This window comes from Balaenoptera ricei, chromosome 10 (assembly GCF_028023285.1).
Source record: "Balaenoptera ricei isolate mBalRic1 chromosome 10, mBalRic1.hap2, whole genome shotgun sequence".
NCBI lineage: Eukaryota > Metazoa > Chordata > Mammalia > Artiodactyla > Balaenopteridae > Balaenoptera > Balaenoptera ricei.
Genome location: NC_082648.1, coordinates 63318691 through 63462869, shown reverse-complemented (window position 1 = coordinate 63462869; position 144179 = coordinate 63318691). Strand labels below are relative to the sequence as shown.

The following is a 144179-nucleotide window of genomic DNA, read 5'->3' as shown; positions in this document are numbered from 1 at the left end:
AGAGCTCTCTGGGGTCCCTTTTATGAGGGCACTAATCCTACTCCTGAGGGCTTCACCCTAATGACCTAATTACCTCCCAAAGACCCACCTCCTAATACCATCACATTTAGGAGTGGGATTTCAACGTATGAATTTTGGAGGGACACAAACATTCAGTTCACTGCACAACGTATACAATCTTAGGAGGTAATTGCTGTTATTACTCTTTTATACAAATGAGGAAACTGAGCATTGCTGAAGTTCCATTACTTGTCCAAAATCACACCACCAGTAAGAATTTAAGCAAGGATTTGAGCCAGGTAGCCTGACTCTAGAGCCTAGAGTGGAGATATTAATATTTTCAAAACACATTTTGTTTAATAAGGCACAAGGAACTGCTCATATTCCTCAAATGTTTAAAGACCTGAGAAATGTCTTCTCCAGAGTGGAAACTTGTATTTAATATGTCCCATAATATGCAACTGAGTAGTCACAACTCTGGGCTTCTCAAAATTAAAAGTATTTTTATCTTCTTGTTGAGATAGGTTGGTGCTGGTAGCTTTGTTTCCATTCAGTTCAAATATTCCAATGTTTATTGATTAAAATCTCATACTTAAAAGATAAAGTGCTATGAAAGAACCAAGATGATTTTACACCACCCAAACACATGCAAACATGTTCTGATCAATTTCAGGCTCTTGCTAAGTACACCAGACCACTCTGAAGTTTCTATATATGACTATTCTGTATATAATCAGCATTATTAGTAGATGTTGGTAAGTTAGGATGATATTAATCTGGGAGAAACAAGAACCCAAAAGACATTTATTTAACTATCAGGTTTAGTGTAGACTGTCCAAGGCTGAGGCAGAATCTCTAAATGTCAGCAAAGAACTAAATTTGTTCTCTTTCTGCTCCATCAACCTTAGCGATGACTTTCATCTTCATGGTTTCATGATGGCTGCTATACTTCCAGCCATCACAGGCATGTTTCGAGCAGGAAAAATAGGGGAAAGTAAAGCAACAAGAAGCCCTCAGTCCCCAGGGACTTCCATCTACATCTCATAAGCCAGAATTGAGCTACATAGCTACTCTTAGGTGAGAGAAAGGTTGAGAGTTGAACATTTTTGTTTTCTAGCCTCAAGAATGGAGAAAACAAGAGAGAAGTGTTGGAAAAGGTATTGGAAGAGCCATATGATGGCGTTGACTACAGAAGTCATTTGCATGTTTACCTCAGAAACTATGGAGAGCATAGGGTTATTTCTTTGTCTCTGTTTGTGTGTATGACTCATCACATATTTTGGTAAGTGAAAGGTCTAAGAAGATAATTTGGGTTCTTGCTAATCCATTTGGTTACTTCAGGGAGAAAATGATAGGGTGCAACCTTTTGAGGGGGCACCTTTGGGGCATGTGACAGCTCACTATGAACCAGAAGAGAGTAGTGTCCCCACCCAGCTTGGTACATACACAGAAAAGGGGGCCTTTGGGAAACAGAAAGTAAAACTGTATGGGGTACCACAGGGACCTTATTCCCAGAACATTTCCACAAGAGGTTGTTGAGCATCTCGGGATTCTGAATTGGAGCTTCACAGCTGCCACTCTAGGGATGACCAAAGACATAACTATTGTCTGTCCTTAGTCCCCAGGAAGTTCTCAAATTATCCTTTAAGAGAAAGACCTTGAGTATGCCATTGGGATTGAAGAGATTTGAATAGAATTCTAGCACCTTTTCACTGGAAGGAACCTTTAGAATTCATTTAGTCCAAGCCCTCTTACTTTCATCTGAGGAAATTGATTGAATCCCATGAAATTATTTGCACCGGGATACCCAGACGAGGGTAACTTTGGTGTCCTTTTCTACTCTACCAGTTGGAAGAAGTGGGAACACTTCCACAGTGTATATGCAACACTTAACTGCAAACATCTGTTTAGTATCCTTCACCTCTACACTGTAAACTCTCGTGCAGGCACAGACTATGTCCATCTTATTAAATGCAGTATTTTTCTAGGGGCTGGTACAACTTTGGGGATAAAGTAAATACTTGATGTATTTTTATGGAATCAGTAAATGGAAGACTAGACGGTCTGAAGAGGCTAAGCAACACCTGATAGAGGTTGAAATCTTTTTTTCCCAAATACCAGTATTTTCAAGGACACTGTGATTCAGATCATTAGCAGAAATTGGGTAAAGAGCCAATACAGTGTTAGACTAGGGAAGATTTTTCTACCTATTCCATTCCTGACCTTCACCATCACCCACTTTCCCAGGACTGAGGAGCATTTAAGTACCCCCTGTTTGTGAATCCGTGAGTGAAGGGAAATAGAGAGATCTTCAGTGAAATGTTCCATTCTCTGAGAAGGTACTAGTTACCTGACAATGACACAGACCCAGGAATTCTGGGTAGAAATTGAACCAAACATATACTTTTAAGTGCAGAGTTAAAGAGATTATAATAATGTCTATCACGGTAAATCCTAAGGGATCATCATTGATCTGTCTGGTGTGGTACAGAATGCATAACCAGTTCACGAACTCTTCTAGCTTATACCCTGTATCCAGCTGGAGCCCAGTGACAAAAACACCTCATTTTATTTTTGCCATATCCTTGGGGTCTGTTGTTTATCTTATGTTTTTAACGGCTTGCTTTTGGGAGATGGCAAAGTGTTTTTAAGGTTACAGAGGTAATCGTTCTAATTTCATCCCAAACAGAGATGCCATCTAGAATACTGAGAGCCAGAGAAAACTCTCAGATTGCAGATTGCCTAGTCAGCAAGGCACATGAGTTGTTGGAAATCTTTCAGTCATTTGTTACCCAAGTAAGAATGCGTTATAGGAAGACAGATCACTTGTTGCTATCTCTCGTTTTTTTAGCTTACATTTATTTAAAAATTTTATTTTATATTGGAGTATAGTTGATTAACAATGTGTTAGTTTCAGGTGTACAGCATAGTGATTCAGTTATACATATATATGTATCTATTCTTCTTCAAATTTTTTTCCCATTTAGGTTATTACAGAATATTGGGCAGAGTTCCTTTGCTATACAGTAGGTCCTTGTTGGTTATTTATTTATTTATTTATTGGCCACGCCACGTGGCTTCCAGGATCTTAGGTCCTTGACCAGGGATCGAACCCACGCCCTCAGCAATGGGCAGTGAAAGCATGGAGTCCTAACCACTGGACCGCCAGGGAATTCCCTGTTTATCTATTTTAAATATAGCAGTGTGTATATGTCAATCCCCAAATCCCAATCTATCCCTGCCCTCCACCCTTCCCCCCTGGTAACCGTAAGTTCATTCTCTAAGGCTGTGAGCCTATTTCTGTTTTGTAAATAAGTTCATTTATATCATTTTTTTTTTTTAGATTCCACATATAAGCAATATCATGGGATGTTTGTCTTTCTCTGTCTGACTTACTTCACTTAGTATGACAATCTCCAGGTCCATCCATGTTGCTGCAAATGGCATTATTTCATTCTTTTTTAATGGCTGAGTAATATTCCATTATATATATATATGTATATATGTACCACATCTTCTTTATCCATTCATCTGTTGATGGACATTTAGGTTGCTTCCATGTCTTGGCTATTGTAAATAACGCTGCTATGAACATTGGGGTGCATGTATCCTTTTGAACCATGTTTTTCTCTGGATATACGCCCAGGAGTGGGATTGCTGAATCATATGGTAGCTCTGTTTTTAGTTTTTTATCTCTAAATCTATTTACAAACCTTTATGTTCATGCAGGATGAAGCACCATGGAATTAGCAATCATACAAATTTTGAAACATCAGAATGCTTATTTCAGTAATTCCTGAGAACAGATAAGTCTTTCCCTAGTAGTTAGAGAAGAAAAGGTTTGAATCTTCTTAAAGGCTATAGTTTCTACCACTTAAAGAGATTATGCTATAAACTGAATATCATCATTTTGTTTCCTGTTAAGTTACAGTCTAAAACAAGTGGCTTTTAATGTTAAGCTGATTATCCTAGTCATAATTTTTTCTCATTATCGTTCATTTTAAAATACTGGTGAATATCAGCTCTTGTATGTTCTCACCTTGCCAAATAAAGCTTATTATTTAAAAATTATAATAATCACCTCATTTGAATTTTTCAAATTTTGTATCAATAATACCATTTTCACTTATTCCACAAATATGAGATAAACAAAAACGTGACAAAAACTATTTATTTGTGTCATTTTTTCTCTTTAGGTAATAGCCTTTCATTGAAGACACATTTTTCCAAAATATCTACCTGGGTAAGGTAAGATATCCTTTTTGGCAAGGATATATTGCTTATCCCATTAACATCATGGGACTTTACAATGAGTTTCCTATGAACAGACAGTTCAAGATTAGCTCTTCTGGTATTAGACTATAGTTTGTAAAAGGAGTCAAGTTTGCTGCTTTGTTTTTCTGTCCTTCCGACTCTTTTGCCTTAGCAAACTTTGATCACTACATGGTCGATTTAAAGCTTAATATTATTGTTTCCAAAATAGTGACTTGATAAATTATAATAGATACTCATATATTGCAACTAATAGCGGCCAAATAAGAAATTTATCTTAGGTGAAAGCAGAGTTTGAAAAGTCACCATTTAAATAAAAAAAAAACCTCAAATTGAATTCTAGCAGTAGTGACCCTTCTAGTCTATTTGGGCTGCCATAACAATATACCATAGACCGAATGGTTCATAACAACAGGAATTGATTTCTCACAGTGGCGGAGGTTGGGAGATCCAAGATCAAGGCGCTTGCAGGTTCAGTGTCTGGTGAGAGCCAGCTTTTTTGGTTCAAAGACAGCTGTCTTTTTGCTGTGTCCTCACATGGCAGAAGGAGACAGGGGAGCTTTCTCTGGCCTCTTTTCGAAGGTCACTAATCCCATCCACCTAGTTAGACCTAATCGCCTCCCAAAGGCCTCACCTCTACTACCATCAACTTGGGGGTTAGGATTCAACATATAAATTTGGGGGGTGGGGAACAGAAACATTCAGATCATAGCAGTGATCTCCACTTTTTTCCCCCAGATTTTATCTAAAGGCAAATACCCTCTTTGGGGAGGAACTACATTTAATTAGCTTCAACCACATGTAACCTCTGCATTAATTGCATTATGTATGTATTATAGGTATGTGAGTAGTTCATTTTTATTACAACCAATCATGTAAAATATTATTTTTCCTACTTTACAATTGAGAAAATGGAAATATAGAAAAATTAAGTAACTCGACCAAGGTCACACTGCTAGTATGTTGCAGAGCTAGGATTCAAATGCAGATACTGGTCTCTTTATCCAATATCTGCTCGTTCAACAAATATTTATTAAGCATGTGCTATGGGAGGGATATTGTGTGAAAGGCTGAAGAAGCAAAGAAAGTAAGTCAGAATCACTGCTTTCGAAGGAGTCACTGCTAATTTTAAAAGAATAAGGAAGTGCCTGAGAGCAGACTCACAGGATAGCACAGAGAGCCATGTTATGTATGAAAGAAGAGTGGTTTTCCCACTTGAATTCTCTTGTGAAAAATACCCTTCCTTTAGAAGAAAATCAGTAACTTAAGCCTTCCAGAAATTTAGGACTATCAAATATCTAGCTCCTTGTTTCTTTCCTAATTCAAACTTACTTTCTTTGAGCACAGAAGTGGCCATGGCTCAGAGATTGTGTTAATAGACCCACCCTGGGCTTCACAGCACCTATTCCTTCAGCGTTAGCACATCCCACCTTCATCTCCCCCAAAGTGATAAGGTAGCAGAAAAAAACCTTCCTTATCAGATCTATTTCAGTGTTAGCAAAGCTACAGACATGAAGTCTAAAATGGGAAGGCCCTAAATTGTGAGTGTGTACCCACACCAAGAAACTGCTAATTAGGTTGCAGATAATTAAACTGTATTACAAGCTTAGGGGGAACTCTTTCTTTATTTCTGTTTATTGCAGATACATGAGGCAGTTGACCTGTGGAAAGATTATGATAATGCTATCACATTACCCCCTCTCAGATGCATTATCATTGGCTGCAATAATCTTATTTTGTAGTTGTTGTTTGTCTTCTCCAATTAGGGTGTCAGCACTATATGTGTCTCATTTAGCACTATGTACTCCATGCCCAGAACTGTACCAGGTATACAACAGACAATAAGTTTATTCAACAAATATTTATTGAGTGAATGAATGCAGAAAGGAATAAATGCTCTATTTTAACAGAACTTTTATGAGGCTAAAAACTATCCTCTAAAAAGGAATTACTCCCCTCCATTTTACCCAACTGAAACTTTTTTCTCATTTCATTTCTCTGAAGGAATATTCTATTTCCTTTAGCAAAGAGAGTGTCAACAGGTATATAACCCTATTTTAAATGGTGATAGGTATTTCAAATATCTATCGCCAGGTAACAAACATCCTGAGAACAAAATGGCTTCCCAGTACCAAATATGTATTTTTTTTTTTTTTTAGGTCCCTCTCAGGTTTATTTATTTATTTATTTAATTTTTTGGCTGCGTTGGGTCTTCGTTGCTGTGCGCGGGCTTTCTCTAGTTGTGGCGAGCGGGGGCTACTCTTTGTTGCGGTGTGCAGGCTTCTCATTGCGGTGGCTTCTCTTGGTTGTGGAGCACAGGCTTTAGGCACACGGACTGCAGTAGTTGTGGCTCACGGACTCTAGAGCGCAGGCTCAGTAGTTGTGGCGCACGGGCTTAGTTGCTCCGCCGCATGTGGGATCTTCCCAGACCAGGGCTCGAACCCATGTCCCCTGCATTGGCAGGCGGATTCTTAACCACTGTGTCACCAGGGAAGTCCCCAAATACGTATTAATTATCCTGTTTCTGCAGTCTGGGCTGGAGAGTTCTTTGGCTTCACATGGTGGGTGCTAGAGCTGAAATGTTTAAGATTGCTTCTTCACTCCTCATGTCCATAACATCAGATGTCCTGTCTAGAACATCTGAGAGCTGGTTGGCATGTCTCTGTCTCTGTCTCTCCACTTGGCTAGCTTGGGCCTCCTCCTAGTGACTCCTTGCACTGCAGCTCTCTTCCAAGAGGGAGGAAGCAGAAGCTGCCATCCTCCTGAAGGCTTGACCTGGAATAAGCAGAGTCATAGCCAGAGCAACCTACTGGTCTAAGTCAGTCCAGATTCAAGGTGAGGAGAAATAGGCTCAGTCTCTTGGTGTGACGTGCTTATACGTGCACATACGAGGAGTGGTGTGCATATACAAGGAGAGAAGACATCAATGGTGGCTCTCCTTGGAGACTATATATCACAGTAATAAGGTGGTTCTTCCAGGGTTGTCTACATGCCTGCCTGCCTTGGGACTGTTGTGACTGTGCACCAGTATGTGCCAGGCAGGGATGGTGATCAAAGCAGTGTGTGAGTTGGGCAGATATCGCACTCTTTTTGTTCCTAGCTTGATGCAGTTGACACGTTGACAGCGCTTTATCGCTTTGGTGTGGTGACAGCTCCAGCCAAGTCACTGCTGCCAGACACCTGCCCATCTGTTCTAAAATATGACTAATTACCATTATAATGATTCTTCAGCTTTATTAAACACCTGTCTTCAGCAAAATCAAATGAGATTCGTAAAGACTTCCTCATTAATCATCACAGCATCCCTGTTGAAAGTCTGAAGGAGGTAGATGTATTCTCATTTTGGAAATGAAGGAGGTGCAACAAAATGAAGCTCCAGGAAGGTTAACCAAGATCACACAGCTGGTCAGATAGAAAGAAGGGAAGAGGCAAGGGGGGAGAGAGAGAGAGGAGAGAGAGAGGGAAAGAGTGTGTCCTCGGGGAAAAAATGAAGGAGAGTCATCAAAATTATTCTTTTCTTTCCTCTTTAATGCTATATGGCAACCACCTAAGTATCTTAACGTACTAAAAGATTTCCAGAAGCAACAAACTTCTGGTATAATCAAAGACTGAGTTGTCCCCTCACCCCTGCCAAAATTACTGTAGTGAGATTTAACTTGCACCAGATTCAAATTTGTTTTCCTTCTTTCTAGCTATATGTCCTTGGAAAGTACCGTCCCTCATGCATTGATAAGTATAAGTTTCAAAGCTTTGTTGTGCAGATTAAATGAGAAGACATATAGTACATAAGGTCTTGTAAGTGGCTCATAATAGGCACCCAATTATACATTTTTTGGTCTTAGGGATATATAGGTTAATTGAAATACAGAGGATTTTAAAAAGCCTTCTCTCTCTATTCTGTACCTAGCGATTTAAAAAAAAAACAACAGAATTGATTAACAGTTACCTGGTCTACATGTTATTATATGCAGCTGAGTTTGTACATTTAGACCTAAGTCTGTGTGACCTCGAACCAGTCAATTTATATCTCTGGGCATTAGAATCCTCATCTGTGACCTCACAGACTGCACCAGATGATCTCTAAGGTTTTTTTTGTGTGTCTCTGACATCTGTAGTTCCATGGAAAGAGAAAAAGCCTTTCAATTCTTTCCTCAAGCCATCATTTGTGACTATTTTGCCCTCTAGTGGTAAGAATCAAGGAAATGTATTCCTCCTAAGAAAAAGTTTCACGTCTGCACTCCATCAAAATGTGGTGTTTTGATGAATGCTTAGACTTGCTTCAATATCGTTCTAGTTGTGTCATGTAAAAATTCCCCACCACCACCACCACCAAATTAGCAGCTGGAAACAACATATATACAGTTTCTTTGAGGGTCAGGAATTTGTGAGCAGCTTAGCTGGGTGCTTCTGGCTCAGGGTCTCTCAGGAGACTGCAGTCACTGGAGAGCTTGCCTACACTACAAGATGTGCTTCCAGTGCCTTTCAGGAGGCTGATGGCTGGAGGCATCAGCTCGTTACCATGTGGGTCTGTCCACGGGGCTGCTGAAGATACAGCAGCTGGCTTCCCCAGGGGGAGCACGAGAGAGAGAGAGAGAGAGGGAAAGCCAGAAGCTGCAATGTCTTTTACAGATTAATTTCAAATGTAACATACCATGGGTGAATGTACTAGAATTACATAGCTTCAACATAAGTAAATCTCAAAACAAACTATTCCACTAAAAAAGCAAGTTGCACAAGTACATACAGCATTTATATGTATAGAACTTTGTATATGTATAGTACTTTATATACCTATAACTAATATAAAAACTTATATGATAGACATTACATGAAATTTCTAAAAATCTTATATTTGTATTTGTATGGAAATATGTATGGAAATATGTTAATATAAATGTTTCAAAAAAAACCTTATATGATTATATAATTAAATATAAATTTATTAATGTATAATATATAAATGTCATATATAAAATATTTAAAGTCTACTTTATCTTGATTAAAAATTGTGTGTGTGTGTGTGTGTGTGTGTGTGTATGTGTAGTAGCAGTAGTAGCCGTAGAAACAAAAATAGTCATGGAAGTGATAAACACCAAACTCAGCATAGTGGTCACCTCTGGTGGAAAGGGGGAGGAATGAGATTAGGGAAGTGTATACACAGGGGCCTTAACTGGCAATATTTTATGTCTTAAGTTTAATTATGACTACAAAGCATCTGTTATATTAGTCTATCTGCTTTTTTTAAGTCTGAAATAGTTTCTTAAAATATCAAATTATATAGTTATTGCCTCTAGAAAATAGAGAAATAGGACTGTGGAGAGAGTGACTTCATTTTGCATTTATGTAAGATTTTATCGTATAAACATTTATATAAATCTGGAGCAAAAATGACAAAATACTAACATTTATTAATTATAGGTAGAGGGGTCTTGGATGACAACTGCATTGTTCCTTGCATTTTCCTTTTTTATTCTTTTCTTTCAAAATTAAAAGAAAAAAATATAGTCATTTACCATAGGGAAATATGCTACATGGGAGAATAATCCTTTTAAAGAAGTTTACACCAAGTCACCACAACTTCAGGAGATCAACCTTTCAGTATCACCACATGTACCTGGAGAAATGTTAATCAACTTATTAGACCAATCAATGCATTTTTAAAACCTCACAGCAAATATAGAGAATTATTATCCTCCTCCCCCAGTAAAATTTTAGCAAATAATTCCTCCATCTATATTGTGACTGAGTCTAAGTGATTCTTTAAGTGTGTGGCTTATTTTAATGAAATGGTGACATGAGAATGAGGGATGATGATGGATAAAGCCTGACATTTTATTAATCCCTTGGTAACTTGCTCTCCGTATGGTAGTACACATTGTGTGTTTGCCCCTCTGGCCAGCATCCGTTCCCCTTCCTTTAGCAGCAGCTCTCAATCTCCCCTTAGCGATCATTCCTTCCTGTTCCCAGCCCACATGGTTTACGATCCACCTCTGGCTGCAGCATGTGATCTGGGACTGGAAACTGAGAGTCTTCCTGGGACTTTTTATGGAACTCTTAGAAAGAAAGAAACTCCTCTTCAGTTGAGAATTTAATCCTGGAGCTGCTGGTAGACATTTTTGCTTCAGAATAAAGACAACAGAGAGGAAGCAGAGCCAAAAGATAAGGGAGGGAAGGAGGGAGGGAGGGAGGGAGGGAGGGAGGGAGAGAGAGAGAGGTCTCGAGATCATGATTGAGAAAAAGCATGAATGTCTCCATGACATTGTTGAAGTCCTAGATCCAGTTCCCAGGTATGTAGGACAATAAATCCTCTTTTTCACTTGTTACTTTGAGTTTCTATGACCTGCAGTCAAAGGAAACTTGCACATACCTATATGCAAGTACTAAAGCATCCTAAAATTCTAACTGTAGAAGGTATGTGCCTATTTAAGGTAAAGGAGCCCCTCCAACCCCCTGCCTATCCTGGGGAGCTCTAAGAGCAGGGCACTGGAGAGCTCATAAGATCAGATCCAGGCTTCTGAGACACTCCTCCCATGCTGCTTTAAGGCAAGGGTCCTTAACCCGATAACCTGATCCTCTGGGGGTTCTATGAAGAATGTGTGAACATCCCATCAAATTGTGGGTGAAATGTTATGTGTACCCAAATATATGTGCTTTCTGGGGAAAGGATTTGTAGATTTCATCACATTAGTAAAGGGACTGGTAAACCAAAAGAGGTTATATCTCTGATAGATGATCAAAGGCAAAGTATAGTGTTAAAGTCTGAGTTTCCATGACTCTAAGTGTGTCAGGTAGCTAGACTTTTTAATTAGAGGATTTGAAACAATGAAGAAGGAATGTCACCATCTTATTAACACCATGAAATTACTTGTTTAAATAAAAACCCACTAAATGTTTAAAATACTTCATCTAAAAGTTCATTTCATTGTGGGCCATCTGTGGTTTCCACTATCTGAAGGATGGAAGAGGCATATAGATTTAACAAATGACTAGAAATTGCGCCCTAGAAAAGTTCAAATATCCCCCCAGTGTCATGTAAACAAATAAAAGATTGTAGTTTGCTTGTTCTATCTGCATAAAATAATAATTCTCAGCAGTATCAATACATTCACACGCCACTGATTAGATCTTGAATATTCATGCATGCATTAAAAAGCCTTCTGTTGCTATGGTGGAACCTCATATCATGAAATGTGTTCCAGCTTTCCTTTAGGGAGAAGAATATTATAACTGAACATTAAATCAAAAGCTGTTGCTTATCAACAAGAACAATCTGGAAGAGAAAGAAGGAAGATTGCCCTGGAAACAGTTGGAGAGGCTAGATTGGATTCCCAGTGAAATATTGATGTTTTGTGGGGCTGGGGCCTGGAGAGACTAATACTCAAGCAGTAATGAGTGGTTTAGACCCCAAGCATCTACTGTATGTACAAGTCCCATTGTTCATTTGGGTAATAAGACAACAGAATTCCAGAAGGACAGGGGCAGAGTTGAGGGAAATGGAGCAGGATTGTCTACCGAGGATCCTAGCATAATAATGAACAGCCATCTGGAAACTCTGGCTTTTGATACCAGGCAAGCTCTGCCCTAAGTAGGTAAAAAGAGTGGAAAATAACTTGGCTTTCAGTGTGTGCCTGATTAGGAGCGTAAAACCCTAACTGGCCCTTTGAGGTAGAATCATAGAAATTAAGAACACCTGTAGACCTGAGTGTTTCAACCTTAGCCTTATTGACATTTGGGGGTTGTGTAATTGTTGTCAGGGCTGCAAATTCTTGGACCTGCTGAACTATAAACTTGGAGTGGGGTTACCCCTCCATGTGATTCTGATGTTGGCTTAGGTTTGAGAAACAGTAATCTAACTCAACTTCTTCATTTCACAACTGAAGAAACAGAGGTTGAGTAAGTGCCTACTCAAGATCCAACAGCTGGTTAGCAGTCCAGGCAGTACACCACAACTCCTTATGCAGAGAGTTTGCTAAGCATGGCCTTGCAGGAAGAGGTGGAAATCCTGCACATAGTTCCCAGCACCCTGACACATGAAACATTCTGCTGCACAGCAGAAAACATTCCAAGTCTGGATGAATATGTTTCTCTAATTTGGTCTCTCTCCTGGATTCCCAGGTTTCCTAGGCTTTCATGCAGAATACTTCACTTTTATTGACATTACTTTTTAAAAGATAGGGTAATAACATGATTAGTTTACAGCTGGGCTGCTTTATTGTGTTTTTTCTTTTCAACTGTTATCATGAGGTCCCTTTTTAATATGCAATCACTTGGAGTTAGAAGAGGCCTTATTTTTACAGCCACAGTTATTAAATTACTGTTATTCATGTTGATGGATAAAAGTTGATTGAAGATTTCAAACCTGTCTGTCTGTGAGGTTGGCTGGAATAGAAAGCAGCTTATCCGTGTTAGAAAATTAAAATGTGTCAAAGCTTTGTATTTGAGAAACCCACTTTTGATTGCTTATTTTTTAAAAATTAGCAAAAGAAAACCCCACAATAGATTACTGTGAAAAAATATTTTTATCTCTGATAAGTGAGTATAGAAATGTTAAATGGAAAACAAATCACACTTATTTGCCTACTTTCTTTTGCTTTTTAAAGTAAGAAATAAATGGACACCCCTGACATTGTTAAGCCACACATCCTGACTTCTCTGCCCATTACCCTCTGGGTCAATTTTGTGGGAATTAAGGTCTCTAATTCCAAAGGAGAGTTGTGAGGCCAATTTGCTTTTCATGGGAAAATGAACAAGCAGGGTAAGAACTGGTGAAAGGTATCATCTATAGGAGGATAGCCGCATGTGGGTCTAGGTTGCTTAACAGGCCAAGGAGGGGAGAAGTCAAAACCAAAATGGGTCTGCCTGCCAGAGAGACCTTCCCAGCCTGATTTGTGCCAAGAAACTCTAGAGACAGCGATTTTGCTTTCCCCTTTTAGTGTTGTTTGTGCAATTTCTGGAAATAACCTTGCAGATCTGAGTACATATTTATATTCAGATTTCCAAGGAAGTTAAAATAAAATGATGTAAATTGTGACTGATTTACATTGTACTGCTATTTAAATTGCCATCCTTTGAAATGTCTCTATATGGAGAGGTAACATAGTCAACAGTTTGGTGACCGTTTTTTCATAGACTTCCTTATGAGCACACAGGAGCACACAAACATATGGACAGTTTTACATAAATAGATTCATATGCCTGCTGTTTTATCATGGACGTCTATTTTTTTTAAGTCTTTTTGCCTAGTTCCTTTTTCTTTTCTAATCACCTTCATCCTTAAGGTAGCCTTGAAAGCTTAATGTGTATTCTTCCAAATCTTTGTTCATTGTATAATCACATACACACACATAATTATTATTATGTCCAGAACAAAGAACAGAACCAAGTATTTAAAACAGTGTCTGCAGCATTATAGATGCTCAATAAATATTTGTTAAATGAATGAATGGTTTGCTTCATAAAAGTGGGATAATTATATACATGTATATATAATTATTATAATTATTCTCTCCCTATATATATAATTATCCCATCTTTCTGTATCTGGCTTTTATCCCTCAATGCCTCTAGGTAATCTCTCCATATAGATTTAATTAATTCTTATGAATGGCTGCATAATATCTCACAGTTATGAAGGCAACACCAATTTATTTAACTATATCCCTAATTGATAGTCAAGATGATTTTACTTTTTTGCCACAGTAAAAAAATAATAGCTAACACCTACTGAGTGTGTACCACATGCAAAGCATTTTTTTGTAAGCACTTTATGTGTATAAAGTCACTGAATTAAGGTTATTATCTCCATTGCAGGAAACTGAATAGGAGTGTATAAGAAACTTGCCCAAGGCTGTATAGCTAGTAGATGGCAAACTAGTCAGTATGGCTCCAAAGTACCTTTCACAGAACTAGTTCTATACAAGGCAGTAATCAACACCATTGTACATACATCCTAATGGAATGGTGCTTTATTTCTAGTTGACAGTTTCCCAGGAGTGGAATTACTGTGGAACATTACCTGTATACTTTATATTGATAGTTGCTTTGCAAAAAGGCAGTAACAGTTTACCTTTCTACCAACAGTATATGAGAGTTCTTTCCTTCAGCAGATTATCATTTAAAAAATATTTTATATATATATATATATGTTTTTTTTACCAATGTAGTGGGTGAGAAGTGATAGTTTATTGTTATGTCTCTGTGCTTTTCTGACAGTGAGGTAGAGTGTCATGTTCATCAGTCGTTTGGATTTGCTCTACTATAAATTGCTATATTTGTCAGGGTTCTCCAGAGACACAGAATATATAATTCCTTAGGTGATTATGGAGGCATGGATAGTCCAAAATGTGGGCTTTTGGCAGGGTGCGCCAGCAGGCTGGAGACCCAGGGGAGTTGATACTGCAGCTCAAGTCCAAAAGCTATGAGGCAGAAAACCGAGCCCTCCTGCCAACATATTTGCAACAACTAATCCTTTTGGTATAGTAGCCTTTCTGGAGCTATTAAAGGTCAGACTGCTTGGACCTGAAGTCTAGCTCTCCACTTACTAGTGACTGAGTTCCTTAAAATAAGGATACCAAAAACCTGCCTCATAGGGTTTCTGGAAACACTGAAGCTGTTGCTTCTCACTTTATAACATTCACCTGCTGTTATTTGTTCTATTTTAGGTTTTAGGGATTTGTCCTTTTTAAAAAGAAATTTTTTTTTTTAATTTTAGCAAATTGCTAAGAATATAGGGATAAAATCACTGCCTGTCATTTAGAAGACACACAGGATAAAAGCAAAAACCTTTACATAATTATGTGTCTCGTGATTTTCTGTCCCTAAGTAATTGTCTGTTTTATTCATGTACCTTATAAAAGAAAATCTTTTATAGAACATACAAGAGGGTGATTTTCAGATAAACGTTCCCCATTTCACTAATGCAAGAAATTCAACCTATCAAACACTTTCCCTATTTGTGCTGCCGAAAAATTTTAAAACGGCAAGCAATAAGACCATTCATCAAAAGAAGTCTTACCTTTATCGTGTGTAAGAACTTTTAGGTTCCGAGAAGTATAAAGATTTGTAGTAGAGATGAACCTCACATCTTGACGTCAGCTATATATGCAGTGTTGGGATAGACAGGAGTTAGTCATTTGGGGAAATGTTAGGCTAGGTGAAAAACTTCAGAAGGGTCGCTTAGTTACTACACCTCTGGCTTACAAAGAGAAACGCCACGATCCTAGAAAGTAACCATCAGAAGCAATGACTTTGAAAGCTTACTTTCCAAAAAAAAATCAACCTTAGAGAAGTTTCAACTTTGTTTTTGTTTTAAGGATTAGAAATAATGCAAATAAAGTGCCCGGCACAAAGTAGTCTCACAATAAATGGTAGCTATTACTGTCGCTTCTTGCCGTCATGGACCATATATTCTCATATCTGTACCACCTCCCAACGCCTAGCACATATTGGTCGATCATATAAATATTTATCGAATGAGTGAACGAGTGATATCAATAAGATTCAGGTTGCACTCTGGCTAAATGCGTTCCGCGTTAGACCCTGAGGCCACGAGAAAACAATAGATAAAACCGTCGCCGACTCACCCCCCCCCCCCAGTGCTAAACTACAATTCCCAGCATGCTGTGAAACTCCGTAGTTGCAGTGCGTCCGGGAAGAGAAGTCTCCAGCTCGCCATTGGCTCCGCGGGAGAAGCGTAGTAGTTTATGCAAATACGCGGGCTCTAGTTTACGCACGCACGGAGACTGCGCAGATCTCGTCTGAGGTCTCCGGAACTCATTTTGAGCGCGGGGATTTTAGCCGGTAGGATTTAAGGAAGGGTTCACTTCCGGTAGCACCGGAACCAGTTTGAAGATGGCGTCTTCCAAGCAGGGCGGGCCAGCTACAGCGTCTAGGAAAAGTGAATTTCGTAGCCAGAAGCCGAAGTCGGAGAGCCGAGGTGAGGTTGTTTGAAAACCAAAGACCGGGGTTTGGGGGTTTTGAGTTGGGGTTCTTTCCTTTCGCTGGCTGGGAACGTGTAACGCCGCCTTGAAGTTAAGTACCTGTAATTGCTGAAGGTTGGGGTTGTTGGCCGGACTCGCAGGAACGACTGGCCTGTGTGGTGCCGGCCGCGTGTTCCTAACTAATCGCTTTTGCTGGAAGCCCCCAACGTAGGAGTCTTGCTGGATGCGTCTTCTGTGAAAGGATGAGGAAGGCGCTTCGGGACCTTAAACTCGCGGCGGCGTCTGGAAATCGCTGGCAGAATGAGGGCTGGGATGAGGTGGGAGTAGGAGGTCGTTATGCGTATGAGTGAACGAGTGATAGAGTGATAATGAAGGACTGAGACAGACATAGTGATAGAAGGAGATACCAGGCGTGTCTTCAGCGCTAGTTTGTCAGCCAGTGAAGAAATTTTGGAACGTTTATTATTGTTCCTGTTCATCAGGTTGCTGAAGTATTAGCCAACACAGTTCCTGTTCTTTCAACTGCGTTAATTACTCTCTTGCTTTGCAATCTTGTTTTATCCATTAACTTCTGTATGATTGACAGAAAGAGAGGCCAGAGAAATAGCCCGGGGCCTGCTCAACCAGACTTACTGGAAGTGTTAAAAACCTTGAACTCTCATTCTGTAGGCATAAGGGACATATTAAACGTGATTCGTTGTTGTTTTAATTAAGTGTATGGCAGAGAGGAGAGTATATATGCAGCTTAAAGAATAAAACCAACAGGTGAAAAGGAGCACTCAGACCGTTAAGTAGAATAGAGCATTACCATACCCCCAAAGCCCTCTACGTGCCCTAAAGTAACCATTCTGAATCGTGTTGATTATTCTGTTTTCTTTTTTCATAATCTTTACCACCTATGCACAAAATGTTTTAATTACGTCAGTTTTTGAATTTTACATGAATGAGAAAGGATTGTAGATATTCTTTTGTGTCTTGCTTCTTAGGCTAAACTTTGTTGTTATTATTCAATCAGGGCAATACTTGTAGCTGTAGTTTATTCTTTTCCCTACTGTATGATGTTCCCTTGTATGAATACAAGCTAATTTATATTTTCTTTTTTTCTATCACACCACCACCTCCACCCCCCAGCCACTTTCCCCTGTTGGTGTCCATACGTTTGTTCTCTACATCTGTGTCTCAATTTCTGCTCTGCAAAGCAGTTAATCTGTACCATTTTTCTAGGTTCCACATATATGCCTTAATATACGATATTTGTTTTTCTCTTTCTGACTTACTTCACTCTGTATGACAGTCTCTAGATACATCCACATCTCAACAAATGACTCAATTTCGTTCCTTTTTATGGCTGAGTAATATTCCACTGTATATATGTACCACATCTTCTTTATCCATTCGTCTGTCAATGGGTATTTTGGTTGCTTCCGTGACCTGGCTATTGTAAACAGTGCTGCAATGAACATTGGGGTGCATGTGTCTTTTTTTTTTTTTTACATTCTATGTTTATACTAAATATAATATACAATTATAAACCCACTTTAAATCCACAAAAGCAATACAATTTAAACAATGTTTGACAGTGTCTTTTTCTTTCTTCAAACAGAAAGTCACAAAAATTATAATCATCCTCATCAGTACACTCAGTCCCATGTAATTTTTTTTCATCTTGACCTTTTGTTAGCACTTTTATGAATTCATCAGTTTTCCATTAGAGTTCTGAAAATGCTTATTCCTTCAGTTCAGCAATATAGTCAGTTACCAGAAACCTGTACTTGTCAGAGTCTTTTCCATGAATTCCTTGATGATGAAACCCTTTTATAGGAACACTTTTGCAAAAGCATCAGAGAACACCCAGAACTGTCTGTAAATGACAAAAGACTTAAAAATGACCACGGTTAAAGATTTGATGAAAGTTCATAATAATGCTATTGACAAGGAAATTTAGTTATTTCTGAGATACACATTTTAAAATTATAACTAGAATTATGACTTACAACGTTATACCAGAACATATAAGATTTTTAGGAACTTCATGTAATGTCTGAAACATTTATATTAATACATTTCCATACAAATAACCCAAAGTAAGTTTAGTATTCGGTTTAAAAAAATTTTTTTAATTTAATTTTATTTATTTTTTTATACAGCAGGTTCTTATTAGTCATCAGTTTTATACACATCAGTGTATACATGTCAATCCCAATCGCCCAATTCATCACACCACCATCCCCACCCCCCTGCACGGCTTTCCCCACATGGTGTCCATACATTTGTTCTCTACATCTGTGTCTCAACTTCTGCCCTGCAAACCGGTTCATCTGTACCATTTTTCTAGGTTCCACATACATGTATCGTATACATATGTATCGTATACATAAGATATTTGTTTTTCTCTTTCTGACTTACTCTGTATGACAGTCTCTAGATCCATCCACGTCTCAACAAATGACCCAATTTCGTTCCTTTTTATGGCTGAGTAATAGTCCACTGTATATATGTACCACAACTTCTTTATCGATTCATCTTTCGATGGGCATTTAGGTTGCTTCCATGACCTGGCTATTGTAAATAGTGCTGCAGTGAACACTGGGGTGCATGCGTCTTTTTGAATTATGGTTTTCTCTGGGTATATGCCCAGTAGTGGGATTGCTGGAGCATATGGTAATTCTATTTTTAGTTTTTTAAGGAACCTCCATATTGTTCTCCATAGTGACTGTATCAATTTACATTCCCACCAACAGTGCAAGAGGGTTCCCTTTTCTCCACACCCTCTCCAGCATTTGTTGTTTGTAGATTTTCTGATGATGCCCATTCTAACAGGTGTGAGGTGATACCTCATTATAGTTTTGATTTGCATTTCTCTAATAATTAGTGATGTTGAGTAGCTTTTCATGTGCTTCTTGGCTATCTGTATGTCTTCTTTGGGGAAAGGTCTATTTAGGTCCTCTGCCCATTTTTGGATTGGGTTGTTTGTTTCTTTAACATTGAGCTGCATGAGCTCTTTATATATTTTGGAGATTAATCCTTTGTCCGTTGATTCGTTTGCAAATATTTTCTCCCATTCTGAGGGTTGTCTTTTCATCTTGTTTATGGTTTCCTTTGCTGTGCAAAAGCTTTAAAGTTTCATTAGGTCCATTTATTTTTGTTTTTATTTCCATTATTCTAGGAGGTGGATCAAAAAAGATCTTGCTGTGATTTATGTCAAAGAGTGTTCTTTCTATCTTTTCCTCTAAGAGTTTTATAGTGTCCCGTCTTACATTTAGGTCTCTAATCCATTCTGAGTTTAATTTTTGTGTATGGTGTTAGGGAGTGTTCTAATTTCATTCTTTTACATGTAGCTGTCCAGTTTTCCCAACACCACTTATTAAAGAGACTGCCTTTTTTCCATTGTATATCCTTGCCTCCTTTGTCATAGATTAGTTGACCATAGGTGCGTGGGTTTAACTCTGAGCTTTCTATCTTGTTCCATTGATCTTATGTTTCTGTTTTTGTGCCAGTACCATATTGTCTTGATTACTGTAGCCTTGTAATATAGTCTGAAGTCAGGGAGTCTGATTCCTCTAGCTCCGTTTTTTTTCCCCTCAAGACTGCTTTGGCTATTCGGGGTCTTTTGTGTCTCCATAAAAATTTTAAGATTTTTTGTTCTAGTTCCATAAAAAGTGCTATTGGTAATTTGATAGGGATTGCATTGAATCTGTAGATTGCATTGGGTAGTATAGTCATTTTCATAATATTGATTCTTCCAATCCAAGAACATGGTATGTCTCTCCATCTGTTGGTATCATCTTTAATTTCTTTCATTTGTGTCTTACAGTTTTCTGCATACAGGTCTTTTGTCTCCCTAGGTAGGTTTATTCCTAGGTATTTTATTCTTTTTGTTGCAGTGGTAAATGGGAGTGTTTCCTTAATTTCTCTTTCAGATTTTTCACCATTAGTATATAGGAGTGCAAGAGATTTCTGTGCATTAATTTTCTGTTTGAATTAAAAAAAAAATCCCACAAGGACTCAGAGGCAAAAAATATACAAATCAATTTTAACTGCAAAGTAAAGGACCTGTTACAGTGGAGGATTACTGGACTGAATGTCAATATTATGACATAGTATGAGTGTGTTTCGTGTTTGGTAATTGCAATCATTGTTGCTTTTGTTGTGGTCATCCATTTACAATGCTTGGCATCAGTTTATTTTTCTCTTGTAAAAATAAAATACAGTGTGTGTGTGTGTGTGAACAAAAAAAAGTATGTATAGGTGGCAAATAAGCACATGAATAGATGTTTGACATCATTAGCTATTAGGGAAATGCAAATGTAAGCTTCAAAGAGATATCACTGCATACCTATTGAAATGACTAAAATTTAAAAAGTGACAACAGCAAATGCTGGAGAATATGTGGAGAAACTGGATCATTCATACATTGCTAATAGGACCTTAAAAATGATACAACCAGTCTGGGAAAGAGTTTGGCAAATTCTTATAAAACTAAATGTGCAATTGCCATATGACCCAGCAATTGCATTCTTGAACATTTATCCCAGACAAATGAAACTTATATTCACACAGCAACCTGTATGTGAATGTTCACAGAAGCTTTACTTGTAATAGCCTAGAACTAGAAACATTCCAAATGTCCTTCAATGGGTAAATTGTTTAACAAACTGGTTCATCCATACCATGGAATATTGCTCAGCAATAAAAAGGAACAAGCCTTTGGTACTTGCAACAACTTGGATGTATCTTCAGAAAATTATGCAGACTGAGAAAAGCCAATCCCCAAAGACTATATATTATATGATTCCATTTATATAACATTTCTGAAATGCCAAAATTATACAGATGAAGAACGGATTAGTGGTTGCCAGGGGTTAGGAACGAGGGTAGTTGAAGGAGGTAGATGTAGTTATAAAGGGACAGCACAAGAGATGCTTGCGACAATGAAACTGCTTTTTGTCATGACTGTGGTGGTGATTACATGCGTGAAACTAGTGATATCTGAATAATATCAAAGGATTGTGTCAGTGTCAATATCCTGTTATGTGAGATTTTACCATTGGGGAGAACAGGGTGAACAGTACAGGATTCGTCTCTATTTCTTAACTTTATGTGACTCTACAATGATCTCAAATGAAAATTTAATTTAAAAAGTAAATGAGGTCAAAATAAAAAATAAAACAAAAAAATTTGTATCCTGCAACTTTACCAAATTCATTGATTAGCTCTAGTAGTTCTCTGGTGGCATTTTTAGGATTCTCTATATATAGTATCATGTCACCTGCAAACAGTGACAGTTTTACTTCTTCTTTTCCAATTTGTATTCCTTTTATTTCTTTTTCTTCTCTGATTGCCGTGGCTAGGACTTCCAGAACTGTGTTGAATAATAGTGGTGAGAGTGGACATCCTTGTCTTGTTCCTGATCTTAGAGGAAATGCTTTCAGTTTTTCACCATTGAGAATGATGTTTGCTGTGTATGATCCTTTTAATGTGTTGTTGGATTCTGTTTGCTATTATTTTGTTGAGGATTTTTGCATCTATATTCATCAGTGATATTGGTCTGTAATTTTTCTTTTTTTGTAGTATCTTTGGTTTTGGTATCAGGGTGATGGTGGCCTCATAGAATGAGTTTGGGAGTGTTCCTTTCTCTGCAATTTTTTGGAAGAGTTTGAGAAGGATGGGTGTTAGCTTTTCTCTAAATGTTTGATAGAATTCATCTGTGAAGTCATCTGGTCCTGGACTTTTGTTTGTTGGAAGATTTTTAATCACAGTTTCAATTTCATTCCTTGTGATTGGTCTGTTTATATTTTCTATTTCTTCCTGGTTCAGTCTTGGAAGGTTATACCTTTCTAAGAATTTGTCCATTTCTTCCAGGTTGTCCATTTTATTGGCATAAAGTTGCTTGTAGTGGTCTCTTAGGATGCTTTGTATTTCTGTGGTGTCTGTTGTAACTTCTCCTTTTTCCTTTCTAATTTTATTGATTTGAGTCCTCTCCCTCTTTTTCTTGATGAGTCTGGCTAATGGTTTATCAATTTTGTTTATTTTCTCAAAAAACCAGTTTTTAGTTTTATTGATCTTTGCTATTGTTTTCTTTGTTTCTATTTCATTTATTTCTGCTCTGATCTTTATGATTTCTTTCCTTCTGCTAACTTTGGGTTTTGTTTGTTCTTCTTTCTCTAGTTCCTTTAGGTGTAAGGTTAGATTGTTTATTTGAGATTTTTCTTGTTTCCTGAGGTAGGCTTGTATAGCCATAAACGTCCCTCTTAGAACTGCTTTTGCTTCATCCTGTAGGTTTTGGATCGTCGTGTTTTCATTGTCATTTGTCTCTAGGTATTTTTTGATTTCCTCTTTGATTTCTTCAGTGATTGCTTGGTTATTTAGTAATGTATTGTTTAGCCTGCATGTGTTTGTGTTTTTTACATTTTTTTTCCCCATAATTCATTTCTCATCTCATAGCATTGTGGTCAGAAAAGATGCTTGATATGATTTCAATTTTCTTAAATTTACTGAGGCTTGGTTTGTGACCCAAGATGTGATCTATCCTGGAGAATGTTCCATGTGCACTTGAGAAGAAAGTGTAATCTGCTGTTTTTGGATGGAATGTCCTATAAATATCAATGAAATCTATCTGGTCTATTGTGTCATTTAAAGCTTCTGTTTCTTTATTTATTTTCATTTTGGATGATCTGTCCATTGGTGTAAGTGAGGTATTAAAGTCCCCCACTATTATTGTGTTACTGTCGATTTCCTCTTTTATAGCTGTTAGCAGTTGCCTTATGTATTGAGGTGCTCCTGTGTTGGGTGCATATATATTTATAATTGTTATATCTTTTTGGATTGATCCCTTGATCGTTATGTAGTGTCCTTCCTTGTCTCTTGTAACATTCTTTATTTTAAAGTCTATTTTATCTGATATGAGTATTGCTACTCCAGCTTTTTTTTTTTTTAATTTTATTTATTTATTTATTTATTTATGGCTGTGTTGGGTCTTCGTTTCTGTGCGAGGGCTTTCTCTAGTTGCGGCAGGTGGGGGCCACTCCTCATCGCGGTGCACCGGGCTCTCACTATTGCGGCCTCTCTTGTTGTGGATGTCAGGCTCCAGACGCTCAGGCTTAGCATTTGTGGCTCACGGGCCTAGTCGCTCCGCGGCATGTAGGATCTTCCCAGACCAGGGCTTGAACCCGTGTCCCCTGCATTGGCAAGCAGATTCTCAACCACTGCGCCACCAGGGAAGCCCCTCCAGCTTTGTTTTGATTTCCATTTGCATGGAATATCTTTTTCCATCCCCTCACTTTTGGTCTGTATGTGTCCCCAGGTCTGAAGTGGGTCTCTTGTAGACAGCATATATATGGGTCTTGTATTTGTATCCGTTTAGCAAGCCTTTGTCTTTTGGTTGGAGCATTTAATCCATTCACATTTAAGATAATTATCTATATGTATGTTCCTATGACCATTTTTCTAATTGTTTTGGGTTCGTTTTTGTAGGTCCTTTTCTTCTTTTGTGTTTCCCACTTGGAGAAGTTCCTTTAGCATTTGTTGTAGAGCTGGTTTGATGGTGCTTAATTCTCTTAGCTTTTACTTGTCTGTAAAGCTTTTGATTTCTCTATCGAATCTGAATGAGATCCTTGCCGGGTAGAGTAATCTTGGTTGTAGGTTCTTCCCTTTCATCACTTTAAGTATATCATGCCACTCCCTTCTGGCTTGTAGAGTTTCTGCTGAGAAATCAGCTGCCAACCTTATGGGAGTTCCCTTGTATGTTATTTGTCGTTTTTCCCTTGCTTTCAATAATTTTTCTTTCTCTTTAATTTTTGCCAATTTGATTACTGTGTGTCTCGGCATGTTTCTCCTTGGGTTTATCCTCTGTGGGACTCGCTGCGCTTCCTGGGCTTGGGTGGTTATTTCCTTCCCATGTTAGGGAAGTTTTCGACTATAATCTCTTCATATATTTTCTCTGGTCCTTTCTCTTTTCTCCTTCTGGGACCCCTATAATGCGAATGTTGTTGCATTTAATGTTGTCCCAGAGGTCTCTTAGGCTGTCTTCATTTCTTTTCATTGTTTTTTCTGTATTCTGTTCCACAGCAGTGAATTCCACCATTCTGTCTTCCAGGTCACTTATCCGTTCTTCTGCCTCAGTTATTCTACTATTGATTCCTTCTAGTGTAGTTTTCATTTCAGTTATTGTTTTGTTCATCTCTGTTTGTTTGTTCTTTAATTCTTCTAGGTCTTTGTTAAACATTTCTTGCATCTTCTCGATCTTTGCCTCCATTCTTTTTCCAAGGTCCTGGATCATCTTCACTATCATTATTCTGAATTCTTTTTCTGGAAGGTTGCCCATCTCCACTTCATTTAGTTGTTTTTCTGGGGTTTTATCTTGTTCCTTCATCCAGTACATAGCCCTCTGCCTTTTCATCTTGTCTGTCTTTCTGTGAATGTGGTTTTTGTTCCACAGGCTGCAGGATTGTAGTTCTTCTTGCTTCTGCTGTCTGCCCTCTGGTGGATGAGGCTATCTCTATATTTTCATTTTAATGTTGCTGGACATTTGGATTGTTCCTGTTGTTTGTTATTATAAACAATGTGGTATAAATATCTGTCTACATACTTCCTGGTTGATATGTTAGAGAGTTTCTCTGGTTATATACCTTACATGGGATTGGAATCCTTGAATTGTAGGGTAGGGGATGCGCAAATAATGCTAAATCTTCCCAAAGGAGTTGTGCCGCTTTACACTCCCATTATCAGTAGATGAGCACTAACACTTGCTGTTATCTGAATTTTGAATTTCTGTCATTTTGTTAAGTGTGAAATCATATCTGGTTGTAGTTTCAATTCAGACTTTCCTGAGTACTAATGAGGTTACACATCTTTACATGTTTTGGGGCTATTTGTACTTCCTCTATTGTGAAACTCCTGTTTATCTCCTTAGCCAGTGGGTTTTTTTTTTCTTTGTTTTTTTTTTAATGCATAACCATTGAAGTGTTTAAATTGGGTAGGATCTTGGTCAGATATGCATTTTAAGTAATCACTATTGTAGAATTTGAGGGTTTTGGGGGGGGATATTGAGAAGTGAATGATAAATAAAACTAGCTAATTCTCTGTGATTTGAACCAGAAGTAACAAAGTAGATGTGAGTATAAGAAACAGAAAGCAAGTTTACCTGACTGGAGTGGATAACATGAACTATAAGACCTTCTTCTTAAACTTTAGTGTGCATAGGAATCTTCTCATGAGACTGTTAAGAAAGATTCCTGGGCTTCTTCCCAGAGATTCACATTTAGTAGGTCTGCATGGAGCCCAAGAACTGCATTTCTAACAAACGCTCAGTTTATGCTGGTGGTGCAGGCCTATGGATCATATCTTTGAGTAGTACTGAATTAAAGTACAGCTGTTGGATTTAAGAGATTCTTAAAATCCAGGACCAGGAGTTTTGATAAATGATATGGGAAATAATTTATAGCCCTTAGGAGGCATTTTGTTCTAGTGAGAGGAGACCTAGACTGAGCTTCATATTCCCTTACACAAGTCACTTAAACTTTTTGAACTGAATATCTTTTATAAAATGGGAATAATAATACCAGTTCTTCCTACCTTTTGTAGTTGTGAGTATACAGAAATAAGGCACGTGAAAGCTCTTTGCAAAACCTAAAACCCTGTACTAGTGAATATTAACTGAAAGGGTACACTGGGATCGAGCTTTTGAAAGTTTTATGTACACACACATGCACATATATATATACACATAGGCTGCACTTCATTGAGTCTGAAAGGTTACTTATATTTAAAATAGTAATGTAAACAAAATGGTGTTTGGATCTTCAACTCTAAGATAGTGTGGTGCAGTAGAAGTTTGTGAGTATTGACTATGTACCAGGTGTATGCCAATAAGTGTGGATCGAAGGAGAAGAGTCCTTGCCCTTAAGGAACTTTGTCTTATGAGACGACTGAAATACATACAATTTTTTTTTTTTAATGCTGTTGTGTCGGGGTTGTAGCCAATTTTCTTTTTTATTTTTAAATTTATTTATTTATTTATTTATGGCTGTGTTGGGTCTTCGTTTCTGTGCAAGGGCTTTCTCTAGTTGTGGCAAGCGGGGGCCACTCTTCCTCGCGGTGCTCGGGCCTCTCACTTTCGTGGCCTCTCTTGTTGCGGAGCACAGGCTCCAGATGCGCAGGCTCAGTAATTGTGGCTCACAGGCCCAGTTGCTCCGTGGCATGTGGGATCCTCCCAGACCAGGGCTCGAACCCGTGTCCTCTGCATTGGCAGGCAGACTCTCAACCACTGCGCCGCCAGGGAAGCCCCAACATACAATTTTAATACAGTATTTTGTTGATAATGACAGAGGCATGTTCTTGGACTGTTGAATAATATAAAAAGCAGGGGAAAAGGAAATGGAGAGTATTGGGAAGCTTGTGAATGTATGCATACAAGTGTTCAAAAAGTGTCCAAAAGAAGTTCAATCTGATGTATAGATTTTTTCCCCCTTTGTAGATGAATCAGAACTCCTCCTTGTTCCTGATGGTTGGAAGGAGCCAGCTTTTTCCAAAGAGGACAATCCCAGAGGACTCTTGGAGGAGAGCAGTTTTGCAACTTTGTTTCCAAAATATAGAGAGGCTTACTTGAAAGAGTGCTGGCCATTGGTACAGAAAGCCTTGAGTGAACATGTATGCATATCTTATGTATTTCTTTGAGATTTTGTTTTTGCTTATATCTTTTAAGTAACTGAATGTGTGCTGATGGATTTTTTTTTAAAGGTGCTACCATAGCTGGTTAATTTGATTCCTTTGATATTTTAAACAGACTAGGTAAGCTTTATCCTTACAGGTCATTTTTAGTTTTGTGAATAATAGATTACTTGGAAAAATTCACATGCCTTTAAATATTTAGGGGATTCACAGATGGTCTGAAACTCACTTGTGAACTCCAAATTTCAGAATGTCTACTCTCTGCTTTAATGGCTGCCATGAACCTGTACAGTTTGAGCTGAGGCATACTCCTGGCATTGTTTAACTTTTCATTGTAAATGAAAGATGTGGATGTGACCAACTTTCCTCTGCCGTGCCCTTAGAGCAGTGTATTTGATTTTATTTTTCAAACTGGATTGAGACCCCTTAGTGAATCAAGAAGTCAATTTAGTGGATATAATGAGCCTTCAGAAAAAAATACATCAATGTATCACATGTGGTAAGGATAAGTATCATTTTATGAAGCTTTTGGTTTACCTGTGTGTGTGTGTACACTAGATTGATAGAAAATGTATTTCTCAGCTGTGGCACTGCTCTAGAGTCATTTGTGCCCATTAGGTATGAGGGTGGTTTAGCAAACTGTAGGCATGTTTTACAGCTGTCTACAGCGGAGATTAGACTCAATTTTTGTTTTTTTTTTGTAAACTCATAGACACCTAACCTTAGGTTTAATTGTTCATCATTCACTATATTGAAATATTCTTCAGATTATGCTCACAAGTTAGAAAACAGCATTTTTATTTGCTTTGTTGCAATCTGATTCTTCCATTTGAAAGTTAATGCATAGTTTTAATCACTGTAGTAATCATAATCACTGCTTTTATTTTGAAACCAATGATAATTTGTTTTTACTTTGTATTTAGCTAATACAAACCAGCTAGAAAAAAGTTTGAAAGGGAAAGTCCATTCTCACTCTAGGGAGCAGATTAGAGATTAGAGCTGGATCCAGCCAGGGTAGGGAAATTATATAGCTTTACATTTTTACCTTAATTTTTAAATGTAGCCTCATTTTGATTGATATATATTTTTTAAACTAGAGATAATCTTTATTCCAATAAGTATAAATTATTCTAAAGCCAATTATAAATGTTTTCAGTTGCCTGAGTTTTTTATGTTTTTTGAAGTCTAAAAGTAATCAAGTATTCATTATTTACATTAACTTTCTAGCTTCTTCAAGGAGAGAGTTAATGAATTTTGAGATAGCTTAATGGCACAGAAATTATTAATTTGGTTAGGATCGGGTCTGTAATTATCTAAAATTGAAATCATTTTCAGACAACAGCTTGTTTGCTCTCTTTGTATTGTAGCATGTTAATGCAACCCTGGACCTGATCGAGGGCAGCATGACTGTCTGTACAACAAAGAAGACATTTGATCCATATATCATCATTAGGGCCAGAGACCTAATAAAGCTGTTAGCAAGGAGTGTTTCATTTGAACAGGTAAATTTAGACTTACAGAGACTTTGCTTTATTTGCATCAACATTAGAGACAATATATAACACTGTGTCCCCTCCTGCACCATAAAGTTTTCGTTTTTGTGCTTAAATATCATTTTGTGCTTAAATTTCTTGGCTTGGAGAAGATATGTACTTGTCAAGAATATTGATGGGGTATTCTTTTTTATATTCCCGAAAGGCAGTACGAATTCTTCAGGATGATGTTGCATGTGACATCATTAAAATAGGTTCTTTAGTAAGAAATAAAGAAAGATTTGTAAAAAGAAGACAACGGCTTATTGGTCCCAAAGGATCTACGTTGAAGGTACTTTTTATTAGTGAAAAAGTATGTCTTCCTTTTTTGTTAGTTTTTAAGTGTACTGAACTTCAACTTATTGCTCTTTTGATATAGGCATTGGAACTCTTAACAAACTGTTACATTATGGTACAGGGGAACACGGTTTCAGCCATTGGACCTTTTAGTGGCTTAAAAGAGGTGAGAACTATTTGTTCTCTTCAGTTAATTTTCCATAGAGAATAAATGAAATAATATAGTAGTTCATTGGATAATATATTGTTTTATATATATATTTTTAGAATATGCTTTGTTTGATTTTCCATTAGTAAATTCTTGTAATTTGAGGGAATTCATGTAATTTCCTGGACCCTAACATATTATGGCCAACGTTTGGTAACTGAAGAGAGATCCATTTCTGAATTAGGAGGTCTGCACATCATTACTCCCTCCACTCAAATTTTAAGTGGGCATTTAAGGTCTCAGTCTGTAGCAAACATAAGAAACACGAAGTAATTACATGCATTTAAATGACTGGAGAATTGAAAAGATCTTGTTCTTTGCAGTAATGTATTCAGCCAGTAGAGGTCAGGCTCAGAAAACTTCCTTTAATAAGATATATTTTCTTTGAATGTTAATGTTTTTATGAACATCTTCTTTAGCTTGTTAGATGTTATGAGAAAATCTGTGGAGCAGATACTGTTTCTATTAACTCCTTTTGAGGCTTTTGTTGTCTGTATCTGGCAGCGAGGTCTTACTTGCTTTCCAGGGCCTTTAACCTTAATTCTATTGGACCTCTTTCTCATAAGTTATCTGCTTTTTTCTCATGGGGCAATAATAACTTAAATATTTTGAATATTTCACAGTTTTGTAGAGTCTAAGTATATTATTTAATTCTTATGACAGATCCTTAAGGTAGTTTTATTTCCATATTACAAATGAAATAGCTGGAATAGGAAAATTAAGTGCCTTTGCCGTATGAAGTGGCAGTCCCACTATTTGAGTGCGTATTTTCTAACTCTAAATCCAGCCCTCTTCCCCCTAAATTTTACAGCTCCAGAGTGTTGTGTTAATTCTGTGTATAGCTTTTTATCAGTAAAGTTGAGAGACTTCATTGTATCCAAGGGAGGTTGACTATTATGAAAGATCTAGAAGCCGCTCAGAACAGTTGAAGGGACTGCAGTACCCAATTTGGTAGCCATTGCCTGGTTCATAGGCTATTTTGTGTTATATTAATCCTCGTCTACCTAGTTCACCAAAATCTTTATACATGACTGATTCATTTTTCTTTGCAAATTTCAGGTTCGAAAAGTAGTCCTAGACACTATGAAGAATATTCATCCAATTTATAACATTAAAGTGAGTGTTCACTATATATTACTACAAAGTGGTTATCAAATTGTTTTTAGCTACAGAAACCTTTCTTGAAAGTAAATCTTTTATGAAAGCCTAATATACAAAACAGATAAAGCAGAGCTATTTTGGGTAAATTGGGGTAGAGTTCAGCCCACTCAACTCTATCCCAGTCCCCTATAGTTACTTCTTTGGAAGTTTAGGTCTCTTTGGAGTACAGTTTGAAAGCTATTGAAGGGGACAGTGTAATGTAGTGATTCACTTCCAATACAAATAAAATAAGCTTCATAGGATTTGTAGTAGATGGTACCAATCTAGTTTTCTTAGGTTATGAGCCCACATATTATATTTAAAGATGTGATCTTTTACAATTCTGCCTTTTTCTTTTTTTTAATTAATTTATTTAAAAAGATTTTTTTTTTGGCTGTGTTGGGTCTTTGTTGCGGCACACAGGATCTTTCATTGTAGCACGCAGGATCCTTTGTTGCAGCGCACGGGCTTCTCTATAGTTGTGGCATGCGGGTTTTCTCTAGTGGCGCGCCAGCTCCAGGGCGCGTGGGCTCTCTAATTGAGGCACCTGGGCTTAGTTGCCCCAGGGCATATGGGATCTTCCCTGACCAGGGATCGAACCCATGTCCCCTGCATTGGAAGGTGGATTCTTTACCACTGGACCACCGGGGAAGTCCTGAATTCTGCCTTTTTCTATAAGTAAAGTCTGGAATATTTCAGATTGCATTAAAACCTATCTTGGAATTTAACACTCAAATTATAGGCTCTTCAAGAGAGATCTGTTATATCCCTGTATGCATAAAGTTCATGATTGTTCTTGGAAATGTAACCATGGCATAATGAGTTGTTTTATGATGGATATTTGTTAAACAATCCTTGAATTTAATGAAGTTAAGTTGAAAAGTCACTCTTAGATTGGGGTGAAAAAACGATTTTGAGTTACATTGGGACATTAAAGATAAAGAGAGCTCGTCTTGCATCTGATGCCTAGTTTGCATCCTCTGATGTTTCAGTGTCTATAAAATTCAGATTGAGTAGGGGAAGTGTGAAAACATTCGTTTTGTTGATCATGAGAAACTTTATTTTTTTCTTTCCCTGTGATATTTCAGATGCTACTGAAAGCTACCTGCTTGTAGGAAACATCACTAATTAAGAACTCTCCCTGCTATTGTTAGATTGAATTTTAAAGGTTTTAATGAAATAATGGTTGAAAAACTGAGTTAGTCTTATTTTCATCTCAGTTTATTTTAACAATTCTGTCTAAATTTCTAATGGTTTTCTGATGCTTGGTTAATTATGCATGTTTGAGATTATATATTTTTTCTTTCCGGAATTGGTTTAATCCTACTGAAGAGACTAAGAATTGTTCCTTTTAATTTTATTATTTATAGGACCAATGTTGATAATGTCTTAGGTTGAGAAACATATGACTTCTAAAATTAAAAATGTTTGGGACTTCCCTGGCAGTCCAGTGGTTAAGACTTCGCCTTCCAATGCAGGGGGTGCAGGTTCGATCCCTGGTCGGAGAGCTAAGATCTCACATGCCTCACGGCCAAAAAACCAAAAAGCATAAAGCAGAAGCAATATTGTAACAAATTCAATAAAGACTTTAAAAATGGTCCACATCAAAAAAAAATCTTTAAAAAAAATTAAATTAAAAGTTTACTTTGTTCATATATTGCCATGGTTGAAGACCTTAATGATTAAACGAGAGTTGGCGAAAGATTCTGAGTTAAGATCACAGAGTTGGGAAAGATTTTTGCCACAGTTCAAGCACAAAAATGTGAATAAACGCAAGGAACCAAAGAAGAAAACTGTTAAGAAGGAGTATACACCATTCCCACCACCACAGCCAGAAAGTCAGGTCAGTATTAAATGTTGAATTTCTTTACATGAGGGGGAAGGCATTTTGATCTATTTTTGTCAGAAACTTTGAGGGTATTTTGGGTGGAATTTCTGTGTACGTACGTTTCGGTGTGTAGAGATACAAGAAACTGAAGGTAAGTGTAAATAGGCTTATTTTGAACTAATTGTATGGGGGTGGGGAGTGGAAGCTTCATACTGTGAGTGTAAACACCGTCAAGGTGGGTGGTGTCAGTTGTGTATCTGTAGCCACTATAAATGTTCCATGGTTAAAAAAAATTCAATGATTTAGTCCACAATGCTTTCTACTCTGCTTTAGCATCATTCATGTGACCATGTACTATATGATTGCTCTGGATTTGAAATCTTAAGTCTAGTATCTATCCTTTTTTTAAGACATGAATGCCTCTAATTTTGTCAACTGTCTTCTGGCATCATTCCCTTTCTAAAATTTCCTTTTCTGTCTTGCCCATCACTGTTTTCTTTCATACTCCCTTTTCTTCTATCACACCTGCCCAACAAAACTAAAACTTGGATCAGTCCTAAAACTTGACTTCTTTCCCATAGCGTGGCTACTAAACATAGCTGAAGAAAGTCATATCTTTGGATTATATCCCTTAAAAATTCACGTTTCCAACCTCAGATAGGTCTTCAGTATTCTCTGGCAGCTCTGTGTCCTCTTAATTCTTTAGCCACCCTCCCACTCCAGTAAAATAAAATGCAATGTCATCTACTAGAAGTATTTGAGACTACGAGGCAAGAACTCTTTCAACTTCCTCTTATCTCACAATTTTTTTTTTTCCATCTGCATCAATCCTTTCTTTGCCTGTTCTTTGAATTCTGTCCTCACCTGTCTTCTGAGGTGTCTTGCTTCATTATTCCCTTCCTTGGCTGTATGTTAAAGTCTTCCCTTTTTACGAGTTCTTTGTGCTCAGCATGTAAACCCATCTCTTTCTGTGTACTATATCTTGTCTTCCCCACAGCCCTGTGTTTGTAGTTTTCCAGGAAGGTTTGATGAAAGGTCAAAGGTAAAAAAGGAATGATGATCATCACAGTAAAAAAAAAAAAACAGTGGAAGTGTTGGATCTTGAGGTCTACTTTGGAAAACAAAGAAAGTGAAGCCAGAAAGAAAGTGTTAGTTGGGGGAAAGTGGAGTGATCCAGCTACTAAACCATGCTTCTGTAACACCCGATACATTTTGTATAGCCCTGTACTGTAGTTAGTAGTTGTCGTTTTATCTTTGTTTTCTATGACTGTAAGCTTCTTGAATCAGCAATGTCTCATTTGACTTATTCTGCCACTTACTTGCTATGTAATTATGGGCATAATTTATTTAACCCATCCATGCCTCAGTTTCTTTGTACATAAAATGGGGATAATGATCATACCTGTCTCAAAGAATTGTTAATGAGGATTAAGTGAGTTAGTAATTGTAGAGAGCTTAGTATTAGAGTTTAGTAGAACATTGCCTTAGGTAGACCAATTAATTATATGTTGACTATCTACTTAATGAATTTGCTATTGCTTGGTCTAATTAGTACTTAATTAGTCTCCACATCCTGACAATTCTTGCTTTTCATTTTGTATGCTGCACCCTTTTTTTTTTTTTTTTAAAACAGGCTTTTATCTCTTCTCCTTCTGTACCTTTTATAAAGTGCTACTTTGCTCTCTTCACTCTTTTCAGGATTCTTCAGTCATTTCTAAATTATATCCCACCTCCCTTACCTGTCATTCATGTTTCTTCATGCTTCCCCAAAACTGTCTTTACAGTTTCCTCTCACAGTTTTCTGAATCATTGACCTTCCACCCCACCTCAAGCAGTTTGTTGTGTATTCCATGAACACATCACCTACTTTCCTACCTCCATGCTTTTGTGCATATATATTCCCCTCAGCTTAGAGGACATTTCTTTCTTTTTATGTTGCTACCTTTATGGAGTAATCATAGTTTTGACCCCACTGTCTTTACCTCAAGGTCATTGTGAGTTTCTTAGGAATTGACTTCTCATCTACATTATTTATGATATATTGTAAATACTGATTTCAACAGATTGATAAAGAATTGGCTACTGGTGAATACTTTCTGAAGGCAAGTCAAAAGAAGAGACAGAAAATGGAAGCAATAAAGGTAAGACTGTCTAGCTTACAACACTAATTGCAAAGTTTATAGATACTTGAATTCTTATTTAACTACAAAAGCGTTTTTTAATGTAGTTTTTTTAATTAATGATGTAGGCTAAACAAGCAGAAGCTCTTAGTAGGAGACAAGAGGAAAGAAACAAAGCGTTTATTCCACCTAAAGAAAAACCAGTTGTGAAAACTAAGGAAGGTAATGCTTGCTTTCCAACTCTTGGTATTCTGTAAAAGTCTGTTGGAGGAAAAGTAAACCCATAGTGGATTTGTCTGAAGCTCTTTGAGTGTTAAGAAATAACCATGTGTTTCATCAATTCTCTTAGCATTTCATTAATCACAAATCCTAGGGAAAAGCAGTGACTGAGATAATTTATAATTTAGTAGCAGCTAATGCCTATTTAAGAGTATCCCAGATTGACAGTCCCTTCCTGACCTCTGTGCTGAGGAAGGACTCTGTTGTGAAAGATATAAACCAGAGCAGTGAATCTTCTGTAAAAATAAAACAGTAAGATCCCTGAGCTCTGCTATCATGCCCTTTAAAAAGAGCTTATCAGAAGTTGTACTTTCTTTACTTGTGTGATCTGTGGCTTCAAATTTGATTCCTGTATGGTTAACGTGGATTTCTCATCACTTGGGCTAAAAGACACCAACAAAATGGCAGGACAATCTTTCTTACTCAGGGGCTTTTAAAAAGACACTCAGAGAAAACACTCTGATGCCTTTTCTTCTCATTCCTAGCCTCATTTTGATCCATCTTCTCCTCTTTCGCATTTTCTTTTCCACTAGTAACACATGTACTCTTCTGTCAGGTAACTCTCTAAAGTGGTCAGTGGCACAATGAGGGGAGGGAGGTCACCAGCAGCATTGCACATGACCTGTTGGTCAAAGCCAGATGTAACATTACTATTTTGTTAATTTATATCAGTGTTACCAGCTTTAAAAGTATTGTATTCTACTATTTAGATCCTTGGTTATATAAAAGTTAAAAATATCTTAAGCATTATAATTTCTAGTTTGTACAATCTGTCAGTTATGTACTCTGAAGGTATTCAATAGCTAGTTTAATCTCAGTTTATTACTGATTAAAGTGTAGCTATTCCACGCTAGTGGAGGCTTTAAGTCTGCTCTCAAGTTGCTGGGTTGTTTGATGACATTTTATCTTGTGGTTCTTTGATGTCCTGAGTATTGTTCTTTAAATAATAAGAAAAAGTTGCAATTTTTTCACTGCTTTTCTCTGTTTTGTTCACACTTTTTGTGTTAAATACATGGGGTTGGGTTCTGTTAGGAGAACCTCCAGATACTCCCAGATTATTGTCTTTATTACCAAAATCTTGTTAAATGAACTACTACTAGTCATTAATTGAATATTAGGAAAACTAAGTTTTTTAAGGAATACTCTAAAGTTCCAAAATAAGGAAAAGAATATAAATAAAAATAATCATCTTATCTCAAACAATTTAAGGGAAAAAATGTAATTTGAATATAGTTGAATCCAGTAATTGGTTCAAATAGTTAAAGTGTAATGCCATTTTCGTGTATATTTTCACTAATGTATTTTTAAAGTACTTTTTTCTCCTAGTTAGAAGAAATTTCTAACTTTCCTTTAAGCAAGTGTTTTATATTTATAACATGACCTTTCAATTGTAACAGTACTCTGAAGTTTTTGTCTTATATATGTATTCTTTGTTTTATTTGGTATAATCTAAAGAATTACATGTATTGTTTTTAATTTATTTAGCTTCTACTGAAACTAAAATTGATGTGGCCGCCATCAAGGAAAAGGTTAAGAAAGCAAAGAGTAAGAAACTGGGAGCTCTTACAGCTGAAGAAGTTAAGCTTAAAATGGAAGCAGATGAAAAGAAAAAGAAGAAAAAAAAGTAACATACAAAAAACAAAAACAAAAAACCCTGAGCTAGAATTTATTAAGCTATCTATCTCCTTTTGTAAAGGATTTTGAGATACTAGGGCATTAGTTGCCTTATCCATGAGAAGTAATACCCTGATCACTTTTTTCTGAGTTTGTTTTGTTCTTTACAACAGTGTTTATATAAACAGCAATTCTTTATAAATTATTGTATTCTCCATGTTTTTTGAAAAATTTTATACTAGAAGGTGGTATATATGTGTTTATATGCATTGCACCTAATCTATTCCAGGCAGGTTTTGTCTAGGCATGGTTTTAGGGGTAATTCTTAAGATTGTTTATATTTTTGCACGTGGCTACTGTAATTATCCATCAAATCCAATGTCTGAGGCCATTGGTTAGTCTTTAAATGTAATATAATCATGTCCCAGCATTTGGTTTTGAGGAAAATAGATTTTTCAGTGCTCTAATGGCAACAAGTAAACATTTAGGTTTATCCCTTTTTGTAATCTCATTTTACATTTTGTTGTTCCAAGATTAAGCCATAATCCAAAAAAGCAAGGCCTTTTAAATTAATTCCCTTAATTACTATACCAATATGAGTCTGAGGAAGTAGTAAACCAGAAAGACATCAAATTTGCAAGAGAACAGGGAAAACCAGATATTTAGAGTTGAAGCAGCATGCAACAGGTTATATAGAAATGTTTTTACTGATGAGGGCCAGGACTCACCTAAATCTAGCTCACTGATTTTACATATTTAGAAGCTAAGGCATACAGGGGATAGGTTACTCACTGAAAGTCACAGCTGTGGCAGCCTGAAAAACAATGCTTCTTCATAAAAAGCAGAAAGTAAAGATGAGTTTATCTTATAATGTTAGGAAATTGAGCCATTTCTTCTTTGAGTAAGGGTTTACTGCAAATTAGAAATACACCCAATTTTTATTTATTTATTTTTTAAAGCCATGTATGAATGAGGCTTTTTTCCCCCTGGATTGTATTAGTTCAGAAGAACTAAATGAGGGTATTTGTGCTTGACCAAACTGATAATTATAACACTCAGTATTAGGATTGGTGGAGTAACAACGAGGAAAAGAGATGTGTATCTGTTACGTGGAAATACTGGCCAGTCTGGAAACACAACAGAGTAGTAACCTGTGAAACAAACATAAAATATCCTCTTAAATGTTATCCCTCATAATGCAGTAACATAGCTCAGATAGATCGTATACAATTTAAGGTTTATATACATACGTGTCACTTTGTCTCGTTGTGGGTTAGCTATAAAATCAGAAGAAAGAAAAAAATTAAAAGAATAGATACTGGTGAGGCTTTTGTTTTGTTTTGTTTTTAAAAGCCAAGTCTCTTAATTATAACCATTGACTGTTGCAATCAACTTGTTTATATAACCTTTATATATAAACTTTTTATATACCACTACTATAAATGGAAAATCATTTTACATAATGTAACTGGCAGATAAAATAAATGCAATTAAAATAAAACAATTAAAAATAAGTATTATTAGTAATAATCAGTGTGAGCAATTTATTAAAATATTTTCCTGAAAATAAGTTTCTCCTGAGAAGAATGATACTATCTATGATCAGTCAGTAATGAAGAGACAGTAGCCTCTCAATGCATTCCAGTCTGTCATTAGTATATCAATCAGTAGGGCATTTGGATATCAAAGTCATATTTACTCCTCTCCTTCCACTGAGCTTTATTAAGATTTTGACATGCAGAGCACTGGGAAGAGAATTCCACACCTGCCATAGCCTTCTTATACTTTTTAAATGGTCAGACACCTCTTTTACACTGGTTCTGTGCCAGCTGCTGTTGCATTCCTGTGGTGGAACCCATCACGGAGCTGACCCTCTGGTAATCGTGAGCATCCCTGGTCGTCGTACCTGTGACTGACTGGCCTTTGTGGTGAATTGCCACGAAGCTTCTGCTGCTTTAACTTTTCTTGGCAGTTACATCCATGAAATCAAGGTATGATATGCTTGCTAGTTATATTTTTTCTTACATATATATTTTTTAAATGTTTGTTTTAAACATTCAACTTTTGAATATTGAAACAAATGTCATCCATGCACTAGCTAAAATCAGCTTGTGTACCACTGGTGTGCCTAGCACATTCTGCAAAACCATCCTGATTTGGCCTCCATTGGTATTTATTGAACCTACCAGTATCTAGAAGACCACAAAGGGATTTTTTTCCTCCAGTGTTTGCCGTAATTTGTCAGAGACGAAATCTGATAAATAAAAGCTTTTATCCTCTAACCCTTATCGCCTGCAAATTAGCGTGTGTTTTCCTTTGTCTTTCTTAAGAGCCCAGGGGCTTTTCATTATTGGACTACAGCCTTAATTTTCTGAATTTTATCCCACGAGGTTAGAGACCATTTCAAGCTAGATCTCTAAGATCAAAAGCTAAAACTCCAGCGGTTTTCTTCTTGTTATCATTGTGCTGGTGGTGGTGTTACTGTCTAGATTTTTATAGAGAATGAATGATTTTTTTTAGGAAATATGCAAATTAGCAATTATTTGCCTTCCAGACTAGGCACTTTGGTTACAAAGTTGAATTAGATAGGCATAATTCCTGCCTGTTTGGAATTCAGAGTCCAGTGGGAAAGACAGCTAACCAGTGGCAACAGTTAAATTACTTTTTACATAATTTAAAATTATTGTCTCAGTTTTCATCACAGATTCTAAAGAAGCATTATGAGTCTTGTTCATGAGCATAAAAACATACCATCTAAAACTTTGGGCATAAAGAAGACACCAAAATACCAAGCGTAAACTCAAGATCTGAGATTACAGGAAGGATGAATTTGGGGATAATAGATAATATTTACTGAGTGATACTGTATGCCAGGCACTTGTTCTAGATATAATTTTTTTCCATTCGTTTCACGAAACCTGTGAAGAGGTGCCACCGTCTACATTTCATTATTGAGGAAACAGGTCCAGACACTTGCCCAGCGTCACAAATGGTGGAACTGGAAATTGAACTCAGAAATATTGTTTCTGAAATCTGTGGTTTTAACTCTTACGTCATACTGCCTAACTTGGAAGAAAAAAAGACATGCTTTTGTAGTGTTGGAGCAAATGAAAAATTCAGTTAACATATTGGTGCTCTGAGAAGGGATTTGTTGCACTATGGCTACATGTTAGTGAGTTCTCTAAACAAAACTAATTAGGAGGGAAAGAATGGTTGAACTGGAGAGAAATGACTGGCTCAGAAAGCCGGTAGAAAAAACGTCTCTGTAGCTGGAGTAAAAATGAGAACTCAGTGTTTACAAATCAGGAGGAAGGGAAAAGCAGTTGAAAAGAATTTTATAATTTTAAACCCAGAAGGGACCTTAGGAAATGTGCAAGCAATGAAGCACTTCGGCCAAACAAAAATTTATGCAATTAAGCCCCACCCCAGCCCTGCAGCCCTGAGGGGTTCAGTTGGTTACAGATCTGGACACAAAAGTCCTAGAGGATTTGCAGAGCTGCAGTAGCTTGATTGAGGTTTTCCTTCACACCATGGCAAAAAGTAAAAAAAAAAAACATACTGAGATGGAAAGGAATGTGTCTGGGACAAGAACCATAAATAGACTCTTGGCCAGTTGTGTATTAATATTTCAAAGTTACGTAAAACATCCTTGGAAACGTATCTTCATTGGCCTACACTGTTCCTCAGTAAATGCTGTCTAACTAAGAAAAAGTGCCACGTTGCAGCTTTATTTCATTTATCTAATTCTGCAGATGAAAATGCAAGTCTTGAGTGCTTGGACAGGTAGTAGCACACAATTCAGAATTCTTTTGGTTAACTTTGTTATACAAATTTTTGATCTTGCTGAAATTAGCAAATCTTGGGTCTACAGTTTCCCAGCATCAGAGTCGCTTTGTTGTTTTTCTGATTAGCGCTAACTAAAGAATATTATTTGCTTCTTTAAATTTCTCTTGAACCATATATTCATTCCCAGGACAGTAAGCCACTGGTTTGATTGCTACCTGATGCCACTTTCCCTGAAAATAGCTGTTAGGATAAAACAAATGTTTGCATTCTTAGCTCTGTAGAAAGTCACAAGAGTTTTGAACACATTGTATTATTGGTAGATTGCTCCTTTTACTCACCGCAGAGATTGTCCAGACAGTTGTCATTACTGGGGCAGGCGCTACATGTGGATCCTTTTTTATATGGCCAGGTTGGGTAATTGCCTCTGTGAAGTAGAGGAAAACTGTCCATTAGGAGAGTTTTTGGTTTCTGTCTTTTTTTTTTTTTTTCCAATTGCAATTTATTATGGTCCTTGGCTAAATCCTAGGATGGAAGTCCGCAGATTCAGAGGGTTGGTAAGAGAAGAGGAGAGGGGGAAGCAGAAATGGAAGCCTGCTAATATTTGCAGAGTTCATTCTAGGTGCCCGTGTTTAGGAACCTATGTCTTAATCATCTCAGTTAATTCTTAAGACAACTCGGGGAGGAAGTTATTTTTATTTCTGTTTTACAGATAAGGCAACTGAACCTCTGAAAAATTAAGTAACTTGCCAAAAATCACCAGGTACAGATGTCAGACTCAGAACGAAACCTAGATTTGTCTGATTTCAGAGCAATACTCCCTCTACTTAGTGTCTGGCCTATGTGATCACTGCCATCCAAAAAACTGTCCACCTTAGAAAAGCTACCATGACCCACATTTTTGTTCTCCTCAGTCTAGCAAACGTCCATAGTTTTTATTGGATACGAGCCATTTGTCTGGGGAAAGGGCTTTACAAAAGAAAATAACAAGAAATATGGGGGAGTTTCTAAAATGTAATTTGTTTTCACATAAAAGATGTGATAGAATAATAGATAATAATTACTGAATACTCTTCATGTACTAGGCACTGTTCTAAGCATCCTCGAATGAATCAATCTTCACAATAACCCTATGAGGAAGATACTATAATTTTTTTAATCCCCATAGCTAGAGGCTGAGGCACAGAGTGTTAAGTAATTGACCAAGATCACAGATTAGAAAATGAAATAATAACCAAACATTTTATATCCCCATGAATATCTCTGGAGTAGTAATGATGAAAGGCTGTACATTTATTTCAATGAACCTGCCATTGCTCTAATCTTTTTTGGAACTCTACTTTTGGAAAGGAGTTCTTAACTTTTTCATGTCATGTACCCTCTGGCAGCCTGGTGGAGCCTATGGGCTCTTTCTCAAAATAGTTTAAAAACACCTAAAATAAAGTTCATAGGATTATAAAGGAAACAAATTTAGTTGAAATAGTTATTAACATGTTAAAGATATTTGTGATATAGTAATATGTACTTCTCTATTAAGTATTAGGTAAGAGCTAGCAGGGAGTCTAATAATTACAGTAATTTCAAGGTAGTGATAAAAACTATTTTGGGAGAGATGCAGCAACTAGAAAGTGATATGAACACATCTGTGATAAAGATACAGGTAGTGCAGTACAGTCACAGCTATTGCTGATAATGATTGGAGTGTTATCTTCATAAAGAAATGTTACTTTCAATAGAAGTTAGTGAAAAAGATGTAACTTTTTTCTAATCCAAGTTCATGGACTCCTCTCCCTTAATACTATACATTAATCTTCAGAGTTAAGACATTACTTTTTATTAGCACCTCATTTCCAACTAAAAAGATATGTTCAGATCTCCTTTGGCTCCAAATTAATTTAGGCTGTCTCAAATTTACCCTCATGTTTATGCTACCCTGTGGAAAATAGTCAAAGGAATATAGTAGAGATTCTGATAATTATAAAAGATATCCAAAATGGACATTAATCATTGGAGTATCTTTCATTGTTAAAAAGCACAGTACTCATTGAGTAGTTAAATTCTAGAATGTTTTTAATGCAGTCATTTATGCTACTTGATACTTTGTTTAATTGTGCATTCCATACTATAAAGAAGAGGGGAAAATTGCTACTTCAAAAACAAGCTAAAAACAAGGCAGTTGTGACTTCTAGGGAAATAGAATTCATCTTGGGAGAAACATGCTACTGGAAAGGCCTGACTTGTCTAGATGGGAATGATTAGGACAAAGACATCTACAGTCTCCCAAGGTAATAGAAATAAAAGCAAAAATAAACAAATGAGACCTAATCAAACTTACAAGCTTTTGCGCAACAAAGGAAATCATAGACAAACGAAAAAAACTATGGACTGGGAGAAAATATTTGTAAATGATGCAACCGACGAAGGGAAGTTCATACAACTCAATAACAAGAAAAACAAAAAGAAAACCCAAAAAATGGGCAGAAGATCTAAATTGACATTTCTCCAAAGAACACATGGAGATGGCCAATAGGCACATGAAAAGATGCTCAGACCACTATTAGAGAAATGCAAACCAAAACTACAATGAGGTATCACCTCACACCGCTCAGAATGGCCATCCTCAAAAAGTCTACAAATAACAAATGCTGGAGAGGGTGTGGAGGAAGGGGAACCCTCCAACAGTGAGGGTTTACATTCCCTCCCTGGGAATGTAAATTGGTGCAGCCACTATGGAAAACAGTATGGAGGGTCCTCAAAAAACTAAAAAGAGAGTTGCTATATTATCCAGCAATCCCACTCCTGGGCATATATGTGGACAGAACTATAATTCGAAAAGATAACATGCACCCTAATGTTCATTGCAGCACTATTTACAATAGCCAGGACATGGAAACAACCTAAATGTCCATCTACGATGAATGGATAAAGAAGATGGAAGATGTGGTGTATATATATATATATATATGGAATACTTCTCAGCCATAAAAGAAGAATGAAATAATGCCATTTGCAGCAACATGGAGGGACCTAGAGATTATCAAACTAAGTGAAGTAAGAAAGAGAAAGACAAATACCATATACTATCACTTGTATTTGGAATCTAAAATATGACACAAACAAACTTACCTACAAAACAGAAACAGACTCACAGAGAACAGACTTGTGGTTGCCAAGAGCCGGTGGGGACGTCAGGGAGGGAAGGAGTGGGAGTCTGGGATTAGCAGATGCAAACTATTACATACGTGTATAGCTGAATCACTTTGCTGTACACCAGAAACTAATACAACACTGTAAATCAACTACACTTCAATAAAATAAAAACACAGAAAGACAAAGGGACCTAAAGTATTCTGCCCAATAAAGAAGTAGGAAGTTTTAGTTTCCCCTGGTTGCCTGTCAGGGCCTCAGTTGTCTCATCTGCAAAGCAGGAGTAATAGTAGAACTTACAAACTTTTCATGAAGGTTAAATAAGTTTTACATATGCGAAGCACTTAGAACTGTGCTTAGTACATAGTAAACTTTATACAAACGTTATGACATTGTTTTTAATTATTGTAATCATGTTTAAAACTTCAATGCCATGGAAAATGCTCATATGTAATTTTAAGTAAAAAATAGAAAACGTGTATTTCCATTATCTCAGTTTTCTAAGTATGTGTATGATGCATAAGCACACATATATAAGTTTAAAGGAATTTGGGGGAGAATGTCACGTGTCTTCCCATTTTCCAAAGGGAGAAAAATGATGTCTGTTTCAAAACCAAAACTGTCAAAAGTAAATGAAATAAGTTATATAAATTGAGAAATTCAATTCAGAGTGGGTTTTTGTTCTGGTTTGAAAAGTTTTTAATAAGTTAATAAATGCAATGGAATATTACTCTTCCCATCTTGTGGTGTTATTACAATATCCAATTAATCTATGTCCCTGAAAACATTTTAGTCCTCCTACTCTTAAAAATGTTCGTGTGTGTGTGTTTATGTAGTGTTTATAAAGGTGTACACACAGACACACAAACACAAACACACATACAAAGAAAAACGTATCAGAATGTAAATGGAGTAGATCTCTGGGCAGAGGAATTAAGGGTAACGTTAATTTTCTCTTTTACACTTTCTTTATTACCCAGATTTATTTTCTATGATGAAGATAAATACTTCTAAAATAGGTTTTTGTTTTTTTTTTTTCCCAGAAAGAGGTTAATTTGGGCACTTACCCTGGTCCATAGTTGCATATAAAATGTGCTCCATTGCGAAGAGTTTCAAAGCCAGAAACTCGAGGACAAAACTGTACTGCACAGCCAACTTTGAAACTAGCTGCCCAAACAATCTGAAAGAAAATACGGATTGTTAAGAAGAGAGAGATACTAAAATGAACACTTGAGTATGATTAGGCCTTCGTAAACACAGTGAGGCATATTAACTCTACTTAGGTAAAGCAGTTACCACCAGGGAAGTTTTAGGTAGTCAGAATTTCGTTGGAAATTGTGTGTGTACAAGGTGTGTGTGTACAAGGTGTGTGTGTACAAGGTGTGTGTGTGTGTGTGTGTGTGTGTGAAATAAACATAAATAATAACTAATTTTGACAGCTAGTGCAATGAAGAAATAAAACAGGCTAACAGGATAGAGAGTGACTGCTGGGGAGGAAGAGGGCTGCTTTCACTTGGGTGTGCAGGGAAGGCGTCTCGAGTGTGGAGGCGGCATTTGAGGTGAGGCCTGAATGATGAAGAGGCAGCGCTCAAAACGTGCAGAAGACCAACTGATGGAGGAAGAGCATCCGTGCAGAGGGAGCCCTTGGGGCAAAGGCCCTGGCGTGGAGTCTGCTTGCGTGCAAGAGAGGCAGAAAGAAGGCAAGCAGAGGGGCTTCCCTGGTGGCACAGTGGTTAAGGATCCGCCTGCCAATGCAGAGCACTCGGGTTCAAGCCCTGGTCCGGGAAGATCCCACATGCCGTGGAGCAACTAAGCCCGTGTGCCGCAACTACTGAGCCTGCGCGCTAGAGCCCATGAGCCACAACTACGGAGCCCGTGTGCCACAACTACTGGAGCCCGCACACCTAGAGCCCGTGAGCCACAACTACTGAAGCCCGCGAGCCTAGAGCCCGTGCTCCGCAACAAGAGAAGCCACCGCAATGAGAAGCCCGCGCGCCACAACGAAGAGTAGCCCCTGCTCGCCGCAACTCGAGAAAGCCTGCGCGCAGCAATGAAGACCCAACACAGCCATAAATAAATAAATAAATAAATAAATAAATAAATAAATGCATGCATGCATGCATGCATGCATGCATGCATGCAAGTGGAGCTGGGATCCAGGAGTGGGGGAGAATCACAGGCAATGAGGTCAGAGACAGAGGAGCAGCCCATGGAGAATCTTGTAGTGGAGGGAGGGAGAGTCCGTTTTTCAGGTCTTAGGAAGGTCACTTTGGTTGTTAAACTAGATGGACTGAGAAGAACAAGGGTGAAGAGAGGGAGGGAATTCGGGAGACTGCTTCACTGGTACTGGACAGAGCAGATGGTGATTCTCACTTCGGTGATGGTAGTGGGGTTCCCTAGAATTGACCAGGTTCATGGTTCAGCTTAGGGGTAAAGCTGAAAGAATTTGCTTTTGCTTTGAGGGTGGGGTAAGAGGGAAAGAGAAAAATCAAGTTAATATTTGGGTCTGAACAACATTTGCTGAGACGGGGAAAATGAGGGAAGGAGGAAGTGGGTGGGAACACAGACAAGGGGTTCTGTTCAGTTCCTGCTACTCTTGAGATGCCCGTCAGACGACCATCTGCAGGTCAGAGGATGGAGCATGGCTCGAGACACAAACCTGGAAGACGTGGGAATGGATTAGATCATGTAGGCAAAGATAATAGATAAACAACTAAATGAGAGCATGGGATAAAGAAAAAAAAAACAGCCAGCAAAATATTGAAAAGGAGTGGCTGGTGGCATAGGAGGGAAGCCAGGAACAGGGCCAGCTTCTGGGAGAGGGATGTGCTGTCCCCCTGGACCCCATGATCAGAAGGGCCCCATACTTGGTTTAATTCAGTGCTGTCACGCATTTTAGCACTTTCAGTGGCACTTTCCCCATGATTTTTGAACAAGGGGATCCACGTTTTCATTTTGTATTAGGCCACACAGATTACACGACTCATCCTAACTGAGACTGTTGGCTGTAATAGAAGGCTGAAGAAAAAAGTATTTAAAGTATTTAAAAAATCTAGTATGTGGATTTAAGCCAGCAATTAAATGCACTCCTTTTTACAGTGATACGAAATTGAATTTTAAATTATTTTTAGCAACTCTGTGACTAGTTGTACCAAATACAGGGAGATGGAAAGGTGAATGAGCTGGAGCCAGTGGGTGCCTTCACAAAATGTAGAGAGAAGCAGTCAAGAAACCATTATGCGAGGGTTTTGAGCTCTGTGAAGGGGAAGCAGAGGGTGCTCAGGGAGTTTACAGCAGGGATCCTGCTCTGAGTTAGTGAGGCCGGTGCTGAAAGTGAGCTGGTCTGGGAGCCCAGAGAAGATTCCCAGCAGGGGGCACACCTGTGTGAACCAACCCCGAGGTGGGAAAGACTCACAGAACTGAGACAAGGCCGGTGTGTCTGCTGAAAAAGGTCAAATTTACTCAAAAAGAAAAAAAATAATCAATTAAGAAGAGCTCTCTGGGGAGAGAGTGTAGAGTAGGGGAAGAGGATTAGGATGGAGGCAGCTCCTCCAAGGCCTGTGGATGGAGTAGGAGGTGGGGGAGGAGCTAGGGAGGGGTGGGCAGTGTCAGGGGGGCTGGGACACTTTGCATTCTGTCCTCCTCCTTGTGTGACAACTGGGGAGGAGCTGGGGAGGCAGGTACTGGTCTCCCACAGAGGATCAGTGCTCTCCTTTGGTGAAGGACGGCCCTCCCTGGTTGAGGTGGGGTGTCTTCCTTCCCATCTCACATCCTAGAATCCCCTGCAGGGAACTCCAACCAAGTAAATCAGGCCTCTGTCTCCCCGAGAGCACCTAGTTTTATGGCCATTCATTCTCAGGTTTGATGCTTGTACTTTAATTTCCCAATCATTTTTGTATTTATTTTTAAATTTCTTCATTTCTATTCACTGCATCTCGAAGTGACTTCCTCTGGGGTGCTTTGTTTAAAATGCAGATTTCTGGGCCCATCTCAGTCCTACTGCATAAGAGTCACTGGAATTGTCTTTGAAATCTGTATTTTTTAAGAATTGAGATATAACTGACTACAAAATTATATTAGTTGCAGGTGTACAATGTAATCAATGATCCAGTATTTGTATATATTACAAAATGGTCACCACAATATCTAGTTAACACCTATCACTACACATGATTATGTGAACTTTTAAGATATACTCTTAGCAATTTTCAAATACATAATACCGTATTGTTGACTATGGTCACCATGCTGTACATTACATCCCCAGGACTTATTTGTCTTATAACTGGAAGTTTGTACCTTTTAACCACGTTCACCCATTTCACTCATCCCCCACCTCTGGCAACCACCAATCTGTTTTCTAAGAGTTTGTTTTATTTTTTAAGATTCCACACATAAATGAGATCATATGGTATTTGTCTCTCTCTGTCTGACTTACTTCACTTAGCATAATACCTGTAGATCTATCCATGCTAATGACAGGACTTCCTTAAGGAAAAGGTAGTATATTTATATACACACACATACACACAGGTACACACACACACATATTGGAACATTATTCAGCCAAAAAGTTTCTCTAGTTTAACAAGTTCCTCAGGTGATTCTTATGCATGCTAACTGGCCATGTTGGGAGTACGATCGCCTGAGTCAATCATTTTATATTTTGATCCTTTGGTCTTTGAGCGCTTTCCTCCAGTGTTGTATCTCAAGTCTCAAGTATTCTTAATCTTTGGGTTCCTCCACACACACTTAATGCTTTATGCTATTTCTTTTATTCTACTTTCTTTTACATTTCTGATCTTTTTTCCAAGACAGTGCAAATGTTAGTTACCATTCATCTTGTGTTTTAGTCGGGCTCTCTTTAAATCAGGTTGTAATTAACACAGAGACCATCCTTTTTAAGTTATGAATTTTGACAAAAGCATGTAGTTGTGCAGCCGCCACCATATTCAATATCTAGAACATTTCCCCAAAAGCTCCCTTGTGCCCCTTTGTGGTCAGCTCCCACCCCCGGCCCCTGGCAATCACTAATCTATTTCCTGTCTTTGTGGTTTTGCTTTTTCCAGAATGTTATATAAATGGAATCAGTTTAAATGTAGCTTTTTCAATCTGTCTTCTTTCACTAAGCATAAGCATTTGAGATTCACTCATGTTGTTGAATTCATTACTAGTCACTCTCCTTTTCATTGCCAAGTAATATTTATTGCATGGATGTATCAGCTTATTTATCCATTCAAGTTGGCCTCTTTTTAATAGCTTCACGGGCATTCAGGTTCTGGGTTCAACTCTGTGGGCTCTGGGGTTGCAAAGACCAAGTTTATATTCCAGCTCAGCCACCCACTGTGTGACCTTGGCCTCAGCGTCCTCGTCTATTAAATGAGGGCAACACCACCTACTCCAGAGGCTTATTTTGACATTTTAAATGGGCTAATAAGAAAGTGATTAGAACAGCTTATGGAACATAGCAAGCTCTCAGCAGATGTTCATGTTTTATTCTCTTATGACTAATATTCTTTTGCTTTAAAACTTCTGAAACTTTTTTTTAATCAGGCAGATTCCTGTTGCATGTTTTCATTTTTTAATATGGTAAACAAAAATAATTAAAAAATATTAAGAGCTACTCATTGAGAATTTTCCTAGTGGCAGGGTAGTGTTCAGCATGTTACATGCGACATGTTTAACCTCATAACAAATCAATAAATACATACTGCCCCAATTTTTCCTAGATGAGGAGTGGAACCTAATGCTACTTGACCACAAAGTGCTGTGAGGACAGTCCACGCCCTAAGCAAGATGCTTCCAGAGTGCTTTCCTTTTTAGCAGAATCAGGAACCTATACCTAACAAAAACATTGCATCTAGGGAACCCAACCCAGTGGGGGCAGGCATGTCTCTTCCTTCTAGCTAACAACCCCTTTACACCATCTTCCCCTTTCAATTCTCAGTATGAGTCCATCTGACTCATTATCAGTAATATGCAACATGTACAAAATCAGCTAGACAAACAGTGAAACATCGCACACTTCCGTTGGTTCTGGGCGGGTGTAAAAATAAAAATTTCAGCGGGTGGGGATAAAAAGAAATGAGGTCAATAGTGCCATCTAGTGGGCATTCTTAGCACTATCAAACCTGAGCTGCTGCCCACCCAGCTACTTTAAAAATATTTCGTTAGTTATTTGGCTGCACCGGGTCTCAGTTGTGGCACGCGGGATCTTTTAGTCACGGTACGTGGGATCTAGTTCCCTGAGCAGGTTAATTTCCAGCATGAATTTAAAATGGTCCCCTGCATTGGGAGCGTGGAGTCTTAGCCACTGGACCACCAGAGGAGTCTGCCGCCCAGCTATTTAAGTCAAACTATTCCCAAACTTTACAAAGATGAACTGTCGGCAACAAAATATCTAACCTAAATAATCTTCCATATTAATACACCAGAATTCTTCCACAATTTAAATCTCTAGTGAAGACAGAACTAAACTGTTGAATTAACATGTCAAGAAATATCACACTTTCATGAAGTAATAATGCATCTGGGGACTTCCCTGGTGGTGCAGTGGTTAAGAATCCGTCTGCCAATGCAGGGGACATGGGTTCGATTTCTGGCCTGGGAAGATCCCACATGCCGCGGAGCAACTAAGCCCGTGAGCCACACCTAGAGCCTGCGCGCCACAACTACTGAAGCCTGTGCGCCACAACTACTAAGCCCACACACCCCGACTAGTGAAGCCCGTGCGCTCTAGGGCCCACGTGCCGCAACTACAGCGCCCGGGTGCTGCAACTACTGAAGCTCGCGCACCTAGAGGCTGTGCTCCACAACAAGATAAGCCACCGCAATGAGAAGCCCGCGCACCACAATGAAGAGTAGCCCCCCCACCTCGCCGCAACTAAAGAAAGCCCGCGCACAGCAACGAAGACCCAACGCAGCCAAAAAATAAATAAATAATGCATCTGAATCTATTGTCTTTACTCTGTACAACCACTGCTCACTGGCCAAAATCTGAAAATAGCTTGCTTTTTATTAACAATTAAGATGAGGGTAAGTGGGAAGTTATAAATACCCACTTGAGGTAATTTCCAGCATGAATTTAAAATGGCAACTGAGTAATCTTGGACCTCCCAGCAAGATTTCTTGCAAGGATAAAAACAGGAAGTCTTCAACCAAGCTGTCAGAGCCTTCTTCCAATTGATGGAAAAATAGCTCATGGAAGAAATCTAAACTTTGTTCAATGACTACTAAATACTAGTACTTTACTAGATAAGCAACGTATCTTATACCTGAATCCCAACTCTTCCTCTTACTAGCTAAATGACACTGGGATAACAACATCTTGACCCCTCTGAGCCTGTTTATTCACCTATGGATAATAGCATCTCTTAGAGGTGTGTGGTGAGAGTTGAATGAGATCTTAAATGTAGAGAGCTAAGTACCACATTCACTTAAAAAGTAGTTGCTGGTGCTGCATCTTCCCAGACCCAGGGGGGCCCTGGACATCCTCTCCATCATTTGAGTTGGGGGTAGACTGTAGTGGCCTCTTAAAGAGAACAGGTTAGGATCACTCACTTTGGGCTCTGCTACCTGTCTGAGAGGAACTGGATTTTAGGAAATGTTTTCTTATGTCCCAAATATTAGCCCTCTTTTTTTTCCCCCTAGATGCAAGAGGAAGATTTACAAGTAAGCTGTTAATTTGGGGAGGGCCATCTCTGAGATCTCAGGCCTCTATGACATATAATGAAGTTTCCTCCTCTTGTTTTGACTTCCTGGAATGATGGACATGAAGTGTCTTTTAACTCGCAGGGTTTAGGAGATTGTTGTCAATTTAACAGTCTTTGGATCACTGTGTATTTGGTGGGTTAAGCTGCTTGCCATTCTTCTGAAATGCCAAGTTCATTTGTACACATTGTACATCTTCTACACCTTGTTAATTTTGCCTGGAGTTCTTTTTACATTCCTTTTCATTTGACAAACTCTCACTCAGTTTAAGAACCAACTTATATGTCTCCTGCTGTATGAACAAGTCCTGTGTCTCCATACCTCCCTTTGGCCAGGTCAGTTGCTCTGTCCCCATTGCTCCCATGGCACCTTGTCAGTTTCTCCGAGCTGCACTAGCTATACGCTATAATACATCCACTTACACACGTCTCTTCCAAATAAAAGTCACCTCCTAAGGGTCAGGGGCCATTCCCAGCTGCGTCCCTCATTCCCTGCCCCACAAGCCATTTCTCCTCCCTCTCACTTCTCTGTGATTGTACTCCCCAGTAAAATCTTAGCACGTAAGCTATGATCTCAGGCTCTGTTTTTTCAGGAGTCTGGACTAAAACGCATGACCTGTACCTTACAAAGTGCCTAGAATAGGGGAGAAGCTTAAACACCGACTGAGTGAGAGTCAGCACCTTCAGACTGACAATTACTTCTGGAGATTAACACCACAGTGCATAATGGCACCAGATACCATTTGTAGGCACTCTGGATTTAGCTTTCTTGCCCTTTAGGATTTGTGGGAATCCAATGAAATTTATTTTCTGGTTAAGTTTATTTGTTAATATAAACCAAAATTGATGGTTTATTGGGCAAGTCTAGGGGAGACCTTACTTATATTTCCAAGAAAGGGACCGAGAGGCTACTGATGATTTGATAGCTCCTCCTTGATTACAATAACCTTAAGGTGAAAATTTCACTGAAATCAACCCTTTCCCTCTCATTATAACAATTTCCTATAACTGTGCCAAACATGTTTCACCTATACCACCACCAGTGAGGTCAGAATCTTTATAAGGCTGAACTATATTGAGAGTTTTTCTACCAACATTTTGCTCTTTAAAAACACCTAATATTCCAAGTTAACTGGCTTGTTAGAAATGCTTTTGCCCTCAGACGTCATTTCAACAATTTTTTTTTTTTATAAATTTTATTTATTTATTTATTTATTTATGGCTGTGTTGGGTCTTCGTTTCTGTGCGAGGGCTTTCTCTAGTTGTGGTGAGCGGGGGCCACTCTTCATCGTGGCGCGCGGGCCCCTCACTGTCGTGGCCTCTCTTGTTCCGGAGCACAGGCTCCAGACGTGCAGGCTCAGTAGTTGTGGCTCACGGGCCCAGTTGCTCCATGGCATGTGGGATCTTCCCAGACCAGGGCCCGAACCCGTGTCCCCTGCATTGGCAGGCGGATTCTCAACCACTGCACCACCAGGGAAGCCCCAACAATTTTTTTCTACATTAAAACCAGTCAAACATAGGTTCACTACCTTTAGTTACTGGTTTGACAAGGACTGCCAGGAAATAAAATAAATAAAATGGGGCCAATATAGGGAGGCAGTATATTAAGAAGATTATAGAAGACTTTTCCTAGGGATTTGTTTCCACCATGTTGCAAATGTGAGTTAGAGTTAGGAAGCCAAAACCAACTTGAATTAAAAAAAAAAAAAAAGAAAAAATCTCATCGAGACGCTCTGAATGTGGCTATTGAGACTAATACTGTAGATGTGGGTGCAGGGTAGCTACAGGATTATTTGTACAAATTTATATGTTGACCTCTCCACTGGGTCTGGCACTTTTTTTTTTTTTCCTCTTTATGTGGCACATCATAGATTCTTAGTCCATGTTTGAAAGACTAAGAGGATATGGAAGCATCAACTATTATTACCACAATTTTTTTTTCTTTTGGCCACACTGCGCAGCATGCGGATCTTCCAGGACCAGGGATCGAACCCACGCCCCCTGCAGTGGAAGCGCGGAGTCTTAACTACTGGACCACCAGGGAAGTCCCCTTCAATTCTTATTGATGCTTCTGTCTGAGAGGCTTATTTCTCCCAGTTTTATAGTCCCAGAACAACTGACTCAAATTTCCTAGAGAACTCGTACCTGGAATAAATCCATTCACTCATAAGGTCCTTTGATTGCTCACAAGTGGAACAAAATACCATGGGAAGACAGGTGTGATCAAAATTATTCAAAGGCTGTGCAGATTGGTGGGCCTCACATTTTACCTATGTCCAGGTAACTACACTCTTCAAGCACAATCTCCTCTGGTATTGGAGTCTGTCCCATTTATTTATTTTTAAAGTAAGCCTGTAACCCCTACTCTCTCATATTTACAGGGACACTAGCTTACTCTATATTTTTCTTAACACCAGATTCCAGTTTTCTCCTCACCCTTGAAATGACGGCTTCAAGAGAATATAAGGCAGATACTTACCTGAGTATAATGGCCACAGACCTTGTCACATTTCTGAGTCTTGAAGTCATAGTACTGAATTTCGTTGTACCAGTCTGTGACGGCTGAAGACACAGAAAAGAGGGACAGAGACCCAGTCCAGAGGTTTTCTCCCAGCGAAGTGAAATTTGGGTGCAGCTTGTGGGGTGGCTTCAGCTGTGTGTTGTGTGCAAACTGACAGTTTCTTGCCCATGCTTTTGCAATTCGGGCTAGTACTGGGTCCCAAGTCTGCAGAAATAAATATGAAACACTAGGAGGGTCAAGAATGGAACTTGTTACCCAACGCTGTAACCGCAGTGAGCAAAGTGGGAATTTGCATGGGAGGTGACGTGCAATGTCCAGAATGGAGAAGGACCACAAACATGTAGGTCCTCCATATGAGAAGGATCATATTATGGTCTTCAAGTTTTGACTAGGGTTAGTGGGAGACATGATAATCTAGTTTCGAGGAATTTAGAATCAAAGTGAGTGACACAGAACAACATTTCACTGAAGGTCTATTATGTTGCCAAATAACATATGCTGGTTTCACATATTTTCTGTAATTTCATACCTACAGTAGCCCCTATCGTAAGAAGCTCAGAAACGTTAAAAACCAGGCCAAAGCCACAGACCTAGGATTCAAACCCAAGCCTGACTGAATCAGAATCCTAGCCTTTCCCCCAGACGCCCTGCGGCCTTCCTGAGAAAGTCAGTACTCTGCCGGCAACAAAGAAAGTCAACTTAGAGACAAAAAGTGAAACCAAAAAAACCTCATAAAAATTAACAGGCAAAAAAGAAACATAAATTGCACCTGAGGACGTGTGCAAAGGACGTGTCCAAAAAGAGAAGTAAAACATACTTGCTTTATAACAAGAATTGAGTAGGCAGAGCGAAACTGGGTTCGTTTTGATCGCAGGTGGTGAATTTAAAGCACACCTTCATCACCGCGAGAGCACTGGTCAGGATTAGCAAGGATTCACCACCAAAATCAATCCACATTCGTTGTTTTTGACTGACTTCTGCCACAAGCGCTCATGTTTTTCTTACCATGTACAGCATATCACTGGCTTTTGGAGTCACTTCTGATCGGAACTTGTTGTGCATTCGAACACAGTCTTTGATGAAACCTTCATTTTCGATATCTGGCAAAGTATTTGCTGGAGAGGAAGAACTGGAGACCACAGAGAGCATGCAGGCTGTCACAGCAAGTGTGACTCGCATGCTCAGACTGTCTGGCGTGGAGCCCCGGAGGCTGGAATCCAGAGGCACTGCAGGTCCCGAGGGTGGGTGAGCCAGTTTTACAAAGCACAGTCGACTTCTGCTTTGAGAAAACGGAAAGCAGAACATGAGTTCATCACAAGTGTGAAGAAAAGGGTTTCTCCATATATGGTTTGCAGCTCGTTTTGTGCCCTTAACCCTGTCTTTTCGGTGGTTCTCAGTGACACAGCACCTATTACAACGTGGATTTTTACGAGGCTACATCAGACTTTCTTTTGAGTTGGGGGATGTTTCCAAAGGAAGTTCTGGAATCTCCAGAAATAATAGTCCCAATTTTTACTGAGGTTCTGGTGGTTAAACAAAAACATCTCTTATTTCAATAAAGGTCTTGCCAAATACTTTTTAAAAACATTTTTTTTTGGAGTCCCATCAGCACACCGTGGTTAGAATATCTGGTTAACATCATTGCTCGACCTAGAATTCATTCACAATGCTGAATGTGATGGGGTTGAGTCGATTTTGTCCATTCCCCTCCCCCAAATGAAAAAAACAGTTACGTAAACTTCTGGAGGCAGCTGGCTACTGCTGCCAGTGGGTTCCTAATTTTGCAGCCTTTGCTAAACCTGTGTGTGCTCTTCTCCTAGATCACAACACAGAGCCTATTTCCTGGCCCTTCAGAGGCATTAATCTCCTTTGAAGCTTTAATATAAGCTTTGTCCACACTCCAAATTCTTGGCTTACCTAATTTTTTTTTTTTTTAATTTATTTATTGATTTTATTTTTGGCTGTGTTGGGTCGTCGTTTCTGTGCGAGGGCTTTCTCTAGTTGCAGCAAGCGGGGGCCACTCTTCATCGCGGTGCGCGGGCCTCTCACTATCGCGGCCTCTTGTTGCAGAGCACAGGCTCCAGACGCGCAGGCTCAGTAGTTGTGGCTCACGGGCCCAGTTGCTCCGCGGCATGTGGGATCTTCCCAGACCAGGGCTCGAACCCGTGTCCCCGGCATTGGCAGGCAGATTCTCAACCACTGCACCACCAGGGAAGCCCGGCTTACCTAATTTTGACAAACCTGTTCATCTATACTGCCATGAAAATAACGGGACTGCTGCAGGCATTCTAGGACAATCTTCTGCTTCTCAAGATACGTCCCTGTAGCGTGTTTCTCATGCCAGTTAGCTCCTGCGGCATTAGGTGTGCCCCATGCTTCTGTGCGGTGGCTGCAGCTGCCGCCTTGATTGACAAAGCCAATTAGGCATGTTAGGCTCCCCTATTCATCTCTGTGTTCCCCAGGCGGTGTCAGCTATTCTACAAGTTCAAAGGATACAGCAACTCTCTACACGGTGACAGGCCACTTATGAGCTGACTTTCTCATCATCTTACGTCGTTGTAACCCTTTGAATCCAGCTACTTTACCACCCCTCCCTGATGGAGAGCCCCGCTGTATCACACATGATTGCCTTGCAGCCGTAGAAATGGTCTCAAAGCCACGAGAGGCTCTCTCAGACACCCCTTTAGGTAACCCAGACTGACTTCTATTTTGTGATGGCTCCTGTCAATGAAATTTCTTGGGAAACATAACTGGTTATGTTGCAGTTTCCCCTCATGGGACTCCTGATGCTCGTTCTGATGCCACAGTAAAATCAGCCCAAGTTGCTGAGCTCATAGCTCTTACTAGAGCTTGTACCTTAGCAGAAGGGAAAACTGCCGCTATTTACACAGATTCCAGATGTGCTTTTGGAGTCTGCCTTGCTGTTGGCACAATTTGCAGATCCCGTGGCCTCTTAACTTCTGCAGGTAATCTTATTGCTAATGACCATATAGCAGCTGCCTTATTACAAGATATTCACCTCCCTTCTAAAACTGCTGTTGTTCATTGTTCAGCCCATACCAAGGAAATGCTATATCTTTAGGAAATGATCAGGCTGACAGAGTTGCTAAAATCCAGCTCAAAATGGACACCCTTATTCCTTCTCTACCGAATTTTTAAACTTGCCTTTATTCTTGACTGATTTTATCAACTGTTAAGCAAATGCCCCGCAGTCTGAAAAAGACAAATGGGTGCAATAAGGGTGCTAAACAATTACCAGGTGGATACATCAGGTCAAATGGACTTCCTATAGACCCCTTTCCTTTAACCTTTTGGCTTATATCCCATCAAGTTGGGATATATGTGCAGATGGGGGAGAATTAAGGGACTACAAGACAATTGGTTTTGCCCTGGCATCCATAAAATTTCTGACCAAAGTATTTCCCTGTGCACTACTTGTAAATCTCCCCAAATTTCTGGGAAATACCTGGGATACCCCAAGAAATCCTCCAAGGCCCACATTCCCCTTTGTGGCACTCCAAATGAATTTTATAGATTTCCCCCCAACTTTAGGCTATTCTCACTGTTTGGCTGTTGTCTACATGTTTCGTGGGTGGACTGAATCCTATTGGACTAGACGTGCCTCAACCACAACAGTGGTAAAGACATTAATAACTGAGGTTATTCCTCACTTTGGCATTCCTTTATGGATTGAATCAGATCAAGGAACTCATTTTACAACATAAAGCACTTGCTTGCAAAAACTCTGGGGTACTCATTACAATTTCAGACCCCATATCATTCTCAATCCTCAGGGAAAGTGGAACGTAAAAATCTAGACATAAGAAAACTTTAGGAAAGATCTGTCAAGAAACTGGACTTAAATGGCCAGAAGCTTTGCCCTTGGCCCTTATAAAGATCCAGAATACTCCAAGTAGGAGAGATGGACTGACCCCTTTCGAAATGGTCTTTGGATACCCAATGTCCATTGGTATTTCTAAACCTTCCGTTCCTGGGTTAAGTGAAGATTATAGGAACTTAAGTGAACAACCTGATGATATGACTAGCTAGACACAACAACAAATGTACTTGAAGCAGGTAAAAGGGTCTTGGCTTCCACCAACTGATAAGCCTCGCCATCGTTTCGACCAGGAGACCAAGTGTACCTCAAGGTCTTTAGAAGAAAACATGTGCTGTCACCTCCCTGGGAAGGACCTTATGAGGTACTGCCAACCACCTACACTGTCGTCAAAAGGAAAATCCTCCTGGATCCATGCAAGCCATGCCAGTATAGGCCCAGAACATCCCTCTCAACACAAGTGGGAGACAGATCCCCCAGGTGACTTTTAAAGATTTGCAGGGCCAATTCCCAGGCCCCAGAAGCAGCCAGCATCATGAAGTAGACAGCTTTTCCCAAGATCACAGATCAAGAAGCCTCACTTTCACCTATCTCCCTTTCCCCACTTTTAAGACTCCCTATACACACACATTAAAAAGAAAAAACAAAAAAACCCACTTTTTCTTATTAACAAATCCTTTCTCTGCATTTATTAATCATTTATTAGAAGGCTAGCTGGAGAGTGCTTGTCTCTTTCTATCTTATTTCTCCTCTAAGCCTCCACTCTGGGCTCGTTTTCAACCTGTGTTTTGTTCTTACTAACCCTCCCTTACCCCCCCTTATGCTAATTTACCAAACCCTGGCCACGCTAACTCAGCCTGACTGTTGATTATGTCAACATCTGGATAGTGCAAAAGAGCCTGAACTAGTCTTGGTTCCTGCTGATGTGAACGTGGTGGGCTAAGTACGTAAGATGGATGAGCGGCAGGGTATGATATCCATGACGAGAAAATCATCACTCTGCATCTTGTTTTAGTGAGTCATTTGGGCCCCAGAAAAAAATCTGTAGAAGCCCAAAGACTGTCCCTTACCCAGATGAATAGGTGAAAATTTTTCCCTTTGCATTAAAAGCAAACATGACACTGGACCTTTCTTGGGTGACATACCAGGACAATATTGCAAACCAAATTCTGTGGTTTGGTTCCACAGGTGACATCTTTAAACCTCTCAAGGAAATTGCAAATGACTCTAGCACCACCATTTTGGGAACAAATGTCTGCCAAATCACCACATGTTCCGGATGTCTCAGAAGTCACCCTTGTACAATTTAGGATACTGCAGCTGCCCCCATGATTAAGCTGCCCCAAACCACAAACTATATACGGGTGGATCAAAAATCTGGACTTACTTTGGTTAGGTGACAGAAATAAGCTTTACAGCTGCCAAAACCAGACAACGGATCTCCTATATCAGCTATTTTGCAATCTGTTTCACTCTCACATGTTGACAGGAGCGCATGGAGAATGGAGGCGTTTGGACACTAAAGCACCACTGGCAAAAGTCATGGAATACCCCAGACCCTGGGAATTACAGCTTCCGTTCTAACCTTGTCTGTAAACCACTCTAGTCTTTTTATTTTATGTGACAACCAAATGTATAAAGGGTTCCTGACTAAATGGTCAGGACCATGTGGATTTGGATACCAGTCTCCTTCTGTCACCAAATACTCCACCCTAAATGCCAGCCAAATTACAAACATGAGTTCCTTTGTTCGTAAAGTTGTGCCACATAAACATGCTTGCCGAGAAATCACAGGGAATCTGCTGCGTATCACAATCCCAATGTCTTTTCAGCACTGAGGGTCTTATTCCCAAGCTTTAAAGATTATGAATTGGAAAAAACAATCTCTCTGCAGTAATGGAAGAAGAGTTCAACACTGCTATGCAAACCCTGAAAATACTCCAATCAGAAGTTAATAGCTTAGGGCTTCCCTGGTGGCGCCGTGGTTGAGAGTCTGCCTGCCGGTGCAGGCGACACGGGTTCAGGCCCTGGTCTGGGACGATCCCACATGCCGCGGAGCGGCTGCGCCTGTGAGCCACAACTACTGAGCCTGCGCGTCTGGAGCCTGTGCTCCGCAGCAAGAGAGGCTGCGACGGTGAGAGGCCCGCGCACCGCGATGAGGAGTGGCCACCGCTCGCCGCAACTGGAGAAAGCCCTCGCACAGAAACGAAGACACAACAACACAGCCAAAAATAAATAAATAAATAGATAGATTAAAACACACACACACACACACACACACACAAAAACCAAACTGCTTGAAGATGGGAAAGGAAATTAAAAAAAAAAAAAAAAAGAAGTTAATATCTTAGCCTCTGTGGTGCTCCAAAATCATCATGCCCTAAATACACTGACTGCCCAGCAAGGAGGAGAGTTTGTGCAGTCGTTGGTGAAAAGCGTTGCTTTCTGTGATTCACAGGGCAAGTAATATCTAACTTACATCTACTAAAAGAGAAGATTAACATTTTTCATCAGATAAAGGGAGCTCACACATATCATTGGACTTAGTCCCAGGACTGGGGAACTGGTTTACCAGGGCATGGGGGAAATGTTCTCCAATTTGTTCCTTCCTGTTTGTGTATCTTCATTCTAATATATGTTCTCTTCTCCCTTTGCCGATCTCTTACCAATTTATTACTTACTTGTATCTCCACTGTCACCAGGTCAGCTTTTTATACATGAAATTAAGGAGGTTTCAGAGGAGGGAACTGATGGGGCTCAGGGCAGGCCGCCCCAAAGTGCAGATTATCATCAAACTGAAAACAAGCAAGGCACAAAAGACTCGGGAAGAACATCTGACTGTCCCCCTAACTGCCTAAAAGAATTTAAGATAGAAGGCCCGCTCCAAGAAGGGGCTATCATCATAGATAACTAGAGTATAATATAAACTAGGTGTGGTAGACAGGAAAGAACCTGGCAAGGCCTGTTTGATCAAAGTCTTCTTTGAGTCCCACTATCTCTAGATGTCCCAGCAAACACTTGTTTACCAAGCATTAACTCTTTTCATCTTCCTGTGGATTATCTTACTTCCCCTAGAAGTCCCAGACCTCTACCTCCTTCTCCTTGGTCCAGGAGGACATATATACCTCATCTTGCCTTACTATCTTTGTAATTTCTCATGCTTATGTGAATTCCCCATTTGTACGTATTAAACTTGATTTTCTCCTCTTAATCTGCTTTTTGCCATTTTAATTATATGACCAGCCAAAAAGAATCAAGAGGGGAAGGGGGTAACTTTCCCCTCCCCACAGATGCATGTGTGTAATATATGTGTGTAGAGGGGGGTGACAGAGCGTGCCCATGAGAAAGAGGGGGCAAAGAGAGAGAGAACAGTACAAAGAATACTGGTCTCAATTTCAGATTTCAGTTTAAGCTCTGTTCCTAACTAGCTGTAAAACCTCAGATGAATTATCAAACTCTCTAATCCTCAGCTGAAGCCTCTCTAATCCTTTACTGAATGAGACTAAGAGGACCTTTTCTGTTATACCTTCTTAATCAGAGAGGGTTTGGGAGGATCAAATGAACTAGCTAACATATTAATTCAACACAACTAAATTCCTGCTCTGTGTATTCAAGTTAGTAATACAAGATAAAAACATAGTCACTGCCTTCAAGAAGCTGACAGTGGTAAGAGCTGTGAGCTGGTGGTGACAAAGACAGGGAGAGTTGAAGACCAGGGTAGAGGAGAACAAGGGCTAAGGACTCACAGGTGAGGATGCTTAACCCATTCTGGGAAAAGTAGAGATGGCTTCCTACATATAGCAGTGAGGTCTTCACTGAGCTGGATTGGTGTTGATCAAATGAAAAAGGGATGGAGAGATGAAAGAAATTTGGGGGATAGGAACTGGATTTCTAGTTGTGAAGTTGGAAACATGATGTCATGACAAGAATAGAGAAAGAGCCACTTCACATTGCCTCTCTCTATAAAGATGACTTCAAGTATTGCTTACGTCTGGTAGGAAACATGGTGCCTGGTCTCATGGAATTTAGAATCCAAATGGTGCTTTTATGCCAATCAGGAAGAGCTATAAGACTCAGATTAAGGAGGACTTCTGGATTCTGCCAGTGATTTGGATTTTATCACAAAGCTGCTGGGAAGTTATAAGAGAGATTTTACTATAGGGCTATAGGTGGGGTGTAATCTGGTTTTAGAAAACACCAGTGTTTTAGAAAATCAAGAGATATGGAGAATGGAATGGGGTGGGGGAGGTATTAATATCTAATGGCAACTCTTAAAAAGTAAAGAAACATTACAGAAACCTAAGGTGGAATTATTGTTGCCACACACATGCACAAAAAATCACCTCACAAGGTACTCATATATTATAATTTCAATTATGTTCAGGCTGCCTAATTTATACCAGCATTCCTTTCCATTATATTGACCTAGGGGAAGCATCTCCTTGTGTAGGGCTCAGAGGCAAGCTTTTGATCAAGGGAGTGACAATCAACAGTTAGACCTTCCTCCAGCTTGAGTTGGTAACGAGGCCTGAAGCCTGCTTTCCATCTTGTTGTGGGTCTCTGAACTAGACTGCCTGGGTTTTGAACACAAGAACAAGAGAGGTGAGAACTTGCAAGCAAGGAAATTCCGTGATGTTTTGTGGTTGCTTGAGCAAACCACGCTGTACATGTACAACTCCCAAGAATAAGCAATATTATCTTGGTAATGAAATAAACTAATTACTTTTCTCTAATTTCCAAAAATAAGCAAAATGGAGTCTGCTATTACTGAGACCATTTTTTACATGATTCTGCAGAGCAACTTAGCTCCTCAAAGCTACAACCCTCAAACTTCTTAATTCATTCCCACAACAAAAGCCCAAAGAAGTCATTTGCTCAGAACAACAGGAACTTTTACCTGTTTCAACAGGCTCACAACTTTGCCAAGTCTTTCCTTTTCTTATCTTGGGTCTTCACCATAATCTCCTTGAAAAGTATGTGTGTGTTAAGAAAGATTTGTTTTCAGGGTTTATCTCTGAATAGTGGCACTTTTTTATTCCTTTCTCTGTTGTTTATGTTTTTTGTTTTTTTGTTTTTTTTTTTTTTTACAATAAGCATATACTTTTTTTTTTTTTTAAAGGGAACGCTATTTATTTATTTATTTATTTTGGCTGTGTTGGGTCTTCGTTTCTGTGCGAGGGCTTTCTCCAGTTGCGGCGAGTGGGGCCACTCTTCATCGCGGTGCGCGGGCCTCTCACTCTCGCGACCCCTCTCGTTGCGGAGCACAAGCTCCAGACGCGCAGGCTCAGCAGCTGTGGCCCAAGGGCCCAATTGCTCCGCAGCATGTGGGATCTTCCCAGACCAGGGCTCGAACCCGTGTCCCCTGCATTGGCAGGCAGATTCTCAACCACTGCGCCACCAGGGAAGCCCAACTATCTTTATAATCAGAAAATAAACTGAAATTTTTATTTCAGAGAACCATGGGATCTGTATAATTGTTAAAAAAAGAAACCACAGGCCCCAAATGGAGTCACTTATGTTGCGCTCACAAAGACTTAATACCTAACCTAATTGCAGTTAGAACCTCCCCCAGAAATGTAGTCTTAATTGCTCAGTCTGGAATTTTCTGTTTCGTGCCAATGAGGTCATCTGCCACATAGCCCCTTTTCCATCAGCCAAAAGAAGATGAGCTTTCCATTTTGTACAGCTCCTCTGAGCTTCTCTCTGTTAGATGGGTTGCTGCCCAATTCATGAATTCTTGGATAAAGCCAGTTAGACCTTCACATTTACTTAGTTGAATTTTTGTTACTTAACAGATTTGGTGGCAGTGACAGTGGGATCCAAAGTTATCTTCTGATGGCATTTAGGGACAAAGAGAAACACAGGTGTGGTACCCCATACAACCTTTGAGTTCACTGTCTTTCCTGTTATTTTCGAGGGCCATTGGTAAGTTCCTTTTGGTTTTAAGCTCCACTCTCTCTGCATGGAGCTCCCCATCTAACTGGCTTTCTGCAATTCCCTATTTGGTTGGAAACTCTGACCTTGGTTTTGTCTCGCAATCCCCAGATTCCATGGTGGTTACTGGCCAGAGTTGACTGGGTCCAACTTAAAAACCAAACTGAGTCTGAGGTTGGACTGGGTCCCACTTGAACTGGACTAAGTCCAGCAAAGTCTAGTTGATAATGGGAGAAACTTGAGAGTCACAAAAAGCTGCAAAAATGGTTGGGCATGCATTGAACATTTAAGAACTGTTACAGCACTCACCACTTAACCTGAAAACTCCTGTGTTAGGGTAAGTTGGTCACGGAATGGGTTAGATTGACACTAGGTCACCCGCCAACCTCTAGAAAATTTCTGTGCGAGAAGGTGCACTGTGAAACATCACACAATTTCCAACTCAGCAGCACATCACTTTTTAGATGTTAGTTTGACACCGAGAGACCCAAAAGCTTAACTAAATAAATCAAAAATGCATTCCTTAAAATCCAAAGAGCTAAGTGTACTACCTTACAGCACACCCACCTATTTTATAGGTAAGAACTATTTGTCGTGGAAGCTCCAAGAATTTGGCTTGGTAACCATGAGGTTGGGGGTCAAACAGTTTGGGGGCTGGACAGAGATGTGGGTTAATCTCCATTTTCAGCCCAGGTCCTACCAAATTGCTGCCAGCTCTTGGGGAGTTACAACCTAGATTACAATGGCCATGACAGAACATTCAGATTAGACAAGATCATTTAAAAAGTGCACTTGAAAGTAAGGGTTCTCAAATTAAGCAAGCAGAATGGGATACCTATTTTAATTAGTACACAAAGGAATTCAAAAGGCTTCAAAATTCCAAAATAGCTTCATGGGGGAAAAATAAAAAAAGATTGTTGCAGAAGACAAATGAAGATTTAAAGACAGGAGATCATAAGTAAAAGTTCACCAAACCATTAGCTTTACAGGTACAACAGCTTCTGGGCCAGGCACCTAAAGTACCTGGCCCCCAACAGGGCACATTCCTAGGGGCCCGTCATTAAAACGCTGACCTAGCGACTGTTGTTTTTAGTTGTAATCAACTGGGACACTAGAAAAGAGGTTGCCCTTCAAGGGCCTATGATGATTTGTCAACATCAATTCAAATGCCTTCATAATCCACCCCTAAAGTTATGCTCCCTTATAGGCCCCTTCCAGAACTGATGGGACTCCAAGACTCCAAAGGATTCCTTGGGAAAGTTTTAAGCTATGCCATTTTCTTAAACAGCCAAGGGAAGTTAAAATTAAAATGAATAAGAAACCAGAGTCTGCAGAGGGGATTCCTGGAAAAACTGGCAGAAGCCAGTTGAAGGGTGAGAATTCTTACCACAATCTCCTGAATCTCTGTAATGCTCAGCTGAGAGAGAAAAGTAAAATTTCACGTCCCTTTCTTTCCAAATCCAGACCTATTGGTTATTGATGCTTCCTCTCCCAGGGACAACTATTGCCTTCTTGCTTGTCTAGTTTTGTGTCCTAAGAGCTTGGCTTGGCTTTCTGCCTGCCTGGGACAAGCAGGCTATTGGTTCTTTAGCTATCTATGGGAGTGACTCTAGATCTTGGGAAGGTGGTAACTTGCACACTAAGATGCCTTTTGGGTCCATGGAGTTATTTAATACTGCCAGAAATATTTACTGTCTGTTCCAGCTGAAACCTAGCAAGATATTTGAAAGGATTTAATAACTTTATTTTTTTATTTTATTTTTTTAACATCTTTATTGGAGTATAATTGTTTTACAATGTTGTGTTAGTTTCTGTTGTATAACAAAGTGAATCAGCTGTATGCATATGTATATCCCCATATCCCCTCCCTCTTGCGTCTCCCTCCCACCCTCCTCTTCCCACCCCTCTAGGTGGTTGAAAAGCACCCAGCTGATCTCCCTGTGCTATGCGGTTTCTTCCCACTGGCTATCTTACATTTGATAGAGTATATATGTTAATGTTACTCTCACTTCGTCCCAGCTTACCCTTTCCCCTCCCTGTGTCCTCAAGTCCATTCTCTAGGAGTCTGCCTTTATTTCCTCTCCTGCCCCTAAGTTCATCAGAACCATTTTTTTTTAGATTCCATATATATGTGTTAGCATACGGTATTTGTTTTTCTCTGAAAGGATTTAATAACTTTATGATCAGAAATTTGGCCGAATTGGAAACTGATATTCAGAGCCTAAAGGGAATTTTCTTAAGCCTCCTCCTCTAAGCTAAAGTGAAACCATGTCCCCAGAGAGAAAGAAGAACTACCTAAAACCCTCATAAAAGGATTTTGGGTGGATCAACCTCTGGTGTCATTTAAGTTACAACCCAATTGCTTAAAGACAGTTGCTCTTAATTCCTTATCTCTAAATTCCTTGTAAAACTAGAAATGCAGTTTTGGAGGCAGTTCAAAGTTCACTTATTCCTTTACCAGTCCCAAAACCCCCCCTTTCAGAGGTCTGTAAATATTAGCCTTGGGAAACCAAAGTCCTTCTTGGAGGAACTTGCATTCCTTCCCTGTGCTTTGAGATATAAATATTCTATAAACTTAAAGGAAGTAATTCTTGTTAGAAGGAAAACAAAAGGGGGAAAGGTAATTTGAAACTTGGGCAAATAGAAAAATCTTTTAAGTGCTTCTCCACAGATATTATTGAAAGGCTTTAACCAGGTAACCTTAACTTATTCCATCTACCAGAAAAATTTAGGTTCAACTTTTATAACTAATGAGCTTTACATGATTGTACCTGTCTCATGGCTGAAATTTTAGAACAAGTCTATAAGGTCTTTGCATCTGTCTGTATGTTCATGTGTGTTTATATAGATAGTAGATGTGAGATATATATCTATCAGTGGATGGTATTGCTAAGATTAATTTGTAGAAGAGCTCTACCTAATTGGCTTAAAAAGCACTTATATAAATTAAAATAACAGAAACTAAGCTAATGTGATCTAGGATTATGTTGTGTTTACATAGGTATATAAGTGTTTTGGAAATTATGTGAAATTCCTGAAAATCTGATATGTCCTGATATAATATTATCAGTCCTAAGGCCAGTTATTATCTATTGGGCTGCATCCCTCAGGCCTGCAAGTCCTGTACTTGCCCAGCCTCAAGATCAAAGAAAGAGCCCGGAGATGTTACCCAGTCCAAGCTTGTACTGCTCACCCTTTGGCAGGCTAATAAATCAAGAGACAAGTTGTTGGGACAAGCAATAGTGACTTTCTTTGGAAAGCCACCAGACCAAGATGTTGGGCTCATGTCCCAAAGAACCATCTTGCCTGAGTTAGAATTCAGGCAAATTTTATACTAAAAGGGGAGGGAGTGAAGACCAGCATTTCCTGGTTCCTGTCAGCCTCTGGAGGGGTTGTGTTAATTTCTTCCCTCCTGCTGTCATTCACAGGTGGGCCTGGTCAGGATGTTTTCTGTGAGCTAAACAAAGGTATTTTAGCTTAATGCTCATTACCTGGGAGGCAGAGTTCCCGGGGAGGTGGACCCTTATGTATAACTTAAGCTGATGGGCAACATCCCTTTAGTGATTAACTTGAAATACAAAAGGTTCTTCCCTATTACAGTACCCTACTGTCAATATCCCTTCCAGTCTTGTGGGGAAAGGGACGAAGACTTCCCTGGCTTTCTGCTGAATGGAGGTGATGAATATTCCTTAGGCCTGACTAAAGATTCTTTTTTATCTACAACTATTTGAACCTGATGAAACCCCTTAGCACTTTATTATCTAATTTGTAATTGAACTTGGGGTTTTTGTTCCAGTTCCCAATACATATACTAAATTCCTGTGCTATTTATTTGGACATAAATAGGTAAGTTGACTCTTCTCCAGCTACAGTGAAATTACCATCTACTTCAGCTGGATAGGCAGACCTGTTGGGGGCAAACTCATGAAGAGATTATGGTGCCCAAAGTTTTAATGTAATTGGCAACTGCTGGGTCTCTTAGAGCATTTATAGATTCTCTCGCCTGGGCAGACACCTGGAAATGGCCTACCACACAATATTTCAAAGGGGCTTAATTTAAACCTGCTTCTAGGTGCCACCGATCTGTATCAGGGCAACTGGCAAGGCCTTATCCCAGGTTAAATTAGTCTCGACATATTTTAGAGATGTTCTTTTTTAATGTATGATTCACTTTCTTGGTTTTTCCTGTTGATTGTGGTCTGCAGGATGAAAGTAGTTTCAATGCCTTAACCCAAATCCGGGGATAATTTCCCTTAGGAGGGCTTTAACCACTTCAGAGACTTCTGTCCAGGTGGGATATGCTTCCTCCCATCCTGAAAAAGTATCCATAAACACTAGCAGGTTATCAGAAATTTCCTGCAATTCAGTGTATTTGAGTAAAGTCTATTTTCCAGTCCTCGGTGTGGCAGGTTCCTCTGTTTTCAAGTCCCCATCTGGGGAGGTCTGATGGCAGTCTTTTTATTATTTTTAGACTGTGATGTCAAGCTGTTCTGGTGGAAAGCTTCAGTGTGAGGTCTATCAGAAAGTTAATCAGCTCATTCCCCACTGTCAATTTTTAAATGGGGCTCCTGTGGGGAATTAGGCACCTCAAGTCCAAGGGAGCCCCTGGGCTTCTTTGTTCATCATGTTCCTCTCTTTCTATTATATGAGAGCCTCTTTTATTGTTTTTCTTATGGTTTGGCCTAGGGCAATCTGTTTTCCAATGTTCTTTCTCCTTACAGGAAGCACATGTTCCTTCTCGAATAGTGGCTTACCTCTCTTCAAGTAACTAGCCTTCTGGGAATCCAGTATTGCTGTCCAAAAAGTGGCGTTTTGTTTGCATCTTCTTTCTTTGTTCGCCCTGTTGAACACTTTAAAAGAAACATCCACCAACTGAGAAGGATTTATTCCAAATGCACCATCTAATTCTTGCAATTTCTCCTGGTATCTGAAGCAGTTTGCCCTCCCTGCCCCCCCCAAAAAAGAGCGAGTTTACCATTCTTATATTTTCAGGAGCCTCACAATCTGCATTAAGATGATGTCAGTAGGCCTGATAAATCCTTTCCAAAAATTCAGAGAGGTCTTCATTTGTTCTTTTGCCGAGTCTCCTGAATTTTGTTCAAACTCTTTTGCTTTGGTTCCCTCTTTCAAAGCCCTGCCAAGATGCACTAATACGTACTGCTCTAATACGGGCATTCTTCCCTCATTGGGGCTCCAATTTGGCTCAGCTGTGGGTGCTGCCAGTTGGCCTTCAGGCGTAGAGGATCCTCCCTATAAATGAGTGTTGCAGTCTTTCCAGTTAAACAAGTCTGAGAAACCCCGCTGGCTGGTCATTTGCATTTAGCCCTCATGTGAGGTAACAGGAATGGAAAGTGCCCTGCCCTGGGAGTGGCTCCTGGCCCAAACTGGGTGCCCTGTTGGGTCTTAGATGGGTCTTAGATGGTGACACCTGACCAAGTCCCTGTGCCCCAGAAACTAACACGGGATTTTTTCTTTTTTTAAGTTTACTGAAGTATAGTTGATTTACAATTTTGTGTTAATTTCTGCTGTACATCTAAGTGATTCAGTTATGTATAACTTTTTTTCATATTCTTTTCCATTATGGTTAATTGCAGGATATTGCCTGTTGTTCCCTTTGCTATACAGTAGGACCTTGTTTATCCATTCTATATATGATAGTTTGCATCTGCTAATCTCAAACTCCAAATCTATCCCTCCTCCACCCCCCCTCCCTTGGCAACTATAAGTCAGTTCTCTACGTCAACACAGGATTTTCTAATTGATCCTTAGAAGGAAGGGAAGTTGTGAGCTCAGTCAGTGGAATTAGGTTTGAAGCAACATATTCTCACTCTCATTCCCTTCCTTTTATTTTCCCTGATGTCGTAAGACAAATACTTGAACATAAAGGATTTCATCATTCTTCCCCGCTTCTGTACAAAATTGCTATAGTCATTCAAAAGCCACTGTAAAACCATAAATAGCAGTTGATCATCTCTAACCATTAAAGGGATGCCTTTTTGCTTTGGCATCAACCAGCTGGGATTACAATGCAATTGAAAAGAAACTTGGTTGCTGCTGTGACATACAGTTTAAGATAATTACTGAAATTATTAGTGATATCATTTACCAAGATATTCCAGGACTTTAGAAGTTCCATATAATTTTCAGAATGTGTATATTAAGTGTTTACCCATGATACAATCTAAGAAGTTTTATCACCATTTATTTGACAGTGCTTCCCATGTAATTTAACATACCAAGTAAGCCTAGTTAGTTTAATATTCCTATCTCTGAGATGGACAGAATCCAAATAATTTGAGGTGTTCCAGGGACCCTTTGGAAAATCTCAAAAGTTAACTAGAGGTCAAGTGAGCTTCATTTAGAATTTGATCTTTGGGAAGCTTGTCAAAAATATCAAAAATTGGGGCTTCCCTGGTGGCGCAGTGGTTGAGAGTCTGCCTGCCAATTCAGGGTACACGGGTTCGAGCCCTGGTCTGGGAGGATCCCACATGCCGCGGAGCAACTGGGCCCGTAAGCCTGCGCGTCTGGAGCTTGTGCTCCACAACGAGAGGGGTCGCGAGAGTGAGAGGCCCGCGCACCGCGATGAAGAGTGGCCCCCGCTCGCCGCAACTGGAGAAAGCCCTCGCACAGAAACGAAGACCCAACACAGCCATAAATAAATAAATAAATAAATATAAAAAATATATATATATATCAAAAATTTTAACCAGTGTTAATAAAAGATCTCAATGGCAAATACAGATCACTTAAACTCAGTTACCAAAAGTTCAATATTTCAAGAAAACTTTGTCCTCTTAGAGAACCAAATTCAGGTTTTGTACCACTTTACCTTTAAAATTCTATTTCTTAAGTTCAATCTTACCTTAGCCAATCCTGACAATGCACAAAACTCTTTCAGCGTTCCTCCTCCACAAGCGTTCCACAACTTTCTGTATCCTTATTCATCTGTTCCTTTCTTTTCCATTTAGAAACAACCAGCTCTAGGACAGAACCACCTTTTTCCCTTTAACAAAATGTATTTTCATGCTGAAACCATGCACGTCAGACTGGGACTTGAACCCACGTGGCCAGGACTCGAACCCAGCCAAAACCCAGTTTTCCAACTGAGATCACACACCTGGTTTCAGGACTTAATGAAACATCAGGTTCTTGATGTCTCATCACAGGAAGAATTCAGTGAGTGACAAAGTGATTGGTAAGAAGTGGATTTATTTAGAGAGAAACACACTCCACAGACAGAGTGTGGGCCATCTCACAAGGTGAGAAAAGGCACCAGGGTATGGAGTTGTCAGTTTTTATAGGGGTGGGTAATTTCATAGGCTAATGAGTGGGAGGAATATTCCAGCTATTTTGGGGAAGGGGTGGGGATTACCAGAAATTGGGCCACGGCTCACTTTTTGACCTTTAGGGTCAGAACTGTCATGGTGCCTGTGGGTGTGTCATTTAGCTCGCTGATGTGTTACAGTGAGCTAAACTGAGGCTCAAGGTCTAGTGAAAGTCAACTTGTCCGCCATCTTGGACCCATTTGTTTCTAATCAGTTTATGTCATGTTCTCGGGCTATGTCATTCTTCCAAAGGTTGTGCTCTGTCCTCTTCCCTCCTGTTTCAATTCCTCATTCATTCTTTGTTGAAGACAAACATCCTACAGTTTTTCATACTGAAATGTTTCCCTTATAATTCTTAACCTTAAAACCTTAATCTCTAGTGAAAACCAAGATGCAAGTAATTGTAAACTGTCATACCAGCATTTCCTGATTGATAAACTTATGTTCTAATATTTTGTCCTATTTGAAATGACCCAGATAGTCGATGAATTCTCTTCTTTTAACTTAGTTTAAAGCTATAAAAATCTGGAGAGACTATTATAGATAGACATTCCCAAAACATAATTATTCCTATAGAGTTCACCTAAAACTCTTACCACATTTACCTCTATTTTATTTACTTAAAAGCTTTGTCATATTGTTATTTTTCTTGCTGACAAACTTTGTAACAGGAATAATAAGGTCTTATTTGATTTCTAGTAAACCTGGGTGCAATAAAAGTATTATACTTAATGTTGATAACCCTAAAGATAGGTCCGTATTAATCAAACCAACAAGCTCAAGCTAACTTTAATACTAGATACTAATTCAATACTGACTATTTCCTAGATCACATGAACCCAAAATTTATTCTGGCCAATTTTATATTTTGAGCATTTATATAAGCACTTAATTTCCTTTAAGTCAAACAAGCAGAGATCTTTTACAACTTAATATCGGTAATGCCACACATCTATAACACACCTACAAACACAGACCTCAGAGCTCCCATTCCAAAATTTCAGCCATGAATCAGATACAACAACGTAAAACTCAGTTACAAAACAGATTGGATTCAAATTGGGTTTCTAGCAGATGAGACAAATCAAGCTCACCTGTTTACATGGCTAAGCCCTTTTTACTAATATTTATGGAAAAGACTCGTCTATTTCTATTTGTAGCTTTTGCTGATTTTAGGAACCAAGTGGAAACTTTTCTTTCTGGGAATGCCTCACTCTTCAACAAGGACAGGTTTTTTTTTTCCTGTTCTTTTCCTCCATTTGACATCAGTAAAAGTTTTAAATATCACAAAGCTGATTTGAGTGTGAGGCAGGAGACAGATGGGCCCTCAGGGCAAATCGTCAGAGTTCGATTCTCCGAGACCAGAATAACAGGACAACTGAGAGAGGAAGCTGGGCCCTGCCCAGATAGAAGATAAGAGACCATGTATTCTTCATTCTCGAAGTCAGGAGACCTTCCCGACTACACATGTGCAGAAGGGCTCCCTGGAGGTCAAAAGGGGAGTGATGCCAAGTTGCCAAACCTACCCTTAGGCTTCTTCGGTAGAATCCATCTTGGCTAAGAGATGCGCGTGCACACATGGGAAAATCCTGAGCTATACTAAATACAGACTTTGAACCAGGCAAATCAAAATGATTGGCCAAAGGAAATCCAGAAGAAATGCCCCAGAGAAGTGATTCAAATTGCCACGAGGGTGCGATTCTCTCTCTGAGCCCGCCCGTGTGTCTATCCACATGTACTGTACTTCTTTTTTCTCCTAATAAATACTTTACTTGTTTCACTACTTTCCGTCTTTGTGGGAATTCTTTTTCTGCAAAGCCATAGGGCCAGGGCCTTGTCACTGACCACTGGTCTAGTGGCTAGGATTCGGTACTCTCATTGCTGTGTCCCGACCTCAATCACTGGCCGGGAACCGAAACCCTGCTTCAAGCCGCTGCAGGCCGAGACCACCCGAGATCAGGTGTAAATGGAGAAACAGTACTAAACAAAATGAAAAACCCAAAGGGCAAACAAAATCCTAAATAAACCCTCAAGTTTGGTCTTGGGGCTTTACACATACCAATGACACAGGAGACCATAAACAACATAATTAACATAGCAACAGTAGCAGTATATGGTGCACAGGGTCCCAAGATAACCCTGCCTACACCCCTTGTGGAGATCCTAACAGGTACTGTGGTCACACATTGTTAAAATAAAATAGCATCTTCCTCTCACCCATGAGTTCACAGCTATAATCAGATCACTTATCCAAAATGCGCCTCAGAGGACTTTCTTTAGGGATAGTTGAAACATTCCCCATTTTTAAAGACAGAAATTCAAGACAAACAAAACACAAACTGCACACACAAATGCTAGTATCCAAATAAACAAATGAACAAGTTCACAAATCCGGTAAAAGTCCAAAAACTCTTTCCTCTCTCCAACAGGTACCCTACTCAAATACAAAACAGATTTGCTTATTCCGGAGAAAAAGCCCCAGACGGAGAGGAAATAAAGTTTCCAGTTGTACACACCGGAGGGACTTACCCTACTGCATGGAGCCTGTCAGCTGCTCCCAAACGTTGATTCCTGTTCCAAATGCCAAGCACTGGGGCAGCTGGTGCTGCTTTGGGAAATTTTTTTTTTTTAATATCTTTATTGGAGGATAATTGCTTTACAATATTGTGCTAGTTTCTGGCTTTGGGGAATTTTGAAGGGAAGATCCTCAGGACAAGTGATCCCGCAGCTGCTAGGGCCTTACCCGAAAATTCCCCAATCCGGCCGGCTAGCCAGGAGTAGCAAGGATCCTGGCTGGCTGTGCCACAATTTGTATCCTAGTCCAAGCTTGTACTGCTCACCACATGACAGGCCAATAAACCGAGAGGAATTGTTAGGGCAAGGAATGCCGACTTTACCTGGGAAGTCAGCAGACCAAGAAGATGATGAGCTCCTCTCTCAAACAACCATCTTGCCTGAGTTAGAATTCAAGCTTCTTTTATACTAAAAGGGGAGGACGTAAAGTCCCTCATTTCCTGGTTCCCATCAGCCTCTGGAGGGGATGTGTTAATTTCTACCCTCCTGCTGTCATTCACAGGTGGGCCTGGTCAGGATGTTTTCTGTGAGCTAAACGAAGGTATTTTAGCTTAATGCTCATTACCTGGGAGGCAGAGTTCCCACAGATGGACCCTTATGTATAATTTAAGCTTATAGGCAACATCCTTTTAGTGATTAACTTGAAACAGAATACAAAGTTTCTTCCCTCTTACAGAGTCAGTGACAGAGACGTCAATGGTGTAGTGGGTAGGGGGGGATCTTCCGTGTCTGAAGCAAGGTCCTGGGGCAACACCCCACTGTGTGTGGCAGACAGCAGGCAGGACATGGCAGTAGTCCTTGCTACGGGATGGTGGGCAAGGGGCAGGGGCACTGGGGCAAAGGGGAGAAGTTACCAGTTATAGAGGGAATTGACCTCAGGTTGGCTCTTTGGTTACCAGGGAGAACAGCAGAGGAGCGTGCCCTTAACTGTCTGTCCCTTTGATAAGCTATCCCTAATCTTTAGAACAATCACTAGCTGGGGCCTGGGACAAGTATCTAGGCATTTACTGATTAGGATCTATGATTAAGAGGAAAGATCAGTCCTGTGAGGAGGGTGTAGGTAAAGCAGAACTAGGAGCAAGGGCTGTACAGAGAGCAAGAGAACGACCATCTTGGGTGAACTGATCAGATATTATCATAAAACATTATGTGTTACAGAAATAACCAAATATCCTTGAAAATTCCATTATAATGCACTCTCATCAGATCTTTAATAATGAACATTTTTCAAAAGTCTTTTGTCATTTACAGAGTTACTGTTTTACTCAGATGCTTTTGCAGAGGTGTTTCTGCAAAAATATTTCATCTTCAGAGAAATTCATGCAAAGGATTTTGACAAGTACAGGTTTCTGATAACTTTAAGATCATAAAACTGAACTGGGTAAAATTTCCAAAACTAATGGAACAATTCGATTCAAGCAGAACAAGTATTAATTACATCAGACTGAATAAACTGATGAGGATGATTATAATTTTTATGACTTTCTGTTTTAAATATTACCAATTCTTTCATGTTTTGTTTTTCCAAATTTAAGGAAACTTCTCTCAAGCTATCTATGTCTTGCAGCATTTTCGTAAAATATACCTTTGTAAACAAAGATGAAATATTTACTTTTTCTCCTTACCTGATCCCTCCAGAATTTGGAAACCCTTAAGTATTCTTCTCATGGCAATACAGTTAGTTATTTGCATAAGTTCAATAAGAATCTGTTCTCCTTGTAACAGGACACAGTTGAAAACATGGGCTATAGTACCAGGATTTGACTGGATTGTCATGTTTGACAGAGATATGCATAGACTCAGATATGACCAGACAGCTTTAAGGAACTAAGGTTGACTTTATGGAGCCAATAAAGCCCCTTGGAAAAATCAACGTGGTACCTTGTTTCAGCAAGGCAGTCTTAAAAGGAGCTTATATAGTCAATATAAATTACCAGGCCAAGTTTAATGCAAACAAATTAGTTTTACCAAGGTTATCTTTGATAAAAATGGGGGGGATGGTAGAGAGAAAAGTTTTGTTTTTACCTTTCTCTATATTAGGTTCTAATCCTGTTAATTATCTTTGTGGATTTGTACATATCTGTAAATTGGACTGGATCCTGAATTCTAATTTCCTCAAATATCTGGACTCTCCAAACTAACATTTCCAATTTTTTCCCATCCTTCTGATTTGGAATCAGTAAGAACAAAGACTACCCTTGAATCTCCTTGAAAGGTCCTCCTCATTACCTAGATGGCAGTCAAACTTCAGGGGCTTGAGCCTTGGGTACACATTTCACAGCTAAAGAAGACTACACCTGACATCTGCTCTGGTACAAATGCTGGAGACCTTCAGATCACATTGATGAGGAGGAGAAGTAGCTGATATCAGTGTAGACTGCTTCCTCTTGAGACACCAGAGTTTTCTTCTCAAGCAGAGCCAACCATATCAAGTTAGATTAGTAACACACACCTCACTGTCTCTTGCTCACAACTGCCTAAAATAAGACCACAAAGTTTTGCAAAATCACCCTGCGATAAACCCTTACTTTGCTCCAAGCACCTGCTGTCAGAGTTTGGCTTTCTGTGCTGCGGGGACACCAGCCCGTTGCTTGGTTACAATCTCCACCTATGATCTTTCCCGTCTCAGTACATTACAGCCCAGTCTTCCAAATTCTCAGGCCAACATCTAGGAGTCACCCTTGAAATATATCCAGAATTCAACCACTTCTCACCATTCCCCTTCTACCAATCTATCTTCACCTCTCACCTGGATTATCACGATGACCTCCTAAGCAGTCTTCTCGCTTCCTCCTCTGTCCCCTACATTATGTTCTCCTCCCAGCAGTCAGAATTATCCTTTTACAGTGTAAGTCAGTTATGTCACTCCTCTGATCACTTGGAGATGAGCAACATGAGGAAATAGCCTCCGCATTTTTTCCATTTTTGCTGGATGGGTGGCATCAGACACATACAGCTTCTGGGGTTTGCAGTTTAGTTGCTAACAGCCAGCTTTCTAGAATTGCTGACAGCCAGCAGTTGTAGAAAAGTCCTGTTGTTGGCATTTCTTACATAGCATCAGCGGTGATGATGGTTTTCTTATCAACCAGACCTGGGCATTGCTCTAGGAAGCTGAGTCTGGGGATTGTTTTTCCAGCCCCCTCAATCATTCTGTCAGCTACCTTATTTGTTTTAATAAATGATTTTTCTGCTTAATTTTGCCAGAGTGGCTTCTTTTGTTTGCAACTAAGAATCCTGACTTCTTTTTTTTTCTTTTTTTTCTCACACCCAGTGTCTTGCGGGATCTTAGTTCCCCAACCAGGGATTGAACCTGGGCCCTTGGCAGTGAAAGTGCAGAGTCCTAACCACTGGACCACCAGGGAAGTCCCAAGAATCCTGACTTTTTGAGGAGGAAAAAAAAATCTATCAGTCCACCTCAGAAGACCCTCCCCACCTTTTAACATTTTGGTGTACTTCTTTCAGTGTTTTACGTTCATATATATACATTCACATACATATGTATGTTTTCAATATCTATATAATACACGTGCAGAAATTTGTTAAATGAGGGCATAGTTTTATGCAATTTAGTATCTTGCTTTTTTCTCTACTTACCACCATTTCATAAGTATGTTTTTTGTTATTATGACTTTTCACAAACATTTTGAGGGCTGCACAATGTCTCCTCAAACCATTATGAGTGCCTCATAACTTACATAGCAAATTATTGTTGGATATTCAGATTCTTTTCAATTTTTCTTTATTATAAATAATGCTGCTGTGGATATCTTTATATATAAGGCATATATAGTAGGATTGATTCCTAGAAATAGAATTACTGAGTAACAAGGTATGAGTGTTATAAAGATTTCAGATACAGAATGTCCAATTACCCTCTCAGAACTTGTACTAATTTATACTTCCATCATCATCATATGGACATTGAGACCATATATGACCTTTAACATCAGAACTATGTGTATATATGTACCTGTTTGTGCATATTGTCAAAGAGAACCAGAGCCAGACACTAGTTAAAGCAGGAAAGATAGATTTAATTCAGAAACTATTGCAATAGGGGAAAAGAGACTTCAGTTGTTTTTTTTTCCTTTTGTTTTAATTTACCCTTTATTATTGGAGGTGGAACAATTTTTTTTTTTTTTTTACATATACTTGTATCTTTTCTTTTTCAAAATCTTTTCCCATTTAGGTTGTTACATAACACTGAACAGAGTTCCCTGTGCTATACTGTAGGTCTTTGTTGGTTATCCATTTTAAATATAGCAGTGTGTACTTGTCAATCCCAAACTCCCTAACTATCCCTTCCCCCCAGCCTTCCCCCCTGGTAACCATAAGTTCATTCTCTAAGTCTGTGAGTCTGTTTCTGTTTTGTAAATAAGTTCATTTGCATCATTTTAAGATTCTGCATATAAGCGATATCATACAATATTTGTCTTTCTCTTCCTGACTTACTTCACTCAGTATGACAATCTCTAGATCCATCCATGTTGCTGCAAATGGCATTATTTCATTCTTTTTAATGGCTGAGTAATATTCCGTTGTATATATGTACCACATCTTCTTTATCCATTCATCTGTTGATGGACATTTAGGTTGCTTCCATGAAGAGACTTCAGTTTAGAACTGAGCTCAATTCAGAATACAAGGCAGCCAAGATTTATAGCCAAGGAACAGAGTTGGGGGAGGGAGAGATTTGGTGGATGGAAAATTACTAGTAGCAGGCCAGAGTAATCAGGTGGCAAGGGTGGGGGAGGAGATATTTGATGAGCTATTTAGAGTGATCAGATCTGAAGAGTGGGGGAGATTTTCTCTAAACTGATTTGGCAGGATTCTTGCTAAAACTGGGCTATGCACATTTGGCAAGGATGGGGATAAGGATGCCAAGTCAAGGCTTAGTCAGGAACAGGGTTTAGAGAAGTCTGACTAAAGAGTTTGGTCAGGGAGAGTGTCTTGTCAATATGCATATTTGAGTGCTTCCCATTTTCTCTCCCTGTCTATGCCGGATTTTAGTTTATCATCTCCTAACTTTAGCTGACTTTGAGGCATATTTTGTCCAAAGAGGAGGCCACAGTGGAATTTCTAAATTTTGCCTTTGATTTGTTGTACGATATGGCAAAAGAAACAGCACCCAAACAAAGTTATAAGCACTGGGATCAATTCTGCTCATACTTAAACAGAGTGGTCACTTTTAAAAGTATGAATTCAAAGATAATGTTAACATGAGAATTGACTAACATAACATTTCTAAACTCTTAAACATAGCTGCACTTGTCCTTCTATAAATATTTCTAAACACTTTCTTTAGCATAGATATGTTTCAGAGGAAAACATTTACTGAGGGTTCACCTCCTCTTGTTGCATTTCTTAATTTCATAAGAGTCCAAATTTGAGTTAACTCAATTTCAGTGTAAAAGTCTGCCTGGTGCTTCCTTTTCTGTTTCACTATGGAGTAATGCTGTTCTGATTTCATAAGGCAAGAGAGAAGTTTTTATCGTGTACTCCGTCAAGTTCCTTCAGGGCCTCTCTGCTGGGGTGACCTCAGAGAATGACTCATATGCTTCAGTGTTTATACTACTGGCCTCAGCAGCTGAGCTAAGATCTCTGTACAAACTGCAGATTGTGTGCAAGAAAATCAGCTGCCACGTGGAGAGGCTGAGGGAGCTGGCGTGCAGTTACCTTAGCACTGTGCCTTCGCTTTCTGCCTTTAGCTTCTGCCCTGCCCAAGACTGGGGAAGCCTGCTAATTGCATGCTGGACTACTCCACTTACTCCAAGAGGCAGGTATCTTCTGCCAGAATGGACTATGGTCCATTCACAAGACAGAGATCCATGACATGGCATAGCGTGACCCAGCCTGTTCTCAGTTAATGTTTACTTCATTATGGTCCTGGAAAGTATGTATTATACAGCTACATTTGGGGGCCAGCATTAAGTAAGTTGCTTCACACACGTTCACACAGTTTGTAAATGAAAGAAGTGAATTAAACTTAAGGTTATCTCTCTTCAATGACTCACACACCTTGGTGTGCATTAGAATGTCCACACCGTAACAACCCATCACTGCTTTTAATCAGCTCTTCCCAATGTTTTAATCAACAGAATTTTATTTCTCACATTTCTGGAGACTGAGATGTCCCACCATCTGTGTGCCAGCTGGTTCGGCTCTTGGTGAGGCCCTCTTCCTGGCTTGCAGAAGGTCACCTTCTCACTCTGTCCTCACATGGTGAAGAGAAAGAGGGAGAGGAAAAGGGGGAGAAAGAGGGAAAGAGAGAGAGAAAAGACACCGATCCCATCATGGGCGCTCCACTTTCATGACCTCATCTTCCCAAAAGCCCCACCTCCTAATACCATCACACTGGGGGTTAGGGCTTCAACATATGAATTTGGAGGGGACACAAACATTCAGTCCATACACCTTCTAATTTGGAATCCCTACCTCAAATCATAGAAAGTAAACAGAAGCTTACTTGGATATTGGATAAGATGTGCTCTAGAGCTAAAGCACTTTCAAGAGCTCAGTCCTTAAAGCTGTGCTGTCTAGTGTTGTAACCATTAGCCACCTGAGCTAATGAGCACTTGAAATGTGGCTAGTCTAAATTGAGAGGTATTTGAAATGTAAAATACACATCGGATTTTAAAGAATTGGTATGAAACAAAGGATATAAAACATCTCCTTAACACTTTTAATATTGATTACGTGCTGAAATAATATTTTGAATTTGTTGGACTAAATAAGATCTAGTATTAAAATTAATTTCACCTGCTTCTTTTTACTTTTTTAAGTAGCTACAAGAAAATTTAAAATAACACGTGTGGCTTGCATTATATTTCTTTAGACAGTGATGTTTTAAGTAAATAACCCATGATGATCAGTATGAATATACTGACTAACACAAAAGTATGGACTGATAGAGTTAAGGAATATTAATTATCACCTAGGAACTTTGTGTATAAAACTGTACTTATAAGAATATTTCATTTTTTATAATTCTCCAAATTATAAAAATATATAGTAAATTCTATATAGTAAATTCTAGTTTCTTCTCAATATGAAATTAAAATTAGAAAGAACTTAGTGACAAGCCTAGTCCACCTCATTATCAGAAGGTTCTATAGATTCTGTCCTAACATATTCTTGCATAACAATTAAAATATAGCATCCTCATTAGCCAAGTATTCATATTCAAGTCACCACAGTTACAAGGTGGGACAGGTCTAAAGCAGTCATAAGACACACACAAATTTATTAATAAACTTATATACAATTACTTCCAATTCAAACATTCCTATTCCCTTATCACTAACACCTAATCCTTGCATTTTCATTTTTTAAAAGAAAACCCCATTTAAATAATTTTCTCCCACATTTTATTTTGAATTTTTGATCCTCATTTAATGTATGTTTTCTTTAAACAGTCCTTTTCTGATACAGTGCCAGTTATCATAAGATAATTATGATGGCCACGTTTTCAAAATCATTATAAATTCAAACACGATATAAATGCACTTTCCAAATTAATAAACATCCAGAAATGAATAAATATTAATAGATTAATGCTTGTGTTTATGAAGTGCTTACATTATACTGAATAACACTGCTAGATTTAGTCATTCCTGAGTTAAACTTGTTAGGCATTCTAAATATAAACTGAGTGTTTACAGGTAGGAATACAAGATACAAATGGTCAAAGAGATAATGTAGCCAATATAATCTTGTAGCATTGAGACTTATCCAATGTTAACACTATTCAACTAGCTACACATTTTAGTCTAGTTAACTTCTCACTTCTGAGAAGGAAATTATTTTGAACTTGCTCTACTCTAAGGAAATGGTGGTTTCAACAGCAATTTAGCTGTTTCCTTTGAATGTTTTTTTTTTTTTTCAGTTTCATTATTAAAGCATTTTCTAAAGCATGTTTTGTCAGGTGTGGTTCTGGGCAACTACGCTCTGTTTTTATTACAGGCCTTATAGGATTATTTGATTTCTTAAAGTATGCATATGTATATCTTTAATATAAATAAAATTTAAGAAACAAAAATGTTTTTAAAAGCTTTATTATCATTATTGTGAGTAAAATACTGTCCTTTGTCTCTGACCCAGAAGTCTTGCATTTTCTCTAAGTATCCTTGACTAACTTGTTAACTTGCTGGCAGGATACAGTCTCAGACCTTTCACAATTTTTGACAGGCGGCCATTTCAAATATTTTTCTTTATTCTTATGTTGGTTTTGGAAGTGGACTCATTCAAGAATTTGCTCATTCCATCTAAATTGTTGAATCTATTGACAAAAAGTTATTCATTATGTTCACTTATCATTCTTTTAATTTCTCTAGAACTCTAGTAGTGTCCCTTGTTTATTCCTGATATTGGTGATTTTTGTTTTCTGTCTCTTTTTTTTTTCTCAGTCAGCCTTTCTCATTATAGGTAGGCTCAGCCAGGATGCCATGAGGCTGACTGTTGTAAGGAGAGTTAAAAGCTTCTGCCAAAGTCAGTGTTAGGAAAGCTGAACCAGGCAGAAAGAAAGGATTGAGAAATTTAGCCAGTCAACTCAGAAACCAAAACAGGAAATTTGTCAGTGGGCAGTGTCTGAGGTTGTCTGACATCTAGAATCAAAGTTGGCAAAGATGAAGTCAGACACGTGAACAAGTGAGCTGGTACTGATAGTCCTTTTGTGAGGTGGACAGGTGTGGAAATGGAGAAGGTCACACTTTGATTTAAAACAGAAAGAAAACAAAAAACAGAACTAAAACATATACTATTTGTTATTTAAAGTAAGATGCCAGCTGCTTGTGTTGAGCTGCTAAGATGTGCCAATACTAAATCACTGATAAACATTATTCACTTCATTAAGCTTGCATGAGCAATTAGGCCAGGGGAAGCAGGCCATTAACACAGCGGTTTTGTTTTGAGGTTGTTTTTGAAGGGGGGGGAGGGTTGCACAAAAACTCATCTACTGTGGCTTAACTACAATGGGCTATACTTTTTCTAAAATAATAGTCCAAAGGTGGGGAGTCCAGGGCTGGTGCATTGGCAACATGATGTCAATGTTTCTAGCTCTTCCTATTTTTCTGCTTAATCATCTTTAGCATGTGGCTTTTCCACTCATGCTTCTTATCTCATGGTCACAAGACAGGTGCTCCATCTACAGTTTCACATCCACATTCTAAGTATGAAGAAGAAAAAGAAAGGAAGGGCTGGTGCCTATATCAGACTGGGGATACGATGGAGATAGCTAGTTTCTGCTTTGTGTAGGAGGCTGAAAGATAAAAGCTACTTTAACAGAAGTTATTCAGAGAAATATCAGCATCCCCAGTCAAGGCACCTATTATGGATTGGATTGAGCCCCTTCAAAAGATATGTGGAAGCCCTAACCCCATGAACCTCAGAATGACATTTAGAAATGGGGTCCTTACAGATGTAATCAAGTTAAAATGAGGTTGTTAGGATGGACTGTAATCCAGTATGACTAATGTTCTTATAAGAAGTGGAGAGGAGATACAGAGAAGAGAATTCCATGTGAAGACACAGAGGCAAAGAGAGATAAGACCATGTGAAGACAGAGGCAGAGACTGGAATCATGCTGCCACAAGGTAAGGAATACCTTGGGCTACTAGCAGTTGGAAGAGGGAAGGAAGCTTAATCTCTTTGAGGCTTCAATGGGAGGACAGCCCAGCCTACACCTTAATTTTGAACTTCTAACCTCCAAAAATGTGAGAGAATAAATTTCTCTTGTTTTAAGCCACCCGGTTTGTGGTAGTTTGTTACCGTAGCCCTAGGAAGCTAACATGGCATTCAACCCAGAATTGAGGGATGTTAATTCTTTTTATTTTTTTTTATTTTTAAAAAATTTATTTATTTATTTTTGGCTGCATTGGGTCTTCGTTGCCGTGCTCAGGCTTTTCTCTAGTTGCGGCGAGCGGGGGTTACTCTTCATTGTGGTGCGTGGGCTTCTCATTGCGGTGGCTTCTCTTGTTGCAGAGCATGGGCTCTAGGGGTGCAGGCTTCAGTAGTTGTGGCACGCAGGCTCAGTAGTTGTGGCTCACAGGCTCTAGAGCGCAGGCTCAGTAGTTGTGGTGCACAGGCTTAGTTGATCCGTGGCATGTGGGATCTTCCCGGACCAGGACTCAAACCTGTGTCCCCTGCATTGGCAGGCGGATTCTTAACCACTGCGCCACCAGGGAAGACCGGATGTTAATTCTTGAGCTCCAGAACTTGAGAGGCCAATAATAAGATAGAACCTGCTTAGAGGAAAGTTTTCTTGGGTGTCATCCTGGAAGGGTAGCAACATAAACGTTATTATACCCCTCTAAGGGAATCAGAAGTAGAAATAGTAAAGAAATAAATAAACACAGAGTACTGAGATTTTAGAATAGGACAAAGTTTTTAAGTTATTATATTTACAAAAATACTATTTTTGTCTTGCTTTTAAGTTATATAAATAGTTCAATAGAACACCTCATTCTAAAGCTGCAATTATAATCTATTTTATAAGGAGAGGTAAATATTTAATACAAGTTTAATAAAATTAATGGTCATAATTTTTTATTAGAATATAAATAATAAATTTAGCATTAAAATAGGTACAGAATAATGTTTATGCAAAAGTCCCTTTGACATTAAATGAACTATTAATTGAGACCATTAACTTTTATTTAAGTCCTAATAATTTTGCATAAATTATAAAACTATTAAGCTGGACTCAAATATATACATACACTTCTATTACCTGGTTATAATACAGTAATGTATCATGACAGCAGGAGTTGTGGAAAAAGCAAGGAATGTGGAGAAGAAGGCCTCAGGGAAGAAATAGAAAAAAGAGTGGAAGAAAAGGAGCCAAGAGACAGAGCAAAAATAGTGTCCCCTAGAGAAAAGCAACTAAGAAATGAATGACAGTACAAAAATACATTGAATAAATATGGAACTAATATCTTGAATTGGAAAACTACATTGAGAAGTGTCAATTTCACTAATGTATAATATAAATTGAATACAATCACAATTATAATAATCCCAGTTAAAGATACTAATGATTTCTTTGTAACTTGACAAAATAATCCCAATTCAGAAGACTGGGAATAGCAAAAAAATTTGGAAAAAGGAAGGGATAAGGAGACATTCCTCTGAGAAAGATGAGAAAATGTACTAGATTACTATAAGAATAAGAATAAGAATCTTACCAGTGTAAGAATGAACAAATTGGCCTCAAACTTCTCATATTCATTCTAGTCCTTTTACTCCACCCCAAGCAGGAATATTAAACTTCATTAATCATTTGCAAATATTTTCTCCCATTCTGAGGGTTGTCTTTTCATCTTGTTTATGGTTTCCTTTACTGTGCAAAAGCTTTTAAGTTTAATTAGCTCTCATTTGTTTATTTTTGTTCTTATTCTCATTACTCTAGGAGGTGGGTCAAAAAAGATCTTGCTGCTATTTATGTCAAAGAGTGTTCTGCCTAAGTTTTCCTCTAAGAGTTTTATAGTGTCTGGCCTTACATTTAGGTCTTTAATCCATTTTGAGTTTATTTTTGTGTATGGTTTTAGGGAGTGTTCTAATTTCATTCTTTTACATGTAGCTGTCCAGTTTTCCCAGCACCACTTATTGAAGAGGCTGTCTTTGCTCTATCATATATTCTGGCCTCCTTTGTCATAGATTAGGTGACCATAGGTGTGTGGGTTTATCTCTAGGCTTTCTATCCTGTACCATTGGTTATATTTCTGTTTTTGTGCCAGTACCATACTGTCTTGACTACTGTAGCTTTGTAGTATAGTCTGAAGTCAGGGAGCCTGATTCCTCCAGCTCCGTTTTTTTTTTTTTTTCCTTTCTCAAGATTGCTTTTGCTATTCGAGGTCTTTTGTGTTTCCATACAAATTGTAAAAATTTTTTTTCTAGTTCTGTGAGAAATACCATTGGTAATTTGATAGGGATTGCACTGAATGTGTAGATTGCTTTGGGTAGTAGAGTCATTTTCACAATATTGATTCTTCCAATCCAAGAACATGGTATATCTCTCTATCTGTTTGCAAATGAAGCAACTGACAAAGGACTAATTTCCAAAATATACAAACAGCACATGCAGCTCAATATCAAAAAAACAAACAACCCAATCCAAAAATGGGCAGAAGACCTAAATAGACATTTCTCCAAAGAAGACATACAGATGGCCAACGAACACATGAAAGAATGCTCAACATCACTAATCATTAGAGAAATGCAAATCAAAACTACAATGTGGTATCACCTCACACCGGTCAAAATGGCCATCATCAAAAAATCTACAAACAAATGCTGGAGAGGGTGAGGAGAAAAGGGAACCCCCTTGTACTGTTGGTGGGAATGTAAACTGATACAGCCACTATGGAGAACAATATGGAGGTTCCTTAAAAAACTAAAAATAGAACTACCATGCGACCCAGCAATCCCACTACTGGGCATATACCCTGAGAAAACCATAATTCAAAAACACTCATGTACCACAATGTTCATTGCAGCTCTATCTACAATAGCCAGGACATGGAAGCAACCTAAGTGTCCATCGACAGATGAATGGATAAAGAAGATGTGGCACATATATACAATGGAATATTACTCAGCCATAAGAAGAAACAAAATTGAGTTATTTGTAGTGAGGTGGATGGACCTAGAGTCTGTCCTACAGAGTGAAGTAAGTCAGAAAGAGAAAAACAAATACCATACGCTAACACACATATATGGAATCTAAAAAAAAAAAAAAGTTTATGAAGAACCTAGGGCCAGGACAGGAATAAAGACACAGACATAGAGAATGGACTTGAGGACATGAGGAGGGGGAGGGGTAAGCTGGGACGAAGTGAGAGAGTGCATGGACATATATACACTACCAAATGTAAAATAGATAGCTAGTGGGAAGCAGCCACATGGCACAGGGAGATCAGCTCAGTGCCTTGTGACCACCTAGAGGGGTGGGATTGGGAGGGTGGGAGGGAGACAGAAGAAGGAGGAGATATGGGGATATATGTATATGTATAGCTGATTCACTTTGTTATAAAGCAGAAACTAACACATCATTGTAAAGCAATTATACTCCAATAAAGGTGTTAAAAAAAATTTAAAAAACAAACAACCCCATCAAAAAATGGGCAGAAGACCTAAACAGACATTTCTCCAAAGAAGACATACAGATGGCCAACAAACAACATGAAAAAGATGCTCAACATCACTAATTATCAGAGAAATGTAAATCAAAACTACAATGAAGTATCACCTCACACCGGTCAGAATGCCCATCATCAAAAAATCTACAAATGGGGCTTCCCTGGTGGCGCAGTGGTTGAGAGTCTGCCTGCCAATGCAGGGGACACGGGTTCAAGCCCTGGTCCGGGAGGATCCCACGTGCCGCGGAGCAACTAGGCCCGTGAGCCACAGCTACTGAGCCTGCGCATCTGGAGCCTGTGCTCGGCAACAAGAGAGGCCACAATAGTGAGAGGCCTGTGCACAGCGATGAAGAGTGGCCCCCGCTCGCCGCAACTAGAGAAAGCCCTCGCACAGAAATGAAGACCCAACACAGCCAAAAATGAAAAATAAATAAATAATTAAAAAAAAGAAAAAATGAAAAAAAAAATCTACAAACAATAAGTGTTGGAGAGGATGTGGAGAAAAGGGAACCCTCTTACACTGTTGGTGGGAATGTAAATTGATACAGCACTATGGAGAACAGTATGGAGGTTACTTAAAAAACTAAAAATAGAACTAGCATGTGACCCAGCAATCCCACTACTGGGCATATATGCAGAGAAAACCATAATTCAAAAAGACACATGCACCCCAATGTTCATTGCAGCATTATTTACAATAGCCAGGACATGGAAACAACCTAAATGTCCATCAACAGAAGAATGGATAAAGAAGATGTGGTACATATATACAATGGAATATTACTCGGCCATAAAAAAGAACGGAAGTGGGTCATTTGTAGAGACATGGATGGACCTAGAGATTGTCATACTGAGTAATATTGTCATACTGAAGTAAGTAGGAAAGAGAAAAACAAATATTGTATATTAACGCATATATGTGGAATCTGAAAAAATTGGTATAGATGATCTTATTTACAAAGCAGAAATAGAGACACAGACATAGAGAACAAACATATGAATACCAAGGGGGAAAGGGGGTTGGTATAAATTGGGAGATTGGGATTCACATATATACACTATTGATACCATGTATAAAATAGGTAACCAATGAGAACCTACTATATAGCACAGGGAACTCTACTCAATGCTCTGTGGTGATCTAAATGGGAAGGAAATCCAAAAAAGAGGGGATATATGTATATGTATAGCTGATTCACTTTGCTGTACAGTAGAAATTAATACAACATTGTAAAGCAACTATACTCCAATAAAAATTAGAAAAAAATAAACTTCATTAGTCATACGTCATTGCACTGGCTGGGCCATGTTATTTGGAATGGAGCATTCAAAGGAAAAAAGTCATAATAAACATGGGTGTGATCTCTTCACTATTTTTCTTCCATGCTTGGGGACATCTCCTTCTGGAGTCTGTAGTACTTCCGTCTTTACTCACTTAAGATATGCCTGGGATATACATGTGCTAAATTCATTTGCTCTGTTTCCTCTGGTGTGGCTTTCAGTTCTACTCAATGCTAAATCCTGATATCCAGGGATAGGTATTGGGGAGACAGAGTGCACAGGCCATAGTTGGACATAGCTTAATCAAGCTCACTATGGTTCTTTAGTGGGAGCTTGGGGACAAAGTCTTTGCTAACAGTAAAGAGTTACATTGCCTTCCATAATTCTCACTCAGCTAGGGAGTGTGTGTTGAGGAATGGAGGGAAGTGAGATAGCCATGATACTACTAGGTCTCTTGGTTAACAGCATCTCAGTTGTATTATGCTTCTCCAGAGAAACACAACCAACAGGACATATATAGATATGTAGAAAGGGATCCATTATGAGGGATAGGCTCACATGATTACAGAGGTTGAGAAGTCTCATGATTTGCCATCTGCAAGCTGGAGACTCAGGAAAGCTGGCAGTACAGTCTTAGTTCAAACCTGAAGGCCTGAGAACTAGGGGAGCCAACGGTTTTAAGTCCGAATCTGAGTCTGAAGGCCTAAGCACCTGGAGTGCTGATGTCTGAGGGCGGGAGAGGATGGAAGACCCCGCTCAAGCAGAAAGCTAATTTACCTTTCCTCTAACTTTTTGTTCTATTGGAGCCCTCAGCAAATTGGATAATGCTCACCCACATTGGTGACGGGATCTTTTTTACTCAGTCTACTGATTCAAATGCTCATATCTTCTGGACATACCCTCAAAGACATACCCAGAAATAATGTTTCACCTGCTATCTGGGCATCCCTTAGCCCAGTAAAGCTGACACATACAATTAACCATCATCTCAGTATAATCCATTTCTTACCATTAACCTAACTAGACAGATCAGTGGAATAAAATTAAAAGTTCAAAAATAAATGCAAGTGTTTATAAGAATTTAATATATGGTAGCATTTTATCAAACTATATTCTCTTGAAAACAGAGCAGATATGTGAGAAAGTACTTAATGGTAAGAAGGGTGAAAAGCTCTTCATATTCTAAACACACTTCATTTATTTTTTATTTTTATTTTTTTATGATGTGTTATTTTTAAAAAAATTTTATTGGAGTATAGTTGCTTTACAATGTTGTGTTATTTTCTACTCCTACACACACTTTAGAGATTCCTAATTCACATTTTGCCTAAGTCTCTGAGAATTCTTGTAGTATCTAGTAAAGAAGTCTGTTTAAATTTTTAAATTCAGCATTTTCAACTGCAGAAATTTCGAATTCAAAATTGTATTTGGCCAGAATTGCAGTGCAAATTTGTTTTGGTCTTGGTATGTGCCTAACATATCTGGGGATTAACTGATTATTCAAGAAGTGATTTCAAGGCAACAATCAATTTGGGAAAAACTGCAGTGGCACATTGCTGCAATTAATTGTAGTAACTATGGTGTTTGTGGTTTCTGTATACAGAACCCTCCCATCTACTACCTCTGTGTAGCCAGGGTTTGACTGTCTATCGTGATGCCCTGCTCCTCCATCTCCATGTACTGGAATATGCACAGAGCCTAGATTGGGGCAATCAGAGTCTTGCTTGGTCTCTCTCTGCATTCTCTGGGTATGGTGATTAGTTCAGGAATGAGAACATGATCCAAGCTAAGCCAATCAGTACTTCTTGAGTTTGGGGCTGGAGCTGGTAAGGCAGATTGCCCCTTTTTCTTTGTGAGATATAAGAATATAGGCCTGGGGTTATTGACAGTGAGATTTAAAACAGCACCACAGACAGATATAAAGGCAAGTAACAAACTGTGGACAGATATTGCTACCCACGTGATATAGCATGGTTATCATTCTTAAATATAGTCTTATTTATCAATAAGAAAACGATAAAAACTCCAGCTGAGGAATGGGTAAGAAATCCAGACAAACAATAGAAAAACTGAAATGGTCAATAAGCCTAAGGGGAAAAAAAGTACTACCTCAGTAGTATTTAAAAAATAAATTAAAATATGAAGATAGCATTTGTAATCAATCAGATTTACAGACAGTAAAAACAATGATAGCATTCTACATTGGACGAGAGGTGAAAAACAGGTAATCTCAGCCACTAATTATAGGAGTATAAATTGTTAACATTTTGTGAACAGTTACTGTGGTAAAACAAATCAAATATCTTCAGCATTTGTATTTCTCGATATCCCAGTTAATTTATCCCAAGGAAATAATTGGACAAGTGCTCAGATATGAGTGTTTGTGGCAGGGCTTGATCTCAAAATATTTATCTAATTGTTTCTCCCTATTTTCTCTCACATGTATCTCAAGGGATAATTTTATGTCCCAAACTCACACCAAAGACTCAAAGAAATTACCAACCTCGGTGCTAGATCTAAGCAGGGCTGGTCCCTAGGCTCTTTTACCTTCGTAGGCCCTCCGTCATAAAAAATATTGAAAATTACATTTTATAACTGTGTTGGTGTAAAGGTGAATATAATCTAGGTTGGATGTGTCATTATATGTTTATTATTATTATCATATCAATTTTCTTCTGATTTTAAAATAAATTAAAATTAAAACATTTTCATGGGTCCCTGAAAGTGTAATTGGCCCTAGGCCCTTGCCTACTGTGCCTACTGGCTAAGTCAGCCCTAGATATAAGCCCTGGGTTAGAGAGGGGAACAACCAGGGTGCCAAATCAAAACAAAACAGAGTTGGGGGAAGGTCTGGAGGAGACCAGTGAGCAAAGCAGAAGGGACTTAGGACACGTTGTCCCTGCTCTCTTTTCCTATCAACTGGTCACTTGTAGAAAACTTACAATTGAATAGTCCTGGACTTTGTTATCCCCTCTTTACAGGACTTATGTGGAGATGGGGCATAAAGGAAGAAATTTCTCCCATGTCCCCATCAAGTTAGAACTGAACTCAAGTAGTAGGGAATCTCCTTTGGAGCAGGAAAATCAATAGCCTCTGTTGTTCGTGTAATGTGTTAGAAAGAACACAAACACCCAATAAAAGGAGGCAGGTGATGTAGAGAGCATTCACATAGTAGACATTTTTGCAGCCATTAAATAGTATTTAGATATATCTTATTAATATGAGACAAGAACACATGGTACATTGAGACTTGTCTCCCAATAGGGGCATTATCAGGCAGTAAGCCTAGTCTCACCAGTGGGAAAATAGGATGGGCCTGAGAGCCATTCTCTTGGGGTATATCTCACTTAACAAGGTCCACTAATGGCCTGCTATGTCACTGTTGACCCAAAGTGAGTCAGGATTTGTTCTCCCTTAAATTGTGATCCCAGAATCCCCAGCCATTTTCCCCAACTATGGACATTTGATCTCCTGGCATTATCAATAGTTCTTCCAACTATCTAAAAGGATTAGCTGTCCATAACCTTACTGTCTGAAAACTTTCTAAGTTTAGATTGTCCATGTTCACAAAGCTTCTGCAGCTCTAACTCTTGACCAAGATCCAGAAACAGAAACTCTTCATGGGTTCCCAGTTTACTGTTTTTTTTTCTTTATTATATCTCTGATTCATAAAAAATCAGTTTTCTTTTTTATTCAGATTCATGGCCTCTAAACCAATTATCATTGCACCATGTTATGCCAAGACTATACTTTTTATATAGGATTTAGAAACCATCTACAAAAGCAATGTTATTTTGCTTTATGCACAAAATGTAGTCATTTATATAATGTAAGCAACTTCCTAATCCTCTCCATTGTATTTAGGAACTTGGCATACATTTCAATACCTTGATGTATTCTAAAACATGGTATCTGCTTTGCATTTCTGTTCATGGTCTGGCTGGCTATTTTGTCAGGGAATTTTCCCCCTGGGTTCTTAGGGGAAAAATCTCAACACTGATTAAATAAACTATTATTCCCACTTCTATTTCCAAATTACACTATTGCACTAGGAATTGACACATTCACAGTGTTCACTCATTATTGCCCATACAGGGATTGCCTTTTGTCCAAGTCCATAGCAATAGACTCAGAGTTATTGAATCAGCGCTGGAGTCTTTGCTCAAGATCCTTCCTTAAGGGGTGCGGACATACAGAGTAAGAATGCTTAGGGCACATTCTCTTGTTCTCTACTTCTTTAAAATGCCAATTTAGTGTTGCCTGATTCTCCATCTGCATCTTTCCTTTGCCCTATTGGAGGAGATATACTTGAGAAATACTCCAAATGGTGAACAGCAAAAATGGTATGACCAAACTCTCTCCTCTCTTCATTCCAACCTACATTCCAAACTCCATGGAGTTTCCCTTCCCCTGGGTAGGGAGACTCTGTGAGAATGATATCTGCCTTAGTTATGAGAGACAGGGCTGATCCAGCCTATCACTCTTATTAATGAAATCCTAGTAGTCACATTTGTATAACAAGTCACAGATTACTGGAATTCTAATGTTTCTATCTTGGAGACATATAACTGAATCTCTGCTCTTAATATAATGACTGGAATAACAATTGTCTAAAAACTTACCTGGGTAATTATGATATGAGTTACATCTTTCATCTCTATCCCCTCATTGTCAACTCCATCTCTTAGAAACAATTCAACTGGTGATCTACCTTTATCATCCTTCAACGTGAATTGAAACACATTCTTTTAATCTGGAACATTACTTAATGCTCTATCACTCCTCCTATTTTGGCTAGTAATTGCTTGAAGTGCCCATTTAAATTTTTACTTATTCCTCCACTTTGTGTTTGATATGAATTGTTGAGAGGATTACTTCACCATTGTATTTCCTTGTCCTTCCTTCCTCTTTTTTTTTTTTTTCTTTTTATATTTTTGGCCGTGCCATGAAGCATGTGTGATAGTTTCTTGACCAGGGATCAAACCTGGGCCTCTGCAGTGAAAGTGCCAAATCCTAGCCCCTAGGCCACCAGGAAACTCCCTGTCCTTCCTTTCTTATATTGTTTGTGCTATAAAATGCTACCTCCTGATCTGATGATATCTAAGTTTGGGTCTGTATTTGTGGATAGTCTTGTCTTTTACCCTTTTTTGTCTTTGTCAAGGCCTCAGTCACAAAGTCAAAACCAAAAAAATTGTCAATACCAGAGAAAACCTATGTATAACTTGTTGCTCCCATGGGTGATAAACCATGTAACCTTGGGACCTGTTTACTGACTGAAATATAAACATGTCTTTGACTGTTTAGAAGTTGGACAATCCCAAGGAAGAAGAGCAATTTCTGGAGATGTGTCCATTGAAACATAGCTTACAGCCCTGAGCACACCCATCTCAGGAAACTAACACTGCCAAAGCTTACACGAACATATATATCTTATCTCAATCACGAGCAGATTTCTCCTCTAAATGTGACTGATGGGCATCAACATGACTAATTTGTATTTTTAGATAAAGCTCATGACTTTTTCTTGTTAAGTCCAGCATCCAAATGAGGTTATTTTAAAGTCTGGTTCCCTGTATCCCACTTGCCAAAACAAGTGGTTAGACCACTGGTCATTGACTGAATCATTATATGTATACGTAAATATATCTGTCTATCATCTATCTATCTATCTATCTATCTATCTATCTATCTATCTATCATCTATCATCATCTATCTATCTCATCTGGTTATCTCAGAGGGGGTTTATGCTAGCCACACTGTATATATCTCTGTCCATCTTGCTGATGTACCCCATCTTTTTTCCTTTTACTAGAAATTTTCAGTTAGCTGGTATTCTTTCAGACACAAATCCTCTCCATTAACCAAGCATTGCCATCCATAAACTAAGTTCCCTCACTTTTTTTTTTTTTTCTGAATACAGAAACTCACACGGTGTAGTACAAGCCTTCAATGTCAGAAGTAAATCCTCTCACAAGGACAGTCTTGGCCCCTGGAAAGTGACTTCCTCTTATTTGTAGACAGGTTTCTGAATATATCATTTCCATTTAATCAATTATCTTTGATGAACTGCTTGTTTCTTTTTTTTTTGTTTGTTTAAATGCTTTTCTGACAATGCCCAGGTTCTTCTTGGAATCTTTGATCTTAAAATTATTGGAGTCCCTCATTAGTAGCTTACATGACAACGTGGGGGTTAATCCATGTATAATTTATAGTCAGCCATGTGTATCCATGGCTCTGCATCAGCAGATTCAACCAAACATGGACCACGTAGTACTGTATTATTTATTACTGAAAAATATCCACAGATACGTGGACCAGGGCAGTTCAAACCTGTGTTATACACGGGTCAACTGTAGTCTTGTGTGTGCTCTGTAGAATGTCTATGATTGTACTTCAAAGGGAAAACGGTGAGTAGCTGGATCAAGGATGGTTTGGTCTCAAAGCCCATTGTTCTTTCCTGTAGCACTCTCTCTGCTTTCAGCCAGAAGTACAATTTCCTATTGTGCCCCAAGGAAGTCTGTATTGTTAAAACTTTCCTGTGTCTTTCAGCTTTGACTACTCCAAGGTTTCCATTCAATGAACCCTTCCTTACTCTCTCCTAATGCAGCAGCAGAGTTACCTACTCACATGAACTCACATGAATTATTGCACAGGTTTGTCACCACACTGCACTGTCCCAACTTGAGTGAGTCAGAAGGTTAGTGATTATAGTTTTCTCTAATGATAAGGTCTATAAAGTCTGTTTAATGAGGGGAATATCATTAGTACTCCTCAGATTTTAAATATTTTTATTTTATTATTATTATTATTATTTTGGCTGTGTTGTGCAGCATGCGGGAACTTAGTTCCCTGACCAGGGATTGAACCCATGCCCCCTGCATTGGGAGTGTAGCATCTTAACCACTGGACCGCCAGGGAAGTCCTAGATTTTACATATTTTTAGGTGCCTATAATCATATTTCCTTCACTCAGGTGGTACTTTGAATTTAAGTGGGCATGTGCTTTTGGCAATTTCCTCTTTCAGGACAAAAATGTTGAATTTCTGCTAAGGAAGGCAAAGAAAGGTATTGTCCAGTGCCCCCTCACTCCATCCCAGCCCCCTGCAGCTGACTAACCTGGTTTCCCAGCAACATTATGTTGAATGATCTAGAAGAGGGTTCATGGTTATAATAAATAATTGCAGGTCCTACCACGTCTAGAGTCATCAAGCCCTGTGACTGTAGTTCCTCCCCCCATTGCTGTGTGTTGTTCCTTGTAAACGTCCTGCTCTTCCCCAGACTCCCTTTGTGTAGTGTCTATTACCACACAGCACTGTAGTCCATTGCTAAGGGAGACTGAGGAACCTATAGCAAACCCAACTATCTTCACTTTTATCTGGTTTTAAGGAATAACAAACTGATCTTTGACCATTTAAATGGAGGACTCAAGATAGCATTGGATCACTAACATTTTGTCAATATTTATTGACAAAGAATACTGATTCTTTCACACTTTTTTTCCAGCCCTTAGCTAAATCAAAGGCAAATAGAAAACCAACATGGTATCACATGGTATCATCTCTGTCCCCTTTATTATCCGAAAGTTTTCCCTACAGAGATTTATCCACATTGGATATGGAGTCTTTGTGTCATTTCCATTCTGCACAACTGCTACAATAACAATGTAAATGGATTGATGGATAAACAAGGCATAAACACTTGAGAACATCAAACAGTTTTTACTCATGTAAAGGACACAAAAGGATGTCAGGATATATGGCAGAGAGTAGCAACATTCTCCAGCACCAAAGAGTGCAAACTTCCTAGTACTACACCTCATCAGCAGATGTATGGTTGCAGAGGTTAAAATGTAAATGACTGAAGGGCTAGAAGCATATCTGTCTTCTTCTGGCCTAGTCATATACCAGGGCGAACCTGCACATAATGTAGTATAGACACTTTCTGGAGATCACCTTACCAGGGCCAGGAGCATTTCTATATTCTCAGTTATACAATGCAGAATAGAATACACAGTACTTTAAGGAATTAAGCAAATGCTCATCTATTACCCCAGCCTATCTATGCTAGAATATCCTGGTTAAAGTACATTCCTGAACTCAGTGCCATGGAAAAATTTTCCCAGACACCTCTGGGATTCATACAAATAATCCCTTGATCTAGCTGAAGGAGTCCACCTGTGACTTGTGTAATAAAGATAAAAACAAGTATTCTAAGCACATAGGGTGTGTGGTTCTACGAGAGCTAGAGATGATACCAAAAACAAAGATTTGGGAAATAAAACTTTAGAAGAAACTGTTCCTTTGACCACATGATGATATGAAGAACATCTATAAATTGAGTTTTTGTTCATGCTGTTTCAGAATAATGAAAATTTTAGTTAAAATAAATTTGTAGTACGAATGTCCTTCAGTTGAATCAGAGGAATTAAATTCAAAATAACCTAAGAAAAGAGGAAAACTTACTGGATGGAATTAGGATATATTCTGAAAAATCAAAACAAAACAGTTCATGTGAAATGTTGGGATGAAACTAGGTATCAGAGACAACAAACAGTCTTTCACTGCTTCTCTCTGTGTTTGGACTTCATTCTTTCTTTCCATGCGGTATGCTACATAGCCTCAGAGCTTCACATATTAAAATTTTAGCCACCAAGGAGGACCTGCCTCGAATGTCTGTCTGGATCCCCAAGCCAAACACCATGACTGGGCCCAGCTGTGGTCAGTGGACCATCACCCAAACTAGGGAGACAGAATCACAAAAACAAAATGACACTATTGGCATTTTGGACCAGATCATTCTTTGTTGTGAGGGCTGTCCTGTGCACTTCAGGATGTTTAGCAGCATTTCTGACCTCTACCCACTAGACAACAGCAGCACCTTCCTGGTTGTGGCAATCAAAAATGTTCCCAAACACTGCCAAATGTCACTGGTGGAGAGGTGGCAAAATTGCCCCCAGTTAAGAACCACTGGCCTGTAGCAATCATATTCCATGAAATCACCAGAGAACATGGAGAAGAGTAGATGTAGAGGAGTAGGAGTCAGATTATAGATACCAAGCAAGGTTTGTCACAGTGGGAATAGAACATGGTATGGTGAGGAATTTATGCTTATAAATGCATCAGAATGTTCAGAAAGTAATTTGTTCTCAGTCCTAGACTGAACCACTTTGCAAATGCAAAATCAGTTTTCTCAGTTTAAAAGTGGAAGCAATACCAACTCCACAGAGTGGCTTTGAGTATTAAATAATTATGTGAAAGCACTTTGGAAGCTATGAAATGACACACAAATATAAGATAATAATAATAAATAAAATCACTGTAGAGAACCAGCCCTTTTCTCTACCTCAGGCTTTATCTCAGGAGGCTGGGTAGAAAAGAGGCTGACTTCATGGAAATTTTATATATCTATATCTATATCTATATCTATATCTATCTCAGAGCTCTTGAAAAACAAAACAAAGCAAGTGAAAACAAACAAACAAAAAACCAGAAACTATCAAATACAAGAGGATAGTTCATTGTTTTTTTATATAATTCTCATGCTGTCCCATTTAAGAGCAGGCTTTTGATATAATACAGTTAATAAACATCAAGTTTATACCATTTGATGTATTTTGCTTATGTTACGCATTTTTACTCAGTTCACTTATTAGTACTACAAGTGGTATGTAGTTAATTTATATTACTAATTTATGAACTTTTACTATAGATATTGAATAACTATAAGTAAATAACTATTTAAAATATTTTATTTTATTTTATAACATAAATTTGGAAGCAGCCAGATTGCTCAATCACAAATAATTAAACTTTTGACATTTATTAGCCCTTGGTGTCAAAAAATTGCATAGCCTAGTAAAGAATTACAGCAAGGCTTTAATGAAATATTGAACATGAAGTAGCAATAATAAATTTGTCTCCTAACAGCATGTACAAATACCACTTAAGCCGTTCCAAAACACATATACTACAAAGATAAATAATGGTATTAGAAGCCTTGATAACACATGGAAAATATCACCACCATCATCACCACCAATAACAACTGTGATATAGGAATGATAAAAACAACAAAATCAAAAGTTATCAAATGGTTGTCCTGAACTTGGAATGGTCCTAAGCACCTTACATGTATAATCTTATTTAATACTCAAGAATTTTTTTAACCCATTTAAAAATACTTAAAACACAGAGATAGAAACATATTTAGAAAGTGGAAATTTCATTCTTTATCAGAATAACATAGTGAAATCTTAAGATTAATTAGACTGGTCAAATCTGTTTTTAGTATTTCTGTCATTGCATCTTTATTTGTTCTTAGTGTCCAAGAACTTGTCTTACAGTACTTACTATAAAATACATGTTTTTTTTTTGTTTGTTTCTTTGTTTTTCAAATTTAAATGTGTTGAATAAATATGGGAAAGAGAAGGGAATAAAAAGTGTTGCAATTGTGGTTTGTGCATATTGTTTTTTGTTAAAGCTCAGTGGGGTTTTTTTTCAGTGTTTTTTATTTTATTTGTTTTGCCTTTTTTGTATTACATTTTTGTCCTATGATAGTGGTAAATCTTACCCCTTCACCTCCTCCTCCACCTTTTCCTCTTCCTCTTTTTTCCTGTCCTCCTCCTCCTCCTCCTCCCCCTCCTCCTCCCCCTCCTCCTCCTGCTCCTCCTCCCCCTCCCCCTCCTCCTCCCCCTCCCCCTCCTCCTCTCCCTCCCCCTCCTCCTCCCCCTCCCCCTCCTCTTCCTCCTCCTCTTCCTCTTTCTCTACCTCTTCCTCCTCCTTTGCTGGCCCAGTTACCTCAGGGATAAAAACCATCTCTTCTTCCAATAATATATTTGGAAAATGAGACTGTACTATCAAAACAATTGTGGCACTTAGTGAAAAACACAGCATTCTCAGAAATAAAATAAGTATGCACAGTGGATCACACACAATTGGCCGGGGTACTTCCCATCTTGGATACCAAAATCGGTAATCTGTAAATAAAGAAGTAATTGAAAGCTGGATTTCACATAAAGTAGTGAAATCGTTCAAGAAATAAAGGACAACAATACATACATATGGCTTGGTCACGATCTGCGTTACCTAGAGAGAAAAAGAAGGTTCATAAAGTTACATAAAATTTCTTCTTTTCCTAGAATATTAGATATGTTTCCCAACAATAATAATATCATTCTTCTAGTTTTCAGGCACCATGCTCTCATCTTTGATGTCTTCCTTTCAACCAGTAGCCAATTGTAAAGTACAACATATTTTCTTTTAGTAAAAGTCCTCCTGGTCTGCCAGAAAGAGCACGGAAGTATAGGAGGAAGAGGTGTGGATTCTAGTACTAATTCTGTCTCTAAATCCTGTCAACTTATATAAGCCACTCCACTCCTGCCTTTAAAAGATTGTTCCATCTTCGACATTCTAGAATTCTACATCTCTCTTTTTCAAAAAATGAAGTATAGTTAATTTACAATGTCTTGTTAGAACATCTCTTATTTTTATCTCTCTTCTCGCCACTTCCCCCCAAGATCATTCAAAATTAATTTTCTGAATCTACTCACTTTACTCATTTAATTCTTATTTTCAGAAGCTTTCAGTTGCTCTTCATTTCCTAGATGGCAAGGTTAACTATAGAGCCTGGTATTCCTTGTTTTTGCTATCTAGCCCAATGCTATCATACTTTTCAGGAAATAAATTTCCCTTCCTCTGCTTACCTGGGCAGAGAAGGTCAAACAATCATTCCCAGATTCCACTAGAAAGGAGAGTGGGAGAATAAATGCAGTCTCACCCATAGAGAGCCCAATGTCAACCAGGGCTTTGTCTTGCAATGATGGTACCCTTAGAGGAAAATTTAGAAATCACTCCTCAGGCACCTTGGAGATGAAATGAACTTCTGGTGGATCTTTGAAGTTATTTTAGCATTTTGTGCTTGGCTATTTATTACTTCATATTTTACAAAATAATTTCTATTTCAGAGCTCCTTAAAAAAAAATCTTTTACCATACAGTCTGTATTTTCTCTACTTCATTCTGTGTATCTATACCCATTTATTGCTTAGTATGAGCAATGATGTAATTAGTACATTTCTTCTTTTCATCTTCAGTTCTCATCACTAAATTTCATTCATTACATTCTTCCTTTACTTTTGTACTTGATTACATATTTAAATACATTTAAATTTACTTACATCTCTATTGTTTGATTTATCAGATTTAAATAATATCTTTTGGCTCCTGGCTATAAAAGGTGATGAAATTAAGCACATTTTTTCTTCCTCTCTCTTCTCCTCCCAAGTTTTATGAATTTTATGTATATTATATATTATGTGTATACTCTCTCTCTCTCTCTATATATATATACATATATATATACATATATATATATATATATATATATATAACCAGAATTTATTACCTGTACAGTTTGTTTTATAATTATAACCTTCAGGTTTGTTTTAGTCTTTGTCTATCAGTTAAGATTCAATGCTTAAGGACAGTTCTTTCAGTGCAGCTTTTTGCTTTTCCATTTATCTTTTTGGTGAAAGTCATCTTCTAGTAGTTTATTGAAGAAGTGCTCATGAGAACTATATACCACAAGTTACTGAATGTATCCACAATATTGGTCTAATTGCTTATATGTGAATAATAAGTTTGGGCTGTTTATAAATTCTTGGTTGACATTTCTTGTATTAAGGACAATATAGGCATCACTCTGCTGACTCTTAGCATTGATTGTTATTGTAGAGAAGTTTGAGGCCAGCCTGAATTTTTCTCTTCTATGCAGGACTGTCAATTGCCAATGTGGCATTACTATCATACCAGTGTAAAGTCGATTTTGTATTGTAGAGCTGAAAATGGACCTAACTATCTTTCTGTGAATTCCTTTCTCTGTATAGCTTCAGGTTAGAGTTTGCCAAACACAGGACTGCTAGTGAAATTTGGATTATTTAAAAGAAGACCATTATTCTTCAGAGGTGGTTGTTGGCCAGAGAATTCAATGGATGTGAGATTCACAGTTACCTCTTTGGTAGAATGGAAGACTATTTTCTTTGCTGCTGAACACTGAGGCAGTTTGTGGGAGCTTTCTCAAAGATTCCTGAGAATTGCAGCAATTTCCTGGTAAGCTTTTGAGAACCACCTATTTGGTGCTCCAGGCTAAGAGGTCTTCAGTGTCTGCTTCCCTGACCTTTTGACGATGCTTCCTCTGCTTTTTTCATGGCAACTTCTCTGATCTTCACTACCCTAGAACATTCATATAAGTTATATTTCCTACTCTAAACACTGTATTGTCAGAATACTTACAGTGGCTGTTTTTCTGATTCAACTGACTGTTAAACTCTCTAATAAATGATTTTACATTTTTGCTTAGATGCTTAAAGGATTCTTTTTTTTTTCTTCTAACTTACCCGGGGATGTCTAGATGGTGACTACTTTGTGTCACATTTTCCTGGCACATAGTATACACTTTTTTTTCTTTACAAGGTTTTTTATTTTATTTTATTTAAAATTGAAGTATAATTGACATAAAACATTATATTAGTTTCAGGTGCACAACATAATGATTCAATATTTGTATATTTTGTGACATGATCACCACAATAAGTCCATTTTATATCTGTCATTATACATAGTTACAAAATCTTTTTTTCTTGTGATGAGAACTTTTAGGAGCTACTTTCTTAGCAACTTTCAAATATGTAATACAGTATTATTAACTAGTCACCATCCTGTGCATTACATCCCTATGACTTATTTATTTTATAACTGGAAGTGGAAGTTTGTACTTTCAACCTCCTTCACCCATTTCATCCACCCACCTGTGGCAACCACAAATCCATTCTCTGTATCTATGAGCTTGGCTTGTTTGTTTGTTTGTTTGTTTTTAATTCCATATACAAGTGAGTCCATATGGTACGTGTCTTTCTCTGTTTGACTTGTTTCACTTAGAATAATGCCCTCAAAGTCCATCCATGTTGTCACAAATGACAAGATTTCCTTCTTTTTCATGGACAAATAATATTGCATTTTATATATATATATATATATATATATATATATATATATATATATATATGTCATATTTTCTTTATCCATTTATCCACTAATGGACACTTAGGTTGTTTCCATATCTTGGCTATTCTAAATAATGCTACAATAAACATGCGAGTATATTAATCTTTTTTAGTTAGTGTTTTCATTTTCTTTGGATAAATACCCAGAAGTGGAATTGCTGGATCATATGGTAGTTGTATTTTTAATTTTGGAGGAACCTCCATACTATTTTCCATAGTGGCCACCCCCGTTTACATTCCATAGTATGCACATTCGAGAATTTCTATTTCTGAAGGTTTTATTTCTTTAAATATCTATATATTTAGCTATAGCTTTATTTTCTGTTCTATTAATTTGGTTCTGTTCTTCAGGGCCTCTAATTATTCATGTGTTAAATCTGATTATCAGTGCATATTTATAGTTTTCTCTTTAATCTTTTAAATTCCTTGCTTGCATTTACTGTGTTTTCCAGCATTTTTGGTTCCTTGTGCTGTTTTCAATGTGATATTTACTTCTGTAATTATTTTACCTTTCTTTCCCCGTGTTTTTCCTGTGGTATGCCAGTGGTTTTATCTTCTGTTATCTTGCCATATCTTTCTTGATCTTTGTGTCTTTGCTTTGATCTCGTGTTTTAAGGTTCTTTATTAAGATTATTTTGAAGATGGTATATCTGTTCTCATTTCCTGTCTGTTCCATGGCAGGATGTTCTGGAGATTGATGGCAGTATTATTTTGCCACTTGTTTGTTCATTTTTCTATTTTTCTTTGAGTCTTTTTTGTATAGATCATGTATCAGTTTTTTTTTCTTTCAGTATCATTTATTTTCTATGCTGTGTAACAAAATACCACAAACTTAGGATGACACACATTTATTACCTCACAGTTTGTGTGGTCAGGAGTCCCAGCATGACTTGGCTGGGTTTTCTGCTTTCAGGTCTCACCAAAAAAGCAAAACCAAAACAACTCACTGGAAGCACTCAATAGCAAAATAGAGATGACAAAGGAAAGAGTCTGTGAACTTAAAGACAATAGATCAACAGAAATGATCCAATCTGAGAGAATGAAGATTAAAAAATGAAGAGAGTCCCAGGGAAACTGTGGGACAACAAAAAGTCTAATATTCATGTCATCAGAGTTCCAGAAGGAGAAGAGAAAGAGTGTGATGGTGAAAAAAAAAAAAAATAAGAAAATAATGGCTGAAAACTTCTGAAGTTTGGAAAAAGATATAAACCTACAGATTCAAGAAGTTGAGCACACATCAAACAGAATAAGCCCAATGAAATCCATGCTCAGACACATTAAAATAAAACTGCTGAAAGTTAAAGACAAAAAAATAAAATAAAATCTTGAAAGGAGTCAGAGGAAAATAACATTACCTATAAAGCAAGAAAGAGTTAAATGACTGGATTTCTCATCAGAAACCAGAGAGGCCAGAAGGGAGTGGCTGCTACAATATTTTTGAAGTGCTGGAAGGAAAGAACTGTCAAGAAAACAATTCTATATCCAGCAAAAATAACCTTCAGAAATGAAGAAATATAGACATTTTTAAATGAGGGAACCCTAAGGGAATTTGTGGCCAGGAAACTTTCTCTAAAAGAATTACTAAAGTACATTCTTCATATTGAGGGTAAATGATACCAGAAGAAAACCTGCACTATCAGGAATTGAAGGGAGAGCCACAAAATGATAAAAATAATAGACTATCTGGGTAAATATAATAGACTATTCTGTTCCTCTTGAATTATTTAAAATATATTTGAGAGTTGAAAACAAAAAGTATAACATTGATGGCATTTTCAATGTATGTAGATTTAATATGTAAATAACTATGGGGTAAGGTAAAGGGATTTATATGGTGGTAAGGTTTCCACATTCTAAATGAAGTGGTAAAATATTGATTCTAAATAGACTGTGAAAAGTTAAGTATGCATGTTGTTATCCCTAGGACAACAACTGAAAAAATTATACAAAGAGATAGGTTGAAACCAAAATAGACAAATTAGATGAAACACTGAAAAATGTTTAAATAACACAAAAGAAGGCATAAAAGGGAAACAGCAATAAAAAATAGAGGGAAAAAACAGAGAACAAATAAAATGGCAGACCTAAATCCAATCATTGTAATAATTTTATTAAATGTAAGTGGTCTAAACACACCAATTAAAACAGAGATTGTCAGAATGGATTAAAAAACATGACCCAACTACATGCTGTCTATATGAAATATAGGCAGTTTAAAAATAAGCATAAATGAACAGAAAGCTGAAGTGCCTATATTTACATAGATAAAATAGACTTCAGTGTAAAGGAAATTGCTGGGATTAAAGAGGGACATTACTTTTTTTCTGTCCAGTTTTATTAATGCTGTATAAGTTTAAGGTATACAGCATAATGATTTGACTCATATACAGCTTGAAATGATTACCACAGTAAGTTTAGTGAATATCCATCATCTCATATAGATACAAAGTAAAAAAAAAGAAAAATTTTTTTCCTTGTGATGAGAACTCTTAGGATTTACTCTCTTAATAACTTTCAGATATAACATACAGCAGTGTTAATTATATTTATCATCTTGTATATTACATCCCAGTACTTATTTATCTTATAACTGAAAGTTTGTACGTTTTGACTACCTTCATCCAATGCCCCAAGAGGGACATCACTTATTGACAAAATGGTCAATTCACCAAGAAAGTATAATAATTCTAATTGTACGTGCACCTAACAACAGAGTTTCAACACACATGAAAAAACAAAAACAAACAAACAAAAAAACCTGACAGAACTAAAAGGAAAAATAGCAAAATCTACAATTATAGCCAGAAACTTCAACATCCTTCTCTTAAAAATTGATAGGATAACTAGGTAGAAAATCATTAGGGATATAGACGTTCAACACCATCAACCTACAGAATCAAATTAACATTTTTTGGAACACATAAATAGCAGAAATACATTCTTTTTAAAGCACCCATAGAATATATACCAAGGTAGAATGTATCTTAGGTGAAAAAAACAAACCTCAAAAATTTAAAAGAACTGATATCCATATACAGTATGTTCTCTGACTAAAATGGAATCAAACTAGAAATCAGTAACAGAAAGATAACCAAAACGTTTAAAAATACTATTTACAACAGCTCAAAAAAAATGAAACACTTAGAGATAACTCTAACAAAATATGTACAGAATATATATTCTGAAAATCACAAAACATTGATAAAAGAACTCAAAATGTTTCTCCCCCAAAATGCAGAAACAAATTGTGTTTATGCATTGGCAGACTCGGTATAGTCAATGTCCATTCTCTCCAGATTGATCTATAGATTTAATGCATTTTCTATCAAAATCCCAGAAAGACTTTTTATAGACAAAGACAAGCTTATTCTAAAACTTATATGGAAAGGCCAGGCATTTTAAAACCATATTTTAAAATTAAAGTAGGAGGAATCACTTTACCTGATATTAAGGGCCTATTATATAGCTACATTAATCAAAACAGTGTGGATTGGTAGAGGGATAGACTCATAAATCAATGGAACAGAATAGACAACACACAAATAAGCTCAACTGATTTTTGACAAAAGTGCAAAAGTGATTCAATGGTGAAAGGATAGTGTTTTCCACAACTGGTGATGGAATACTTGGTCTTCCAAGTGCAATCAATCAATCAATCAAAGAACTTCAGCATAAACCTCACATCTTGTTCAAAAATTAACTTAAAATAGATCATAGATCTAAATGTAAAACTGTAAAACTATTAGAAGAAAACATAAGAGAAAATATTTGAGGTTAGGTGAAGTGTTCTTAGGCATGAAAACAAAAGAACAATTTGTAAAAGAAAAAAAATTGATAAGTTGGACTTTATAATTAAAACATTTGCTTCATGAAAGACACTGTCAAGAGAATGAAAAGACAAGATATGGAATGGGAGAAAATGTTTTCAAATTATATATCAATCAAAGGATTTACACCTATAATATATAAAGAACTCTCAAAACTCAAGATAAACAATCCAACTAAAAAATGGGCAAAGGATTTGAATAGACACTTCACCAAAGATGACATAATGAGGGAAAATACCACTTGAAAAGATGTTCCACATTAGTAGCCATTAGCGGCATACAAATTAAAACCAAGATGAGATACCACTACACACCAATTAGAATGACTAAAATAAAACATACTGACAATACCAAGTGCTCATGAAAAAACAAAGCAACTGGAATTCCCATACATTGCTGGTGGGGATGAGAAATGGTATTCAACTCAGGAAACAAATTTGGTATTTACCTATAATGTTCAACACATATTTACCATTATGACCCAGTAATCTCACTTCTGGGTATTTACCCTAGGGAAATAAAAATATATCCACACAAAAATCTATACACAAATGTTTATAGGAGCTCTGTTCACAATTGCCAAGAACTGTAAACAACCCAGATGTCCTTCAGTGAATGAAGAACAACAAACTGTGGTACATCCATGTAATGGAATACTTACTACTCAGCAAAGAAAGAATGAAGTATTAATGTATACAATAACGTGGATGAATCTCCAAGGATCATGAGAACAAAAGAAGCCAGTCTTCAAAGTTACAAACTATATGATTCCATTTATATGACATTTTCAAAAAGACAAAACTAAAATGGTGAAGAACAGCTTGGAGGCTGCCAGAATTAGGAGTGGAAGGAAGGTGTGACTATAAAGGGACAACACAAAGGAGTACTTTTTTGGCATAATGAAACTGTTCTCTATCTGATTGGAGTGGTGATAATTTGAATCTATACATATATTAAAATTCATAGAAGTTTAAATAAATAAATAAATAAATTTAAATGATAGTTTTATATTTTGTAATATTATGTCTTATTTTAAATGCCTATCTTCCTAGCTAGACTGTAAGTTCAAAGAGGGCAGAAAGTATGTCTCTCTCCTTATCGTTTTACACCCCCTGCATGGTGCAATGTCTGGCACATAGTTATCACTGACTAAATATTTGTTGATTAGCTAAATGAAAGAGTTTTTACTGGCATTTTAATGGAGAATTAGGAGAAGCTTTGGTGGAACCTACTAGTAAGATGCTATTTTAAACTGGGAATTCCTCAGCCAAGACTTTTGACAGAGTGATATTGTCCTAGATATTTCTATTTTCTCACTTTCCATTCACTTTCAATCCATAGAAATCTGGTTGCTACCCTACTATTCCTCTGAAACTACTTTCAGGTCCCTAATGATCTTCATATTGCCAATTCAATGAGCACACTTTAATGAAAGGGTACACTAGGGGGCTTCCCTGGTGGCGCAGTGGTTAAGAATCCACCTGCCAATGCAGGGGACACGGGTTCGAGCCCTGGTCCGGGAAGATCCCACATGCCACGGAGCAACTAAGCCCCTGTGCCACAACTACTGAGCCTGCACTCTAGAGCCCACGAGCCACAACTAATGAAGCCTGTGCGCCCTAGAGCCCGCGTGCCTCAACTACTGAGCCCACACGCCACAACTACTGAGCCCGCGCACACTCTAGATCCCGTGCTCCGCAACAAGAGAAGCCACCGCAATGAAAAGCCCGCAAACTGCAACAAAGAGTAGCCCCCGCTCGCCGCAAGTAGAGAAAGAACGCGGGCAGCAACGAAGACCCAACACAACCAAAAATAAATAAACAAATAAACAAACAAATAAATTTATTTTTTTAAAAAAGAAGAAAGGGTACACTAGGACTCCCTCTTCTCCTTGTCCCTCTTTTTTTCCTAGGATTCTATTCTTGGTATACCATTCTTCTGTCTATTTTTATTTGGGTGAGTTGTACCTGAGTATGTTCTTCCTTCTTCACATTTTCAGTCTTATCCATATGTTAATGATTCTGAAATACAGCCCCAATCTGCAACTGAAGTTTACTAGTCTTATCTGCTCAGATGTTAAATACGTATTTAAAGCTACTAATGATAGAAACTGAGCCAATTGCATATTTCCCGTAGCTTCCTTTCTTCATATTATTCATACCTCAATAACTTTAGTTTTCTATTTCTTTATTTTCATCAGTCTGGGACAGTTCTTCATTCAATTTGACATTCAGATCTTGACACTAGTGAAGATAACAAGCCACTTATTTTGTGGAGAAATCCTCAGTTTTTTAAACAAATCTGCAATTTTGACTTATGCTTCCTTGTGGTTGGATTAGGTTTTGTATCTTTCGTAGGAATACCACAGAAGTGATGATGTGCTCTCTTCATTGTATTCTCTCAGGTGGTGCAGGGTTTTGGTTTTGATACTTCCTGTTGCTGGTGATGTTCACTTTGATCATTTTATTAAGGTCATGTCCGCCAGGCTGCTCCACTGTGAAGTTATTCTTTTCCCTTAGTAATTAAGTATTTCTATGGGGAGTTACTTCCGAACTATGCAAATAAACTGTTACTCATCAAACTTTTAATTTATTCATTTATTAATTTATATCAGTATGAATCATAGTTTCTTGTTTTAAGCCAGTGAGTTATAACTGACTACTATTATCATTATTTTGGCGCTCAAATTGTCCCAGATTTGACCAGTAAGAGCCCTTTAAGATGGCTTCTGTGTCCTTTTGGTTACATGTCTCCATCACTCTTTGAGCACTTCCTTGCTTTCAGATATAAAAAGATGCTTTGGCTTATCTTATGTTTCTCCTGCCCCAGCCGTTGAATCTGACCTTTCTCCAGTGAGCCCTGGTTCCCTTTAGTGCAGACTGGAATTTAGAAACCAAGATCTGAGTACTATTGTGCTCATTGCTTTAGGGGTCGGGGGGACACTGTTCCAAGGCTCTCTCAGAGCTAGGGAATATATGTATGTTGATACATACACATACAAATATTTACATCTATGTTTATTTATATTTATTGAAACCCTTAAGTTCTAATACCTCTAATTCCAAATCATCACCACAAAATTCATGCTTGTTTACTTCCTGTTCATATTTGTACTCCACTGAGTACAAATACAATGGAAATACAGAGTACAAATACAGTGAGAAAACTGGCTCCATTATCCTTAATCTATTTACTTATTTGATCCGTCCTCCAGTATGCTTCTAATCTCCCGTCACTGCTTCTACTCCCTCCTCGACATGGGTACCCTGTTCTTACTGCTTGGGCTCTGATACTCCACTTTAGGGTGGTAGAGTTACCAGATTTAGCAAATAAAAATATAGGTTGCCTAGTTATATTCAACTTTCAGAAAACAACAAAAATTTTTTTAAGCATAAGCATAGCCCATGCAATATTTGGGATATACTTATACTAAAAATATTTTTTGTTTTTTTGAAATTCAAATTTAACTTGGTGCCCACCATGTAATCTGGCAACCTACAGGTGGATCCTCCACTTGTACCCTTCTCCTACCCTGCTCAGACTCTGAAACTTAGCTTTGGACCTCTCCAATGTATGGATTCCTTTCTTACCCCACTAGGGCTCTGACCCCTACCATGCCAAGCCACCTCCCCCACAATAAAGGCTTCCTCACCTAGTTTGGACTTTGACACTTCATGTGAGGTTGCCCTAAAATATGGATGTCCCCTTACCTGTTTAGTTTTTAATACCTCTCTCCAGATCAACCCTATATGTGAATCCTCTCCTCATTCTGCCTGGGCTCCAACACAGTTCCAGACCATACCTCCATGGATGCCTTCCTTACTTGCTCAGACTCTGATACGCTAGGTCAGGCTTCTCCTTCCCACCCCATGTGGATTCTATCCTCACTTTGCTTGGACTCTGACACCACATAGTGAGCCACTCCTGCATGGACATCCCTTTACCCTGATCTTATACCCCAAGCCTGACCTCATGCAGGTACACTCACCTCACTCCATGAGGGCTCTAACTTCCCATACAAGGCCATACCATGTGGACACTGTTCTCCCCCTACTTAGGCTCTTTCCCCATGCCTACTACATCATGTATGAATCCCTTGTCTTCTTGCTTAGGTTCTAACATGTCACATCTGGAGGCCCTCTGTGTGGATGCCTACCTCTTTCTGACCTACCCAATGGCTTTAGGTCTGGATATTTTCAGGAAGAGAAAGAAAAGGCGAAGAGGAAGAGCCAGGTTTTGCATCTTGATTCAAATGAATCAAGGGAAGAAATGTTACGGTGGAGTCACTCCAGCAGTGGCATATAATGAAATTGTTCACTAGTTTCTTTAACACAAAAGCCTAATATGCCCCTTATTTACTGTCTGAATTTAACCCCTACCACATTCCTCTAAGCATCATATATTCCAGATATAGTTATACTTTTGGATTATACATTCTCATGTTTAGAAAAACTAAAAGAAAAATTTAATAAAACATATTTTCTACTTTTATCTTTTGAATGTTTAGGGGAAAAATGAAAATAAAAGGCTATTAAATATTTGCTACTTTACTTCTTTCCTCTTTCTGAATGTTTTGGAATACCCCATCCTTTAGAGCAGTCACTCTCAAACAGGCTGCTATTTCAGGAATTAACTGAGAAGCTTTTTCAGGGCATAACTGTTAGTTCTCATTCCTTCTTTCAGATTCTAGTATGAACTTAGGGGCAGGAATAATAGTAAGAGAGGGCAGAAGAGGTTGTGTAGTTTAAAAAAATCTAAAGATGATACCGTTTGATACCACATTTGATAATATAACAATACCATTCTGAACAAAGGAACAATATTAACATGGCAATGAAAGACTAGTGTTCACCACTTCTTTTTCTTGTCATCAAATGCATTATGGATTTTTTTCATGTTTCAGTTATTTTCTTTAACTTACTGCATAGAAAATCTGTGCATCTGTCATAGCTGCTACATCGAGAACACATTAATCCTCGTTGATAAGGACTTCTTGACAGAGCTCCTCTACAAAAAAGCAGAAAACATTTTGTTAGAAAAAGTCTCAAATTTTATGTTATTTAAATAGTATGGTTAACCAATTTTTAGTTAATTTATAAAGGCTATTTAATTTTAAAAATGGACTTAAGGGAGTACTTAAATTGGAGGTGTAATCTTCCCCTTCTTTTTTTCCCCCAGAAATACTCTCTTCTGAAACTAATTCCCATTAATTTTAAAGTATTGTAATTTAAATATGAGGGAGTTTTAGAGCTTCTTTCTTTTTATTTTGTATCAAAATTTTCCTTTAAAAATGGATGTTATAGAATGTTTTATAACTAATTGCTTCCTGATTGGCACATACGTATAAAAAGCTATATATAAATGATATATTAGTTTTCTGAAACATTTGCAAAATCCTGAAATGCCTATTGTCACAAATACCCAGCTGCATGGATTATTTTGAGGTCTACATGAAAAATACATAAATATATAAACAAGCAAATAAATGTAAATGAGATTTTACAAAGTTGGTTTAATCCATTGTACAGAGCACAGGGGAGAAGTAAAAAATTATTACATCAATTGCCCAGAGGTAAGTTAGGAAAAGAGGCCCAAAAATAGATATGAATTGGGAAGCATATTTTAAAACATCTGAATAAGAAAGATAGAGAAGATAGATAGGGAAAAGATATTTTTGAGTGAGAAGAGGGTCATTAATTGTGGTTATTTAAACATGATTGCTTATTTACTCAGTGTATAATTGCAAGCTATAAACACAAACATTAGGCATTTAAGTCTCTGGTTAGGCCACTCTGGGCCATCTAGAAGAATGGCCAAACCTTAGAAATACATATTCAAAAACCTGAATATCAAATTTCTGAGTCATATCTTATCAGAAGTTTTTGACGATACCCAATAAGGTATCTGATACCCTCAAATGGCAAGCTTTCAAGTACATCAAGGATATACAGATATCTGTTGTTATTTGCAGATCATATATCGTTCTCTAATTTCACTGTTCCACAATCAAACCATTTCAAGAAGGAAATGAATTTTGTTTGGATCCCAGCCAGAATACTAGCCGTCAAGAAATCCAAGAATTGATCCAGTCACCTTTACCTAATACCGTAGTTTACTTTTACTGCCTTAATTCTTTATCACTGAAATAGATGTCTCCAACACAAAAGTAGAGCTTATACTGTTCTAAAATCCCTGGGGTGGGGGACCTCTGTTCTTGTACCTATGCAAAAAGTTACTCACTATACAGACTGCCTTTAAAACCTGGAGCAAGCAACCTACATGTCCATTAACAGATGAATGGATAAAGAAGATGTGGCGCATATATACAATGGAATATTACTCAGCCATAAAAAGGAACGAAATTGAGTTATTTGTAGTGAGGGGGATGGACCTAGAATCTGTCATACAGAATGAAGTAAGTCAGAAAGAGAAAAACAAATACCGTATGCTAATGCATATATATGGAATTTTAAAATGCAGTACTGATGAACCTAGTGGCAGGGCAGGAATAAAGACGCAGACGTAGAGAACAGACTTGAGGGCACAGGGGTGAAGGGGAAGCTGGGATGAAGTGAGAGAGTAGCACTGATGTATATACACTACCAAATGTAAAATGGATGGATACTGGGAAGCTGCTGCATAGCATGGGGAGATCAGCTTGGTACTTTGTGACCACCTAGAGGGGTGGGATAGGGAGGGTGGCAGGGAGGCTCAAGAGGGAGGGGATATGAGGATATATGTATACATATAGCCGATTCACTTTGTTGTACAGCAGAAACTAACACAACAATGTAAAGCATTTATACTCCAATAAATATGTGAAAAAAAAAAAACCCAAAACCCGGAGCATAGGCCAATCATCCCATGACCATAATGTCTGATAACCATGGCCTGGAATAACTCTGGAAAGGCAAATAAATATATAAATAAATACATCAATTAATTAATCAAAATAAATAAATTCACATTGTGCTAGAATACAATGGGCCCTCCTTTTCAAAGATATGAATATTATAAAACTGTTTATATTAGGTAGCCAGAAATGGCAAGCTAATACTCTCTCATGTTAATCTTCCTGTTGTTCTGAGTTTCTAAAAAGTTTAACCTAAAGCAACTTGAGTCTGAATCTACAGTACAAGTCCACAACTGCAATTGGAATTATTGGGCTGGGTTAGGAGGAAACAACAGATAAGTATCTACAACTAGCAAAGTCCATTGAAATTTCATAGCTGCCCTGGTGGTGCCTGAAGAAATAGATGATATTCTCTGTCTTTAGGCATTTGCCTTTTCCGAGAAGCAGCCCAGGGGTTCGCTGAGACCAAGTCCTGACTCTGAACATTGTTCTCTGGAACTTTTCTTAGACTCGCATCTGGCCATATCTTCAGTATATTGCCACCTATAGGATATGTGTCCAGGCCCTAGATAAGGACATGTCACCTGGGTAGCCCAATGGGTAAACTATTCCCATGCCCAACCCAAAGTCCATTAGAAAACCATTATTCAAATTTTATAATAGGTCTACATTGTTCCAGAATGAGAACACAATTCTGGTGGTGATGGAAAATTTTATTGCCTGCCACTTGGTTCATGAAGGAGATAATCCAGCTCCATGGATTGACAATCTAGGAATTACAATTTGTAGATAGATTCTTCTCTTCAAAGTTCTCCATGTGCAGACTCATATAGTCTGTATATTGTCCATGGAACAATGGCCAGAGTACATCAAATAGATATTGATTTTTCCGTATTATATAACCAGAATAACTAGGCCACCTACAGTAACTCTTTTCACTTTTACTACATCCATATGGCACTGAGAAATATCACAGTGCTGGCTTCTGGTTCATATTCAAACATCTATAGATTTCCGAAGTAGACTTAAAGAATCTATCCCAATAAGCTAGAGAAAAATACAATGCAATAAGCATCAAAGATTATCTTTTAGAGATTCTATCTGGCTCTTCTTCTGATTCATCTAATATATTTGTCTTTGCCCAAAACTCCATGACTACTTCTTGGACCTATTCTAGGTCAAGGAAGGTATGGATCCTGTTGTTTTCTGCCTCAAATTATCCCTGTATATGCAAAGCTACCTCACTTTATATCACTTTCTGTGAAAATCAGTTGGTCACATCTCCTCCCTTCACTTCCACATCTTGCACCTAAAGGACCAGGGAACACAGTTAAACACCTATAAAGCTCCTTGAGGCTAATATTATTTAGTTGTACCATCCTCTAATCCTCCCCAAGATACCATCTACCTTCTGATCATGCCTCCTTATTCACTTTGGTATCTGGCTCACCATTTTGCTTTTTAGTCAAAATTGTGCCATTGTCTACAAATTTGGGACCTAGAGGATTACAATATGCTAATGGATAATTCATCCAATAACTTGGTCTCTATGTTATTGGATGTCTTCAGCATCATAAAACTTCCTAATGCTCCATAATTGTCACTTTTGTAGCCACATTCTGCGTCTTGTTATCTCCTAAATCTGCTCTACTTCTGAACTCACAAAATCACACATTCCACTCACTGACTGCAACCTCCTGTCCATCCAGGTTGCTAACTCATTTACTCCCGTCACACTTGTCCATTAATTTCACTGGTTCCACAGTGTACTTTCTCTCCTATTTTTCTCCCTATCCATCGTGTTGTCTTTTCTCAATCCAGCTTAGGTCCATCACTTTGCATGTTCTCTACCTAAAATCCTGAAACTCGCTTGCACTATTTTCCTTTACATCCACCTGACAAAACCCCAGTGTTGGAAAAAGTGAAGGAATCTTACTGTCTGCATGTTCTTCAGGGCTGCTGGGTGCTGCTGGAGGAAAATCATTAGACTAGGTAGAGAATATCTCTATCATTCTCTATTCAGCTTCTGCTCTCACGTTCCATAATAACTATTTCATATCTTCCCAGTCCTCAAAATTCCAGCTTCACTGTCTCTCCCTTTATTCTCAGGACATGATCTATTCTACTTCACAGAGAATCATAATAGCTCTTAGACTGGAACTCGAGAAATTTTCTGTCACTAAATATGACAAATATACCTACCCCTTCTTTCTTTCCTTTCTAATACAACTGAAGAACTGGTCCTCATTCTTTCTAAGGCTAATCTCTCTCTCTCTCTCCCTCTTTTTTTTTTTTAGTTCAAAAGTCATATAATTAATTGTTTGCACTTTTTTTGTTGTTGTTGTTGGTCCTACATTTTTTTTTAAAACATCTTTATTGGAGTATAATTGCTTTACAATGGTGTGTTAGTTTCTGCTGTATAACAAAGTGAATCAGCTATACGTATACATATATCCCCATATCTCCTCCCTCTTATGTCTCCCTCCCACCCTCCGTATCCCACCCCTCTAGGTGGTCACAAAGCACCGAGCTGATCTCCCTGTGCTATGCGGCTGCTTCCCACTAGCTATCTATTTTACGTTTGGTAGTGTATATATGTCCATGCACTCTCTCACTTCGTTCCAGTTTACCCTTCCCCCTCCCCGTGTCCTCAAGTCCATTCTCTAGTAGGTCTGCGTCTTTATTCCTGTCCTGCCCCTAGGTTCTTCAGAACCATTTTTCTTTTCTTTTTTTGATTCCATATATATGTGTTAGCATATGGTATTTGTTTTTCTCTTTCTGACTTACTTCACTCTGTATGACAGACTCGAGGTCCATCCACCTCACTACAAATAACTCAATTTCATTTCCTTTTATGGCTGAGTAATATTCCATTGTATATATGTGCCACATCTTCTTTATCCATTCATCTGTCGATGAACACTTAGGTTGCTTCCATGTCCTGGCTATTGTAAATAGAGCTGCAATGAATATTGTGGTACATGAGTCTTTTTGAGTTATGATTTTCTCAGGGTATATGCCCAGTAGTGGGATTGCTGGGTTATATGGTAGTTCTATTTTTAGTTTTTTAAGGAACCTCCATACTGTTCTCCATAGTGGCTGTATCAATTTACATTCCCACCAACAGTGCAAGAGGGTTCCCTTTTCTCCACACCCTCTCCAGCATTTACTGTTTGTAGATTTTTTGATGATGGGCATTCTGACTGGTGTGAGGTGATACCTCATTGTAGTTTTGATTTGCATTTCTCTAATGATTAGTGATGTTGAGCATTCTTTCATGTGTTTTTTGGCCATCTGTATGTCTTCTTTGGAGAAATGTCTAGTTAGGTCTTCTGCCCATTTTTATATTGGGTTGTTTGCTTTTTTGATATTGAGCTGCCTGAACTGCTTGTATATTTTGGAGATTAATCCTTTGTCAGTTGCTTCGTTTGCAAATATTTTCTCCTATTCTGAGGGTTGTCTTTTCGTCTTGTTATGGTTTCCTTTGCTGTGCAAAAGCTTTTAAGTTTCATTAGGTCCCATTTGTTTATTTTTGTTTTTATTTCCATTTCTCTAGGAGGTAAGTCAAAAAGGATCTTGCTGTGATTTATGTCATAGAGTGTTGTGCCTATGTTTTCCTCTAAGAGTTTGATAGTGTCTGGCCTTACATTTAGGTCTTTAATCTATTTTGAGTTTATTTTTGTGTATGGTGTTAGGGAATGTTCTAGTTTCATTCATTTACATGTAGCTGTCCAGTTTTCCCAGCACCACTTATAGAAGAGGCTGTCTTTTCTCCATTGTATATTTTTGCCTCCTTTATCAAAGATAAGGTGACCATATGTGCATGGGTTTATCTCTGGGCTTTCTATACTGTTCCATTGGGGGGAGGAGTAAGAAGTGGAGATCACCTTCCTCCCCACAAATACATCAGAAATACATCTACATGTGGAACAACTCCAACAGAACACCTGCTGAACGCTGGCAGAAGACCTCAGACTTCCCAAAAGGCAAGAAACTCCCCACGTACCTGGGTAGGGCAAAAGAGAAAAGAAAAAACAGAGACAAAGAATAGGGACGGGACCTGCACCACTGGGAGGGAGCTGTGAAGGAGGAAGTTTCCACACACTGGAGGAGACGGGGTGGGGTGGGGGTGTAGGCAGGGGGGGAGCTTCGGAGCCACGGAGAAGAGCGCAGCCACAGGGGTGCGGAGGGCAAAGCGGAGAGATTCCCGCACAGAGGATCGGTGCCGACCAGCACTCACCAGCCCGAGAGGCTTGTCTGCTCACCCGCCGGGGCGGGCGGGGGCTGGGAGCTGAGGCTCGGGCTTCGGTCGGATCCCAGGGAGAGGACTGGGGTTGGCTGCGTGAACACAGCCTGAAGGGGCTAGTGCACCACGGCTAGCCGGGAGGGAGTCCGGGAAAAGGTCTGGAGCTGCCGAAGAGGCAAGAGACTTTTTCTTGTCACTTTGTTTCCTGGTGCGTGAGGAGAGGGGATTCAGAGCGCCGCTTAAAGGAGCTCCAGAGACGGGCGCTAGCCGTGGCTATCAGCGCGGACCCCAGAGACGGGCATGAGACGCTAAGGCTGCTGACGCCGCCACCAAGAAGCCTGTGTGCGAGCGCAGGTCACTCTCCACACCGCCCCTCCCGGGAGCCTGTGCAGCCCGCCACTGCCAGGGTCCCGTGATCCAGGGACAACTTCCCCGGGAGAACGCACGGCGCGCCTCAGGCTGCTGCAACATCATGCTGGCCTCTGCCGCCGCAGACTCGCCCCGCCTCCTCCGTACCCCTCCCTCCCCCCGGCCTGAGTGAGCCAGAGCCCCCGAAGCAGCTGCTCCTTTAACCCCGTCCTGTCTAAGCAAAAAACAGACGCCCTCAGGCGACCTACACGCAGAGGCGGGTCCAAATCCAAAGCTGAACCCCAGGAGCTGTGCGAACAAAGAAGAGAAAGGGAAATCTCTCCCAGCAGCCTCAGGAGCAGCGGATTAAATCCCCACAATCAACTTGATGTACCTGCATCTGTGGAATACCTGAATAGACAACGAATCATCCCAAAATTGAGGTGGTGCACTTTGGGAGCAATGATATATATATACATATATATATATATATATATGTATATATATATATATATTTCCTTTTTCTCTTTTTGTGAGTGTGTATGTGTATGCTTCTTTGTGTGATTTTGTCTGTATAGTTTTGCTTTTACCATTCGTCCTACGGTTCTGTCTGCTTTTTTTTTTTAAGTAGTTTTTTTAGCGCTAATCTCTTTTAAACCCTTCCTTTTTGTCTTTTTTTTTTTTTTTTTTAACATTTATTTATTTGGCTGTGCCGGGTCTCAGTTGCGGCCTTGCGGCCTGTGGAATCTTTTTTTTTTTTTTTTTTTTAAACATCTTTATTGCAGTATAATTGCCTTACAATGGTGTGTTAGCTTCTGCTTTATAACAAAGTGAATCAGTTATACACATACAATATGTTCCCATATCTCTTCCCTCTTGCATCTCCCTCCCTCCCACCCTCCCCATCCCACCCCTCTAGGTGGTCACAAAGCACCGAGCTGATCTCCCTGTGCTATGTGGCTGCTTCCCACTAGCTATCTATTTTACATTTGGTAGTGTATATATGTCCATGACACTCTCTTACCCTGTCACATCTCACCCCACCCCCTCCCCATATCCTCAAGTCCATTCTCTAGTAGGTCTGTGTCTTTATTCCTGTCTTGCCACTAGGTTCTTCATGGCTTTTTTTTTTTTTTTTCCTTAGATTCCGTATATATGTGTTAGCATACTGTATATGTTTTTCTCTTTCTGACTTACTTCACTCTGTATGACAGACTCTAACTCCATCCACCTCATTACAAATACCTCCATTTCATTTCTTTTTATGGCTGAGTAATATTCCATTGTATATATGTGCCACCTTTTTCTCTTTTAAAGCCTTCCGTTTTCTCAGGGACTTGTATCTTTACATATATGCCTTTATTCTTTATAAAGAATTACTTTTATTCTGTATTAGATCGTTCATGTCAATATTTAAATATGCTCACATCTTACCCATTTTAAAAACAAAACAAAATAAAAACAACAACAAAACAGTTCTCAATTCATTCCAACCTGGCATCAGTTTCCTCTACTTCATAGAAAGAGTTTTCCTATGTTTATTAATGAACTTCTCTTTAGATCTGATATTTTAAAGTCCTGACTTTGCTTGACATCTTGGAACTTGAAATTTTGGGCAAGTTTTTCCTTTTAAAAATATTCTTTCCCCACACCTTCCCTGATACCATACTATTCTGCTTTTTCTTCTACCTGTCTGGCCACTCTTCTTAGGTCTCCCACTTATCTTCCACTAACTGCCCTTAAATGTTGGCATGACATTCCATAGGTCCTATTCTCTTCTCATTCCATACTCTCTTGCTAAGCAATCTCATCTATTCCCATGATTTAAATTACCCTATGTTTCCTGGCACTCCAAATATTTCTTTTATGCCATTCCTCACTCATGAGCTTCTGACCTAAATAACCACCTGCTTACTAAACATCTCAAAGTGAGTATTTCACAGCCAACTCAAATTCATTATGTACAAAATGGAACTCATTATCTTCCCTCCCAAAATGTTCAGTGTTCCCCTTTGCAGTTAATGCCAATACCATTCATGCCTGATCATAAATTTGAGAATCTTCCTTGACTACTTCCTCTCTCTGATTACTTAATACAATGACCTGCAAATCTTGTTAGTTATACCTTCTGGAAATGTCTTAAATATGTCTCCAATCTCAATCCAGACATCCCTTGTTGATGTAAAAGATAAACAAAAGTAATACATATATATTATTTATAAGTATATGATAGAAAGGAGGAAGCAGAAAAGGGCACCTTTAAAGGGGAAAAAATGTCTCCATCCTCCACTTTCCATCTGTCTCTCCAGAGATAACATCTGTTAACAGCTTCTTATGATTCCTTCCAGAAGAAAGTTTTTCATAAAAATTCTCAGTACTTACATACTTGTGATAGAGACTGCTAGCTGTCAAATATCTCTTGAAATACTGAAATAACAGTATTTTAGCTTGGCACATTAATGGCTAGTCTCAGTACATTTCCCAACCTCTCCTGCAGCTTAGATGTGGCCATGAGATTAATTTTATATCCAATGGAATGGCAGTAGCAGTGATGTGCACCACTCCCCACCTGGTACTCATGCCGCCAACATGTTTCTTTTCCCTTACTATGAGCTTGAGCTAGCTTATGTCTGCGGCCTGGATTTGATCATGCGGACAAAGACACTGCCCCCAGGGGATGGTGAAGAAACAAAATAGGAGCAACCTGGGTCTTTGAATGACTAATGGAGCACAGCTACCCACCAAACTGAAATTTCCCACTTTTATCTTGAATCACTACATTTTTTGGTAATAGTAACTGTTATAACAAAAAGACCTGTTCTTACTTATGATTGTTTTTTATCTTACTTTTTCACCTAACGAGTGAGACCTTTCCATACTGGTACATAGAAAAGTACACCAGTTTTTTCAATGGTTACACAATAATGTACAGTAAATTAATTGCTTAGTCCCCTATTAATAGAGTCGTTGGTTTTTTAAATTTCAGTTTCATGCTATTAAAACATGCTCCAATGTGTATCCTTGTATGTATATCTTGGCCAACTTTCATGAAGATATTACTAAGATAAAATCCTGATAAGGAGATTACAAGATGAAATGGTAAGTATATTTTAAATTTTGTTACACTGCCAAACCCAGAAAGACTGTACCAATTTATTGCCCTATCGCAAATGCAGAGTATCAATTAAGCTTTTCTATATTCTCAAATGGATGAGTGGAAAGTGATCATTTATTTTTGTTTTTACCTGAATTACTTCAATTATGAGTGAGACTGAATATATTTTCATATGATTCATGGTCATTTTCTTTTCTTTTTAGTAAATGACCTCTTCATATCTTCTGCATGTTATTCTCTTGGGTTGTTTCTCTTTTTCTTTTTGATTTGTATGAATTCTTTGTAAATTAAGGGGACTGTCTCTGCCATATATTCCACACATACATTTTCCAGTATATCAATTTTTCTTTGGCTATTATCTATAGTATTTCTTTAGTCATTAATTAGTTTGAAATTTTTATAAAATCAGATACATATTTTTCGGATTTTAATGTTCTGCTTGGTCTGGCTTTTCGTCAGCACCTCTCCATTTTGGCTAGGCCCAAACTGCAGCTCTGTCTTCTCAGCACTGTGCAGCTTCTGAAATCTCTGTGCAGGTCTTCAGCCTGCAAGTAACTGTTGCTATCTAATCCCTTCCAGAATCTCGCTTTGAGGAGTGCAGCTTAGGAGCTGCCCAAGGACTTGCAGAGAACTTGTACACAAGACTTTTGGGGGTCCTTCTCTGCAGCTCCCTCCTCTCTGGGATCCTGTCCTAAATCCTAGGCTACTTAACATCAATCAACACTGATATCTCCTTTGCCCAGAAAATACACAATCTTTGCTTGCTTTGGCTATGGTTTGTACAATAGGATGCTCACAGAGAGAAAACCAAGGCAAATATAGGGTTCCCACTGAGTTTTTTTCTATTTGCAAGGATCATAGCCCTGTATTGGTTGTTTTCTAATGCCTAAAAACAGTTATTTTATATGTTTTGTCCAGTCTTTATAGTTACTTTAAGCAGGAGGCTAATTCTTATACCAGCTTACATAATGTCCAGAAGCAAAGTGGATCAAATATTTAAAAGTTAAAAAAAAAAAAAGAATCGTTAGAAGAAAATGTGAGATAATAATATTTGGGGAAGCTTGTCTAAGTATGAAACAAACCTCAAAACTCATGAAAAAAGTATTGATACATTTTTTTTTTACAATGAAACAAAATAATTCTATTTGGCAAAAATAAATTGCATTATAAATAAAGTCAAAAGTTAAACATAAAACTAGAAAATATTTGTAAATTATATTACATAAAAGAGCTAATTTTCTTGTACATAAAACACTCCTACAGGTTAAAAAGAAAAAAATCCAACAACTTATGAGAAAAACAGTAAATGTATAGGAACCATCAGGTCCCAGTAAATGAAATCCAAATATTCTAAAATATAAAAAAAATACTTAAACTCATGAAAAATAGAAGATGAAAATTAAATATATACATAACTCATAGTAGTAAATAGCAAAATATTTGAAAATATATTATCTTAGCAAGGGAGTTTAAATATAGGCCCCTCTTATATGATGATGTAAAAAAAAGTTGTAATAGAAAAAATGGCGTGACTATGATGAATAGATATTTAGTAATATCTATGCAAATTGAAAGTACACATTTTCTTTGGCCTAGGGTTTCCATGACTATACGTTTACATTATAGCTACTAACTCATGTGACAATTACATGTCTAACTGGATAATTACTGCTTGAAATAAAATTAATAAAATAGCCTAAACGTCCATCAGAAGGAGAGCATTATTCAAATTAATTTTTGTACATCCACTAAAAAAAAAAACACTGTGAAATTCTTAAAAAGAATCTGGAAACTCTTCACGTACTCAAATGGAAAGACTTCCAGTTCATATCAAGTGAGAAAATTAAAGAACACCACAAGAAACGTAGTGCGCTCCTGTTTGAATTATGGAAATGCACACATCTGTGCACCCAGACACACATACACAAAGATAGATATACTTTTCTATATGCACAGAATTTATCTTTTAGGATAAAATTTTGGAGAGAGTAACTGAAAGACAAGGATGGGAACATTATTTTCTCCTTGGATAGATTTTTCCTTCATGAATATGTATCAAGTACTAAACATGATTTATTAAATAACCTAAAATTACAATACATAGAAAGCAATGAGAAAGAGACTATGTCATACGAGATCCTAAGGTCTAGTAAAAATTGTAATCAAAGGAAAATATATAACTGTAAATATCTTCACTATTAAGTAGGATTAAAGATAAATGAATGTAGTATATTTGATAAAAGCAGCAACATATAACAGCCCCTCTCCCTAAAAAGTACTTGGAAGATTAAATATCTCAAAATAATGATATAGAAAACAAAGGAATGAGAAAGGATAAATACCCCCCTAAATCTTTTCTGTCGAAAGATCAATAAAATAGATTAAACCCTCATAAGCAAGAAAGGAAGAAAAATATTCACTATTTACTTCTTTTAAAGGTCCAGCTTTAGATTCAAGTCATTTTCTTCAATCCCAGATCTCTTACCTCCCCCACTGGCCTCTTTTCCCTTCTAATACACCTCTATGCATCAAACTTAACTGCTTCTGAATCTGTATCCTGGCTAACTGCTTCTATGATTTCATACCTGCTTTTACGACAGCTCTTTTCTATTTAAAATACAGATGTTGTATGTATTTGGTTAACGTTGTGTGTGTTTTTTTAAAATTTCTTTCCCAACAGTCTATAAGTGTTTTCAGGATGAATACCATGTAAAAAATGTGGAATTCTATTGCTTAGTTATTGTTTAAATGTACCTACTATAAACATATTTAAATAAATAAAAGATCCTGCAGGAACCTGCAGATGCAACATGTCTAAAAATAAACAAATCCTTTTTTCTTCCACCTTACATCTTTTCCTAACTCAGTTAATAAAATTATTTATCACTTAAACTTAAGTTCTAATGCTCATCTTTGATTGTACCCCCTTCAATATCGAAATTCAAGGCTAATCTAATTAATACTGTTTATTTTACTTTGTTTTATTTTTCTTAGAAATGTATGTTTTTAATTTTATTTTATTATTATTATTTTTTGACTGTACCACGTGGCTTGTGGGATCTTAGTTCCTCGACCAGATTGAACCCATGCCCTCGGCAGTGAAGGCGCGGAGTCCAACCACTGGACTGCGAGGGAATTCCCAGAAATGTATAAGTTTTTATCTTTGAAATTGAAAAATAATCACTAGAAAATGGCATATGTAAATATTGTTTCAGTTCACTTTTTCTGATACATTATAAGCTATCTTAATCTTTATATAGGTATCTATACAGATTCTTTTCTTTTGCTTATTATTTTCTTTTCTTTGATTATTATTTCTGTTCCATTTACTCTGTTTTTTAGGAACACTAATTTATAGATTTATCACCCTACATGGTTCCTTTCTTTTTCCATATATATTTTTACTTCTATTCTACATCTTCGTGTTCTGAAATTTTTTAAGATTGTGGTTGACTCATATTTTCCCTATTGCCAAATCTGCTTTATTCTTCCATTCTGTACTAGCTTGCTGTGGCTACTTTAACAATGCCACAAACTTGGTGGTTTAAAAAAATAGAAATTTATTTTCTCAGTTCTGGAGGCCTGAAGTCCAAAATCAAGGTGATGGCAGGGCTATGCTCCCTCCAAAGGCTCAGAGAGGGAATTCCTTGACTCTTCCAGCTTCTGGTGGCTCCAGAAGTTCCTTGGTTTGTGAATATATCACTCCAACCTCTCCCTGCACAGTCACATTGCCTCCTTCTCTTCTGTGTGTCTAGTGCTGAAATCTCCTCCCTCTCTCTTATGAGGACACAAGTAATTACATTTAGGTCCCACCTGAATAATCTAAGATAAGCGCTTCCTCTGAAGATCCTTATCTTAAACATGTCTTTTGCCATATAAGGCAATATTTACTCTTGACATGTAACTTAATATTCACAGGTTCTGTGAATTAGGAACTAGATACATCCTTTGGTGGGGGGGCCACCATTCAGTCCATTACACATTCTAATTTTCAATTTGGTTTTCTTTTTTTTTTGGCTGTGTTGGGTCTTTGTTGCTGTGCGCGGGCTTTCTCTAGTTGCTGCGGCGAGCGGGGGCTACTCTTTGTTGCCGTGCACGAGCTTCTCATTGCAGTGGCTTCTCTTGTTGCAGAGCATGGGCTCTAGGCAAGCAGGCTTCAGCAGTTGCAGCACGTGGGCCCTAGAGCACGCAGGCTTCAGTAGTTGTGGCGCACGGGCTTAGTTGCTCTGTGGCATGTGGGATCTTCCCAGACCAGGGCTCGAGTCCATGTCCCCTGCATTGGCAGGTGGATTCTTAATCACTGCACCACCAGGAAGTCCACAATTTGGCTTTCTTATTTTCATTTCTACCAAGTATTTTATAAGACTGTGATGAATTGATTTTTCTACCAATGATTCTTAAGAAAGATACCTATGACTGCCTATTTTGAGTACATATCAAATAAAACTTGGACTGAGTTGACTAATATATGCACCAACCTAGATCCTTCACAAGTGGACTTTCCAAAGTTTGTATCAAGGAAAAAATGGTTGATAGAAATTTCAAGACAAAGAAGCCTATGGGACAGGTGAGTGGAAAGAAGAGTAATCCTAACAACTAGTAGGTTCATCTTATCACTATAGTCATGGGAGACCCCTGCAGTCACTACTGCTATTAAGGTCACCACATACCTTCATCTTATCAAACGGAAATGTCATCTTTCCTTCCTCATTTTTTTTTTTTTTTTCATTCTTTCAGGAGCATCTCGTACAGTTAACCACTTTGGGCATCATGACTCACGTTCTTCACTTGATTTCCAAGTACCCTTACCAGCATTGTTTGGGTTTCCTTCTTATCTTGTTAGCCTCTTCACTCTCCTTTGTTATCTCTTTTGCCTGAAGTTGAAATACTGTAGTGCTCTAGGACTTAGTCCTTAAATTAAGTCTCCATACTCACTCTTTCATAAGGGGATCTTGTGCAGGACTGTGACTCATTTCTACGTCAGGGCCTTTATAGTAGCAGTTTCCTCTACTTCAAAACCTATCCCAGACCCTCATACAGCTAGTTCCTTCTCATGATTCATTTACATTTTCCACATTTATATTTCTACCTAATGTGTCCAAACATAAAACACATCTTCTGATGTTCTTCCTTATCTTAGTTAATGGTATCATCATTTATCCAATTGTTCAGGCTAAAAGCATGGGTATCGCCATAGTTTATTCTATACCTCTTATCCCCAAAGTCAAATCCATCAACTGGTATTTTTAGCTCTACCTTCATAATATATCCAGAAACTGACCTTTTTTCATAATTTCCATGGTATAGTAAGCAGAATTCTAAAATGGAGCACAAGCTCCCCTACCCCTGCTATACATGCCTTGCATAATTCTGAGGAAAGTGAATGTAATGGACTTTACTTCCATGATTAAATTATGTTATTTGGCACAGCTGACCTTCAAATAGGGAAATTATCCAGGAAAATATCCTGACCCAATCACTTGGGCACTCTAAAAGCAGAGAGTTTTCTCTGGCTGGTCACAGAAGAGAAGTCAGAGATTTGGATCGTGGGAAGGACCTGATGCGCCTTTGCGGACGTGAAGATGGTGGGAGCCACGCATCAAGGAATGTGGGCAGCCACTAGAAGCCGAGAGCAACCACTGGCTTAGAACCAGCAAGAAAATGGGGACCCAAGTCCTATAACCACAAGGCATTGAATTCTGCTAACAACCTGAAGGAGCTTGAAAGCAGATTCTTCCCCAGAGTCTCCAGATAAGAACTCAGTCAACATCTTGATTTTGGCCTTTGAGACCCTGAGCAGAGAATCCAGCTATACTGTGCCTGGACTTAAAACCTACAGAACTGTTTAATAATAAGTGGCTGCTGTTTTAAGTCACTAAGTTTGTGGTTTATTATGCAGCAATAGAAAACCAATCCACATGCTAAAATTCTAATCCAAGATACCAGTCTATAGCCTGCACTACAGAAACAATCTCTTAATTGTGCTTGTTTCTCTTTGTACCTTTGTTTTCCTATACTCCATTATCGACACAACAGCAAGAGCAATCTTTTATTGCTAAGTTTTCTTTTCAAAACATAGATGAGGGACTTCCCTGGTGGCACAGTGGTTAATAATCCTCCTACCAGTGCAGGGGACGTGGGTTCAATCCCTTGTCTGGGAAGATCCCACATGCCGTGGAACAACTAAGCCTGCGAGCCACAACTACTGAGCCCGCGCACCACAACTACTGAAGCCCACGTGCCTAGAGCCCGTGTTCCACAACAAGAGAAGCCAATGCAATGAGAAGCTTGTGTACCACAATGAAGAGTAGCCCCTGCTCACCGCAACTAGAGAAAGCCTGTGTGCAGCAACAAAGACCCAATGCAGCCAAAAATAAATAAATTTATTTTAAAAAACTTTAAAAAAAAAGAATAGGGAGGAAAAAAAAAAACATAGATGAGATCATGCCACTTACTTGCTTAAAACTTTCCAATGACTTTGCCATTATGTAGAATAAACCCCCAAATCCTTAACCTGGCCTATGGTATTCTATTTGATTTAGTTGTCACCTAACTCTCTACCTCGTCTCCTACCTCTAACCACAGTTATTCATTTTTCAGACATGCTAAACTTATTCCAAGCTCAGAGATTTTTATATGTGCTCTCACTTCTACCTGAAATATTCTTTAGCCATCTCCTCATCTTTTGGCTTTCAGTTTAAATGCCACCTCCTTATGCAGCTATCCTATCCATATTCTATACTAGTTATTCCCTATTTGCTTACTGTGCTTTGTTTCTATGGCATATTTTATTATTTAATTAAATATCATTTATTTCTATGTTCACTTATTTATTGTTTGTCTCTCTTCCAAGACTACAAACTAAGTATGGTCAGTCTTTATTGCTTTGTCAGTAGACAGATCAGAGCCTTGTATGTAATTGCTGAGCACGTAAATGAAGACTAGTACCCCAGAGGAACCTCTTCCCTCCCCACCACCCATGCCCAGTGGTCTGTTTGAATTTTCAATACCAATCAGTAGTTAACTTTCAAAAGTTTCTCCATGTAATAGATATCATCCCAGTACTTCCAGTCTGTAGGACTGAAAGAGGCCAAAAAAGTTTTGCAATTACTCTACATTCCAAACTTGTTTTGCATGCCTATATTCAAAGTCAGCAAAGCTTCCATTTAAGAAGGGGTTTCTGAACCTAATTCGACTTAATCATAGTTTTGTTGTTTTCCCTATCTAGGGGAATACAATCATTAATTAGTAATCAATGTTTTTTTTTTTTCTTTCTCTTTTTGGTTTAGTCCCAGAAGCATTTTATTTTTTAAGAAATTCCTTCTCAATCCTAGCATGTAGTCAATTTTTCTTGGCATGTTGATTAGGATATTTTCTCACTTCAATTAGACGTTTTAACAATATTACTTATAGTATCATATCGACCTGTAAGAAAACTTGAGACTTTCCAACAAAGTTCTCCAGAGATGGAGGCTATTTTGGAAGGTAGTTTTTTCCCATCATTGGAAAGTTTTCAGGTACAGATAAGTAACCACATGGTAAGTAAGTGTTAAGAATTCAAGGTTCATATGCATAGCTTAACTAGAAGACTTGTGAAGTACTTTTCCACCTCTGAGTTATTACTATTCCTTATATGTATGAGACTAGCCCCAATTAATAATACACTCTCCAGAGGATAGTCAACTAAAAGTGTCCTTCATGTTATAAAACTGATGTACTCTTGAAACAATTCTTACAACATACATTTCAACACACTTCTTAACCTTATTTTCTTTTGACTTTTTTAAAATAAATATGGAGATAAACAATTTTGGAAAATAATTTAAATCCTATGTTAATTAGGCTAGGTACTGTGAAATAATACTAAAGTTAAAATTCTCTCAGGAAGTAATATTTGGCTAGTCTATACATAAAATCAATATGCCTAAATATGACTTATTTTATTATGCAATTTAAAATATTTCAATATAAAGTCTTTGATATCTCATACTTAATTCTTTTATAGTTTGCAAAGACATTTAGAAGAATATGTTGAAAGTTAGGAAAACTTAACCTTGAAAAATCCCCAATTTATTTTTATATTATTTAAAAAATTTAAAGGAACTTACCCTGGTGCATAGTTGCATATGAAAAGTGCTGCATGTTTAATACGTCCAATTCTTGAACATGGAGTAACAGCACAACCAACTTTGTAAGACTTGTCCCAAACAAGCTAAAATAAAATTTTCAAAGAAAACATAAAATTTAATTCTAAACATTTACTCTGCCATAGTACAAACAATAGTATATTCAATACACATAGGACCTTTAACGAAGCAATTCACGGAATATGAACAATTCTTCATTTGGATGCAGGTAGAGAATTATCATGGATTTAGGGAAGCATTTCCAAAACTGTATTTAGAGAAACACTTTAATAGGTTCTACCAATACTGTATTCTTAGGATAAGAGTCTAAGAAAAACTGATCCAGAATAATGTTTTAGAGCCAAAGGAAGATACCTGCTGAATCAATTTTCGACCTTTTGTTGAATCTGAGAGTTCTAGGTTATTGGCAAAGAGGAAGAGGGAAATGAGAAGACAAAAAGTTTTGGAAGAATGGAAGTTGTGAATAAAAAGGAAAAAAAGAGGGGACGGTAAGATTATAGAAGGGAAGGAAAAGAAATACAAGAGTAGAAAGTAATTGAATGTTATCAGCATTTTTCTTTTCTTTTATTGAGGAAATTCCATTACAAAATAAAATGAAGTCTGGGCCTTTCATTAAAAAAATGAGTAAAAGAGCTGGTTCCTGTAAAATAATTTCTTGCAAAATAGGTCTTGGAGTGAAAATATGAGAATAATTAAAGATATTCCAGAAATTCCTGAATGGCTTTAATATTCCTAATACTTACAAGTGAACAACAACAAAAAATTGTTTTGTTAACCTCTGTGGGAGAGGGAGAAACCATTTGTTTTCCTTTTCTCTATAGCTCAAGTCTTAGTGATTCCAAAAGAAATAGAGTGATGCCTTAAAAGAATAGAGAATAGAATGTCTGTAACAGTTGAAGTTAAACAGGTCAAATGCAGGAAATGAAAATGTCTAGGAAACTAGACTTAAGGTGGAAAAAATACAGAGGAGTAGGTCCGGGAGTAGACTTGATTATTTTACTCAGAATATTGAAGTCATATTAAGGAGTCTAGCTTTGACATGAGTAAGACAGTAGAGAACCACTCTAACTTTTTAGAAGAAAAAATTGATCAAAAAATTTTTGAAACATAAATCATTTGATGGAACAGGAAGACATGAGTTCAACATGAAAAAATTCCAAGATTTTAAGTTCTACATTAGAGTCTATTGACTGAAAAATAATCATCTTTTAAATGATCTTGGAAGTTAATTCAATAGTTTCTTGATTCCTGATACAAATATTTATTGAAGACCTAAATAATGTCATGTTGTTGTGTTGAGAATACATGGATAAGAAGACAAGGTCCCTGCCCTTAGTGTAGTATTAGATATGTAGATGATTATAAAACAATGTAATATGTGAAATAATAAATGTTTGTACAGGAAATAAAAAGTGGTTCAGTATTCTTGGAGTACAAAGTGTAAGAGTGAATTGTTAGACATGAGGTAGGAAAATAATTATATGTATTTGCATTTAAAATATTTTAATCAGTTATATAGTAGTATGTGTACTGATCTGTGCAAAAAAAATAATCTTTTACTTATGTTTATAGTCAACAAACTAAAACTAATTTTTATTTGCTAGTTTCTTTCTTTTCCAGTGTGCATTATTTTAGAAAGGTACCTTTCATATTTGGGTATGGAGATTAGACTTACTATATTTAAAAGAATGTTTTAATTGCATGGTTCAAATAATAGAAGAAATTATGAACATTCAGAAGATCTAGGACTGATTAGAATTTTGATTCTATTAGAGGTAATAATTTTACCATTTGAGTTTATTTATAAAATTGAAGCACAATAAAAACTTAGTAGTAAAGCAATTAAGGAGCCTATTGAATTAATAATATAAAATTTGATACCTGTAGATAATTAGAACAGTTATCAGAGCAACTGTTCTTTTCAAAATTGTAGTTTTTCCTCTGTGCAAACCAACTTCTGATAGCAATACTTGCAGTAAATTCATTTTCAGGGCCGACCCACATATTTTCACCAATACCATTAAATCTAGGATGGGCCATTTTTAGTTCTTCTAAATGAATATTACGTTCAAACACACATTTTTTGCCCCATGCTCTAGCAGTCCGTGACAAAGCTACATCCCAAGTCTGAAAAAAAAATGCAAAAAGTAAAGAAGAAAAAATAACAACAATGAGTTTTTTTTTTTTGTGCTCTAAATTATTTTCCTTGAGTTCTCATAATTAGATGTAAGGAAAACAATTCTTATTTTGTGCTTATGAGTCTGGTTTGTGGAACTTATGTAGGAGAAAAAGTGTTTTGAGACAATTATAAATGAAACAACTATTTCCTGAGACAAAGGCTTATGCATATATTTGTAATTAAAAAATCAGATTGTTAGATGATGCAAATGGTTATAATACTCTTACATGTAGTCTATTCAGAAAATGTGTATTTTTAATTCATGCCTTTTATACGTAATAATACAATAACTTAAAATATTTAAGAACTATTTATTGAGCACTGATTATATGCAAATTATTGTATTGTGAGGAATAAAATATGAAGTCAACATAAATTTTGTCCTCTAGTTGCTTACTGTTGTTAGGAGAAAAACCTGGGATAATATATACATACATATACATATATATACAAATACATATATATATATTTTTATATATATATAATTTTAACACATAGTGGTAGTTGGTAAATGTTATAAAAGAGGCACATGTAAAGTTTTATGGATGTTCCCAGAAATGTAAGAAAATATCACAAGATGCTGCTCCCCTCCATTTATGGAAATATCCAGAAATGTGTATTTCTGACTTATTTAGAGCCTCATTAAATTCATTGTTTAGTTAAGGACAAAAACAAAAACAACACAAATAGAAAAATCAACAAAATATTTGTAAAACCAACATGCTAAATATATATACATTACAGTAAATCTGAAAATAAACATTTCTGAAAAACAATACTAAGATTTCCTTAGAGTTTTCTTGGTTAATTTCATAGATTATACAGAAGTACAATACAGAAAATATATTATAGAAAACTTTAGCATATCCCCTCCCTCCCCACACTATTTCCCTCCCCAGAGGTAATCATAATAATTTTTAAAAAATTATTTATCTATAAATTTCTCTAGCTCCATATACACACACATTCATATATAAGATACGTTCGGGTGTTTTAGATGAGTATTTTATGATTTTTGTCTTTGCACTGTTTTAATCATACCATACACAATATTATTGGCCCGCAACTTGCAGTTTTCACTTAGAGAGATTGTTCCATATTAGCACAACTAGATCTACCTAATTTTTTGCAAACTTTTCATAGTATTCCATAGTATGGCTAGCAGCATGTAATAAAGGTTACCGTTCCACTATTAATGGCCCTTCAGATTCTTTGCCATTTGCAAACAATGCTCCATGGACCATCTTTATACTGCCTAATTTTGCATATTGTTTACACACCACATGCTTACAATGCACCACGTCACTATTCTAAGTGGGGTTTTTTCCTTCCATTTTTATTGAGATATAATTGACCCCCAGCACTGTATAAGTTTCAGGTGTACAGCATAATACATCATGAAATGATTAACACAATTAGTTTAGTGAACATCCATTATCTCATATAGATATAAAAACAAATTTTTTTCCTTTGTGATGAGAACTCAAGATTTACTCTCTTAACAATTTCAGATATAACATACAGCAGTAGTGTTATATTAATCATTTGGACATCATCCTTAGTATTTATTTATCTTATAACTGGAAGTTTGTACCTTTTTAACCACCTTCATCCAATCCCCCCTGCCCCCGCCCCCAAAACCACAAATCTGATCTCTTTTTCTATGAGTCTTTTTGTTTTTGTTGTTTTTTGAAGTATAATTGACCTACAACACTACTAAGTTAGTTCCTGATGAACAACATAGTGATTCAATATTTCCATATATTACAAAATGATCAGCACAAGTCTAGTTACCATTTGTCTCCATACAAAGATATTACATTATTATTGACTGTATTTCCCAAATTTCATTCCTCTGACTCACTTATTTTGTAACTGGAAGTTTGTACCTCTTAATTTCCCTCACCTATTTCACTCATCCCCCCCCCCCCCGCCCACTCCCCTCTGGCAATCACCTGTTTGTTCTCTTATCTATGACTCTGTTTCCATTTGATTATGTTTGTTGTTTTCTGGACTCCATATATAAGTGAAATCATATGGTATTTGTCTTTCTCTGTCTGACTTATTTCACTTAACATAATACCTTCTAGGTCCATCCGTGTTGTTGCAAATAGCAAGATTTCATTCTTTTTTATGGCTGAGTAATATCCCATTGTATATATATACCACATCTTCTCTATCCATTCATTTATCGATGGGCACTTAGGTTGCTTCCATATCTTGGCTATTGTGAATAATGCCACAATGAACACAGGAGTGCAGATACCTTTTTGAATTAGTGTTTTTTTTCTTTCGGAAAAATACCCAGAAGTGGAATTGCTGTCACTGGAATGTCTACTCCCTTGTTTCTATGAGTTTGACTTTTTTTTTTCCAGATTCCACATATAAGTGATACCATGCAATATTTATCTTTGTCTGGCTTATTTCACTTAGCATAATACCTTCAAGTTCCATTCAAGTTGTTGCAAGTAGCAAGATTTCCTTCTTTTCTCATGGCTGAACAATATTCCATTGTATATATACACACCACTTCTTCTTTGTCCATTCATCCATCGATGGGCACTTAGGTTGCTTCCATATCTTGGCTATTGTGAATAATGCTGCAGTGAACACAGGAGTGCAGACATCTCTGTGATACTGTTGTCATTTCCTTTGTTTTTATACCTAAGAGTGGAATTGCTGGATCATATGGTAGTTCTTTTTTTAATTTTTTAAGGAATCCTCCACACTGATTTCCATAGTGGTTGTACGAATATACATTCCCACCAACAATGCACAAATCTTCCCTTTTCTCTACATCCTCACCAATGTTTGTTATCTCCTGTCTTTTTTGATGATAGACATTCTAATGGGTGTGAAGTGATATCTTATTGTGGTTTTAATTTGCATTTCCCAGATGATTAGTCATGTTGAGCACCTTTTTATGTACCTGTTGGCTAAAGCTATAAAATTCTTACGAGAAACAAAGGTGAAAAGCTTCATGACATTGGATTTGGCAATGATTTCTTAGATATGTCACCAAAAGCACAGGCAACAAGATAAAAAAAAATAGATAATTAGACTTAATTACAATTAAAAACGTTTGTGTATCAAAGGACACTATTAACAGAATGAAAAGGCAACCTATGGAGGGGAGAAAACATCTGAAGATCATATATTTGACAAGGGATTTTATCCAGAATATATAAAGAATTCCTCCAACTCAGCTAACCAAAAGACCCTAACAACCTGACCAAAAAATGACCGAAGAACTTGTGCAAACATTTCCACAAAGAAGACATACAAATGGCCAATAAACACCTGAAAATATGCTCAACATAACTAATCATTAGGGAAATGAAAATCAAAACCATAATGACATACCACTTCACACCCATTAAAACAAGTGTTGGCAAGGATGTGGAGAAATTGAAACCCTGTGCATTGCTGGTAGGAATGCGAACTGTGCAGCCACTATGGGAAACAGAATGTCAGTTCTTCAAAAAATTAAACATAGAATTTGTACACGTTTTTGCAATTCCATTTCTGGGTATATACCGAGTAAAGGTGAAAGCAGGGAATCAAACAGATATTTATTCACATACCTATGTCCACAGCAGCATTATTCACAATAGCCAAAATGTGGAAGAAACTCAACTGTCCATGGAGAGATAAATGGATAAACAAAATGTGGTATATACATAAAGTGGAAATATTATTCAGCCTTTAAAAGGATGGAAATTGTTTTTTTAAAAATTTTAAAAAATTAATTTATTTTTTGGCTGCATTGGGTCCTTGTTGCTGTGCGGGCTTTCTCTAGTTGTGGAGAGCAGGGGCTACTCTTCGTGCAGTGCACGGGCTTCTCAGCGCAGTGGCTTCTCTTGTTGAGGAGCACAGGCTCTAGGCGTACAGGCTCAGTAGTTGTGGCGCACGGGCTTAGTTGCTCCGCGGCATGTGGGATCTTCCCGGACCAGGGCTCGAACGCATATTCCCTGCGTTGGCAGGTGGATTCTTAACCACTGCGCCACCAAGGAAGTCCCAGAATGGAAATTCTGACACATGCTACAACATGGATGAACCTTGAAGACATCATGCTAAGTGAAACAATCCAGTCACAAAGAGAAACACTTATGATTCTTATATGATGTACCTGGAGTAGTCAAATTTATGAGACAGGAAGTAGAATGGTAGTAGCCAGCAGAAAGAAGGGAATGGGGAGTTAGTGTTTAATGGGTGCAGAGTTTCTATTGGGTAGGAAGAAAATGTTCTGGAGATGAATGGTGGTGATGATTGCACAACAATGTGAATGTATTTAATGTCATAGAACTGTACACTTAAAGATGGTTAAAATGGTAAATTTTATGTTATGTATATTTTACAATAAAAAAAAACCCCAATAAATGTTTTGAGTTTAAAAACAAGGTCGAACAAAAATACTAGGTGATGACAACAACAGCATGGACATGGGCAGAAGACAAACAATTTATGTGTTGTAATATCTTTTTAATATTTAGAAGGAGATTATAGATGTTGATTAACTTTGGACTTTGTAAAGTATATACATTAAAATGTTAAGCATAACCAATAAATAATAAAGATAAAATGTATGATTTCCAAACCTGTCAAGGAAAAGTTCTAAGTAGACCATACTATTATGATAGACTATACTATTTACAGTTATTATTTACATCCTAGTAAAATCCATGGGAAAAATATACACAAAGTTTTAGAAAGAAGAGAAGGATGAAATTTAGAGTGGAGCTTTAAACTGTACCCAAAACATTATTCCTTCAAAAATGTTCACATATTAAGATATATATTGAGGGGACACAATATTATGCTTTATATTATTCTCTATGCTTTATGTTTGAAATAAAAATTTTAGGGCTTCCCTGCTGGCGCAGTGGTTGAGAATCTGCCTGCCAATGCAGGGGACACGGGTTCGAGTCCTGGTCTGGGAAGATCCCACGTGCCGTGGAGCAACTAGGCCCGTGAGCCGCAACTACTGAGCCTGCGCGTCTGGAGCTTGTGCTCCGCAACAAGAGAGGCCGCGATAGTGAGAGGCCCGCGCACCACGATGAAGAGTGGCCCCCGCTTGCCGCAACTAGAGAAAGCCCTTGCACAGAAACGAAGACCCAACACAGCCAAAAATAAATAAATAAAAAATAAAAATAAAGGAATTCCTTTAAAAAAAATTTTAGACATTAGGAATACAAAACCTATAAAAAGTTGAATTAAAAATATTTTGTGTTTATTCATTATCAGGAGGAACGCTAATCTTCAAACTTGGAAGAAATAGAATTAATCACAAAGGGTGGGAAATACATAGATATAACTCTCAAATATCCTCAAATTCTAATTAAATTCAAAAGATTAAAATTGGCTTGGATAAAACTATCTTCAGTATATACAATGCTAGTATTGATATATTTCTATAAGAAAATATATAAACAGAAGAGGAAACTTACTGACAATTCAAAAGGTAAAGAAAATGAACAAGAAAGAACAAAATACGTCCAATCAAAATAACATTTTAAAATTAACATTAAAGCAAAGTTCCCTTTTATAATTTATTAGTTTAGCAAGTGATTGAAAATGCCCAAGCCAGTCAGATGTGGTATGTCCAGTCACATGTATGTATGGTATGTCACATGTCCAGTCCAGTAAATTAGTTCACATGTCTGGCGTACACTGTCATGTGCGTGCATCCTCTGCAAGTGGTTGTGCTTTGTGTACTTTGTGTAGCTTACTAATGAAGACCTGATGGAATTGGAGGCCCAGAGAATGGACGAAAAGAGACTAGAAGAAGAAGAAGTAACTAAAGAACAGAAGAGATTCACGACGCAGGAAATGGCAAGGGGATTTTCTTTATTTGATGAGGCACTGTTAGTTTCTAAGGCACAGGACCTGAACGTAGTATGGTACACAAAGGTTGCAGCAGCCGTTCAGAATGCAATCCAGTGCTACCATGTCATCTATGACAAGAAAAAAAGAGCTACTACCCAGACATTACTGGATTGCTTTTTCAGGAGGGTAGATAGAATTGAATCCAGCAAGGAACCAGAACCTGTGCCATCAACTACAGGTGTTAGTGAAATTGCAGCTTGCCCTCCGTCTCCTATTGCAGACAATCCTTCAGCTCTACCATCTCCCACCTTCTCTCCCTCCTCCAGTCAGTTAACTCTTCTTGCCTGTTCACTAAATGCCAGCACTTGTATGCCAGCTGTTGTACTGTACTACTGTGCTTTTCAAGGTACTATACAGTAAGATTAAAAATGTTTTATTTTTTGTGTTAGTTTTTTATGTATTATTTGTGTGAAAAGTATTATAAACCTATTACAGTACAGTACTATATAGCCGATTGTGTTAGTCGGGTACCTAGGCTAACTTTGTTGGACTTCGGAACAAATTGGACTTAAGAACGCACTCTGGGAACTGAGCTCGTTCGTATGTAGGGGACTTACTGTATTTCTACACTGCTGATATTTGCTTAATTTGGCACAGTCCTTCAGTATAGCAATTGCTACGTATCGTATAAATTAAAAAATCACATACTTTATTTATCACATTTCTGGAATTTTTCCTAAGGAACTAATCCAGAAGGAAGAAAAGACATATCTAGGGAGACAGTCCTTGCAATATTTACAACATAAACTGGAAGCTCCTAATTTCCCGATATTTACTCAATACATTTTGCATTCATTTTTAATGACAATCATGAAGACTCTATAGCACCAGGGGAACAGCTAATGAGACATTACAAAGAAATACGGGGAAAAAAATGGGAGAGAAGCAAGAACTATATTGTAAGGGAATGCAAAATCAGGGCCGGGTCTAGGACGAGGTGAATGAAACACCCTCTAGGGAGCAAAATTTAGGCTGGAGACCAAAAAACTCAATAATCAAGACAAAAAATATTTTAAAAAGGCAAAATTAGTGTGAAAACATCCATGATAAAAATTCAAAATTTTAAATAAGAACAGAATCTGACCTTTCATTTGCATTATCCTGAGAGTGCCTCACTTGCCTCTCCCAAATTCAAGCTCAAAGATCCTGTCTTTGTTTAAAGTGATTCTGTTTCATCAATAATACTTTTGCATTGATTTTTCAATTTAAAAAATTGCATTAAACTATCATTTTCTCGAATTAAAGCTCCCTTAAATTTTGCACCTCTGGTGAGTACCTCTACTCACCCTAATCCAAGCCCTGTGCAAACCTTTGGTAATAACTATGCGTTAGAGTGACAGTGGTTTTTATTTCTTGAACATATAAACTTTACGTGTATTTTTAAACCCAAACTCTAAGCGCGGTTGTCCGCGATCCTTAAGGCTCAGAGCAGTGACCCAGACTCTTCGCGGCCGAGGGGGAGGTACTGACAGGGGCTGTTGGAGGTTTGGGCAACCGCCTTAGGGCCTCACCATGAAGCGCAAGTTAGCCCCTCGGGGGATGACGCTGCCCCGGAGCTCATTGTGCAGGTTCACGTACTCATTGATAAACGTTACGTCCTCTTCGTGTGGCAAAAAATGCGCGTTCAAACCGGAACCCAGCAGTAGTAGCCAGAACTCACAAAGCCACACCTTCCAAACAACCGTCTGTGCCCGAGGAAGCCTTTGGGCGCACCACTCCCGGGCGAAGCGCCTCGGTGTCTCCATGGTTCACTGGCCGTGGCCAGGCCAGTGCGCGCGCGCCGGCCCGCCCCAGCGAACTGCCAATCAACGGGGAGGGGCGGTGCAGGCACGTCTGGCCCCGCCTCCCCGCGAGCGGAGGTAAAAGGATGAGGGAAACCAGAACTGAGGGAAGACTCATGAAAGCTGTCTGCAGAACTAACCACAACAGAGGCTTGAGTTAAATGAGTGCAAGCTTTTCACTAAACTAATGTAGTTAAACATCCAGAGTCGATTTCTGACACCAGATGATATGTCATCGTTTATTAATGTGTCAACTGCCCAGTAAACGCCAATTGCTGAATAAGTAACATGGCTGAGGAACCTTCTAATTCTTCCGTGACACTGATGACAATTCAACCAAAAAAAAAATCCTTACTTGTTAAGTTGGGAATTTAATGCAAGACCTTCATTTTATTTTCCTCCTGGACAGAATAATATCCTCTTTTAGGCCAACTTCCTCACTGAGATTTTCTCAATGTTTTAATGATCTTTTGTGGGAAACCGCAGGATAAATGGGAAAAGTGGAAAACTCAGCAGTTAGGGGGTAGACTAGGGATCATCAAATTCTCATAAAGTTAAAATATTTTCATTTTTTTCTTTCACCAGCATGTCTGGAATATCAATATTCATCTTCTCTGACAAATTGTCATGGTAACAGTAGGTAAGAACTCATTTTTTTTGGTTTTCATTTCTTTCAGACAAAAATGGCTGTGTCCTAGCAGATTTTGGCCTGGTTTCTTTAGTTTCAAGTATTTGGCTCAAGAAACCTTGCTTTGAAGAACGTAAGTTGTAGGCACAAAATAAAAACACATATTCGTTTTGGGGTACATATTTTCATATCACATATTGTGCTGGATAGCATTAAGGAGATATTCAGAATCATTGACACAGGAACAGAATTTTGCCACAAAGAAAGCATTGCAACTGCTTGACCAAAAAATATCTAAAAATAAATGTGCTTTTAAAGATTATCTATGGTGTACACAATTGAAAGCAGTAGACCTCACAAGATGGTTTCATTCATGCCTTAATTCTTTTAATAAATATGTATTACCAGGTAGTGTGTTAGGTGGATGAGAAAGGCCAGTGGACAAGACACAAACCCTGCTTCCAAGTAGCTTACAGTCTAGAGAACTAGAAAATTGGTGACTTTATACCATGGATAAATATAAAGCCAAAGTGCTATGGCATAATGTGTGGGGAAACTAACACCCTTTTTGAGGACCAGGTAAGCCTGTTTGGGGAGTGTGACATCAAGAAAGTGAAGCACACAAGTTAAAGAGTGCATTCTAAACAAAGGAAAAAGCATGTAGTATGCTAGGAGATCAAAAAAGGCTAAAAGTGTTTTATTATGACCAGAGAGTATTGTGGGGGGTCAAGGTGGCAAGTGCTGAAAGATGGAATTCCTTTGTTATGTTGGTACTGTTGTTAGACTATGAAAACTGCTATATTAAAGCACAAGATAAATACAGTAATGCAGACTTAGATTAGGAAGAAATTTTAGCCTTTCACTCGTCCCAGTGTATTAGACATATCTGACACATCACTGAGAGGTGATCACCATATCCTCTGCTTAACTAATTATGTTAACAGGGAAGTCACCATCTCTCAGGCAGCCCATTCCATTGCTGGACATCTTACTCATTAATTTAATAAGTATTTCTTTAGGACCTCTATGTGTCAGACCCATGCTAGGTGTTAGAGCTACAAATTCTCAGCAAATTAGATTCATAGTCTATCCACATGAAGCTTTTAGTTAAAGGTGATACAAATCATCAAATAACTATAATACAGAGCCATAAGTGCTATTTTAAAATTTAAAAAATTCTTGCTGTGTGTCAGGAGCTATTTTGTTTGTTTTCTATTGTGGTAAAATATACATAACATAAAATTTACCATTTTAACCATTTTTAGTGGAAAATTCAGTGTCAGTTACATTCACTGTGTTGTTTCCAGAACTATCGGGTGAGATTTTAAATGTTTGGAAAATATCAACTCATTTAAATCATAAAAACCTTAAGAAACAGATATTATGTTTAAAATTTTTATTGAAGTATAGTTGATTTACAATGTTGTGTTTAATTTCTGCTGTTCAGCAAAGTGACTCAGTTATATTTATATATAAATATTCTTTTTCATGTTCTTTTCCATCATGGTTTATCACAGGATATTAAATATAGTTCTCTGTGCTATACAGTAGGACCTTGTTGTTTATCCATCCTATATATGTTTGCCTCTGCTAATCCCAAACTCCCAATCCTTTTCTCCCACACTTCTCCATCCCCTTGGCAGCCACAAGTCTGTTCTCTGTATCTGTGAGTCTGTTTTTGTTTCGTAGATATGTTCATTTGTGTCGTATTTTAGATTCCACATATAAATAATATCATATGGTATTTGTCTTTCTCTTTCTGACTTACTTTGCTTAGTATGATAATCTCTAGGTCCATCCATGTTGCTGCAAATGGCTTTATTTCATTCTTTCTAATAGCTGAGTAATATTCCATTGTATATATATACCACATCTTCTTTATCCATTCATCTGTTGATGGACAGTTAGGTTGTTTCCATGTCCTGGCTCTTGTAAATAGTGCTGCTATAAACATAGGGTGCATGTATCTTTTCAAATTAGAGTTTTATCTGGATATATGCTCAGGAGTGGGACTGCTGGATCATATGGCAACTCTATTTTTAGTTTTTGAGGAATCTCCATACTGTTTTCCATAGTGGCTGCACCAATATACATTACCACCAACAGTGTAAGAAGGTTCCCTTTCTCCACACCCTCTCTAGCATTTATTATTTGTAGACAATTATTATTATAATGATGGCCATTTGACCGGTGTGAGATGGTACCTCATTGTTAAGAAACAGATATTATTATTATCTCCATTTTACAGATGGAAAAGCTGAGAAAAAGCAAAGTAAAGTAATTTGTCTAAAGTCACCCAGCCAGTAAGTGTTAGAGCTGGTTTTCAAACTCAGGTGAGTAATACAGGAGTACAGAGGAACAGAAAATGAAGACATCGTTTGGTTTGTATAGAAAGAGGCCAAGCTTGCTGAAGATGTTTTGCAAACATTCAACTTTTCAGATCTGTCAGTGAATTGGCTGACATCATGTACTTCATACAAAAAATATTTTAAATGCATTACATTTTAAAATATATTTTTTTCAAAAACTTTAAAGATGTATATAACATTTGAGGATTATTTAGTCACTGTTTGACATCTTATGTGTTAAATCACAGATTACACATCAGTACCAAAAGATGTGTTAGTTTCCTCATAAGTTTTTATAGCTTGTGACTTTTTAAACTTTGAAATTTGGGGCTATTCAGCTAAAAGAAATTTTAACTTTCTTAATTTTTAAAGTGATGAAATAATTTACACATTAACTTTCTTGAAGGCATTGGAATTGTTGGAGGATATCAACAGAATCATCTATTGTTTTTTATAAGCATTGTGAAAATTAAATGTCACTATGTTCTTTCATTAAAGTTCTGCTGCCAATGTACTTTTTGAACACCAATTTACTTTTCTGTTGTGTCTAACAAAAATATTGCTTTCACTTAAAAAATAAGGGCAATTTTAGTAAACAGACTTTAAGCACCTTGTTTATCTCAGTTGATTTTAGACTTCCTTAAGTTTTCAGTTTCTGTACACTGTGCCTGAAATTTTAAGGAAATAATACTGTAATTCTATACCCTTTCTGATTTTGATAAAAGCTAGCAAGTTCAAAAATATGTTATTTTAATGTGTATGTGAGGAGAATGATCATGAAATAAGGCTAAAGATACTGATGGGTGTAATTTTGTTCTCTGTATAGATGTTATTGGGAAGATATATTGTTTTTTACTTTATTGACTCTTTTTCTTACTTCTTTTCACTTTTCTATCAGTCCTCATTTGATTGCTCTTTCCTATAATTCAGAAATTCAAATTATGAAAATGGTGCATGAGAAGCATTACAAGAGAAAACCAAAATGATGCTGCAAATAAAATCCAGTATTCAAGAGTGGAAAGGTGGACTTTATTAAAATGTAAATGACGGAAAACTGAGAAAGATACTTGCTAGATAAATATCAAGGGATTAAAGTCACTGATGTGCTATTAAGGCACATTTAAGAATCATTTAAAATTTCTAAGAAAATGAACAAGCACCATTAGAAAAATGAATGAAGGAGATGAACAGGCAATTGACCACCAGAAAAACAAAACAACAACAATAACAAAAAAACCCACCAAAAAACACAAAAGAGGCAAAACTGTGTAGTGGAAATATTCGTACTGCATCTATTCTTGTCATATATTGATAAGATGGATTGTATGCATCCAGATTCCAGCATGAATTTGAGTCTCAGGAACTACTCTATCTGAAAGTCAAAGTCATAAAATTGAGTATAAATCTGGGAATATTTATATAAAATTTTGACTCCTCAATTTACATTACTCCTGTATTCTGGAGCTTAATATTTATTTAGCATGGTTGTATGTATACAACAACTCCTAGGAATTCTTCCACCAAAGGATAGCATTCCCCCAGACTATCTTAATAACTCTCAAAATACATACTTGTAAATCTGAATGTTGTTTATGAAAATGTTTAAATCTACTAGTAGCTCAAGAAATGAAAATTAATAGCATCTACCTCACAGAATTGTTGAGAGGATTATATAAATTATTATATGTGAAGCACTAAGTGCTTGGCACATTGGAAATGTTACTTAGTGTTAGTTATTACTATTATGAAATTAATACTGTTAATAAATACTCTCTCATTTTCACTTATTATATGGACAAGGACTAAATTACATTTTTAGCACTTAGCATTTTACCAGACACAGTATGCATTCTTAATACATATTTATAGAATTATTCTTACAATAATCAGTGTGGTCTCACTAGCTACAAGGAGCAAGCACAATGTATGCACCTCCAGGGGGGTTTCTGGTGGTTTTTGACTAGGGGGAATCATCACGTGGTATGGAGCGTTCCTGAGGGAAAATGGGAGTTCCCCTGTTAGTGACGATTAGGGGATTTGCTTGTTTCTTTTGCTGCAGTATGTGAACTCAGGTGAATTGAATTACAGATTATATTACCTAGTTTTAACCAAGCCAACCATCCCAAAATGATATGTCTTGCAAAAATAGCTGAAAGGATATTGCAGATCAGTTATAGTTGTAAAGATACAAGTGCAAGCACACACTATTGATTGTTTGACTCATCTTCCTGGCATAAACATCTCTTTAGCAGTTATTTTTAAATTCATTTTTATGTCATCCTTTTCAGGTTCAATTTTTGTGTATTTTAAAATATATATTACTACATATTTTTAAATTTAACATCTTTCTTGGAGTATAATTGCTTTACAATGTTGTGTTAGTTTCTGCTGTATAACAAAGTGAATCAGCAATATGCATACATATATCCCCATATACCCTCCCTCTTACATCTCCCTCCCACCCTCCCTATCCCACCCCTCTAGGTGGTCACAAAGCACGGAGCTGATCTCCCTGTGCTATGCGGCTGCTTCCCACTGGCTATCTATTTTACATTTGGTAGTGTTTATATGTCAATGATACTCTCTCACTTTGTCCCAGCTTACCCTTCCCCCTCCCCCCGTGTCCTCAAATCCATTCTCTACGTCTGCATCTTTATTCCTGTCCTGCCCCTTGGTTCATCAGAACCATTTTGTTTTTAGAATCCATATATATATGTGTTAGCATATGGTATTTCTTTTTTTCTTTCTGACTTACTTCACTCTGTATGACAGACTCTGGGTCCATCCACCTCACTACAAATAAGTCAATTTCGTTTCTTTTTATGGCTGAGTAATATTCCATTGTATATATGTGCCACATCTTCTTTATCCATTCATCTGTTGATGGACACTAAGGTTGCTTCCATAAGCTGGCTACTGTAAATAGGGCTGTAGTGAACATTGTGGTACATGACCCTTTTTGAATTATGGTTTTCTCAGTGTATATGCCCAGTAGTGGGATTGCTGAGTCATATGGTAGTTCTATTTTTCGTTTTTCAAGGAACCTCCATACTGTTCTCCATAGTGGCTGTATCAATTTACATTCCCACCAACAGTGCAAGAGGCTTCCCTTTTCTCCACACGCTCTCCAGCATTTATTGTTTGTAGATTTTTTTAATGAAAGCCATTCTGACTGGTGTGAGGTGATACCTCATTGTAGTTTTGATTTGCATTTCTCCAGTGATTACTGGTGTTGAGCATCCTTTCATGTGTTTGTTGGCAATCTGTATGTCTTCTTTGGAGAGATGTCTATTTAGGACTTATGCCCATTTTTGGATTGGCATTGACCTGCAGGAGCTCCTTGTATATTTTGGAGATTAATCCTTTGTCAGTTGCTTCATTTGCAAATATTTTCTCCCGTTTTGAGGGTTGTCTTTTCATCTTGTTTATGGTTTCCTTTGCTGTGCAAAAGCTTTTAAGTTTCATTAGGTCCCATTTGTTTATTTTTGTTTTTATTTCCATTTCTCTAGGAGGTGGGTCAAAAAGGATCTTGCTGTGATTTATGTCAAAGAGTGTTCCTCCTTGAGTTTGACAGTGTCTGGCCTTACATTTAGGTCTTTAATCCATTTTGAGTTTATTTTT

General features: G+C 37.9%; 3 protein-coding genes across 3 annotated transcripts; 1 reads left to right on the top strand and 2 right to left on the bottom strand.

The window, feature by feature from the left end:
• Positions 1-16110: 16110 nt before the first annotated feature.
• KRR1 (KRR1 small subunit processome component homolog) lies at positions 16111-36099 on the top strand. The gene is made up of 10 exons (XM_059936543.1): positions 16111-16207; positions 26686-26858; positions 28247-28381; positions 28578-28703; positions 28791-28874; positions 29976-30032; positions 31729-31899; positions 33948-34025; positions 34133-34226; positions 35769-36099. The coding sequence occupies exons 1-10, from the start codon at positions 16123-16125 to the stop codon at positions 35909-35911; spliced, it is 1146 nt and encodes a 381-aa protein (XP_059792526.1). The 5' UTR covers positions 16111-16122; the 3' UTR covers positions 35912-36099.
• A 734-nt stretch (positions 36100-36833) lies between these two features.
• On the bottom strand, positions 36834-54297 carry GLIPR1 (GLI pathogenesis related 1). Its single transcript, XM_059936545.1, has 6 exons — positions 54063-54297; positions 53016-53261; positions 43895-44007; positions 40022-40107; positions 37148-37174; positions 36834-37048 (listed from the first exon to the last, which is right to left on the bottom strand). Exons 1-6 carry the CDS (start codon positions 54234-54236, stop codon positions 36894-36896), a joined length of 801 nt encoding a protein of 266 aa, XP_059792528.1. The 5' UTR covers positions 54237-54297; the 3' UTR covers positions 36834-36893.
• Positions 54298-95783: 41486 nt separating this feature from the next.
• Positions 95784-137552, bottom strand: GLIPR1L2 (GLIPR1 like 2). Its single transcript, XM_059937379.1, has 8 exons — positions 137313-137552; positions 129618-129863; positions 127698-127801; positions 109949-110034; positions 98200-98226; positions 97939-98117; positions 97712-97887; positions 95784-95880 (listed from the first exon to the last, which is right to left on the bottom strand). Exons 1-8 carry the CDS (start codon positions 137544-137546, stop codon positions 95784-95786), a joined length of 1149 nt encoding a protein of 382 aa, XP_059793362.1. The 5' UTR covers positions 137547-137552.
• Positions 137553-144179: the final 6627 nt, after the last annotated feature.

What these genes read in the sequence shown, in the direction of transcription:
- GLIPR1L2 (XM_059937379.1), bottom strand. Translation starts at nt 137,546, where the DNA reads ATGGAGACACCGAGGCGCTTCGCCCGGGAGTGGTGCGCCCAAAGGCTT. An exon ending in ACTGTTCTAATTATCTACAG is followed by an intron (nt 127,802 to 129,617) that starts GTATCAAATTTT and finishes ATTTTATTTTAG; the next exon opens with CTTGTTTGGGACAAGTCTTA. An exon ending in AGATGGTTTTTATCCCTGAG is followed by an intron (nt 97,888 to 97,938) that starts GTAACTGGGCCA and finishes GAGGAAGAGGAG; the next exon opens with GAGGAAGAGGAGGGGGAGGG.
- KRR1 (XM_059936543.1), top strand. Translation starts at nt 16,123, where the DNA reads ATGGCGTCTTCCAAGCAGGGCGGGCCAGCTACAGCGTCTAGGAAAAGT. An exon ending in GCCGAAGTCGGAGAGCCGAG is followed by an intron (nt 16,208 to 26,685) that starts GTGAGGTTGTTT and finishes CCCCCTTTGTAG; the next exon opens with ATGAATCAGAACTCCTCCTT. An exon ending in AGAAAGCCTTGAGTGAACAT is followed by an intron (nt 26,859 to 28,246) that starts GTATGCATATCT and finishes TTTGTATTGTAG; the next exon opens with CATGTTAATGCAACCCTGGA.
- GLIPR1 (XM_059936545.1), bottom strand. Translation starts at nt 54,236, where the DNA reads ATGCGAGTCACACTTGCTGTGACAGCCTGCATGCTCTCTGTGGTCTCC. An exon ending in TCTGTGGCCATTATACTCAG is followed by an intron (nt 44,008 to 53,015) that starts GTAAGTATCTGC and finishes ATTTTCTTTCAG; the next exon opens with ATTGTTTGGGCAGCTAGTTT. An exon ending in ACAACGAGACAAAGTGACAC is followed by an intron (nt 37,049 to 37,147) that starts GTATGTATATAA and finishes TTTGTTTCACAG; the next exon opens with GTTACTACTCTGTTGTGTTT.